The sequence below is a fragment of the Nelumbo nucifera genome, chromosome 5 (genome assembly GCF_055504915.1).
Source record: "Nelumbo nucifera cultivar China Antique chromosome 5, China Antique-T2T, whole genome shotgun sequence".
NCBI classification, from domain to species: Eukaryota; Viridiplantae; Streptophyta; class Magnoliopsida; order Proteales; family Nelumbonaceae; genus Nelumbo; species Nelumbo nucifera.
In genome coordinates, this window is record NC_142653.1 from 72,391,504 (window position 1) to 72,535,682 (window position 144,179).

At 40.1% G+C, this 144,179-nt stretch overlaps 2 protein-coding genes and 1 pseudogene across 3 annotated transcripts; 1 reads left to right on the plus strand and 2 right to left on the minus strand.

Annotated features, from left to right (window-relative positions):
- Window positions 1-5,601: 5,601 nt before the first annotated feature.
- LOC104589491 (SNARE associated Golgi protein family) lies at window positions 5,602-71,742 on the minus strand. Of its 2 annotated transcripts, XM_019196355.2 has the most exons (8): window positions 71,226-71,742; window positions 47,178-47,230; window positions 31,140-31,232; window positions 30,839-31,062; window positions 30,382-30,448; window positions 27,217-27,273; window positions 27,053-27,087; window positions 5,602-6,167 (listed from the first exon to the last, which is right to left on the minus strand). In XM_019196355.2, exons 1-6 carry the CDS (start codon window positions 71,650-71,652, stop codon window positions 27,217-27,219), a joined length of 921 nt encoding a protein of 306 aa, XP_019051900.1. In that variant the 5' UTR covers window positions 71,653-71,742; the 3' UTR covers window positions 5,602-6,167; window positions 27,053-27,087. The 2 variants fall into 2 exon arrangements, with proteins under 2 accessions (XP_019051900.1, XP_010246144.1); XM_010247842.3 differs by lacking the exon at window positions 27,217-27,273 and having other exon boundaries at window positions 27,053-27,163; window positions 71,226-71,740.
- LOC148791894 (uncharacterized) lies at window positions 53,886-59,256 on the plus strand (annotated as a pseudogene).
- Window positions 71,743-101,988: 30,246 nt separating the features above from the next.
- Window positions 101,989-134,482, minus strand: LOC104589490 (uncharacterized). The gene is made up of 4 exons (XM_010247840.3): window positions 134,266-134,482; window positions 134,119-134,172; window positions 133,939-133,990; window positions 101,989-102,568 (listed from the first exon to the last, which is right to left on the minus strand). Exons 1-4 carry the CDS (start codon window positions 134,346-134,348, stop codon window positions 102,347-102,349), a joined length of 411 nt encoding a protein of 136 aa, XP_010246142.1. The 5' UTR covers window positions 134,349-134,482; the 3' UTR covers window positions 101,989-102,346.
- Between the last annotated feature and the right edge of the window lie 9,697 nt (window positions 134,483-144,179).

Genomic DNA, 144,179 nt, shown 5'->3' on the forward strand with positions numbered 1-144,179 from the left:
GGTCCTTGGGTCCAGCCACCTTATGAAGTCCTAAGGACTATGGTCTTAAGTGAGATTAGCCCATCAAGTATATAAGCCCTAAATGGTCTTACACTTAACCTCTCAGCCCATAATGGTCAAACACTGCGCGACAAGAAAGACCTCTCCCTCGGCTGCAAGGTGCAGTGTTACACTCTCTACTCGGAATGGATCCCGGGAATTAAAACATTTGCAAACATTTTCATAAAACATAATATATATATATATATTATATATTTGAAATCAACTGTTGACAGTTTAGGTTTCCATCAGAGAGAGTGCTATCCCCAATCATTCACTTTGTCCGACAAAGGGGTTGATTCTGTCACTATGATCACCCACTCAGGTGAATTCTCAAACTGCCCCAACATACTCAGGTTTTGACCCCCGCTAAGGATCTCACTGATTGGCATTTCAAAGACAGTCCAATCCAACACCTAGTGCAGTACCATAATCAAGTCTAGGGGTTAGGTGTAACTTTCCAGTTTTTCCCATCCATCTCCAAGGTTCAGGGCATAACTGGAAATTGATCTAGTTTAGAGTTTCAAGCAAATCCACACTACATGTGCTTTAGGTCTAACCCTGCAGCTAAGACAAGCCACCTCAACCAACTTGGCAGAACATTAGTGCCAGCCTTGGCAAGATAAACGTCCCCAAGTCTATCCAATGGCTAAGAACATTCTAAACTAACACAAGTCTCATAAGTGTCTAGTTTAAGGGTAATTACACAAAAACATACCATATATAACATGAATCAGTTATGTACTTTTATTCATTTACAATAAATGTCAAATGTACATCAATCTGATTGGAGGTAAGGGCATACACTGTCTAACAAAACAATGTTAAGGAATGCTTTGAGAAGGATTTGTCCACATATTTTTCGGAGCATGGGGTGATTCATTAAAGTAGTTGTGCATATACACCGTAGCAAAATGGAGCAGTAGAGGAAAAATAGACACATTGTGGAGGTGACAAAAAGTCTTATTGTGTGTGCTTCAATTCCTATTCGTTTTTGGGGGGATGTAGTTCTCATGGTTGTATATCTGATTAATCATGTACCTTCATGGATTTTGGGGTTTAAAATGCCATTCAGTCTTCATTTTCTAGATAGGGAGATATTTCATATACCTTTGAGAGTTTTTTGGTGTGTTTGATTTATTCACATTTTTCGTCATCATCACAGGAAGTTGGATCTTAAGGTCAAGAAATGTTTTTTCCTTGGGTATGCTCAAAACAAAAGGGGTATAGTTGTTATGATCCAATGTCGGGGAACAGGTTTGTCACTATGGATGTTACCTTCTTTGAGTCTACATTCTTTTTCTCTAGGGGTTCTCCTAAGGGGAAATGTTTTGGGGAGAACTTACAATCTGATCCTCTTCCTTCATCTGACCCATCAGTTCCACCTGTTGTTCCACCATCGACAACTCTAGTCCCTCTACCTTATCCAATACGGCCAACCTCATAATGTTTTTAGTGCCAATGCATGAAGAGGGTTGACTCCACACATGCTCCAATAGAAGAACATGTACCACTCTTCGTTAGTCTATCTGAGATTCTAGGTTCGACTAATATAGTTCTAGGTATTTCCCTTGAGCCTGAGCCTATTATTTCCTTTGATGATGATGTTTCTATACCTAACATTGATATTGTAACTTATCCCATTGATCTTAGTCTTCCTATTACACTCCGCAACGGAAAGAGAAAGTATACAACCCATTGCATTTTATGCCATCTTTCCTACAATGCACTATCACCTTCCAATCGTGCATTCCTTTCTTTCCTAGATTTTGTGTCTATACCTAGGGAAGTCAGTGAAGTTGTCTTCAAACCTAAGTGGAGAATAACTATGCAAGAAGAAATAGAGGCTTTGGTTAAGAACCAGACATGGGAGGTAGTTGATCTTCTTACAAACAAAGAGACAGTCGGATATAGATGGGTGTTCACTGTGAAGTACAAGGATGATGATAGTATAGAGTGGTATAAGGCAAGGTTGGTTGCAAAAGAGTATACACAGACCTATGGTATTGATTACCTAGAGACCTTTGCACCATTAGCTAAGATGAGTTCAGTTCAAATTCTCTTCTCTAGCAACTACCTATTCATGGCCCATTTTCCAACTTAATGTTAAAAAATGCATTCTTTAATAGTGATTTGCAAGATGAGGTATATATGGACATTCTAGTTGATTTTTATGAAAATGTTGGTGAGGGAAAAGTTTGTAGGCTAAATGAAATTATTATATGGTTTGAAACAATCACCTAGGACATGGTTTGATATGTTCAAAAGGGTACTTATCTTGTTTGAATACACACAAACTCGATCTGATCATACTCTCTTTGTGAAAAGGAGAGAAGCACTTGTGTCAATATTGATTGTGTATGTGGATGATATAGTTGTTACAGAGAATGATCTGAGAGAGATTGATACACTCAAGAAGTAACTAAAAAAGAATTTGAGATCAATGATCTAAGTGAACTAAAATATTTTCTAGGGATTGAGGTCGCAAGATCCAAGCAAGGGATATTCATCTCTTAGAGAAAGTATGTGTTAAACTTATTATACTTACTATAGGAAACTAGGAAGCTAGGAACTAAACCAGATGATACTCCTATTTACCCAAACCATAGGATTGATGCTTTGGATGGTGAGTTGGTTAAGGATGTGAGGAGATATCAGAGGATGGTAGGTTGGCTATTATATTTATGTATGACACATCCAAACATTTCCTATATTGGTAGTGTTGTGTTGGTATATGCATGCTCCTCAAGTTCAGCACTGGGAAACCATTGAGAGGATATTGCATACCTAAAAAAAGCATCCTAGCAGAGGGATTTTATTCTCAAACCATGGGAACTTAAAACTGGAGTCCTATATAGATGCAAGTTGTTTAAATGGCAGGAGATCCACATCAAGGGTATGCACATTTTTGGGAGAAAATTTAGTTTCATGGAAGAGAAAAACAATCAATTGTGGCTAGGTCAAGTGCAAAGGCCTAATTTAAATCTGTGGCCCATGGTGTTTCAGAAGTACTTTGGGTTAGATACTTGTTGAATGAGATTGGGATAAGAGCTGAAGAGCCCATGATGTTATATTATGACAATCAAACTACAATAAATATTGCCCACAATTCAGTTTAGCATGACAAGACAAAGCACATTGAGGTTGATAGACACTTCATAAGAGAGAGGGTGACAATTGAAAAAGTTTGTCTGCCTTATGTCTCCTTTGAATTACAGTTAGTTAATGTCCTCACCAAAGGGATTGCAAAGAACAAACTTGAACATGACCTACGCAAGTTGGGAATGTGTGACATTTACTCCCAACTTGATGAGTGTTGAGATTTTTGGACAAATTTGTGCACATCTAGTAATTGTTTTTATTTATTATTTGTTTAGACAAGAAGTGAGGATCACAACACTCTTGTTGGGTCCCTTTTCAGTGGTTCTTTAAAGTTATTTATACAGTTTTATGTGGAAGTCACCCTATAAAGGCATATTAGTCATTGTACCCTTTTTATTTAAAAGTAAAAATACTAGTGTGGAGGGTGGCTAGAACTGATTGCTCTCTTTTCCTTTCTCAATCTCTTTTGTTCTCTTCTCTTTCTCTTCTTCTTCTTCAAGAAATATCTCTTTTCTCTACAGATTCTTTGATTCAACAGTTTTCTACTCTTATTTTAATCATTAACTTTTATTTTTAATTTTCTTGTTAAACATTTATTCATATCACTATTTATTTGGATTAGCACATTCCCACAAGCCACTAGAACAAATGAAAGCTAAAGGCCATGGAAACTTAAAAAGATTAAGATAAACAAAACCATCCACAGTCATCTACACTTCATGAGCTATCCAGTCATAGATTGATTTGCCTCATTGAAAACATGTTGCACACCAATCCATTCTCGAATAGCTCCTTCATCTATAGGCAGTCTTGAATGATGTTTTTAAGGTTTTAAGGGGAGAGGGGGAGGAGGCTATCACTTGCTGCAGGCAGGAAATCACAAGCTTTGACTCTTCCTCTACAATAATAAGATTATCTTTGAAGTTTAACACCAGGTTGTGGGCTTCCCAGGCAGCCCGAGCTTCAATTATGTTAATAGTTGCCACACCAAGATTATATGCTTCGGCATCAACTTCACCTAGGTGGTTTCTTGTAGTATTAGCAATCGAACACATGCCACCATCGATACAGGAAGCATTAAAATTGATTTTAATCATGTCAATCTTAGGTGATTGCAACTTCATGTGTTTCCATGTCTTAGGGGTCTTGTTCATGTTGGGATTTTTGATAGTCATGGTATTCCACTAAGGAGTTTAGGGCTCTTTCTAAAACCATATGATGGGGGATGATGAGTTTTTGAAAGATCTTTGTTTCTATTTTTCCAAAGATGCCATAGAATGAAAACACATTTCTCCATTATCCTATCTCCATCCTCCATAAAACATTTACTAACGTTGGGCTACCAATCTCTCAATGAAGAGTCTTGGACATTTGGTCCCATTATATTTGTATTAATAGGCATCCAAGTTTGCTTTGCAAATATACAATTCTTAAATATATGGTTTAAGTCCTCTTCCCCCGGCAGAGCCTGCAGCTACCATCAATATTAACTCCTCTCCTCCTTAGAAGATTCTTCCATAGAAATGTTTTATTAAGGAGAAGGAAAAGGAAAACTTTCTTAGGGGGGCATTTCAATTTCCACACTTTGGGAATCCAATTAAAATCATCCCTCATTCCAACAGAATTTTACTTTTAATATTAACTTAGTAGTGAATATACCATTAGAGTTTAATCTTCAAATCATTCTATCATTCTTTGGGCCCGGGGGAATGAATATCAATTTGATCCTATCCAGATGTGACTTGGCACTAGATTACACACTTTATCTTCACTCCAGACCTTTTCTCTCATGATCCAAAACCTCACTAGCTAGGAGATCGTTATTTTCAATTGAATCATGGGTAACATAATCAGCAATCGGTGTATCTCTAGCCCATCTATCATTCCAAACGTTAATTGCTTTACCATTCCCCATCTCCCATCCACTACCCTTGCTAAGGTCTCTTGCCGTTAAGATCCCTCTCCAAGCACAGTATATTAGAAATTTAGAATATCATTGGATGATGGCTTTATGGTGAGTAATCATATACAAATGTGGAAGACTCGTTTTCAAATCTGACTAATAAAGTGAGCTGAATTTTTTTAATTAATTAATTAAATCTTTATTTAACAAAAAGAGATTAAATGATAGGATTTGGATTAATTATGGCATTTAATATTTGAAATTTTGAAAAAAAAAATACCCCAATTAATGGAGTACAAGAAGTGTGGAATAAAGGCACAGTATATGAGTGAGATTTACTAGGTCATGGACCATCAACCCAGAAACTGGTGGCGATTTTTAAAACCATGGTACCAGGCCATTCCACCTAAGTGTGTGTCAACCCCTTTGGAAACCAATGCATGCCTATATTTCATTTTAGTATATCAAAATTTGGACAATAACTAAGATGGAAAAATTGTACTGTGAATACAAAAGTGAACCAATAAAAATGTTAGACATCACTGTGAGATCTTTAATGTTTTCTATACCTGGTCATACTTTAAAACCTGAGATCAACCGTGAAAATTTGAATGCCTTTACCCATAACTCTTGGGAATAAGGCATTCAGCATCAAATCAAACCCACTACACAGCTAGATTTCGAATAAAAATTCCACAACATTTTCAAATCCAGTCGGTTCAAAGGAGCAAAGGCAATGCCAAATCAAAAGTTCACTTTTTTCACCGTCATTATTAGCAGAAGATAATGGTACAGATGGTATCGTGTTATTCTTTTCTTTCTTGACCTCCAAATGTTGTTACAAGCTTTTGCAGCAGCCTCTTCTTTAATGTACATCTGTAAATGCCGAGGCCCGATGAACGGCAAGAAAATTCATGATTTATTTCATGAGTTCTGTGCGCAAATTCATGACACTGAAAGCACACTTCAAAAATTGAGTCCGTTCTATTAGACAAATAATTACATCACTGTGATTTGCCAGTCTAATTTACATTTTCTTATAACCATTTAAACATCCTCATAATCAGACTTTCAGGTAAAATTTCTCATGGAGGCATATCTACTCGATATCTTTTACAGCATCCTGCACCATAAACAACAATAAAATAAGAATCGTCAATTTAATGCCACCTCTGCTGGGGAATAACACTGAAAGAAAAGAAAATTGTAACAAAGTTTGATGCCAATATTGTTGAAATCAAATGGTACGTTGGGAATTTGACCGTCCAGATACACGAGTTCCAATAACAATATGAATAAAAATAAACTTAAATATTTATTATCCAATTATGACATTATGACATCATAGGTTTCTTTGAAAAGTTGGATCATTGACCCACCATCTAAATAAGAAAATAGCATTACTTTTGAATTAGTTTTAAATTAGGGAAATTATAGTCGGAGCCGGCTGTACATTTAAAATTAGGCTACAAGTTGGTGAAAAACCAACAAAACTCTTAACAACCGGCTCTACATTTCAAATTAGAAAAACTCTCACCATGTCATCGAAGGGTTATGTGAATGTTGCCAACATGGGACTTTAATCCATATTGGACACAACGAAAAGCTTATATTGAAATTGCCCTTTAATGTTGGTGATTGGAAAAAAAAAAGGTTTTTAGTTTCTGTATTTACGTTCTCTATATCAATTTCTCTCATTCTCTCTCTCTCTACCTATCGTTCTCCCTCAATCTCTCTCATTCTCTTTCTCGGTCGATTTCTCATTCTCCCTTAATTTCTATTGTTCTCCCTCAGTTTCTCTCCCGCTCCCTCTCATTTTTTTTTTAATTTTCTTACACACATATGGTATTAATCAGCTCGTATAAAAGAACATGAGACCAACTTGGTATAGTTCAAAAATTATTACACCAATTTGATAAAAATTCACAAGAAACGCTTGGCTATGAAATTTACACCAACTGGAGAACGATATAGATTGAAGGAGAAGGAAATATTGATTGAGAGGAAGAGTGAGGGAGAAGAATGAGAAAGATTAAGGGAGAACAATTGAGAGAGAGGGGTTTTGATTTGGCAATAGACCGAAGCTGAGAGAGTGGGAGAGACAGAGGGAGCGGGAGATCGAGAGACAAAGAAAGTGGGAGAGAAACTGAAAACCTATTTTCGGTATAGGTTTTTTGTTGTGTTCAACATGGAATACGAGTTCCATGTTGGCAACAACCACATAAGCCTCCGATGACATGGCGTGGGTTTTTATAATTTGAAATGTAGAGACAATTGTCAGAGTTTTGTTGGTTTCTAGACCAACCTGCAACCTAATTTTAAATGTACAACCGATTTTCACTATAATTTTCCCTTTAAATTATATATTTCAATTAAATTATATAAAAATTGTTTGATTTCTAGGTTGACATTAATTTTTGTATTACATTTCCATCATTGATAAAATTATTTCTTATGTACAAATTTTTGTTGTTCAATATAATGAATGTACAATATTAGAGATGTACCCAATATTTTATTTTTTATAAGTATATAACATTAAATATGTGCCCAAAATTTTCCCTATTTTTTTTTATTTTTGTGATTCTTTGTATTTTCTATTATTAAAAATTTTATTATTTGACTATGAAATCATTTAATTTCTAGGTAGATTTTGAATTTGGCATTACATTTTCATCATTAATAAAAATACTTCTTACATTTCATAGTTATTTATTTTAATTTTTTATTATTTAATTATGGCATTATTTATTAATCCATTTGACCCAAAATGGTCGAATTGTTTTCCCACCACCGAGAGGGAAGAAAATGGTCTTGTTTTCAAATTACTTTTCAAAACATTTATTTTTATACTATTAAAATTAATATTATGGATATATCTTAAACATAGGATTTAATGAGAGAGAATAGAAAAATATTTTTATTTCCAATCGATTTTAAATTTTACATTTCATTTTCATCATTAATAAAAACATTTCTTATTTATCATACTCATTATTGTTTACTATGTATGTTAAAAATGTTTCCAATTTTTTTAATTTCTATTTTTTTCATTTTATCTATTATTTAATCGTGGCAACATGGATTAATCCATTTGACCCAAAATGATTTAATTTCTTACCACTACTTAGATGAAAACACTATTTTTTCTAGGTAGATTTTAAAAGTATAAGCTTTTATGGTATTAGAATTATTAATTTATTAAGTATGGATTTAATTAATAGAACTTAATGATGAGAAGAAATAAAAATGACTTAAATATATGATTCAATGAACATGAATGCAAGTTAATAACTCAAATATTGGATTTAAGGAGAGAGAATTGAATGCATTGAATATCTTTAAATTACCTCTTTTCAATTCATTTAATATCAAGAACCAATTACCCTATTTGCCCTCATTTTTTTATCAATAAATTTAAATATAGAGGGGTAAATTTTGTCCTTAGAAAATTCCAAAAATATTCTTGAGGCTATTCGTACTTTTTAAAGTAGTATATATAGCCTCTAACCAATTAACATGACAAACTTTGAAGTCTTACTTAATTCCATAAGGCTCAGTTGCAGTGTGAATTTGTATAAATGCATGGGGGGCAAACAGACTAAGTGTAATTTCTGGTTTACTTTTGCTTTAGATTTAACTGTCTTCTATTTGTTTGTGAGAACTAAAATGGTCTCCACTTTATATGAAAGAGAATTGAGGTAAGAAGGTTATTTATTTGGGAGGTAGCAAAATGATGTGGTCCCCATCTTGAGAGAGAGAGAGAGAGAGAGAGGAGATAGGAACTAGGAAGGTGATGTAAATTTTGCATCAGCTTTTTGCAAAGCAAAATTTGCATTGCTAGTAAATGCAAATCGGACAGAAAATACATTTTTATTCAGATATAAGTGCAAATCATAATGACAAACAAACATGCAAAATTGAACCAAATACAAAACTTGTATCAGGTTCAGATGTGCACCGCTAACAGAGGGCTCTGTTTGTTTGCTATGCAAATTTCATTTGCACAGATGTAAATGAATGGAAGTGCAAATGGTTTAAAGTCTAAATTCTGGTTTACTCTTGTTTTGGATTTGAGGTTGTGTTGTTTTTGTTTGTAAGAAGTAAAATGATGTGATCCCACTTCATATGAAAAAAAGGTGGAGTATGACAAGCAAAATGTAGTCCCCATTTCATATGAGAAGATGGTGCAAATTTTGCATCAGCTTTTTAGATGAAAACTTTGCACTGCAAATAAGTACCAATAAGACAAACAGTACAAATTTTGCATTAGTTAGGCCTGCAAATCATAGTCACAACCAAATGGATGCAAAACTGAACAAGGAGCAAAATCTATATCTGGTTCAGATTTGCATTGCAAACAAACAAAGCCTAATGGATGATATGAAATGGACTGCAAAACAAATAACTGAAACAGAACCACAGTTGAACTCCTCATTCTACTAGCCAAAAACAAGTATGGGTGAACACTCAACATGTTCGCCTTGCCAAGTCCTAAGGAAATAGAAGTTCCAAAAATCACAGGTTTTGTTTAAAGACAATATGAAATCATGACCATATTATACCGGAGAAAAAAAAAAAGGAGAGAGAACAAAATCATAATAATATGGGATAATAGTTAGAATTGGCATGAAACCGGTTGAGGGAGATGGGGGACTGGGCAGAGCAAAGCTCATTGGAGAAGATTCCTGAAGGTCGAAGATAAACTGTTTATATTCAGTGTTAAGTTGAGGTACAGCATGAGGTACAGCCGTAGAGAAAGGGAACGGTACAGCATGAAGTCATTAGAAGGAAGAGAGTTCAGTGCTAAGTTGAGGTGGAATACGAAGGGAACTTTAATTACTCTGGTCGAGAACTTCAGCCATGGCAAGAAGCAGATAATCTTTTTTTCTTATAAAAAAAAACGAGAAGGTTCGAATGCAGTGCTGAAGGTGTTATAGGAGACCGGGGCCCTAGGTAAAGACAAAATGATGACAGTGGAAAGAACTGAAGAATCAGAGAAGAAGACCATTGAGGAGATAGAAAGTCAACAGGGATCGGAATGCATAGTAGGTAAGAGGAAATATTGCCTTGACCCGGGACAAGAAGGAATGGGAGCAAAAATGGGTGATTCAAAATATGGATAAGATAGAAGATTGGAACAAGGTTGCACAAGTGATAATAAGAAACTTACACTTGAAAGGTACAGTAATAGTAACCCCTATCGAGAAGCACAAAGGCGCAGAGCCTTCCTTGAATTAGTGGAGGATAGGTTGGATTTAAGAACTGTTTGCATTCCAATAGAGGCTGGTCAAGTTACAGTCGCAAAGTGGTCTCCAATAGCAAACTTGAAATCAGTGAACATGGAGAAAGGGACTACAGTTCATCTGCTGCTAGGATTGCTGTTCCATCTGTGGAAGACTGAGATCTTTACGGCATTGGCTGCTTTGTGTGGAGGTGTTTTAGAAGGAATCTTTACTAGAGACCTTTTCTCAGCTGCCATGTTGTTAGTGGATGCGAAGTTTGAAACAGAGTTTTACTCGGTGTAGCTCGTTACCTCCATTGAAGCAGAGTTTAGGAGGGAAGAACACAGAGAGGGAGATGAGAAGTTTGAAGAAGATGACTTACATGACACGAAAAGATTGGGACAATCAGATGCAGTTGGAAGTTACAAAAAATGGCAACACAAATTTCTGGAAAACCAGTCTTACCACAAGAAAGCTACAAAGAGGGAAATGACAAAAGTTCTGGTCAGACGCGTGGTTAGACCTTTGCACTGGTGGTGGCTAGGGATTTCAATGGTCAGCCAAGTATTTTAAAATATGGAGAGATGGACCAACAACTTGGGGCAGGTCTTCATTTGAACCAGCAGACTGGGCAGACCGCTGGTTCAGATGGAGGCCCGTGAGGTCTTATGTTGCAGAAGGTGGGCCTTTTTAATGAGTTAAGGGAGAAATGTTGATGGGCCATCGAACAGGCCCAACATTGGGGCGAAATCAGCAGGGGCCAATGTAAGTGGGTAGCATAGTACGGAAACAAACCACATTCAGAGAAGCTTCAAAGAAAAGAGCAAAATCCGAAATAAAGGAAGAACAACTCTTCACTGAATACTTGAGAGAAAATCGACATAAAACTCCCCTACAATTGCCCTAACTACTATTTATATAGATTTACACACTTATGCCTCCTACAAAGAATTTTCCTAATCTAATAAAACACTCATTATAATCCTAAAAATCTCTTCAAAAAAGAAAGTCCTAAATGAATACAAATTCGGAAATCTTGTTGTAACACTAACTTGGTAAATGCGAATTAAGATGGATATCCTACGATGGCGCTAACTTGGTAAAAACAATCTAAGATAGAAATTCCGCAATGATGCTAACTTGGTAATTATTTACTAAGTTAGGTCGGTGCCGTCATCTCTACTTATTACATGTCTTGTAGTGGTCCCAATTTGCATAGAACTTACTAACTTCCTTCTGTACCGCATCATCCTCCCCCTATATGTACTAAGATGGGTCTTCGAAAACCAACTTTGTAAATGTTTACTCTGTTGGTGTGAATCCCATACTGCATAAGGGTATAAGGGTGTAAGTCTATATAAAGAGTAGCTAGGGCAAAGCTAGGGGAGTTTTGGATTGATTTTCTATTTATCATTCAGTTAAGAATTATTCTTCCCGTTTATTTCAACTTTTGCTCTTTTCTTTTGTAGAGAAGGGTCGAATGGCCCATAGATTGTCATTTCATGTTATGTTTATGTTTCCCTCTGTAATGGGCCTTATTCTGGGCCCATACTCTGTAATGCTCTGTTTTTGTAATTTCTTGCCCACTCAAGGGCCTCTCTGTAATATTTCAAAGATTAACTTAAATGTTTAGAGTGTTAGAGGGAGGTTTAGTTCGAACCTCTCACTCTCTAACTCTCATTGCCGCCAGCTCTCTCTCTCTCTCTCAACTTCTTAATCTTCTCTTGTTCATTTTTCTGGTTTTGCATCTAATCTCAAGCAGTCCTATACTTCAAGAGGATTGTTTTCAACTTGGTATCAGAGCGGGCCAGAGCATGGCGTGACCCTCATGTGGTTCTAGTCCAGCCACCTGCTTGAGGATGTTCTAGGGCTGGAAGTTTAAAGTCATTCACCAGGTTCTTGGAGTTCATTGGAGGGTGCCCAAGTCTCTACACACTTGGAGAATAGTTCGGTGACCAGGAAGAATCAGAGAGCAAGGTGTTCGGCCTGATTTGAAATCAGAGAGAAAGGTGTTCGGCCTGGTTTGAAGTTCAAATCAGAGATTCACTTACTATACGTTATCTTAGTTATTGCTGGGTTATTTTCGTTGCTTGGGAGGGCTGTTAAAGTATTCGAAACCCTCCTCCATTCTGCCCTATTATTCGGCTGTTGCTGGACTGATTCAACTCAGAGATTTTTGGGTTGTTTTGGAGTGCAGTTCGGCTGTTGTTGGACTGTTAAGTTGCTGAAACTGATTTGGACTCAGTGGTACTAGTCCAAAAATTCTGTCCAGCCTTTGTTTTGGACCTATACAAAACATTATTGAAGTGGTTCCTACTAGTTAACAGTAGGGTGTTAACTACTGCACACAAAGTGTTTGTCAAAAGACCTCTTAAGGACTGTGGACTGTTATTTCTTCTCTTTGGGACAACGGTTGTTGGGAACCTGAAATACTTTGTGTTTGGAGGTCTACTGGTTGTCCCTTGAAGGCTAAAATAGTATTTCTTAATCTAGAAAGTGCTGCCACCGAGCTGGACTGTCACGGTTATCAAGACTAAACTGTTTTTTGTGAGATGGTTGTTGTTGCCGATTCAGCTCAAACTAAGTTCGTCAAGATTCCCTGTACCTTGGAAAACTTATTAAAACCCTAATTGGAGCCTTTGCATGATGGATTCCTCGGACCTTGAAAGCAAGAGTGTTGCTGAATATGGACAGACTTTGGAAACCCCAGCCGATTCTATATTGGCTGTAACTACAGTTAAACTTGATGGGACCAACTACTTGGCATGGTCACAATTAGTGAAAATCCATATTTGTAGCAGAGGAAAATGGGGGTTTATTTCTGGGAGCAAGAAAGCTCCCCCAGAGTGATCCATCTTATGAGAGATGGATGCAAGAGAACTACACAGTGATTGGGTGGCTTGTGAATTCAATGCAGCCACAGATTAGTCAACACTATCTTTGGATGAACTCGGCTAAGGAAATCTGGGATAGTGTTGTAGAAACCTACTCCCAAAAATTGAATGTTGCCAAAGCCTATAAACTGATGAGTGATGTGAAGAATCTAATGCAGGGGGAGAAATCACTTGTAGCATACTTCTCAACCCTGAAATCCCTATGGCAAGAGATTGATCTGATAGAGGTTGTGACATGGGATACCCCCAATGATGCTGAAACATACAGGAAATTAGTTGAAAGGAACAGGGTCTTTGAGTTCCTAACAGGGCTGAATCCTGAATATGACATCACAAAGCAGAACATTTTGTCCTAGGAAAGTGTTTCATTGTCACAAGCATATGCTTTGGTTAGCAGTGAAGAGAGTAGAAGGCAAGTACAGGTTCAAGGAGTCAGCACCAATGATCATTTTGCAAATATGGGGGTTAAACCCAAAGGGATTATAAGAGCTCCCAGTGGCACAGGAAAGGAGGTGGTCTGTGAATATTGCAAGAAGCCAAAACACACCAAGGACAAGTGCTGGAAATTGCATCCCAGTCTTGTCCCTATCCGATTCCAGAAGAAAAATGATAGTAGAAAGACAGAAAGTGCACATGCAGCCACAGGTACAGATACAGAGGTTGAGTCTGTCTGTGCACAGTTGACAACTATGAAAGCTGAGTATGAGAAGTTTGGAAAGATGATCAGCCAGCTTGAAGGTGTAACTTCATCATCCAACCCTTCTGGAAGTTCAGCCACCACCGCATTTGCTCACTCAGGTATAAGAGCTTCTGCTAACCATGCATCCACCTCAGGTAATCCCAAGACCGCTTGGATCATAGATTCAGGTGTTTTTGATCACATGACCAACCTTTCCACTCTGTTTCATATGATTTGCTTCCTGGTCGTGACAAAATCACCTTGGCTGATGGTGCTGGCAAGGAAACTGTCAAGCCTACAAACTCCTTACTCTATCTTCCACTCTTCATGTACCTAAATTGAATACCAATTTATTATCAGTTAGTAGCTTGACCAAGTCATTGAATTGTTGTGTAACCTTTTTTCCTTCTCACTGTGTGTTTCAGAATCTAGAATCTCAGAAGGTGATTGGGAGTGGCCATGAAGCGAATGGAATATACTTGCTCAACACACCTGGCCAATGCCTTGATCATCCCAAGAATACTGCCTTTGGTTCTACTTCTTCAAAGTCTGTCAGTCAAATTATGTTGAGTCATTGTCGTTTTGGTCATTTACCTTTTTCTGCTTTGAGTCATTTACTTCCCAAACTGTTTAAGGGAGTCAGTGTGTCCAGTCTCAATTGTGAGTCATGTCAGTTGTCAAAGTATTGTAGAAACAATTACCCTGTAAGAAATAAAAGATCTTCTTTTCCTTTTCATATTGTGCACTCTGATGTGTGGGGGCCTTACCACTTATCTTCTATGGGGGACTACAAATATTTCATCCTATTTATTGATGATTTTTCAAGATTCACTTGGATATACCTAATGAAATCCCGTGATGAAGTCCCAAGACTTGTGAGGCAATTTCATGAGCTTGTTTTAACCCAATTTGATACCAGAATTAAGGTTTTCAGATCTAACAATGCAAAAGAGTACTTTGAGAAGAGCTTATCCTTGTATCTCTCTGACATGGGGGTTATTCATCAAAACTCGTGTTAGAACCCCTGAACAAAATGGAGTTGCTGAAAGGAAAAATAGACCTATTATTGAAGTTGCAAGAAGCCTTTTGTTTGCCTCACATGTTCCTACAAGATTTTGGGGTGATGTTGTTCTTACTGCTACCTATCTTATAAACCGTATGTCATCCAGGGTTTTAGGGTTTAAATCCCCCTTTAGTCTTCTTCATCCAGATAGAGATCTTTTTCTTATTCCTCTTCGTGTGTTGGTTGTACTTGTTATATTCACATTCCAAGTGCCCAGAGGCATAAATTTGAACCAAAAGCCCACAAGTGCATCTTCCTTGGTTATTCCCCCACACAAAAGGGTTATTGTTGTTTTGATCCCAAGACTGGCACTCGACATGTCTCTATGGATGTTACCTTTGATGAGCTTTCTCCTTTTTATGGTTCCTCTCGGAAAGGACATTGTCAACAGGGGGAGAGTGTCACAAGTATTTGCTCTTCCTCTTCCTGTCCCAATTGAGTCACTTGACAAGCTTGTATCCGCACAAAATGAATGAAAGGAGGATCAGCCACTTCATTCATCTTGCCCTAATGCTCCTATTTCTTTACCTCCTCGTCCTACCCATAATCCCAAGGTGTATCGAAGGCAAAGATCCAGGAATGAGCAAGTTGTTTCCCTTACAACAGATGGGACTCATACACTCCCAATCACAGATGAGATAACAGGTACTGCTTCAGCCCCTTTGGAACCATCATTCCCAAATCTTGATGTCCCCATTGGGGTTAGGAAAGGAAAGCGGAAGTGCACTGCACACTGCATTTCCAAACATCTTTCCTATGATCTACTTTCTCCTTCATACTTTGCTTACCTCTCTTCAGTTGCTTCTAACCCCATTCCTAGATCTGTGTCAGAAGCTCTTGGGATTCCAGAATGGAGAGATGCCATGAAGTCTGAAATGGATGCTCTACACAAGAATGATACTTGGGAGGTGGTGGATTTAACTGAACGGAAGGATCCAGTTGGGTGCAAGTGGGTCTTTACCATTAAATACAGGGCTGATGGGACTATTGAGAGGTACAAGGCCAGACTTGTTGCAAAAGGCTACACACAGACATATGGGATTGACTACCTGGAGACCTTTTCCCCTGTTGCCAAGATGACATCTGTGAGGGTTCTTTTATCTCTGGCAGCTCACTTTGATTGGCCTCTTTATCAGTTAGATGTAAAGAATGCATTTCTGAATGGTGACTTACATGAGGAGGTCTATATGTGTCTCCCTCCAAGAATGTATGGGAAAGATATGCAAGGAAAGGTATGCAAATTGAAGAAATCACTTTATGGCCTCAAACAATCTCCTAGAGCCTGGTTTGAAAGATTTAGAGCTGCACTTGTTAAATTCGGCTATGTTCAGACACAGTCAGATCATACTCTCTTTGTGAAGAAAAGTGGATCTCTAGTAGTGTATCTCATTGTGTATGTTGATGACATTATAGTGATTGGTGATGATGCCTCAAGCATTCGGGCCCTTAAGTCTTTCCTCCGTACAGAATTTGAGATTAAGGATCTGGGGGAGTTGAGATACTTCCTTGGCATAGAAGTTGCTAGATCCAAGGATGAGATTCTTATTTCCCATATGAAATATGTCCTTGATTTGTTGTTTGAAACTGGAAAAATGGGTGCTAGACCAGCTGCAACTCCCATTGATAAGAGTCAAACTTTCAGCTTCGGATGGAACATTGTTGGAAGACAAAGGGGTCTTTCAGAGACTTCTTGAGAAGCTTCTGTACCTGTGCATGACTAGGCCAGATATTGTGTATATTGTCAGTTGTATTAGCCAGTTCATGCATGCTCCTAGAGATACTCATATGGCAACAGCATAACGGATTTTGTGATATCTGAAAGGCTCTCCAGGAAAAGGAATTCTATTTACCAAGCATGGTCATCTGAAACTTGAAGCCTATACTAATGCTGATTGGGCTGGAAATATTGATGATAGAAGATCTACTTCAGGGTATTGCAGTTTGGTGGTTGGTAATGTTGTCTCTTGGAGGAGTAAGAAACAGTCAGTTGTGGCCCGATCCTCCGCAGAAGCAGAGTATAGAGCCATGGCACATGGAGTCTCGGAATTGTTGTGGCTAAGGTCCTTAATGGAAGAACTTGGGATTGATCGACAAACCCATGTTGTTGTACTGTGATAATCAGGCTGCCATCAACATTGCTCACAACCCAGTACAACATGATAGAACAAACATATTGAGGTTGATAGACACTTTATTCGAGAAAGAGTCTCTTCCGGTGAAGTGTCTTCCATTCATTACTTCGGAAGGACAATTGGCAGATTTCCTCACCAAGGGTATTTCCAAGGCAAGGCTTCAACGTGACACTGGCAAGCTGGGCATGATTAACATCTATGCTCAGCTTGAGGGGGAGTGTAGAGGAGATGGGCCGAATGGCCCATAGACTGTCATTTCATGTTATGTTTATGTTTCCCTCTGTAATGGGCCTTATTCTGGGTCCATACTCTGTAATGTTTTGTTTTTGTAATTTCTTGCCCACTCAAGGGCCTCTCTGTAATATTTCAAAGATTAACTTAATAAAATGCTTAGAGTGTTAGAAGGAGGTTTAGTTCGAACCTCTCACTCTCTAACTCTCATTGCCGCCAGCTCTCTCTCTCTCTCTCTCAACTTCTTAATCTTCTCTTGTTCATTTTTCTAGTTTTGCATCTAATCTCAAGCAGTCCTATACTTCAAGAGGACTGTTTTCAACTTCTTTGAAGCTTCTCTAAACGTGGTTTGTTTCCGTACTGTGCCATTTGGTATCAGAGCTCATGTTTGATCCTTCTTTGGATTATGGATCCTAAAATGAAACAAGTGGCTCACATCATGGAGCATGAACTCAACAACAAAACACAAGAAGTGTTAGAGTTGAGAAGACAAGTCGATGCACTCGCTCAAGAGTTGAAATTGCTATGAGGGGACAGCAACTCCAATGCAAGTGTCTCTGCTCGTTCCTTTTTCATCATCAAAGCAAGCATCCAAGTCGGCTGTACTTGTGGATGGTGAACAGAAACAATGGGAAACGGGTTTCAATATTGAGATCCCAAAGTTTCATAGAGGTTTCTCTACTCAACATGTAGCCAAACTGGCTATAATTGCAACTTTGCAAGTGGTGAATAGAAGCGATGGGAAACAAATCTTAAGTTTGAATTCCCGAAGTTTAATGGAGGTATAACCTCAAATGAATTCAGGGACTGGAATTCCATGGAGGAGTTAGCAATTTCAAAGTTTGAAGGTAAAATCATATCTTATGACTTTGTTGAATGCATTAATATTGTTGAGGATTGTAACGAAAATGTTGTGTGGCCATTTTCCTCAACAACATATGTTGAAGAACAACATGTTGATTGGGCCAAACCTCCAATCTAGGATGAAGAACCCATTGCTCAGGAGGAGTAAGTTATCCTTCATCATGATTTTCAAGATGATGGAGATAATACCTACCATCATGGGGGTTATAATCACATAGTCTTCATACAAACAAACGAAGGTCCTTATTGGCAAGCACTTCTGCAATATTCAAAAAGATAATTAAAGGAAGAACCATCTTACATGAAGTGTAGGAGATTCAAAATATAAGATATAAGGTGAAGATATTCCAATTCGTATTGGAGGATTACACCACTAATATCTATCAGAGGATCAGAAACAAAGAACCATGGTGAAAGTGCAACAACATGTTGGCGGCCTCTAAAATGGTAACCTGAATCCGAGGTCCAAACGAACTGAGTAAATCATTACTAAGTTGGCTTCAACAACCCATCTTAGTTCGTTTTTACCAAGTTGGCACCATCACAGAGTTTCAATCTTAGTTTGTATTTACCAAGTTAGCGTTACAGCATGATTTCCAAATCTGTAATCAATTAGGACTTTCTTTTTTAGGAGTTTTAGTAGGATTCTAAGAAGTGTTCAAGAAAGATTAGGAAATTCCTTGTAAGAGGCATAAGGGTGTGAACAAGTCTATATAAAGAGTATCTAGGACAATAGTAAGGGAATTCTATGTTGATTTTCTCTTAACTATTCAGTGAAGAATTCTTCTTTCTGTTTATTTCAGCTTTTGCTTTTATCCTTGAAACTTCTCTGGACGTGGTTTGTTTCCGTACTGCAGACTTTTTCACACCCTCGTGCCTCCTACAAAGAAGTTTTTGAATCTAATAAAACACTTTTATTATAATCCTACTAAATCTCTTCAAAAGAGAAAGTCCTAATTGAATACAAATTTAGAAATCTCACTGTAACACTTAACTTGGTAAATATGAACTAAGATAGAAATTCCGAATGATGCTAACAAGGTATATTTACTAAGTTAGACCGGTGCCATCATCTCTACTTCTTACATGTCTTGTAGTGGTCCCAACTTGCATAAAACTTATTAGCTTCCTTCTGTACTACATCATCCTCCCCCTATATGTACTAAGATGGGTCTTCGAAAACCAACTTTGTAAATGTTTACTCAGTTGGTGCGAATCCCGTACTACATCATCCTCTCCAGGTTGGAGAGAATACGTCATCGGATTCATACTATCATGTGAGTGTCCTCCAACATTTCGTATTGTGCTTCTGTTGTGCTTCTCTGTTTCCAACTTTCTGATAAATAGATGGTGGTGTAACCCTCCAATACGAATTGGAATGTCTTCATTACATCTCTTAACTTTTGAAACACATTTCCTTCAAATGATTTAGTTCTCCCTTCACTGACCATTCTGAATTTTGCAAAAATGTTTGCCAATATGGATCCTCGTAGACTTGTATGAAGACAATGCTATCAAAACCTCTAGTATGATAAATAGTCTCCATCCTCCTGAAAATCATGATGAAGGATAACATATTCTTCTTGAGCAATGGGTTCTTCATCATAGATTAGAGATTTGTTCCAATCAAGGTACAAAATATCGATACGCCTGATACGCCTGAAAAGGCATAGTGGGCAGTATCGACAGTTTTTCTTTTAGTTTTCTTCACATCCGATTCAGAGGAGCCGGTTTAAGGTCTGTCCACCCCCTGAACCGGTCAAAACCCTGATACACCCTCTGTAGGGGCTTATCAGGAAGCTCTTGATATGATACATATCGGCCAATACGGGCCGATACGTATCAATACTTTGAACCTTGGCTCCAATCAACAAGTTTCTCTTCAACAAATGTTGTTGAGGAGAATGGCCACACAAGATTTTCATTACAATCCTTAACAATATTAAGAGTCTATTTGGTTCGTAGTTGGATTCGGAACCGAAATGGTCTATTCCCATAGTCTATTTGGTTCAGACAGGAATTGGAAAGAGAATTAGAATCAGCAAGAATAAATTTCATTCCCAAGGGAAGGGTAGGGAATGGCTATTCCCTCAAATGGGGGAATGCCATTCCAGCAGGAATGGGAATGGGATTCCGATTCCTCCCAACCAAATAGTTGGAATCAGAATAGCCCATTCTGATTCTGATTCCAAACCCCTATTCCTACAAACCAAACGAGGCCTAAAGCAATCAACAAAGTCATAAGATTTGATTTTACCTTCAGACTTTGGAATTGTTAATTCCTCCATAGAACTCCAGTCCATCAATTTATTTGGAGCTATACCTCCATGAAATCCGAAAACTCAAACTTGAGATTTGTTCCCCATAGCTTTTGTTCACCACTTACTATAGCCAGTTTGGTTTCTTGCCAAGTAGAGAAACATCCCTGAAACTTTGGAAACTCAATACTGAAACTATTTTCCACTGTTTCTAACCACCACTCACAACTACAGCCGACCTAGATGCTTGCCTTGAGGATGAAAAGAAACGAGTTGAGGCACTTGCGTTAGAGCCGCTATTCCATGTTTTGGAATGAGAACGTAGCGATCTCGAGCAAGTGCCTCGACTTGTCTTCTCAACTCTACCACCTCTTTCCGTGTTTTGTTGTTGAGTTTCTAATCTATTATGTGAGCCACTTATGTCTTCTTAGGAACCATAATTCAAAGAAGGATCAAACATGAGTTCTGATACCAAATGACGCAATACGGAAACAAACAACGTTCAGAGAAGCTTCAAAGCAAAGAGCAAAATCCGAAATAAACAGGAAGAACAACTCTTCACTGAATACTTAAGAGAAAATCAACATAAAACTCTCCTACAATTTCCCTAGCTATTCTTTATTTAGACTTACACCCTTATGCCTCCTACAAAGAAGTTTCCTAATCTAATAAAACACTCATTATAATCCTACATAATCTCTTCAAAAAAGAAAGTCCTAATTGAATACAAATTTGGAAATCTCGTTGTCATGCTTAACTTGATAATTATGAACTAAAATAGAGATTTTGCGATGATGATAACTTGGTAAATATTTACTAAGTTGGGTTGATGTTGTCATCTCTACTTCTTACATGTCTTGTAGTGGTTCCAACTTGCATAGAACTTATTAGCTTCCTTTTGTACTGCATCATCCTCCCCCTATATGTACTAAGATGGGTCTTCAAAAACCAACTTTGTAAATGCTTACTCTGTTGGTATGAATCCCGTACTGCATCAGTGGGCCTCCTACTATTGAGAGGTCATGTGATTCTCTTAAGGAGCATGTGAGTGGGACAAAAAGATTGACAATGGACAAAGTACCATCCATCATGTTCCTCTTCGACAAGTCCTAGCCAAGCTAAGGGCGTTGCAATGCAAGGAGCCGGCCTCACAGGAAAAATGTAACCCAAGAAGCAAGAAAACTATGGAGAAAGAATTTTTTGAACTGAACGGTGGGTGATCTGGAAGCAAGAAGTGATTCGGTTTTCTCTGATTCTTCAAGTATGGGCAGCATAAACTTGAATTGGAAGCTAGACATAGGCATAGGAAAGCTTTCATACAGCAACTTTTCCTTGAAGAGGATGTAGAGTGTGCCAAACGTATCACTGTTGAAGAACATGAACAGTCAGAAATAGGGGTTACAGTGAGGTTAGATAAGGAAGTAGGAAACAAAGTAGATCCAAAAACTGAAGTTGACCAGATTGTACCCGCATTGAAGAGGAACAATTCCCAAATTCTAAATGTCTACAAGATGTACGGTCATTGTGTTCCAAAAACTCACCAACAGAAATGCATTGGCTCACCAAAAAGGGGTAAGCCAGGAATGAAAACAACAAATGTTGAAGATGTTACCACTCCTGTTAGTAGAAAGGTTTGGACAACCTGTTTTGATATAAAAACTATAAAAGAAAGAAAGAAGAAAAGAAAGAGGAGAAAAGGTTTCAGCTAAGAAAGAGAGATGAGTGATAGAAGAGAATGGGGAGAAGCTCAGAATTAGGTCTGGCTGCCCCTTTCATAAGATTATATACTCATAAATAAAAGAGAGTACAAAGACAAGTATGCCCTAAGTAAGTCGGCTACTTGTGAGAACTTAAAAACACTCTTAACTTATGGAATGGAATAGGGAACACTTTGGAATATTAGAAGAGAGTAAACTAAATTTAATGAATAGAGTTGAGGAATTAGATGAGGAGACTCAGATGAATTTGAATGATGAGGAGAGAGGCCTATGTTGGAAGTTGAAGGAGTTGGAAGAAGTGGATAAGAAATCAATTGCAGGCAGAAATCAAGACAAAAATGGATCGAGGAAGGGGATGGCAATATAAAATTTTTCCACTATTTGGCCAATGAAAGAGAAGGTGCAAAAATTATGTTGACAAACCAAAGGCTAATGGGGGAGGCATTTTCTGACCAAGGGGATATAGCTAGAATCTTCGTGGAACATTTGAACTTTTGAAGGCCATTTTTAGAAGACACTTAAATGATAGGGAAAGTGTGGTCGGACTGGATTGGGTGGCCATTTTTAGAAGGCCCATATTGGATGCTGAAGCAGCTAGTTGTTTAGAAAGAAATTTTAAGAGGAAATAAAGAGAGTCATCTTCTCAATGGTAGAAACAAGGCTCCTAGACCAGATGGTTCTACCATGGCTTTCTATTAGGATTGTTGGGAAGTTGTAAAGGGTTTTGGAGAGAGTTGGTAAATGGGGTGCTTAAAGATTTTTCTCCCAGCTTCAAGAGGTCTAAGACAAGGTGACCCCCTATCCCCTTTTTACGCTTGTAGCAAATGTGCTTAGCAGATTAATTCTCAAAGCTAATTGGGATGAGGATTTTAGGTTTGGAGAGTAGGGAGGGAGAGTGTCACAGTGACCCACCTGCAATTTGCAGATGACATAATTTTCTTCTGTGAAGGAAATGACTTAAGAAAGGTAACTAATCTGAAAGGTTTGACCAAGATGTTTGCACGGTTTTCAAATTTAAAAATCAATTTGAAGAAGTGTTGTAGGAATTAGATTGGAGGAAGTATACTTTTTTATTGATAGCAGCCTGTTTGGAGTGCTCTACCACTAATTTCCCTATGACTTAGGCTTTTGGTGCCCAATTTTAGAGAAGTGTGCAAGAAGACTAGTGGGCTGGAAGAGAAACTGCATTTGGTTGGTAATAGAAGGGGATTCTAAGGTGGTAAGGGTGGTTAAAGGAACCAGAAGCTGTAATTTGGGGTTACAAGAACGAGATGAAGAAATTTAAATGGCTGACAAGGAACAAGACCTTGAGAATCTAGTGGGTGAGGACAGTCGATGCTTTTGCTGAGGGGTTTCTAGGGCACAACTGTATTGGGTGTGGTTGTAATTGTTTTCTTTTTTTTTTTTTTTTTTTTTGCTGTTTAAGAGAGGACGCACCTCACATCTCTCTTTGGGAAGCATGTATTGACTATATCTATATTGTTATCATTGTATCTATTCTCATTAATAAAATACTAGTCATTTATCAACAAAATTATAACATGGAATAATGTTACATGACCCATTTATAAATTATAAGGGATCTGGATTATTCAGTCAATGAGGTCCTTGTTGGACAATCCTATGCAATCAAACAAATGCATTACATGGGATGCAATGATAAATGATTCTCAAAGTTAAATAGTTTATAGAATGGGAAAATCATCTGACCTGCAAAAGTTTAGGTTGAGAAACTACACATGTACCTGAGATCTATAAATCAAATGGCCTCAACATATTGATGTGCTCCCAACAGTGTTGCATGGAGACCACATATTTGGTATGATTTGCGAGTAAACACATGTCCACAAGTCAACTCATTAAGGACTTCCCAGATCCTATGTCTGACTTGTTTTCAAATAAGTCAGGCAAATTTACATCTTTAATCGCAGAGTTGACTTATTCAAATGACAAATCCTATACTATCTATAAAAAAATGACAAATCATATATTGGTCGGATTGTTTACATGAGAGAGAGGAGTCTGCCCTGTTTCTTCCCAGTGTTGGCTATGTTTCTTCCCAGGTGGAGTGCTCTGTTGTTAATAACAGGACTTTTGAGGAAGTGGTGGTTGGAAAATTAGGTGTGGATTTAGGAAGGAGGACAGAAGAGGGTGATACAGATACTTCGTTTGAAGTGGCTCCCAAAAAGTCTCGTGGAACTAGGAATACGCACATTGTTCACATAACCAAGGTATTTTCTCAGATGAAATTTGGTTTGGCTAGGGCAAGACCTACAAAACAGTTTATAAAAGGAGCGGGGGAACCAATAGTACCAACAATCAAAGAGGCTGGGGCATGGACTCTCGGGCTCGTGACAATTCGGATTCACAGGTGGGGATTCATCAGCTTGAAAAAGACAATGGAACTGGCATCAACTCTGAAGTGAGAGCTCCATATAGATGTCTTGGATATCAGGAGGAGAGGCTTGGAAGAGTAACTACTACAAAATTGATGGACAAAGAAGTCGAGATTGGTAAAAGTCTTGGCTTGTTTTTTTTGGGGAGATGAGGAGTTTGCTAAGAAAGCACTTGAAGAGTTTGAGAGGAAGAGGAAGGAAGAGAGGTTGAAGAGAGTGGCAGCTGGGGAAGGACGAGAAAAGTGGGATAAAGATGATGATGGGCAAGAGGAAATGCTTGATGAGGATTAGGGAGTTTGATGTCTGGATTCTAAGTAGTGTCAGAGTTCGTGGAGATGGATCAAGGTGGCCAGATATGGAGTTTTTGTCTCTTTGTTTTGAATGTTTTTGTATTCCAGTTTCTCTGGGTGTAAGTTGTTTGGTGTCTGTCTCTTCTCTCAGGTGATTTCTTGTCACCTTTCCTTATGTCTTCTCTTTTTCTTTTAATGAATTTTATCTTTACCTTTCAAAAAAAAAAAAAAACAAGAGAGAGGAATCTGCCCTGTTATTCTCACGAGAAACATAGGAGAATTAGATCCACTACTTTTTCACATTGAAATAGTTGCATATTCTCAACCATGAATCTTGAGAGAGTGATCTGTGTTGGGAACATGTGTGGTTGGGTAATTCTCCATTGAAAGGAACAATTTCCATCTCTTTATAATTTGTCTAACTTTAAGGATGAGTGTGTTTTCCTTCTTTGCAGCCTTCTAGCTTGAGTCCAAGTTTCGCATGGAATCTGGGGTTTAGAAGGGGGCTCAGAGATGCTGAATGTAGCAATGTTTCTGTCTTATTAAAGTGCTTGGATAGGGTGTTCTTGAACCCTTCTGAGTTGGACAGTAGGTTTGGTGCCTAGCTTCTTCTGGTCTTTTTCTTGTGCTTCATTCTTTTCAGCCCTAATCCAAACCTCAGACAGTTCTTTAATGCCATTTCTGGTTAAGGAGGTTTGGAACATACCTATTGCCCCTAGGGTTAGTATTTTTGTTGTGAGGATTTCTTGGAAAGAATCAACACTCCTTCAAAAAAAGAGACAAAATTGGTGCCTTTCCCCCCAACTGGTGTATCCTTTGTGAGGCAAATGGTGAGACTTGATACCACTTATCAATCCCCTGCCTTTTTGTTTCTATCATTTGGGAATGGTTTCTCTTTATTTGGACACAGGTGGAACCCCCCACCAAATGTATAAGGCTTGTTTGAGTCTTCCTTTGTTAACAGGAGGAAGATAAGGGGGTGAATTCAATGGAGGTGTACAAGGGCGGCTGTGTGCTGGACGGTCTGGGAAGAAAGGAACCAAAGAGTCGTCCCAAATAAGGAAAGGAGTAGTGAAGCAATAATTGAGACCATTAGCATAAGAGTGATCCAATGGGTAAAGAATTTGAGCAGTTTTGGAGGTGTTTCTACTGATGACTTGCTTAGAAAGTGGAAAGAGGTAGCCGATTCCTCTCTTTCAAAAGTTTTCATCAGAATGACTTGGCTCCCACCTCTTTATGGGTTTCTCAAGTTGAACTTTGAGTGAGGGGAATCCGGGCCCTTTAGGCATTGGAGGGGTGTTCCGGAATGAGGAGGGAAGAATTATTGCTTTCTACTTGGGCCCAATAAGCATGGGTGATTCATTGAGGGATGAAATCATGGCAGTAATGGGAGGAATTCAAAAGGCTAAGGAGTTGAACATCAGTAGGTTGATTATAGAAGGGGACTCAAAGTTAGTAGCAAGCTGACTACAAAGAAAAGGAGATTGGTTGGTGGAATTTTGTTAATGATAAAAAAAAAAGTTTAAGCGTATTACATAAAAAATGGAAGTTAAGCTGCAGTTGGTAAAAAGAAGTGCAAATGCTTTTGCTGATGTTTTTTTTTATCAATAATGCTTTTTCTGATGTTTTGTCTAAGCAAGGGGTGGGAAGGGATCAACTTTTTTAGGCTGAGTTAATAAGAGAGCTTATCTCTCTCCGTGGTGCTTCTTTGTACTTGTTTCCATAATTAATGAAAATCTTCTGTTATTGATCAAAAAAGGGTAAAGTAAAATTGATCAAAAACAAAATTGAGGTAAAGTAAAAACCCCACTAGTTCTTCCTTGGTTGCGTTTTCAAAAGCGGGTGGCTGGTGGACCCCATGTGATATTTACTAAGAACTGGTGATATTAAAAATTAAAAATAAGGTAGACCCAAGTGAGTTGTGGCACAAATTTACAAAAAAAAAAAAAAAAAAAAAAAGGTATTCAAATCTTATCCAAAAAAGGCATTCAAAGGGTAAAGTTAGGATTATGTCTGGAACAATTGCACAGCCCATGAGCAGATTCTACTTGATAAGTTAGAAATTCCAGTCTGGGCTTTGGTAATATATACATTTCCACAAATCAAATTGTTTGACTCACCAAGTAGGACTCTGGATACATATTTAGTTCAAAGAAATGATCTATGCCATGGTAGAGATCCATTTTGCTACCATATAAATAAGGGAAATAAAGGTTATCAACAACCATGAAGAACATGCCCATAAAAATGAAGGTTACCTTCGCAAGCTGTGTCACATATGCTGCAGCCAGTGCTGTTGCCAAAAGTCCAAGACCAAGTGTCAGTAACTGACTGTTGCCTCCAAATAAATTGATGTCGGATTCATCTTGCTGAAAAATCAAGGAATTAAATCTCAGAGAAGGCACGAGGAAAACCAACTTACCTATATAAACTGGATGACCGTACTAAGGATAATGCCCCACAAATTACCAACCCTAAACTGCAGTTTGGAAAAGGTTGGTAAGATTACGCATGTTCAGAATTTTTTTTTTTTATCAGTATTACGCATGTTCAGAATTTAAGAAGCTGAAAATTGGTCCTTGGAGAAAGTGAAAATAAGAGTTTCGTTTACTGAGTTCTGGTTGTATCCACGCTCCTTTTCTTTTTTTTTTCTAATACTTGTTTCTTTTTCTAAGTGAAATCTAACAGCATGAGTCTTTTTCTTTCTAATCTCCTCATTCTTTGGAAGACAGCAATCAGTCTACTTGCTTCCATCTCTATTTTTCATCATCACCCAATTGTCTTCATTTCATGCTACAAACCTCTCTACCAAATCTGAAAGCTGCATGAACCCTACCTGTCCAACATCATTTCTTCATTGAACATTCAATATTAAATCATTCATCCAAAGCACAGACAAGTTAAGGCCAAATTAGAAATATGCTACCGATACAAACATGGCAGCAAGGAAAGAAACTATAGAAAAAGAAAGGTTTTCCATACTTTAAGTCTTTAAACTAGCAGAAATTTTCTAATTTTTGGGTGATTTGCATTTTAATATTTTTTATTTCTTTAATTCATTTTCTAGTTTGTTAGATTTTTAGAAATAGAGTTGAATTACTATCTTCTCAAAGTGTGCTATTCTTATTAAAGAACAGAATTACCATTTATAATAACTTTTGGAATTAGTATTTATAGTAATTCCTATAATTACTATTTATAACAATTTTCATATAATTACTATTTATGGTAAAATCAGAAATTACTACTTTTGCGGTTAGACTGTGAGTATACCTAGTAATATTAGTAGTAAGTTTCTATGTTATTGAAGTCAGAATAAGTAAGCCTCAGAATCTCAAGTAGGAATTAGCTGTTTTTTATTTCTTATTGATCTATAAAGATGTGTCAACATGGCCTTCTTTATCAGTAACTATTAATAACTTTAATGTTCTCTCTCTTTTCTTTTATAAACAACCAAAAGGTCATTAATTCATTAATTATAAACAGAATGTACAATGAATTATACAAACAGTGGAGAGCACAGAAATATCTCTCCCCCTTTTGTTCAAATTAGAAAACAGCCCAGAAAAACTGATTCCCAAGTTCCTTTTGCTTTGCTAAAGCATCAGCAATATTATTGGTTGATCTCTGCACCCATTGAACCTGCACTTTCATATCCCCGGTTCACCACTTGAACCTTTCTTTTTTTTTAAGGTAAAAATTTTGAAGCAATTCACACACTAATACAACAGGGCCCGTGAAAAAAAGGCCAACACCCCAACAGGGCCCCCACCCCAACTACAAACAGCAAAATACAACTACCAAAGACTCTTGGAGTTCAGCAAGACAGCCAGTGTGTTACCCTAACCGAACACACTCAAATATTTCCCCATTGTTTTGTAACCATCTTACCATCCAACCATCACTTTTGAACTGCCCTCTATGATCATCTTGTTGATGTTTAACTCTCTTGCCTTCTGTATTTCATACAATGCAGCCATGGTTTCTGCTCTTAGAGAATCCCCTTCTCCAACTGGTCCAGAATACAATGTTATCACAAGTTCACAACACCTTCATCCCTAAATACTCCCCCAACACCTGAAAGCCTTGCATTTCCCTGATACTCCCATCAAAATTTAATTTCATATAACCTTCTCCAGGTGGTGACCAATATTTTGGAGTTGCTTCTTTCTCACCTTTAGATTCTGCCACTTCTTTCCATTTCCTAAAAATGCAATCAAAGGAAAATGATGAAAAGTGGTCCATCGCTTTGATCCAATGTGCTAACCTAACTGTAATACACTCAAATATCACTTCTCTTTCCTAAAAATTCTTGCATTTCTTTCTTCCCAAGTTGTCCAAACTATTGCTGCCCTTGTCATTCTCTACATCACCTTTCCTCTTTTATTCCGCCATCTAAAAGTTGAAAAAGCAAAAAGTCCAACCGTGGTGCTTGAAAAATCCCACCTACACCCAAACAAAGAAAAGAACCACTCCCAAACAGCCAAAATAAATGAACCGGAGATTAGAAAATCGGAAGGAGTAGGTACAAGCCTTGCAAAGAACACACCAGTTCAAAGGAAAACAGCAAAAAGGCCTTCTCTTTTGGAGAGTATCAAAGGTATTAATCTTTCCATAGAATACCTCCCAACAAAAAGCTCTAATCTTGGGAGGAATTGGATGACACCAAATTTCTCTAATAGGAATGGGTGCAAGGAAGATGAAGGAAAGTACAACACTCTAAAGAAGGAAGCACAAGAGAAAGACCCTAAAGGGGTGAAAGACCTAAATCCTACAACCCGGTCTGGAAGGGCCCAAAAACACAATGCCCAACAAATGCAACAAATTAGTGACAGTTTGAAGTTCTGAGTCACAAATACCCCCACCTGAAACGCAAGTCCCAACTAAACCCATTCCAAACTGGAAAGACTACAAATTTAGAGATTACCTCACAGAGTTACCAGGATAAACATCATAACTTATATCATTAAGGAGTTGCAAGGATTTTAGAAATTACCTTCAAAGGAGAGGCTCTCATGACCCTAGAGAATAACCCAGCATCCCAATAGTTTCCCATGAGTCAATGAATGCTAGTCACCACTTTATGCCATAAATTTTCTTTCTCAATTAGAAACCCCAGCAGCCATTTCCCCAATAAAGCTACATTCTTCTCACCTATCTTCTCAATTCATGCTCCACTATATGGTCATTGTTTTCCTCTCCCCCAGCTCCCACAGAAAATCCCCACATAAATTTCTCCAACTTATTTGTCATTGCTGACAGAATTCTGAAAACCAAGAGAAAACAAATGAGAAGATTGGGCGAAGTCAAGTTTATGAGATTAAGTCTACCCCCTAGAAATAGGTAGTTCTTTTTCCACACAGACAACTTTTTTAAATCTCCCTAAGATTGGACTCCAAAAAGTATGTCCCCTTGGGTTTCCACCTATTAATAACTTTATTGATAAGTTAAAAGAATGCCGACAGGTCTTGTAAACAGCCATTGATGTTATTATTGTCAATCAAATGTCAAGGTAAATTACTAATAGGATTAAAAAAACAGGATCATTTCATTATCAGAAATTATGAGAAATTTGTAACTGACTTACAATGATTGCACGTCCAAATGCACCAGCACAAACATAAGCCCAAGTCCCTGGAAGCATCCCTAGCCAACTGCACCAATAAATGTAGGTGTATGTATTAGAATACTTGCAATAGAGTGTTAACATTTTGATTATGTATGTGTAGGGTCAACATTAACAAACTGTCCTAACTTAGATGTGGCCTGTGGACTACAATTTGTCAGATCACTACATGGGTTATAAAAAAGCAATAGAGTGGAAGAGTATACAACATGAACTGCTTTGCTCTCACCCTCATACAATTTAAGAGGATACCAAAAGATGTAGGTATCATCTATTCTATGTATTTAAATATTATTTTTCATCTTTTAACTAGGAATGTTTAGCTTTTGCCTACCAAACAGAATAAAGCATAAAAATCATGAACATCCAACTAACAGAGATTATAGGAAAGAAACAAATAGCAATAAAATAAACAGACCTTCCTAACACATATGGGATGAACTTCACTGAAGTCAGCCCATACAAATAGTTTCCAAGAGAAAATGGAAGCAAAGGGCTCAGACGAAGAAGTGTGACAACTCTGAAACCATTCTCCCCAATAGCTTTGTCAATGGCTAGAAATTTCTTATTTCCCTTGACCATTTTAAGAATACGCTCACGGGCAAAATATCTGGCAATAAGAAATGCAACAGTTGCTGCTACCTGATATGGTGAAAACACAAATATGAGCACATCTTGTTCAATTTGCTATATTAAGTTTGAAAGAAAAACCATCTTACCGTTCCACTGATGGAGACAATGATAGTTCCAATAACAGTGCCGAAAAGAAGACCAGCAGACATAGTTAATGGGATGGCTGGAATCGCAAGGATCTAGGACAACAAGAAGTCAAGAAATATTCTAGGTTAAGATAGGCAAAGCATGAAGAACAATACTGATTTACAGCATCTGAAGTCAAATTATTGGAGATATTATGGCAAAACCTAGATTAGTTGTTGGGTTTGTGTCAGGGTAATCATGTAATTGCACCATCTATTATAAATACTAATGAGAAGGGCTAGTAGACCATATTATATGCTCTCTCTAAGACTCTTTTCTTTGTTCCTCTTTATTCTTCATCTTCTTTAATCAAGCTTTTTAATCAATACAACCCTCAAACTGGTAATTAGAGCGGAGATCCAAGTCTTCATAGACAACTACACACTCAACAATGTGCTGATGTTATCATTGCCATCAGATGACATCAGTAGACCATATAGATGGCTGACACCTCCAACAGGAAAAACCCCCAGGCCCAGGTTTGATCAAGGATGATTTCAAAAGAACCTTGATGCAGAAAGCATGGCTGTTTGCTGCTGCTTCAGTATTTTTTTAAGATTCCTTCTGAAAAATCAAGAAAGATAGAGTTTGGACTCAAGGAGACACAACAATTCATATAAGGCAATTTGGTGAGTTCTGTTGCATTGATACAAATCATGGCTGTTTGCTGCTGCTTCAGTATTTTTATAAGATTTCTTCTGAAAAATCAAGAAAGATAGAGTTTGTATAGGGCTTTTTGTTGAGGTCTGTTGCATTGATTTTTTTTCAAGAATAAAGAGAAAATTCATTAAAAAGAAAAGGAAATACAATAGAAAGATGATAAGGAATCACCCAAAAGAAACTCACAGCACCCAAAATTACACAGATGAAAGGCCTAAAGACTCAACAAACCTAACTCAGCCGGAGAAATCCCTTGAAACTGAGGTAGCCACCAGATAAACACCTAATCCAAAATCCTCAGCTCGTGAAACAGACAAAGTCTCAATCTTCATCCATGATTGCATCTTCCTGCCCTGAATCATCCTCGTCCCAATCTCTGCCTCCTTCCAACCAAACTTTTCTATTCAACTTCTCATCCCTTTTCCTCCTCTCAAACTCCTCAAAGGCCCTTCTAGCAAACTCCACACCACCCCAAAAAAATAAACCCAAACTCTTACCAATTGTGACCTCTCTTTCCACTAATTTCCGGAGAGGCACACAGCCGGAATCATCATCACTATCGTTGCCGATTTGTGACAACAAATTCTCTTCAATATCAGGACTGAACACTCACATTGTCTTCTTGTTGTTCCTTTCCCAATTGGGAATCCAAAAATTGACCCTGCATCATTGACCCTTGTGATCAATTCCAACTGACACAATACTTTACACACCTTTTCTCCTATAGACCCATTTATAATTCTTTGTAGGGCCTGTTCCTACCAGACCAAGCTTCAACCTGGAAAAGATTTTCGTCACATGCGTGAAACTATGATTTCTTAAACTGCCTAATTTTTGACAGTCGCCTCTAAAGGTGTCTCCTTCTCCTTCTCCTCTGTGTTGCTTCTTCGACCCAAGTCTACACCCAGCCCCCCGACCATCACCTCCTTAAAGCAAAAATTGTCATCAATACGACTCTCTTCCTTACCGCCAACATTCCCGCCACCATCTGTAGTCTCCTCTTCTCAGGTCACATTTTCAGCTTCAGATTCAACAATGGAAATGGTATGTCCTTTCCCATATTCTTTCAAATCCTCCTCCAACCTCCTAGACCCCTTTGGGATAAACTCCTCAGTACCCAAAGAAGTTGGGATTCCAATTTCATAACCAGATTCTTGAGAAACTGCATCCACAATCCTAGACTTACAAGGGAAGAAAATCACTGCAGGCTCACTATTGGCATGTGAGCAATAGCTATCGCCACTCTCCACGAAAGTAGACTGATCATTAAAGATACTATCCCCCGCTCCCCCAAAAAAACTCTTCTTGCCACATCTATCATACCTGGTGATCTCCCAAACACATCTCTCCTCCCTTCTCTTTCCAGCCTCTAACGATATATACCTTCCAAATGTCCTGACTTTCTAAAATTTGATCTACTAGGCCCTAAGATCAACCTCTTGTCCACTTTACCTCTCCTATACCGACTATTTCTTGCTATCAAAGAAGCCGGTATTCAAAATCTTAGCTTCACTCAAGTCTCCTTCTGGGCACAACAATTTCAGACGAATTGACTAGATGAGACAGGATGACGATAGACATGGGTTAGAGTCCATAAAAAGATCCTCATGCCCAAATGTTGAGTCATGTTAACCTAATTTCTCAAAACCACTATCCTTCCTACCTGGACCCACATCTTGGAGTGGTGCAGCATCCACTGAGATCAAAATAATTGGACCCCCCTCTCTTCCAAGCCTCGGCTTACAATGAGTTGGACCCCCTACAAGGTCAGCACTAGGTATTCGGACCCCACCTATAGTTGCTTCGGCATTGTACTTGCCACTTCAACATTCTCAAGACCCACCTCGGGGTGGGCACCCAACTCTCCCAGTCCTTTAATTGCAACCGACTTGAATTTCTTCCCCAGCTCCACATAATTAAACTTCTGTCCCTCCACGTGTCTCACCCTTCCATCTTCCAAACTGACCACAAAAAGATCTAAGGGTTGAGGGCCTATCTTGAGGTCGGCCCTCGTATTAATCCCCTCTTAATTCTTCAAATTCCAACTGCCACCGCAAGGGTTGAGGCCACCTTACCACTAGACCTGTTCATGGGCCGGGCCGGGCTTTTACTCATCATTAATGGAAATACGCTAGGCCCGAGCCCAAGCCCGAGCCCGGCCCTACCAACGGGCCTATAATTTCGGCCCGAGCCCGGCCCTGATAAAAAGCTCGAAGCCCGACCAAATAAAAAAATTACAATTTTCCCTATTCAAATTAGAATTAAAAATTCATATGGTTTTTTTTTCCTATTTAAATGAATAATGGGCCTACAAGATGGTTTTTTTCCCTTTCTTTTACATTCTTAAATCAAAAAATTTATTCAAATGGACATAATCACATAACCCTTTTTAAGTCTAATTTTAGGTCGGGCCGGGCTATTTTGACAAAACCCGAGCCTGGCTCGAATTTATTGCGGGTCGGGCTTTTTGGCCCGAGTTTAAGCCCGCGGGCCTATAAACATGTTCAAGCCCGTCCGGGGGCCGGGCCGGCCCGTCGGGCCACCCGGCCCATGAATAGGTCTACTTACCACCCCCATTAGTGAAGACTTCTTCCAAAAATCCCAATGTACCCTCATCTTCAACCTCTAGGCTGACCCAATTAAGCTAACCATTCGACTATTGATTCTTTTCTGCCAAAACCAAATAAATTTTATCTCTCGACTTTCTCCAAACTCTCATATTCTCCACCTACCTTAACGGATATGATCCCTCAACAATGAGTCTCATATCGAAAAGTTCTCTAGCGAACCAAACAAACAAAGATCAAGGTACAAGATTCACTTCTTCCACTTTGACCAAAATATGTGTGCTAACCAGATTCTTCCAAGAGCTCATTCTAGGATCAACAACCCTAAATCTCCCACAAGTTTCTCCCACTGCTTCAAACGTCTGGAAACACCACGCGTGTAGAGGAATGCAGTAAATGTTTATCCACACCTGACTCGTCAGTCCCAATCCTCAGTTCAGGGGAACGGACCTAAGATTCTTCACGAGTCATGGTTTTGTACACCTCCTCATTATAGAAAATGAACAGGAGAAAACCAATATCCATTTTCCTTACTTAAAAGGAGTTAGATGGTCTCCATACTACGATCACCCACTCCTTCACAACAACTTCTTCGTCTAGGTCCGAATTAACAAATCGACCCACTAAACTCCTTTTCAACAAACTTAGCTGTCCAAAAACACTCTCGTTCAAAGTCACACTAGCCTCCATCTTCTTTCATTGGTGATTTGATTTTGTCAATTCAATCAAGGAAGTACCAGTTGGAAAAGCTAGAAACTTGATTTAATGTGGCCAAACTTGTTATAGTTGCTGGCCAAATTAAAAAAAAAAAAAAAATCTAACCCAACCCATTAACCGGTTTCTCAGTATTTTGAAATCTAAATTTCTAGATCGATATTGCATTGAACAGGACCAGATTTGGAACCCATATTTAGAACTAAACATTACCTGATACGGCGTCCAAAGAATGCAGCTCCTAGAGTGGTAGTTCAAGCCCAATATTAGACCCAAATCGGCATCCAACTGAAGATGGTGTAGTTGTGTGTGTGAAGCCGATTCAGCAACACCATTTCAGCAAAACCGAAACCCAACTTACTTGGACCAGTGCCACTATGTGAAACTGGTATCCTCCAATGTTTTTCTTCCAAAAACACAGCAGAGAACTGATGAAAATCAGCCCCTACCAAAGCCAGTTCAAACTAGGGTTTTTGGGTGCATACGGAAAAGCAAAAGAGAGCAAGAGAGTGGAAAGAACGGATGGTTCACCCTCTCCCTCTTACCCCCTTATATAGATCACTCTCATAATCCTATTAGAAGCTAATTCAAATCAGATTTGGAACAGGATTTAATCCATATTGGATAAGCACATCATCTTCTTAAGAGAATGGGTGCTCCATACCCATATTCGATCCATGTCACATGACAACTTAAGTTTTCATTCATTCATCCTATTTGCTAATGTTTTCCATTAGCTAATGAATGAACAACATCCTTCATTCATCCTAAAAAAAAAATATCTTCTTAAACGGCAATTCAAATTATAAAATCATCACTTTTTGTGTGAGGATTAAGAATTTAAGACCCTAATATGAATTTGTTTGGGCTTGCCTCGACGGGTGTGTCCGGAGGTCCGGGGGAAGAGCCTCCGGCCCAACCACTAGGTTCAAAGAAAGCAAAAAAGCATAAAAATTTCAAAAGGTGCATGCCTGGTCTGAGGTGCAAGGCACATCAGGTGCAGCCTAGTGCACCTATTAAAAGTGTTACGCCGAGGTGTACACCTAAAATGCGCCTAGGCACGCACCTTTTAAATCACTAACCCTAAGTGTTTTTAGTGTAAGATTGTCACCATTGTCAGGGAAAACACAAAAACTGGAAAGTCCATATGGGGATGGATCATCATCATCATCTAAGCCTTATCCCAACTATATAGACACCATTGTCAGGCAACATGAATCCTGTTTCACCATTCCATTCTGTTTGGTGGCATATGGGGATAGGGAATAAAAATTCCAGCAGGTATACTGCTATAGAAAGGCCAAGAAAAGCTTTTACAAAATTCCAAGGTCTGCATATAGACATCAGCTTTTATAAACATGAGTGACCGCTTGCAAAAACTAAGGAAGATCAGCAACCATGTGTATGGGGACTATTTAGAAACAATCCAAAGAAATGTACAAGAAAGGAAAAAACACAGAAAAATAGATATGGCAGATTGTCAAAAAATACTTGAAAATAACATTTATGAAACTCTAACAACTCTTTAGTAAAAATGGGACATTATAAACCAATTTATGGAGGAGGAACTATATTTAATGGAGCTGAGTGCTGGGCAGTTGAGAAATAGCATGTCCAAAAAATGTGTGGCAGAAATGTGTATGCTTAGATCGATGAGTGGTAAAACTGCAAAGGATAGGGTCAGAAATGAAGTCACACGAAGGAACCTAGGAGTAGCTCCAATAGGTGATAAATGAGAGAAAGTAGACTGAAGTGTTTTAGACACATGCATGGAAGATCATCTACAGCACCTGTTAAAAGAAGTTATCTATTACAAATTGAAGGGACTACAAGAGGTAGGGGTAGACTGAAAATGACATGGGTAGAAGTAGTAAGAAATGGTTTAAGCGCCCATAATTTGACAATGGATATGGTACTGAATAGAATGGAATAGTGAAACACGATTCATGTAGGACATTAATACTTGAAAATAACTTTTCTAAAACTCTAACCTACAACTCTTTAGTAAAAATAGGACATTATAAACAAATTATATTAAACTTTAAGTATATGGAAACATAAACAGTCAAATCAAACCAATTATGTTTTTTTATCAGCCAAATCAAACCAATTATTAACAAATTGAATTCAAATCACCCTTATCCAGCTCGAATTCAAATTCAAATTTGGACAACGAGTATCATTTTCTGCTGATCAAAAAAATGAGTTTTTTTACTTTTTTGGTGAATAGCAGAAACTTTTTTTATTATAAACAAGATGTACAAATTTTACATGCAACTTGAAGAGAGCATAGAACATACTATCTCTCCACATGAATCTCCTTTCACAACTGAGCCCAAAATACCTATTCCCTATATACCCCATTTCTGGCTAGTGAATGAGCCATGCTATTAGCTGACCTTGGTACCAATTGAATTTTCACTTGTATGCTTCTAATCAGCCACCTGAACTTCTTAAATTTGTTCCAATAGCAATGGAACCCCAATCACCACCTTGGAATCACCTTCTATGATTAATTTTCTCAAGTTCTGCTCACTTGCCCTCTGCACTCCCTGAATAATCTCCATAAACTCTGCCCTTAGAGAGTCCACATCTCCAATTGGGCCTGTGAACAAGCTATTACATGACCCTCTTCATCTCTAAAGGCTCTTCATCATCACATAAGCCTTGTCCCAACTATATGGGGTTGGCTACATGAATCGTGTTTCACCATTCCGTTCTATTCAGTACCATATCCATTGTCAAATTATGGGCTTTTAAACCATTTCTTACTACTTCCACCAATGTCATTTTCAGTCTACCCCTACCTCTTGTAGTCCCTTCAATTTGTAATAGATAACTTCTTTTAACAGGTGTGCTAGATGATCTTCCATGCATGTGTCTAAAACACTTCAGTCTACTTTCTCTCATTTACCACCTATTGGAACTACTCCTAGGTTCCTTCGTATGTCTTCATTTCTGACCCTATCCTTTGCAGTTTTACCACTCATCATCCTAAGCATACACATTTCTACCACACTCATTTTTTGGACATGCTATTTCTTAACTGCCCAACACTCTGCTCCATAAAATATAGTTGGCCATACAACTATTTTATAGAATGTTCCTTTTAGCTGAAGTGGTAGTCACCTATCACATAAGACTCTGGATGCACCCCTATTGAGAAAGGTTTTAAAAAATCATGCATTGATTCAACCCAATGTGCCACCCTAATTATACATTTTTTACCAATAACACCAAAATTTTATTAAATAAACATAAGATGATTGTACAGAGCATACAAGTAAAAAGTGTAAATGGTAAAAAGACAGTGAGAGACAAAATTCTCCTGTCAACCACCTCAATTTCTTCTTTTAATTGCTATAATTTCACATCTTCGTCTCTTCACTTTGTATCCAACTCATTACCAATTTTGAATCTCCCTCAATAATCAGCTTTCTAATGTTTAGTTCTTTCACCCTTTGTACACCCTCCATCAAGACTAAAGCTTCTGCTCTTAGGGAGTCTCCTTCCCCAGCTGGACCAGAATAAAGAGCAATTATCTTGCCTTCCCCATCTCTGAATACTCCACCTATACTTGATCTTCCAAGGTATCCCATACTGCTACCATCAAAGGTAAGTTTGATACAGACTCTTTCTGGTGGATACCACTGGTAACTAGAAGCAGTCTTAGGAGATGAAGATTCAGCCACTTCCTTCCATTTCCTAAGCAATATTGTGTCCCTTACATCTTCTTTCCTTCTCTCTTTTTCTAGAAAAATTCTAGAATTTCATTCTTCCCAAACTGTCCATACTGTTACAGCCCTCAAGCATCTCCACATAGATCGTTCCCTTTTATTTGGCCATGCAAGGGAAGATGGTGCAAATAGGCTTTGAACATCCAACGGAGGATTCCACCTACATCCAAACAAGGAAAAAGACCCTTCCCATATAGAAGTAGTAAAGGAGCAAGAGACAAGTGATAGCAACTCTCACCATTAGACTTACATAGAGTACACAAATGAGGGGATAAGCACTACTTTGGTCATTTTCTTTGAATCAAGTAACAAGTATTAATCTTTCCATGAACAGCTTCCCAACACAAGGCTCCAACTCTAGGTGGGATAGGCTTGCACCATATCTCCTTAGTAGGAAAGGGAGGCAAAGAGCTATAAAAAGGTTGAGACAGCGCTTGGAGAAAGGAAGCACAAGAAAAGGAACCAAAAGGAGTACAAGTCCAAATCCAGTTATCATCCTTGGAAGGGTCAAGGAAAACTTCTTAGAACAATTCAAGTAGGGTTACCAAATTCTAAAGTCCAGTATCTCTTATGCCCCTTCAAAATCCCAAGTCCCGACCCAATTAAAGCCATTACTCAAAGTTAAAGGAACCAAGAATTTGGAAATAGGTTCATTTTTAAAGCAAGTGAGTGCAAAAAGTGAGGGGAACTGTTCATTCAAAGGGGAAGACCACAACCACAGATGTTCCCAAAATTTGGAACGATTACCACTACAAGGATTGTATTTCATAAAAGGTAAGAACAAAGGTAATACCTCTGTTAGAGTCAGTTAGAGAAGGGTATTTTAGTCTTTTCCCTTTATGTATTATGTTGGCTGTATGTCTCCTCACATGCAGGGGCATTTCAGTCTTTTGTATCTTATGTTTTCAAATGCAAAGTATATGGTCAACTGGGTTAGACGAATAGACTACCCAGTTTGACACTTTCTCCCCTTCTTCTTCTTCTTCTTCTCTTCTCTGTTCGGCTGAACACTTTCATGGTATCAAAGCGCCAGTATTAGAAGTCGGCTGCAACCTTCTGTCTTCTCCTTCTTTATTTTCTTGTTTTTTTTTTCTGGGCGTGGGAAATCTGGGTTAGAGAAGAAGAAACCCAGATCTCTACGGCAACATCTAGAGGTTCATGACAGTAGGGTTTCTATTTCTGCGGCAATACCTAAGGTTTCACAACAGTAAGGGTTCTGCAGCAACTCTTTTTTATGGTGTGAGAAATCTGGGTTAGAGGACTGTGAAGAAACCCAGATTTTGGTGACAGTAGACAACTACAGCAGTTCGAGTGAACAAGAAATCCAAGGTTTTGTCTGTGTGTGGACTGCTGCCACTATATGTGACAGCTGTGGTGGTCGAGTGGGTGTAGTGGTTGTGGTCTGACCCTCTAGTGAGCAGTTTCAAGGGGGATTCTGGGTGTTTTTAAATCTGCCAGTGCGCAGATCAATGGTGTTCGAAGTGGCCAAATGCATGCTAGGGCAAGCTAGTGGTGACTTTAAGTGTGTTGGTGTGGAAGTAGAAGGATAGTAGTGAAGTAGCTGAAATCTTTTTTTTGTGACCAGCTTCGTAGAGTGATGGCGTCGGTGGGTGATTCAAGTGATGACCAGAAATCGAGTGTGATGATATCCCCTGATTTTTTAAGTGTACAAATGACATCCATCAAACTCAACGGTGAAAATTATGTTCCGTGGGCCAAGTCGGTGGAAGTGTTTCTGAAGGCCAAGAAGAAAGTGAAACATGTACAGGAAGAGAAACCGAGTGGTGAATCCCCGGGTTTTAGTGATTGGGAGCAAGAGGATGCTCAGACCATGACATGGTTGTGGAACAGTATGGAGCCAAAAATCAGTGTTAACTTCATGTTTTTAGATACAACGAGGGATATATGGGAACATGCAAAGAAACTCTATTTGGGACAAGGCAACACTACAAGGGTTTATCAGCTTTATCAAGAATACTTCAGTTTGCAACAGGGAAATCTGACTCTTGAAGAATATTATGCCAGCATGAAAAATTTTCGTAATGAACTTAACGTCTATCATCCTTTAACCTCGGACGTTAAAATTCAGCAACAACAAAGAGAACAACTTGATGTTATGCGGTTCTTGGTGGGACTAAAAGCAGAGTATGAACCGATCAGGGCACAGATATTGGGAGGAAATATGTACTTGATCAAAGCAGGGCATAAACCTCTGTCAGCGGAAATATGTACTTGATCTATTGGAAGAAACAGGGTTACTAAGTGCTAAACCAGCTGAAACCCCCAAGGAGCTGAATGTGAAGTTGGGAAGTGACACAAGTCAATTGTTTGATAATCCTGGAAGGTATAGAAGGCTAGTGGGAAAACTGAATTATCTAACTATCACTAGGCCTGGTATCTCATTTGCTATCAGTTTGGTAAGTCAGTTTATGCAGAGTCCTCGGGTACCTCACTGGGATGCAATTCTTAGGATTGTGCGGTATTTGAAAGGGGCTCCAAGTCGTGGGTTACTGTATAAGCCAAGGGGTAATCTTGAAATAGTTGGATACACTGACGCAGAATAGGCTGGATCTGTATCAGACAGAAGATCCACCACAGGTTATTGCACCTTTCTCGGAGGAAATCTTGTGACTTGGAAGAGCAAGAAGCAGTGTAGAAGCAGAATACAAGGCCATGGCACACACTGCATGTAAACTAGTGTGGTTGAAGAATCTATTGCAGGATAACGGGTTCTCAGTAAGCAAACCCATTAAGCTACATTGTGACAATCAGGCTGCTATTCACATCCAACCTAGTTTTCCATGAGAGAACTAAACACATAGAGGTAGATTGTTACTATGTAAGGGAAAAGATCATCAATGGTGTGATAAAGACAAAGCATGTGAGAACAGGTGATCAATGGGCAGATCTATTCACAAAAGGGTTGAGTTCAAGGAGAGTGAGCTAGATATGTAACAAGCTGGGATTATATGATATATATTCTCCAGCTTGAGGGGGAGTTTTAGAGTCGGTTCTCTCTTCTCTTCTCTTCTCTTCTCTTCTTCTTCTTTCTTCTCTCTCTTCTCTTCTCTGTTCGGCTGAACACTTTCACCGCATTGATGGCCTTCCAAGGAGAAGCTCAAGTTGCCCTTGCCAATGCTCTAGCATCCCAGTCATTATCCAAGAGCCCATGAATCCTTACTACCACCTTTGCCCATAACTTGTCCTAGTCTTGTGACATTCTCCATGGCCATTTCCCCATGAGAGCTAAGTTTTTTCTCTGTATATTACCTAAACCCAACCCCCCTACATTCTTACCTCTACTAACCACTTCCCGACTGATCCTATGATCCCTCTATCTTCTTTGCTCACTGATAACCCTGCATTTTGATGCCTTAAGTGCATCAATTCAGGGGTATTTTCGACCTTAGAGTAGTCAAAGTGTACCATTTTCCCAGTTAAAATAAATTATGTGACCTCTAAGAGTCTCTATGCAAATTATGTAGAAAACTGAGAAGTTTTCTAGGCTGAAGTGCAGTTTTTGGGAAGCTAGTGTGAAGACCAGCTGAGAGAGGGGGTGTTTTTGTAAAGAACTGAAAACGGGAGGGCGCCTCCTATCTGCTAAACCCAGTTGGCGCCCATCCTATTGTATTACCATGCTCCCCTCTCCTTAGCAAACCCTAGGGAGCCTTTTCAACCTAATCTTTTCACTCTTAGCAAACCCTAGCCGCCCTTAGGTGTTTAATCTCCACCCTCCACCTCTTTTAATCTCAACCACTCATTATAGGGCTCTCCTTTATAAATTTTAAACCCTAGGGCGCCACCTAATCCTCACCATTCAGCCCCTCACCTCCAAATCTCAGCCACTCCCTCCATCTTATATCCCAACCATTCAATCTAGGGCACCACCTATTCTTTTAATCTTAACCCTTCAACCCTAGATGTTCTAATCTACACCCTCCATTTCTGGGCGTTCAAATTTCAGCCATACATAATATTGGGTGCCATCTCCTTCCATTTTCAGCCATAGAGTCACCCCAAAACCATCTTAGCCATCCATTAGAAACCCTAGGGCATCCCTAACTTTGCTAAATTCTAGTTGTCGCCCCCCATCTTTCTCCCTATTTGCAGTTGTGTCCACCATTCTCTATAAAAAGGGTCCTAGGGGCCCTATAGAAGGGGTTGCCCAATTCACCCAGTTAACAAGGCTAAGGTTTCTTGAGGAGTTCAAGGGTTGTAGAAGGGGAGGACGCCCAGATCTTGTTAGGAGGGGTTCCTGCAAGCTGTTCAACCATTCTGCAACTACCGCCACTGGATCGGATCAACCATTCTTTTCTTTTCTTTATTTTCTTTTTTCTTATTTTTATTTATGCAATCTTTTAGATTTAATTCTTGTTCGTTTCTCTATTTTGCAGATCTGAATTCGTTCGGTTCAAGGCTAAGGTGTCTCGAGGGGTTCGAGGGTTGTAGAAAGAGCAGACGCCCGGTTCTTGTCAGGAGGGGTTTCTGCAAGCTATCTGGCCGATCTACAGCTACCGCCACCGGATCCGGATTCTGGATCATTTTTTTTTATTTATTTCTTTTATTTCCTTTGATGATTCCCATACTTTATTAAATTCTGATTTTTATTTATTGTCATGTTTAAATTCGAAACATTTAATTTCAGTAATAATAGATTTTATTTTCGTACTTTCTACCATTCCCGATTGCATTCTCTTGCCCGGATCTAAGTATATATTAATTTTTCACTTGCTTCCCTATGGATACGACCCGTTCTCACCCATTTACTACGTTATTAGTTGTTTGAGAAACGGTAAAAATTATAAATGTTTAAACTGGTATTCCGGAGTGTTTAACGACGTGCTTCCAGACACACCACTCACACCCACCGGAACATTAAAAACTGACATATAATAGACAGGTAGGTTGGAGAGGGTCGATCTAATCAAGGTAATTCTGCCCCCCAGGATAAATACCCTTTTTTCCAAAAGAAGCAAGGTTCTGGGATCCGGTGGTTAGAGGTTTTGTAAGAGGCTTTCTAATTGGAAAAAAGGGTATTTATCCTAGGGGCAGAATTACCTTGATTAAATCGACCCTCTCCAACCTACTTGTCTATTATATGTCAGTTTTTAAGGTTCCGATGGGTGTGAGCAAAGAAGATAGAGGGATCATAGGATTAGTCGGGAAGTGGTTAATAGAGGTAAGAATGTAGGGAGGTTGGGTTTAGGTAATATACAGAGAAGAAGCTTAGCTCTCATGGGGAAATGGCCATGGAAAATGTCACAAGACTAGGACAAGTTATGGGCAAAGGTGGTAGTAAGCATTCATGGGCTCTTGGATAACGACTGGGATGCTAGAGCATTGGCAAGGGCAACTCGAGCTTCTCGTTGGAAGGCCATCAATGAGGTTGAAAGTGTTCAGCCAAACAGAGAAGAGAAGAGAGAGAAGGAAGAAAGAAGAAGAAGAAGAAGAGAAAAGAAGAGAAGAGAGAAAGAAGAAGACGACTAAAATACCCTTCTCTAACTGACTCTAACACTCCCCCTCAAGCTGGAGGGTATATTTGGATTGGCACCAAGAGGCAGCCCTAAATAACTGAGAGGCCACTGAGCAACATTACACCCAAATATATTTGCATACTCTTTAACTCCCCTTCTTCCATATTCACCCTAACTATGCTACTCTTTTCGAAACAACCTAATTATACATTTAATTAGTGTCTCCTTACTACTCTCATGTCCCTTGAATATCCTTGCATCTCTCTTCCAAAACCATCCAAAGAAGTGTTGCTCTAGTATATCTCAACATGATTCTTCCCCTTCGAGAATAAGCTAGCCATGCAAAACGAGGAATTCCGCCTACACCAAATAAAGTGAGAACCCATTATTCCCAAATGCAATTAACAAATGGACAGAAGAATAGAAAATGATAGAAAGCCTCACTAGAAGATTTACAAAGACTGCACCATTGAGGAGATAAACACCAATTAGGCCATTTTTAGAGAACATCAAAAGTATGAATTTCCTTTTTTTTTTTTTTGATAATTGATCAAAAGTATGAATTTTCTCATAAAAGACCTCCAACAAAAAGCCCTAATTTTAGGAGGAACGGGTTCGTCGCAAATCCATTAATTGGTGTAATGGTAAAATCTCAGGTTGACAGTTGTGACAATGGATCTGAGTTTGACAGTAGCTACTTTATTCAAAAAAATAAATAAATAAGCCGAAGGTTAGGACCATATCTGGTCTACCCCTCCCAAGACACTAGATAGCAGGGACGAACATTGAGTAATGACCTTTTTTAGGTTTGTTGCAAATCTCTTTCACAAGAAAAAGCCGCAAAGGTAGAAAAGAAGGGGGGAAATCTGGTAAAACAATATGGGAGGGTTTCAAAGAGGCTGAAAAGGGGAGAAATCTGCTATCAAGGGTTTACAGGCAGAAACAAAAATATAGAACTAAACCATAGCAAAAAGTTGAGGAATTTGGAGTTATGTTGATGCAGCTTTAGATTCAGAAAAGGGAGATGTAATTATTGATGAGACATGAAATTGAGAGTTCAATTGATTTAGAGACGGTAGTGAGTAAAGAAGTAGAGGTAAGTAAAACTTCGGATTTATTTTTAAGGTTACTCTGCCCCCTAAAGAAATGTAGTTCCTCCTCCAAGCCGCCAATCCTTTTTCAAATTTTTCCACCACAAGGTTCCAAAACCGACTTTCCTTTGGGTTGGCACCTAGGGGAAGTCCTAAATAGGTCAAAGGCCAGTTGGAATAGGTGCAATCTAAGCAGGGCAGTGATAGTCTCCACTACCCCTTCATCCAACTTTAGTCCAACCACACAACTCTTTTCAAAATTGATTTTCAAATTAGAGGCATTATCAAAGAGGATAATCAGATTCTTCAAGTTTCTCACTTCCACCAAATCACAACCCTCACAAAAGATGATAATGCCATCTGCAAACTGAAAGTGGGTTACCAGAATTCTAGAGATGTAATTATTCCTTTTGTGAAGTAGAAAATTAATTTTTTCATTGATAATTAAAAAATTAATGTTTACGCAAAGTGTCTAAATCTAGATTATATGATTTAATTGTCAATCCAACTATGCATAACATTAGTCTGGACATGGGGGTTATTTTTAACTTTCTGTGAGAGCAATCCTGTAACATTAGTCTGGACATGGTATCTTCTTTTTTGTTTAATAAAATTTTTTCTTTATCTTCAAAAAATATTGTACCATTTTTTTTATGAATGAAAGTACTTTATTAATCCAGAAATTAAGGCAATACAGGAAACCCATGAAGAGGCACGAGCTGTTGCCTCTTCTAACAAAGTATTACATCAAATTAAAACAGGAAAAAACAGAAATAAAATTACAAATAGCAGCCCAAAATAAATGATCCCTTGAAGCCCCTTGCTTAGCTAGCCCATCTGCTAAAGAATTTGCTGATCTTCCCACCCAAAGAGAGGTGACTGTCATATTTCTTGTGAGCCAGTTGACTTTCCTCAATAAGTCTCTGTATCGCCACATAGCTGAAGCTGGCTCTGTCAGCCATCCCACAACAATTTTGGAGTCTCCTTGAACTACCAAATGTTGAACTCCTAATTGTTCTGCAATCTAAATACCTTGTACAGCTGCTAAGATCTCAGCTCTATTAGAGTCTCCTATTCCCACAGGGCCTGAAAACAATGCTAAAATTGTACCATTTATTATAAATAATAATAATAAGATGCACTAGCAACCTACATTTTTGGCTCTCAAACTCTTTTCACTCTTTTTCTCCTCTCTTCCCTCTTTTCTTCTTTTTTTCTTTTCTTCTTCATTCTTCTTCTCTAACCAAGCTTTTTAATCAATAAAACCTTCAAATCTAGTGAAACTATTTCTATAACCAAGCACTTGGCTTCACAAATAGGTGAACATGAAAGTAGATGTTCATAATCAGAAGTACCCTCAAAGAATTGGACCAAGTCAAATTTGAGCCATTTCGCAGTCCAACATGACCTCAGTAAATTTAACAATAAAGTTATTTTCCAACTTCTCTTAGTCTGTTAAGTAAATAATATTGCAGAATTTTTTTATCAGCAACACAGAAATGATTCATTAAATTAAAAAATCATGTAGAACAAGAAGTTGTGAGCAGAAAAGAAGTCAAAGAAAATCTCACTAATTACAACACAGCCCCAAGCATAGCCCAAAGGAAAATTCCACTAATTACAACATAGCCCCAAATGCAATATTAAACATCTTAAATGCAAAGAAACCCTACAAAATTTCCACATCTAGATGCTGGAAAGATAGTAAGAGGATAAGAAAATAGAAAATAGAAAAAAAGATAGAAACACAAGTACCTCCAACCCAGCATAGACAGCTACAAATAAAGCATACCCAGCTGGACCATAGCCTGTTTATGGAAAGCATTATATGAGCACATAAAGCAACCAGTTTATCATTTTTTTCATTTTGGTTTGATCAGTAACACAAAATGGTTTCATTGATGATAGGAAGCCTTTCTACTCTAAAACAGCAAAAAGGAAGAAAATAAGGCAAGCCTTGACGATTACAACCAGTGTATCATAATAAATGATTACAAAACAACAGGCCATGTGAAATTTGATATTCATTTTCCATCAAAAGATGATAGCAGAATACTCACATTAAGGAAAGCCCTATTAAAAGTGCTAAGATTAATATTAGTAATAGGCAGCAGGACAGTTTCGCTAATTTTACCGATGTTTTATTTACTTTCTCTCTTTTCCTCTGCTTTCTCTTACCTTCTTATTTTCTCTTTCACTTTATTGGTATCAGGTTATATTACAATGATGCTATTATCAGAACATAATCAGTAATGGTTTAGTTGTTCTACCTATCAAAAAACGATAAGTAATTCCTGGAAAAGAGATCATATGTGGCACCAAAGCCTAAGAAGTGGCAAGAAAAACCATATTTTTCTCCAAAGTCTGTATGGGCCTTTGAGTGGCTCTCATAGTAAGCCAGCAATTGGACTTTTCACAAATCCATATAAATATGGCCCCTAGGGCTAACCGATTTGCATGCAAGCCTAAACACAACAAATTTTCAAGTTGAAACTCAAGGCCCACAATATTGGGTCCATTCCAGCAAACCCAATAACTTAGCTACCAACTTAAGTAGACCTCATTTAACATAGTTGTCAAGGCATACACCAAGGTGACAAGGTGCCCATGGAGGGTAACCTTTAGACTTGGCAAAAGTCAACCCAACCTGAAAAACATGGGTTAGGGTCCCCTAATGTAGTGACCCAAAGTAGAAGGAGACTTGACCCAACCCAAATCAACCTGTTGAGCTGTAAAGTGGGTTGTGCCGCTGGGCCACGATGCTATCTAGCCCATACCCCCAGGCCATGCCAGGCTTGGGCTTTAAGGCTTGTAGGCCGAAATAGCACGACACAACAAAGTGGTTCATGCTAGCACAACCCGTGGTCCAACACGGCACGACCCGTTTTTGAAAGCTAAATTACTGTAGCCGAAGTAGCAGAAAAGAGAAGAAGAAGAAGAAGAAGAAGAAGAGATGCTGGAATGTCGAACTGCTCTGCTCAGTCGACAGTACTATTATTTATATTATGGTGTAGTACAATGATACAGGAAGTTACTGGAATGCCCTTGATTAGTGATGGGACACCCAGACAACTTAAAACATTAAACAGGATTAGGCCCATTAACAAAGGCCCAGTACACGACAACTTAAACTTAAGTAGAGGCTAATAAGAACTCTTATCAGCCGAATACTCATACATACAAAGACTTCAATCCAACACTCCCCCTCAAGCTAAGCATGGATATCAATCATGTTTAGCTTGCCAAGCATGTCCCTAAACTTTGCTGCTGCCAGCCCTTTAGTCAGTACATCCGCAATTTGCATCTCAGATGGAGTATAAGGCACACAGAGTTTACCCGAGACAATTCTTTCTCTAACAAAGTGCCGATCAATCTCAATATGTTTTGTCCTGTCATGCTGCACGGGATTGTTGGCAATGTTGATGGCAGCTTTATTGTCACAATACAGCCTGAGAGGACCTTCAACCTTAATGCCAAGTTCATTAAGAAGAGTTCTGAGCCATAAGAGTTCAGCAACCCCGTGGGCCATAGCTCAATACTCTGCTTCTACACTTGATTTAGCCACTACATTCTGCTTCTTACTGCGCCATGTGACCAGGTTTCCTCCCACAAATGTACAGTAACCCGAGGTTGACTTCCTGTCTCCAACAGACCCAGCCCAATCTGCATCAGTGTAGGCTTCAATTTCAATTCTATTGTTTTTCCTGAAGAAAATTCCCTTCCCTAGGCAAGTCTTCAAGTACCTGAGAATCCTTTCAACTGCTTTCATATGAGGAATCTTTGGAGAGTGCATAAATTGACTGACAACATGCACAGCATAAGCAATATCTGGCCGAGTGAGGGATAAGTATATCAGCTTCCCTACCAATTTTTGGTATCTCTCTTTATCACAGTAGTCCTCTCCTACTGATTCCTGCAGGCCATGGTTCTGTTCCATTAGAGTATCTGCTGGCCTGCACCCCATCATGCCTGTTTCCTCTAGGAGGTCAAGAACATACTTCCACTGACATATGTAGATTCCCTCTCTTGACCTGGCAACTTCAATCCCAAGAAAATACCTCAAATGACCCAAGTCTTTGATCTCAAATTCAAAAAATATCTCAAGAACATACCACTCTGAGTGTACCCCACTTTCTTCATGGCCCCACAGAGCCTCTCAAACCATGCACGGGGAGATTGCTTCAACCCATATAATGCTTTCCTCAGTTTGCACACCTTTCTACTAAAGTCATAGTTTGGTGGAGGTTCCATAAATACCTCTTCATGAAGGTCACCATTTAAGAAGGCATTATTCACATCCAGCTGATGAAGTTCCCATGAAAAATTTGTTGCTAGTGACAATAGAACCCGAATTGTGTTGAGCTTTGCTACCGGGGCAAAGGTTTCTTTGTAGTCAATCCCTTCTTTCTGAGTAAACCCCTTTGCCACAAGTCTAGCCTTGTACCTTTCAATGGACCCGTCCTCCCTGTGCTTTACAATAAACACCCACTTGCACCCAACAGTGGTCTTCCCCTCTGGCAGATCCACTAATTCCCAAGTTCTTGCTTTCATTAGGGCTTTCATCTCTTCATTCATAGCTTCTTTCCACCTTGGATCAGACACAGCCTCTGAGTACCTAGAAGGAACACGCACAGAGGAAAGAGCAGACACAAAGGAGTGATAGGCAGGAGATAAATGTGAGTAAGAAACAAAATCAGCAATGGGGTGCCGAGTGGTGCAAGAGCGGATAGGCTTACGGAGAGCAATAAGAAGATCCAAATCAGAAGTATGAGGGTTGAAATTACCTTGGATTGTAGAGACAGATTGATCCGAGTCCAACTGGTTGCTGTCATGAGGTTGAGGACCCCTTTTTCTTCCGTTGTATGTAAGTATCTCTTTTTGTTGCCTACTAGAGCCTTCAAAAACATCTGCAGCATCAAGAGAGGTAACCGGCACAATGGGAGCCTCACTGGGTTGACCCGGAATGTCACAACAAGGAGTAGGAGGAGAGGATGGAAGACCCGAGGCAGATAGGGGAAAAAAAAAGGAGGGAGAATGAAAATCCTCTTCCATCCCACTAGTCTCCCCCTGAAGAGGATTCTGAGAAGACTGAAAATAGGGTTGAGACTCAAAGAACACCACATCTCTGGTGACATACTTTCTCTTGGAGACAGGGTCATAACATTTGTAACCCTTTTGTGTAGGAGAGTACCCCAAGAATATTCCCTTTGTAGCCTTAGGATCCAGCTTGGTCTTCTTTGGATCCTTCACATGTATGAAACATATACAGCCAAAGACCAGAGGAGGAAGGGGAAAGTCTGGAAGAGTGGGGCACAAAACAGAAAAAGGGGTTTTCATACCCGACACCTTAGATGGCATCCGGTTTATCATATATGATGCAGAAAGTACAGCTTGAGACTAGTATTGCTTGGGGAATTTGTGTTGGAATAGTAAGGCTCGAGCTGTCTCCAATAGATGTCTATTCTTGCGCTCAACAACCCCATTATGCAGGAATATAAGAACAGGATGACTGATGTAGTATGCCAGCATCTTCCATGAATAAGTTCAAGGATTTTTCAAAGTATTCAGCAGCATTTAAACTGTGTTTCAATCATCTTGCAAAATGCCATGGTTATCCGTGGTACTTCATCCCGTCCTTTTAACAGGTAGATCCATGTACAACGAGAGTAGTGGTCAATAAAACTGATAAAGTACCGGAAGCCATCAAAGGAAACAATGGGTGAAGGGCCCCAGACATCAGAATGAACCAAATCAAAAGGAGCACAAATTTCATTGCTGGAAATTGGATACACAGTTCTACATTGTTTTGACATTTGACATACTTCACAGGTTAGACTCTGACTTGGAATGCCCTTAAACAATTCGGGAAACAACATTTCTAATGAGGAGAAAGACACATGACCTAGCCTAGCATGCCAAAGATGCAGCTTAGCTATTGACTCCACACTTTCCGGATTACTAGCAGCAGATGCTTGTAAGGCTGAGCCGATGTCTGCATCAAGGTAGGAAAAAAGCCATACTCATGACCGCACCCAATCTTTCTCCTTGTCAATCTGTCCTGAAAGACACAATGAGTAGGAAAAAAGGTTATACTACAGTTCAAATTTTTGGTAAGTTTTGAAACAGACAAAAGATTTGAGGTAAGACTGGGAACATGTAAAACTAATTTAAGAGAGAGGTCCTTGCTTAGGTCAACAATTCCCTTTCCAGAGATAGTGGAGAAAGACCCGTCAGCAACTCTCATCTTATCCTGACCAGACAACAAATGATATGAAGAGAATAGGGAAGACATATGTGTCATATGGTCAGTAGCACCGGAATCAATAACCCAAGAAGTAGAGCCAATAGAGCCAGTGGCACTGAAGGCAGAGGCTGTACCTAATCTAGCAAGAGATGTAGAAGCAAAAGAATTATTTCTTAGACGGGCTAATGCCCTGCTAAGGACCTCAACCTCACTAGCAGTGAAGCCCAATGTACCAGTTCCAGAGGAATCAACAACCTGTCCCATAGGAGAAGAAGACACTGTTGGTGTATTTTGTGAGTTGTCATCATTGTTGCTGGCGACAAAATTCCCACTTGCCGCAGGCCTGTTATCTCTAGAAGAAACATCTCTGGGTATTGAAGACATCTTGACTGCAGCCACTGTGTAGGTGACACTGATTAAGACTAGCCGAAGCAGTTCTGAAGGTTCTGAACCAGTTCTGGAGCAGATCTGATTAGCTGAAATGATCACAGCAGGTTCTGACAGCACTCGACACAGTTTCAGACTTGCCGAGACTGTCACAGTTCTGAAACAGTTCAGTTACAACAGCAAGCAAGGAGTTCTGGGCTGGTAACCGACCTGAAGCTAAGGGTTCTCAACTATTGTGCTATGCAAACTCCACTTGAACTTTGAGTACTGCAACTGTAAAGAGAGTGCCCTTCCTTGCGGCCAATACTAGGACTGCTGACATCAGTCCTCAACTAGGGTTCACAGTGCTGAACAATCTGGAGCTGGCAGCTCCCTAGGTAATCTCACAGCAGTGGTGAGGGGTTTCGGACTAATAACCACCCTGAACTTGGAGCTGTTTGCCACATTGCTATGCTGGTAGAAGTGTTCACAGTGCTGGTAGAACACTAGATAGACTTCACTTGGGCTGAACCAAAAACTTCAACAGTTCGGGTACAGTAGCGAGTGAACAGTTCGAGGCTGCAACAGTAGCAAGTGAACTATGGGCTCTGTAGAAGAAGCTAAGTCTGTGCGAGTCTTGCTGGAGCACCGAAGCTGCAACTGTAGAAGTAGCTAAGCCCCTTTCGGCTAGTGCTAGGACTGCTGAAATCAGTCCTCAACTAGGTCTGTCCTACACAGACCTCTCTTAGTAGCCAAATAGCTACTATTTGCTGGAAATAACCTAGTAGGACATCTACTTCTGGGTCTTACTTCCCTTGAGTCCTACAACCAAGAGAAACCCTAGGTTCGAACTTGCTTTACTCTCTTACACCCCTAGGTCTTCACTACAACAACCCAGAAAAGGAAGAGAGAAGATGAAAAGACAGCAAGAGAAGAGAGTGTGTGCCGGCTGAAACCAGGAAGAAGCTAATGCTCTGATACCATGAAAGCTAAATTACTGTAGCCGAAGTAGCAAAAAAGAGAAGAGGAAGAAGAAGAGATGCTGGAACGTCGAACTGCTCTGCTCAGTCGACAGTACTATTATTTATATTATAGTGTAGTACAATGATACAGGAAGTTACTAGAATGCCCCTGATTAGTGATGGGACACCCAGACAACTTAAAACATTAAACAGGATTAGGCCCAGTACAGGACAACTTAAACTTAAGTATAGGCTAATAAGAACTCTTATCAGCCGAATACTCATACATACAAAAACTTCAATCCAACAGTTTTTATGAACATCTCATTTGGGGGGAGGGTATTTATGTATTTTGGCTTTGGGGGAGTTAAAATGACAATGTTGCCTTTAACAGCTATATAACAACTAGTTTGGGGGGCATTTTGGCAAAGTGATAATTAACCTTATGAAAGACTAAAATACCCCTCCAAACAACTATAAAAGGGCTAGTTTTTAAGGGTATTTTGGTTAATTGAATTAATTCCAAAACCTATAAATATCCTTACCCTCCCTCATTCTCATCACACCAATTCCCATACTCTCTCATATACTCTCATACTCTCTTAATCTCTTGCTCCCTAGTCCCTAATTACAACTTTATTTAAGTTTCAACAAGAAGAAGGTTCAAGTATCTCAAGTTAGCAATTTGGGAGGCTTAGAAGCTTCATCAGTTGAAATCAAGTTAGGATTCTGGACTGGCGGACCAGGTAAATTGTAATTAATTTTCTTTTTTTTTGGGTTTTAATACTATATATTTTTAAAAATGTTCAATTCCCCTCAAAATCCCTTTCCCATGTTCAGCGTTGAGGATGTACAATCACAGTACGACAACATTCTAAGTGGATAAAGAAAATGGAGTTCAAACAGCAATCCACGTGGAGAAGATTCTTGAAGGCTGAAGCAAAAAATATGATCTTCGAGAAAACCAGAATGCAAGGTAAAATATCATTGAAGATGAGGGAGATGAAGAAAGCCATGGTAATACTAGTAGGGGCTGATGTAGTTGAATGGTTTCGAGGTTGTTTGGATGGTGCACTTACTGCCAACAGAAATACAGAGTGGAGAAGCTCAAAGGAAGGGGATAAGAGGAGGTACACAGCAGAGAGAAGAAGTAATACTAAAGGCCTACGTATCGTGTGTGTTAGAAGCGTTCGGCGAAAGCAAGAAACAGTTAGTTTGCTTGCCTAAAGGAAAAAAAAAAAGGTGTAATATGGAGGGAGGTTAGAAGCATCTTGCAGGATTTTCTGAAAGTGCAGAAGGAAGAGAAGTCTCCAGAGACTTCTACAGAAGTAGAAAGCTTTACTTCTGAGAAAGAAATGGGGGTCAACTTGGTAGTGAAAGGCCTACGTATCGAGAAGCTAACCTGTGGAATAGTGAAAGATGAATGGGAAAAGAAATTAATGGTTGTGAAGAAGAAACCAGAGGATTGGAGGAGAATAGCAGAAGACCTAATCAAAGTATCGAGACTGAAGGGTCCTGTCTTAATTACTCCTTTTGAAGATTGCAAAGCATTGATAAACTTGCTGGATGATGAAGTGGAAGTAAGTGCATTGAACTTCCAGTTAGCAGAGGAAACAGTCACAGTTATGAAATGGTCCCCTAGCTCAAACTCAAAGGCTTAGAGTTAATGGATGGAATTACGGTCAGAATCGTTGGACTGCCTTTCCACCTATGGAAGAAAGAGGTGTGAGTCCATTGCTTCATTATGTAAGGCCCAACTTGATGGTGTTTTCATCCTAGATCTTTGATCAGCAGCCATTAGATTGAGTGGAGTTAAACCTCATGAAATCCCAAGGAGAATCGAAGTCTCAGCTTGGCTTCTATCCTCCATTGAAGCTAGCTTGTGGAGAGAGTCCAGAAGGGAGGAGGTGGAGAAGGTAGAGGAAGATTATCTAGGTAGCGATCATCGACTGGACAATTTCAAATTGGCAGAGACTTACTCGTTTTTGGAAGGTCTGAAAAAAAAAGAATATAAAAGGTTTGTTAACAGGGGAAAATGTTGAACGTACAAGTCAAGAAAAAGGAGGGAGCAGGACCTATGCCCAAGCCCTGACAGATGGAGTAAATGCACAGCTAGCTATTCAAACTTATTCGACTAACGATGGGCCATCGGTTGAAACTTCCAACCTTTTGAGGTTTGACTTGGGATCAACACATGGAAAGGCCCCTGTTAACCAGCATTTAGATGGGCCCGCTTTAGAAAATGAGCCTAAGAGGGGGTATGTTTTAAACCAACTTGGGGAGGCCTCTAACGAATCAAATAACTTAAAGGGCCCTGCGAGTAAATCTAAGAAAAATTCAAAAGTGGGGAGATCAGGTTTACAAGATGGGCTGGTTATAAAAGAGGGGTCATGTGCGCTTTTAAATGGTCATGTGACAGGGGCAGGGGTTAAGATGATAGACCACAATCTAGGTCTTTTTTTTTTTTGATCAATAACACTTTCATTAAATCATCAGTAAATCATCAATAAAGAATTTACAAGAGGAAGACAAACACACTTATCTTCCAAGAGCCACAAAGAGCCTCATGAAAGGAAAAAAGAAAAGAGGACACTAAAGTTACAGCTTAGCCCAAAACAGTGAATCCCTTTCTGCCCCTTGTTTAGCTAAACCGTCAGCTAGGGAATTAGCCGATCTTTTAACCCAACATGTCTTAACTTCCATCTCCCGCACCAGCCACTTGAATTTCCTCCTCTCATTATTGTACTTCCATAAACCATTTTGATCTTTAGTCAGCCACCCTATCACCACCTCTGAATCCCCTTCAATTATGAGTTTTTTTATGTTCAACTCCTTAGCTTTCCGGACTCCTTCCATAACTGCAAAGATCTCAGCTCTAAGGGAGTCATCCAATCCAATTGGGCCTGAGAACATGGCAGAGATGACCCCATTTTCATCCCTAAAAACACCCCCAATCCCCGATTGTCCCGGATTTCCCCTACTACACCCATCAAAGTTTAATTTCAAGAATCCACCAGGTGGGGGAGTCCAAACCACATTCATTTCTGACTTGGTCTGTGTGCAATTTGCAATTTCACCCCACTTCCTCAACATGTCATCCACAGTGTAATCTGTGAATAGTTCCAAAGATTTCAGCCACTGTACCGCCCTAATATGTATGATAGCCCTCAGATCTGCTGCTCCTCTCTGGGTTTCTGAGAATATCCTGGAGTTTCTTTCTTCCCACAGTGTCCAACATACTGCAGCCCTTAGTCCTCTCCACATTATCCTTCCCCTTTTTATCCGCCACCTGAAAAAGGAAGGGGAGAAAAGGCCCTGTAAATCTGATGGGGGATTCCAGTTGCATCCAAATAAGGAGTAAGCCCAATCCCAAATTGACCTCACAAAGTGGCAAGACACCAGTAGGTGAAAACCAGTCTCCCCATCCGCTTTGCACAGAACACACCATTGAGGTGACAAGAAAGTATTGGGTCTCTTCTTTTGGAGAAGATCACCAGTGTTGATTCTTTCCAGATAGGCTTCCCAACAAAAACTACCAACCCTAGGAGGTATTGCTCTGCACCAAACCTCACCAACAGGGAAAGGGGAGAATGTAGGACTGGTGAACTGACTTAAGACTTTGAAGAACGAAGCACAAGAGAAGATGCCACTGGGGGTAAAGTGTCCAAATTCTAGAATCCGCCCTAGTGGGGTCTAAGACAACGTTATCAAGAAGAGCAATAAGGCTCGAAATACTGTCGAGATTTGAGTCCCTCAAATCCCTTCTTAGACCCAAGTTCCACCCAATCTTAGAAGTGGAAGAGGACAGGGTGGTGAAAGACGAGATCGGCTCATTTTTCAAATCAGAAAGAGCAAACAAAGAAGGAAACTGATCCTTTAAAGGGGCACTCCCCACCTAGGTTTGTTCCCAAAATTTTATGGAGTTACCGGAATTCAAGTCATACCTGATATTAGGGGAGAAAAGTGGTAGCAGGTATTGAATGGCTTTCCAAGGAGAATTGCTTGTGGTCCTAGCTCTGATTCCAACGTCCCATCCATTGTGCTCCAGCCCATGTATACTTGCCACTATTCTATCCCATAGCTTCTCTTTCTCCATAGGGAACCTCCACAACCACTTCCCCAACAGAGTAATATTCCTTCTCCTAATACTCCCAAGCCCCAAGCCACCACAAGACTTACTCCTACTGTTATGGAAAGATTCCTCGAGAAGACGTACCGTCGCCACCGGCAGCAACAGGCACCTGACCCACCGCCAGCAGTAGCAGTGATTCAATGATTCTCATCCTACCCAGTTCGGCAACAGCAGCCTTATCTAGATTAGATTAGATCATCTTGCTTGTTCTTATCTTATTATTCTTATCTTATTCTATTGCTCTTATCTTATCTTGTTAGTAGCTATTAGATTAGGATTAGCTTATCTTATCCTTAGCAAGATAGAACTAGAAGTCTCCCTATTCAGCAAGGAGACTCCCTTTGATTAGGACTCTTGTAATCTCCTATTTAAGGAGACCCCATTATTGAATGAGGATATCAAATTTCCAGTCAAGAAAGAGAGTAAAAGGAGAGTTCGGTGATCTCTTGGACAAATCACCCTCTAAGACGCCAAGATAGGTTCAGCTAGGAAGGGGAGGAACAAGGGAAAACAAGAGCTTTTCCCCATGGACCGACCCATGACGCGATCCTATTCCCGGGCCCATAACAACTTGGTATCAGAGCCAACCGTCATGGGAGATCTGGAGCAGCTATCATCCAGGGTCCACGAACTGGAGCATAGGCTCGTGGCAACCAGCGTGGAGGTTCGTGAGGTCAAAGACGATGTCCAGGAGCTGCGACGCTTGCTGGAATCGTATTTCCCTAACAAGGAGAGGAATCCAAAAGGGGCTGTAACCACAAACAGCCGCTGACCAGACTTGACGGAGTCGTCCGGCGAACAGCAGGTCGTCGCCCCGGTAGCCGCAGTCATCCCCAAGTACAGCAGGCTGGAATCCCCGTCGTACAACGGCAACGGAGACCCCTTAGGCTGGCTGTATCGCTGCGAGCAGTTTTTTCGGAATCAACGGACAGATGACCGGGATAAGGTAAATCATTCTATATTGCTAGAAGAGGATCGTGTTAAAGCAGAAATAGAACGTGCTAAGGCACTAGTAGATTTCACTACATTGCAGCTCCACAATTTGATGTATGAGAAAATTCATTTTGTGAAAGCCATAAAGGTGCGCAAAGATTTCAAGTCAAAGTATCCGGATATTGAACTTGTGCCTGAGGAAGAGTTTTTCAGTTCAGCCCCTCAAGATATTAAAGGATCTGTACTATCAAAAGACAGTGCACATGACCTGATGCTAAAGCGGCTTAATTTTGAGCTTTTCCGGTGAAAAGAACTCTGCAAACTTCATGAGAAACTGGAGCAACACAAGAAAAGCCTTATGGAGACCATTGCACACCGAAAGAAGTTCCTTTCAAGTCTCCCGAAATCTCTAAAGAAAGCATCCTTGCCTGTCCAACACCAACTAGGGGTTCTGCATACAAAGAAATTAAAGCAGCATAATTTAGTAGAATTACTGCCACCTCCACTCTATGTGATTTACTCACAATTGCTGGCTCAGAAGGAGGCATTTGGGGAGAGTATTGAATTGGAAATTATAGGAAGCATGAAGGATGCTCGAGCCTTTGCCCACTAGCAAGCAATTAAGGACAATGGTGTTTCTACAAATACAGTAATGAATAAGTTGGAGGATGATGCGCCTGATGAGGAAGAGGAGGGCCAAAGAAGGTTACTGGAAAAGAGAACCTTGACCAATCAGGAATCTATCGATCTCATCCTCTTAAAATCATCCTTCATATACATGATGATGAGGTTTCAAATCCCAAGCATGCAAAACTGGTTACTCTAAGGTTTGAATACTTATTGAAGTTGAATGTTGTATGTGTTGGGATTGATGGCTCTCAAGAAGGACCTCAGAACAACATCTTATGCAACTTGTTTCCTGATGATACTGGTACTGAGCTTCCCCACCAGTTAGCTAAGCTCTTTGTTGGTGTTGCTGTTGAAGTCTTGGTAGAATGGTGTAATTTACCATCGGCCAAAGCCACATGGCTCCCATTGGCAGAGCTCCACGCCACATATCCAGAGTTCGAGCTTGAGGACAAGCTCGTAGTCCAGGAGGGGAGTAATGTTATGGACGCATTCCTCGGGAAGACGTACCGTCGCCACCAGCAGCAACAGGCACCTGACCCACCGCCAGCAGCAGCAGTGATTCAATGATTCTCATCCTACCCAGTTCGGCAACAACAACCTTATCTAAATTAGATTAGATCATCTTGCTTGTTCTTATCTTAATATTCTTATCTTATTCTATTGATCTTATCTTATCTTGTTAGTAGCTTATCAGATTAGGATTAGCTTATCTTATCCTTAGCAAGATAGAACTGGAAGTCTCCCTATTCAGCAAGGAGACTCCCTTTGATTAGGACTCTTGTAATCTCCTATTTAAGGAGACCCCAATATTGAATGAGGATATCAAATTTCCAGTCAAGAAAGAGAGTAAAAGAAGAGTTCGGTGATCTCTTGGACAAATCACCCTCTAGGACGCCAAGATAGGTTCAGCTAGGAAGGGGAGGAACAAGGGAAAACAGGAGCTTTTCCCCGTGGACCGACCCGTGATGCGATCCTATTCCCGGGCCCATAACACCTACATACTATCTCCCAGCTAACTCTATGATCCCTCTTCTCCTCTCCCGGCTCCCACAGGAAATCTCTCATTAGCTTCTCTAATCTGTTAGCAACCTTCACTGGGATTTTAAACACTGACAGGAAAAAGATGGGTAAGTTAGCAAGTGTGGCCTTAATTAGTGTAATTCTCCCACCGAGAGAGAGGTAGTTCTTTTTCCAGGATACCAGTCTTTTTTCAAACCTTTCCACCACCGGGTTCCAAAAGCTCTCTCTCATGGGATTATCACCTAATGGCAACCCTAAGTAATTCAAAGGCCACCCCGAAACTTCACACCCCAGCACTTCAGCACTCTCCCTAATCTCTCCCTCCTCCAAATTCACCCCCACTACACAGCTTTTCCCAAGGTTAATCTTCAAGTTAGACATTTGCTCAAACAGTTGTATCACCAACTTCAAGTTTCTGATAAAGCTCACATTACCGCCTTCACAAAACAGAATCGTGTCATCAGCAAACTGTAGGTGAGTGAGGGGGGTTTCCACCCTCCCAACTCTCCAGCCTCTAATGAGCCCCCTAGAATCTGCTCTGTGAATCAGTTTCCCCAAAACCTCCGCAATTAGAATGAACAAGAAAGGAGACAGGGGGTCTCCTTGTCTTATACCCCTACTGGCTGGAAAGAAGTCTACCACTGTCCCATTCACTAGCACTGAATAATGACAACTCCGGACACAGCCCATGATCCACTTACACCATCTAACCCCAAACCCAAATTTAGTCAGAACTTTCCTCAAGAAGTCCCAGTCCACCAAGTCATAAGCCTTTTCCAAGTCCAAGTTACAAACCACTCCCTTCTTCTTATCCCTCTTAAGGTTCTCCACACTCTCATTAGCAATTAAGATCTGATCAGTAATTTGTCTTCCACTCACAAAGGCTCCTTGGTAGTGTGCAATGATATCTGGCAGTACCTTCTTCAGCCTCAAAGACAACACTTTTGCAATGATCCTGTACAAGCTATTAACCAAGCTAATTGTACAACCTTCACACCCGGATTGACAATTCCTCTCCTGAAAAACTCCTCAAACACACACAAGAGATCATCTTTCAAGATATCCCAACAGTCCTGATAAAAAGCCATTGTGAACCCATCCGGCCCTGGAGCTTTTGTTCTATCCATAGAAAACACAGCCTCCTTGATCTCTTCTAGATTAAAGCTTCTTTCCAACCTTCTCTTATTCTCTACCCCTACATCTAGCCAGTCCAAACCTTCTACCCACACCCTTCTACTCACAGGCCTTCTTAGAATAGATTTGAAGTGCTCCACACAGGCCCTGGCAATCTCCTCTTGTTGTACTAACTCAACTCCATCTACTACCAATTTAGAGATAAAGTTCTTCCTTCTCCTGCCATCTGCTAGATAATGGAAATACCTAGTGTTCCTGTCTCCCTCTTGCAACCACTTACACCGAGATTTTTGCCTCCAACTAGTTTCCTCCTTGTGCAGGCATTCCTCTAGCTGTCTTCTCAAATCTCTTCTGAGATCATTGTCTTCCTCTCCAAATTCTCCCCTTTCTTCTTTATAGTCAAGGCTTTCAATCTTATCCATCAGATCTTCCTTTCTTTCTTCTATCCTCCCGAACTCTATCAAATACCACTACTTGATTCTTGCTTTCAAGAATTGTAGTTTCTTATGGAATCTCATCCCCTCCCATTCCACCAGTGGGTTACAGTCATGCCACCACTCCCTCACTTTGTTAGTAAACCCTGGGTGAAGTAACCACATATTTTCAAATCTAAAGGGGGTAGGACCTCCACACCTTTCCTCCTTACATAACACTATGGGCCAGTGATCTGAGGTCACCCTTGGGAAAGCTCTAGAAGCCAAGGTTCCCCAATGTTCTTCCCAATCCAAAGAGAACAGGAATCTATCCAGCTTAGAGCAAATGGGTCTAGATTGATGATTTGACCACGTAAATGTCTTATGGGCTAGGGAAATCTCTTTAAGCTCAAAGGAATCCACAAAACTGTTAAACTTCCTCATGCTTTTTGTCACCCTCTGATTAACCTTATTGGACTCCTCCAAGAATCTAATCACATTGAAATCCCCACCCATGCACCAAGGCCCATCCCACAACCCTCTAACATCAGCCAATTCCTCCCACAACTCCTCTCTCTCTCTGTAGTCATTCGATCCGTAAACATTTGTGAGCACCCACAAATAGTCATCCTCTTGCTGCTTAAACTTCATAGACACCGAGTACTTTTCGATCAGCTCCTCCAGACCTTCCACCACGTCCCTCTTCCACATTGTTACAATCCCCCCGGAAGCACCCCACGAGGGAGCAGCCACCTAGCTAATTCCCCTGGCTTTCCATACACTCCTTGCCCATTTATCATTAAACTCCATTCTCTTGGATTCTTGCAGCAGCACAATGTCTGGGTCACACCGTCTTATTACCTCTTTTATTGTCGCTCTCTTCCTTGCACTCCCAATTCCCCTCACATTCCAACTAAGAATCTTCATTCCGCTTCTTTTTACACCCCTTGCCACCTACCACTACTATCCCCTTTCCTTCTATCTCCTGTTACCTCGAGCCTCTTGTCTCCTTCTACATCTCTCTTCAATCTCTCTACTTCACTCAATCTCCTCTTCTTTATTCTAATCTTCTCCTTCCTCTTCTGTAAGCTTTCTTTCAACACATTCAAATCTTCCAACCTGCAGCCCAACTTCCCTACAAATTCTGCTATCATGTCTTCTCTCACCGAGTCCACCAATCCTACCCTTCCTACAGAATCTCCTCCAACTCTGTCCACCTGCCTTTTCTTCCTCTCCTCTGGTCCCACCTCTATTCTTTCCTCTCTATCCTCCCTCCCTTTCCTATTACCTCCCTCCTTCCCTGCTCTCCCCCCGTAGTCCTCTCCATCTCTACCCTCATTCCTTTCCCTCCTCTCCACTATCCCCTCCCCTCTTCCTTCCTCCCCTTCCCTCCTCCAAATCAGCTTTCCTTCCACTTCCTTAAACACTCTTTCAATGATTTCCCACACTTTTTCACTCTTATACCTTCCTTCCGGCACCTTCCTTCCCCTCTCCCCCTCCTCGGAGAGCCCGTCTGCTGGCTCGGCTACATATTCATGGGCTACAGAACATGGAACAGGAACAGAATCTGGAACCAAAGACACAGGAGACACATTAGTAGCACAAACCGAAATCACTTGGTTACCTGGGACTGATGGACAAGCTAGAAGAGGACTGCTCCCTACCTCCCTCTCTTGTTCCAGAGGTTGGTAAACGTCTATCTCCTTGAGTTGGTTGGGAAGTACTTCCGTCCTTCGGTCACCCTGGTGATCTTTCCATTCTACCCCTGGTTCACCCCTAGATGGTGTGTTCCTGCTCTGCTTCCGGTTCTCCCGGTCTGCCCCTTCTGATAATCCTTGCACACTCTGTGGTCTTGGGATTGAGTTGAGCCGCTTACAATCTTCACCCTGGAATAAACTTGCAATATTCCACCCATCCATGTCACCTCCAGCACAACTGCCTTCGTCATTTACACTGGCCACACTAGTACCATCAACAGAAAAGTCCTCCGATTCTTCATCACCTTCACTGCAACGCACCCAGCCTTCATTCTTCTCTTCGTTCTCTTCAGTTCTTCCCCTAGCGTATCTTGGCTTCAGCCTCTCTGAGGGGCGTCGCAAGGGGCTAAGCTCCTTCAGCCTTCGTCGCGAAACCCACTACAGATCGGGCTTCTTCTCCACTTTTCGGCGCTGCGCGCGTTCCCACCCCTGTCTCGCGACTGGGGACGATGATAGACCGTTAACCTCGTCTATCAAAGTCATGTCCCCAGTCACGTGGTTCACTAAAGGCTCATGCGCCTTTTTAAAAAACTGGGTCAGGCCCGCTGACCCATTTGGGCCTGTTACAAAACAGTCAATGGTGGAAAACTTTGATTGGAAACCGAGATTGGTCTCGTACTCCACAACTCCTGAGTACACCAACCCAAAGTTTGACCACCAAAGGGAAGATGAAGAACTTTTCAATTCAGACTGGGTACACTGCGAAGAAGGAAAGACTGAAGATGAGGTTTCGACTAAAGAATCCAGCCTAGGCAGTGTAAAGAGCATTTCGAAGTTATCGTTGGCAGAGGCAAATTTTGGTACATAGCTTCTCTTTGGAGATGTATCACCGACAAAAGCAAGACTTTCTTTGGAACATGGTAGGAACAAGTAGAGGGTCGCCCTATGGGTGAGATAAATCCTTTCGATTCAAGGTGAAGGAGAACCTATTCTGGGTCCAGAGCTAGGCCAGGGAATTTGTAGTCCAAGCTTATTTTCTCCCAACTTGAAAGGCAAAGAAATAGTCTCTCCCTGTCCCCCTTTTGGTGCGTCACAAGACAACCTGGAGGAGAGCACCCCTAGTGAAAGCCCTTTCCTTCACAAGTCCATTGGGTCTGGAAAGATCTCAGGTGTTGGAACCTATGGTATGTTGAGTCAACCCCCTGTTTTTCATAAAGTTTATTGTAATAATCCCTCCCCTTCCCTTGTTGTCCAACATACAGGTGATACCTTGTCCACTCCAGATGCTGCCTGCCCCAATGAGGTGGAAATAGCAGAGATTTTAGGGGAGGTGGGAGGTGTAGAACTTTCAAAGGAGGAAGGATAAAGGATTTGGGCCTTAGTAATGCATATGTTTCACATTCTGATAGAGGAGGAATTAGGCAAAGACCTAGAAAAGGAATAGGAGGTTAACACTCCAAATCCTACAGCTAGAGGGAAAGGCAAGGAATGCTCTGAGAAAGGTACAGCAGCTAAAAAAAACAAAAAGGGGCAAAAGAAGAGTCAGAAAAAGAGAGAAATCCACAGATCAAGAGGAGAATAAAAAGAAGGTCTTAGGAGAGACACCAAAGAGGAGAAAGAAGCTGAGTGAGGTGGAGAAGCTTAGGTGTGGAGTGGACTATGATAAAGGTTGCACCGGAAGGAAGGGATGGAAGTTGGATTAGTTGGGAATTCTAGGTAGGGGCTGTTTGAAGCTTTGATTTCATGATAAAGATAATTAGTTGGAATGTAAGAGTTTGGGGAGTTCATGGAAAAGAAGAGTGATCGGGGAAGTACTTAGAAAAGAGAGACCAGATATTGTGCTAATCCAAGAATCAAAGTTGTCTGAAGTAGATAGGAGATGGGTGAGGAGTGTCTGGGCTTCTAGAGGACTAAGCTAGGCCTTTGCACAATCTTGGGGGGCTTCGGGGGGAATTCTGACAATCTGGAAAAATGAAGAGATGGACTGCTCCGAAGAATTAATTGGTAGATTCAAGGTTACAACAAAATTTAGGAGGATAGAGGATGGGATGGAATGGGCACTAACAAATGTTTATGGTCCAAATTCGTATAGGGAAAGGGAGGAGCTTTGGCAGTCCCCCTTAGGGTTTTTCTAGATACTAGAATTTGGTCAATGTCCCCCTTAGGGTTTTTCTCTTGCTCTTCTTTTTTCAATGCCTTAGTTCTGTTGTTGTGTCTACCCCTTTCCCTGCAAAACAAGTGTGGGGTACTCCTGTTCCACCAAAGGTTAGGGCTTTCTGCTGGGAAGTGGTTCTCCAGAAGGTCAATACTTTGGATGTACTTCAAAGTACATCTATTTATCTCATGTCCATTGCCTTTGCCTACAGAATGGAGAGATAGTGGCTCATCTATTTATTTCCTGTCCTTTTACTTCTTGTATTTGGGATTGGTTCTCCTCTCTCTTTGGTTGCAGGTGGACTTCTCCATCTGTGTGGAGCCTCTTCGACTCTAGGTTCTTCCAAGTGCCAAAGAAGAGAGGCAGGGTGATGTGGAAAACAACAAGAGCAGTTATATTATGGTCAATGTGGGAGGAGAGAAATAATAGGATTTTCCAAGGACAGGAAAGAACCAAGGAAACACTTATAGAGGGCATCACTACCAGGATCATACATTGGCCGATAGCTTTAGAGCTATTTAAAGACTTTTCTTTTACTAACTTCACTAGAGGATGGAGTGTCATAGCTGGTTCCTCATCTTTCTCCCCATTAGTTCAGGAAAGTTGGACCCTGCCACCTTGTTCTAGAGTGAAACTAAATTTTGACAAAAGCCCTATAGGCAACCCAGGCCCCTTGGGAATAGGGGTGTTTTCATAGATGAGGGGGGTAGAGTGTTGGCCCTATAGGGTTGGGAGACTCCCTAGGAGTAGAAGTTTTTGCTTTACTCAAAGGTCTCAGATTGGCAAAGCATTGCAGATTGCAATAGTTAGAAGTAGAGAGAGATTCCAAACTGGTAATAGGCTGGCTGCAATCTAGAAGCTTGGGCACGTGGCTTTTCAAACATCAGCCAAGGGAAATATCAAGCTTAGCAAGGGAGATTGGGGTGAGGTTTATTTGGGCAAGAAAATCAGCAAATGACATGGTTTATGCTTTAGCAAAGCAAGGAGTCAATAGGCAAGAGTTGTTTTGGGCTTGTTTATGAGACAATTTGTATCAAAGGGTTCTCCATCCAACCCTTGGATGGTGGCAGCTGTAATTTTTATCCATTACCATTAGTGAAAGTCACTGTTTCCCATCAAAAAAATAGTACGACAACACCAATATGGGTCCTAGTGGTTCTATGGTTGATGCTGTCGGAGCCACCCCTATTACTACTACTAGGGGAAAGAAAAAGTCTAGCCCAGTCTAGAAAATGTTTACTCTAAAAACTCTTGAGGGGAAGAGAAAACGAGTTGTTTGCATGATATGTAAGAGTGATTTTAGTCAAAACCAATCACAAATTTAGTGTTTTTTCGATAATTTTCAATATTCCCAAGAAAAAACGAGGCAAGAATTAACTAAATATATTGTACATGCTGAACAGCCGTTTTTATTAGTTGAAGACCCTAGGCCAGAAAGATTTTGACAACAATTAGTAAATCCAGATGCTTTAAAAAAATTCTTATTCATATAAACAAAATTTAATTTCTACTATGTCAACTCTTAATTTTAAAATTGCACTTACATCTAATATTTGGACTTCCAAATATAATATAAGTTATATTTATGTTATGGGGCATTTTATTGATGAACATTGGCTTTTACAAAATAAAATTTTAAGTTTTACAAAACTTGAATGGCCAAATACTGGCCTAGCAATTACTACAAGTATATTAAACACTTTACATGCTTATGGAATTGAAAACAAAGTTTTTTCTATTAGTTTTGATAATGTCAGTAATAACTAATAATGATTCAGCAATAAATATTTTAAAATATCAATTAAAACCATGTTTAAATTGTAAGTTATTTCTTATTAGATGTGCATACCACATCTTAAACATATGTGTTCAACATGCTTTAGATATTATTTCTCATCATATTTCTAAAATTAGAAATTGTATTATGTATATTAGAAGTTAGAAGTTCTGGTGCACGAAAACAAGAATTTAAATATTTATGTCAAAAATATGGTCTAAAATATAGAAATTTTGTATTAGATATTCATCATAGGTGGAATTCCACCTATTCTATGTTAGAGGTTTGTATTTCATACAAATATATTCTCACTAATTTTCATAATGAGAAAATACCCCATGATTTTATAATCGATAATGATTGGGAAATTGTAGTTTGTATAAAAGATTTTTTTACTAATTTTTTATGATACAACTAAAACATTTTTTAGTGTGTATTACCCAACTTCTTGTATTTTAATTAATCAATTATTTATAATTAGTGAATGCTTTTCAAAATATACAGATAATTTAAAATTTCAAAATATTATTAATGTAATGAAACTTAAATTTAAAATATATTGGGAATACATTTCTCCCCTATATTGCTTAGCTACAATATTAGATCCTAGGATTAGAAAAGATGGTTTAGATGTCGTACTTGAATCTTATTACGAAATTATGAAAACTGGAATTTGAACAAAAAAGAATAATTTATTATTTGATATGTACAATCCATATGAATCTCAATTATTAGGATATAGGAGAACTTGTACAACCTCCACTACTAAAACATCTAGTAGTGGAATCAGTTACCACTTCATCATCAAGGTCATTTACTGAACTTAATTTTTATTTACAAGCTAATTTTACTAATTTAATAGATTCCCTCAACTCAGAGGAATTAAATTATTTTGATATTTTAGCCTAGTAGAGTGAACATGGAAAAAAACTATCCAGCTCTTGCCGCTATGGCAGGTGATCTACTAACCCATCCAATGTCTACAATTCCATTAGTCTTGTTTTAGTGTAGGGACTAGGGTACTGGGCAACAAAAGAAGCTACATGAATGACAAAATCCTGGAGATGTGTATATGCTTAAAGGGTTGGTTGGATTTTGAGGATAGACCATAAGATCAAGGAGGGAATGACACTTCACCCAATGTTTCCCTAGAGGCATATAATGTAAATCAAAATCCAAGGTCAAGGAGATGGAGGCGGAACTTGAAGAAAATAATGAAGTCAATATTTTTTTGTATACTCAATAATTTTACAGCATTTTAAAAATTATTGTAAATGTGTTTCAATTTTATTTAAAAGTTATTACTTATTTGTGATTTTTTCAATACCATTGTAATTTTTTATTTTCAATTTTATTACATTATTTTTATATTTTATGACAATTTCACTGTATTTTTCCAATTTTTTTTACTTTGTATTCATTAAATTCAAATGAAATAAAATTTATGAAATTCTTTTCAATTTGTTGTTTACTTTGTATTTTGTTAAGTATTTTTTGTAAAACTTTTATTTTTTCCCAAAATGTGTATCATCTTTACTTAGCAAAAAATGAAAAAGAAATAGCAAAAAAAAAAAGACTTGGCCCAACACAACCTAGGCCCACGGATTGGCCCAACCCATGCCCGCAGCATAGCCCAGCCCAGCCCAACACGGGCCTACCTGGACTCGTGTCATTGGTTCTGCCTCTTCTAGGGTTCTAGGCCAGGCAGGTATTGCCCACTTTACACCTCTATCAACCTGAAGAGATTTCAGGTTGGTTAGGTCAGGTCACAACTCACAAGTCACTACCAAGTCACCTATTTTCAAATCGATGTTGGTTGTGACGATTGAGCAATTTGAACTAGATGGTTAAACCCATATTTTTGGTAAAAAAGTCATTGGCTTGGTCAAAGACCAACTGACCTATACGATTAAACCATTGACCCACCTGACCCGTAGGTCACTCCTAACTTGAATATTTAGGGTTAGGATCTAGCCTTTGCCGACCCCAACCTAAAAGCCGACCTAACCCGAAATGACCCAAAAAAATGCCTTGACCCAACTCAACCCCAACCTGATTGCTTGGTCTAGTCCCCTTGCTTAAATGCCAAGCCATTTCATACATGGCATTGTGAAATGTTTTGTATATTCTTTCTTTTTGAGCTTATAATAAAAGAGACATTATTAAACTAAATTATTCATTTTGTGGGTTTATTACTAGTTTCTTTTATTATTTTATAACAAAAAGACATTGTTGATTTTATGTCTTAATATAAAGTTTATACTTTTTATGTGAAGATTATAGATTATTACAAGTGAAGGATGGTGCTGGTTAGCATGGAATTGGAACCTAGGAAATTACCCTAGGATTTGTGATTTTTATTTAAAAAAGGAAATCATCACCTAGGCGATGCCTAAGCACCCGCCCAGGCAACTAGGCAACAAAGCCTCCCTATCACCTATCCTTACCTTGGCTCCTTGAAAACTTTGTCATGTAATATGGAGAAGATTCTATTAATATCAAGTCTTCACAAGATTCTCCTAAAAATCTTCAAGCTTTATTGGATCCTCAACATATGCTAGATATGTGGAAATCTTCAAGAGATACAGGATTTGTTTGCAAGAAAGTATTTTTTTTCTTTGAGTTTCTCTTTAGGAAAACCATATTCCATGAGGATATTAGATAAATAAATGAAGAAATTTCATTATTTATTGTATTTCGTGTTGACTCCAAGTCAATGTTTAAAATGTTGATGTTGGTAAAAAATTGATCATCCAAATATAGGAAACATGTCAAAAATGTCAAAGACATCTTATGGAAATATTGTAAAAATTATAGACAAGGTAGAAATATTGTGAAATATGCAAAAATACAGTGTGTTATTTTATGCAATGATAAAAGATGCATGGATAGACCCTCTTAAATTAATATCTTGTTCCAAATCACCAAAACTGCATGATAGAGGGAGTTCAAGCAAAATTTGAACTTATAGAAAGGGCAAATGATTCTAATAGATTAACTGAATAATTTCTTATACAATATAAACTAAGATTTAACTTCATGTTTTAAAAGAATTTCGAGCTGGTTAAATGGTAATCATTAGGGGTGTCCATGAAAAACTGAAAAACCGAGCAGAACCGAGAAAACCGAACTGCAAAATGCGGTTAACCAAACCGATCGGTTTGGTTTCGATTTGGTATATTTGAAAAACCGAAGGACCGGTTCGGTTTTCGGTTAACCTACAAAAAAACGACAGTTAACCAAACCGACCGGTATTTATGTGTATATTTTATATATATTTTTTATATGTCACATATTTTCTATATATTATATATAAATATATATATATATATATCATTATATATTTATAAATATATACATATATTATATTTATAATAATCTATTTATAAATATATTATATATTTATGTACTTTTAAAACATTTATAATATTATATATCATTTATTACTTATAATATAATATTAAACATTATTTATATAATATATATTATAAATATAAAAAACCGAAGACCGAACCGGTCAAAAACCAAAACAAGCAGACCGGTTAACTGGTGGTACCGGTTCAGTTTCGGTTTGGAGAAATGGAAAAACCGATGGTACCAGTTTGCAAAAATTGCCCATGGTTCGATTAACCGAACCGTGGACACCCCTAATAATCATGTCCATTACGTGGGAAATAACACTGCTACTCTACATATCTAAAATATTATCTCCGTTTTATGTTATAATACCATCTCTTGTACTCCACATAGCACCGGTAGCTTTAATCGGGGAATATGTCAACTCCAGTAATATTTTGTGTCAGCACCCACCCATGTAAATGGAAATATGACGTGGAAAAGGAAATATTTCAGTAAGGTACTTACTTATTGTCTCATTCATCAATGGATGTTGACACCTATGGTCCCTTTGGTTACCGAGAAATGGATGAGAAAAGAAAATATCCCCATTCAATGCCATTTTCTAGTGTTTGTTTTCTGGTGTGGATCTAATATTACAGTAAGCAATCTTGCTTATTGGACCGATTCATTCAGTTTTCAGAGATCAATTTTACTATGAATAAGGCGTGTCTAAGAAGACAATGGTTGCTGCTTGGTTGTTAATGGTCAATTAGAGTTTTAATGGTCCAAAGCGAATCAAGCAACGCAAACTAAAGCTAAAATCTAAAGCAAAACGATGCAATGCAAAACTAAAAAGTCAGACCCATTTCCAAAATTAGAACTAAGAACTTCAAAACCAAGCCTAAAAGCTAAAATCTAAAATTAATGGTGAAACTTGAACAAGAAATGAACAAAATTAAACCAAAATTTTCAAACAACCCAATAGAATCTAACAAGATCACCTTCAATGAATCCCGAAAACTGCGTCAAGAATGTATTGATTTGATCCTTGTAGAGATACCCAACCGATGCAAAACCACCGACAACACCAACAAGCAAAAGACCCGCTAAAAGAGTACCCTTAGCTGCAGTCTCCCCTTCCAAACCACCCCCGCCATCTCCTGCGAGCTTGTCACGGCCTTCATCAGAATCATCGCGGTCGTTCTTCGGATTCCCAAACCTCCTTAGGCTTTGCGGGATGCTGGAGGGCTTTAGGAGAGTCTGTTTCTTGGTTTCTTTCAGTGAAGAACATGGCTTGAGAACATAGAACCGCTTAGGTCTGAAGTTAAAGAGAAAGGAAGGTGAAGGAGTGCAAGGGAAGCTGGGCCTACGCGGAGTGAGGTGAGGCTGGAAGGAGGAGCAGGAGATGCATGGCCTCAGGGTGCGCATTTTAAGCAGCGGTGGCGTAGGATAGAAGGTCTTGACTCTTGAAGGACTGCCATGTAGTTTAAACCCTGCATTCGGGATTTTGGGTGGGTGGTACGTTGGGTGATAAGAGAACCAGGTGTTTGGAAACCTTTTGGACCAGCCTTTTACGTCCACGTGGCGGATTACCAACCAATTGATTTGCAACAGGTGGCAAATCCAAGACCCTCGGACAACGTGACAAATGCTGGTGACTTTTCTCACTATTGTTAATTTGTTATTAACAAAATTCATGACGGCTTTTCATCAAAATCCAAAACATAGATTTTGTTAATAAAAATAGAAAAAGCGATCTGTAAACAATTAAATTTTTATTTATACAAGTTGAAAAGTATTAATAGTCTTAAGAAAATTTCTGAAATTTTTTAGGATAAAAATTACGTTTTATATTTAAATTTATTGATAAAAATGAGGGCAACTAGGATAACAGATTATTAATATTAAATGAGTTAGAAAAAGGTAATTTTAAAATATTTAGTGCATTGAATTCTCTCTCATTAAATCTAATATTTAAGGTATTAACTTACATTCAACTTCATTGAATCATATATTTAAATCATTTTTGTTTCTTTTCATCATTAAATTCTATTAACTAAATTTATACATAATAAATTAATTATTCTAATAACATAAAAACTTATATTTTTAAAATCTACCTAGAAAAAAATAATTTTTCCTCTAGGTGGTGGTAAGAAATTAAATCATTAGGGTCAAATAGGTCAATCCATGTTGCCACAATTAAATAATAAAATTAAAAAATAGATAAAATACAAAAAATATAGAAATTAAAAAAAAAATGGTAACATTTTTAACATCATATATTTGACATATTAAACAATAATAAGTATTATAAATAAAAAATGTTTTTAGTAATGATGGAAATGGAATGTAAAATTTAAAACCAATTGGAAATAAAACTATATTCTTACTCTCATTAAATCTCATATTTAAAGTATATACTCCCATTAAATCCTATATTTAAAATATATTTTTCTCATCATTAAATTCTACTAATTATATCCACAACATTAATTTTAATAATATAAAAATTAATATTTTGAAAAGTAATTTGAAAACAAAACCATTTTATTACACCCCCCTTGTGGTGGGTAAACAAATCAACCATTTGGGATCAAATGGGTTAATAAATATGCAGAGTTAAATAATAAATATTTAAAATAACCATTTGGGCATATGTCTAATATTGCATATTCATTATACTAAACAAAAATTAGTATGAAATGAAAGAAAAAAAATAGAGAAATATATGAAATGTAAGAAAAGAGATAGAGAAATATCTAATGTTATATATATATGTGTGTGTGTGTGTGTGTGTGTGCGTGTGTGTGTGTTACTGCCAAATATGACTCGGCTACTTTGGGTTGTTCTTGACCCGGAGCTAACAAGCGAACTGGCTCATTCCTTCGGTATCATTTCATCTTTCCAAGGTCAATGCCACATGTAACCCATCAGTTCGGGCTGTCAAATCAGCTAGTCTACGGTTGTTGGATTAAAAGGATTTGAGTCGTACGTTTTCCTTTAAATAGGGATGTTAGTGGAGCAAGTCCTCACCATTTGCTCAAACATTGAGTCTTCACTTGTGATCGCAAAGACCTCGACTACCAACAACCGATTCCCTAAGTCTTCTTTCTTCGAACAAACACTAGATAAAGTCCTCACCATTTTCACTAGCCATGTTTACATTAGTGTTAATACATCTTGAGGTTATTGGAGTTCCAGGTACGAGGTACTGGTCTTCCACTCATGTACTCCCGCCGAAAGGTGTTGTGACCGATAACCTACTTGATCCTGTAAGGCCCTTTCCACTTAGGGCCAAACTTTCTGACACCGGGCTCGGGAATCATAACCTTCTTGAGGACGAGGTCACCTTCCTCGAAGTGATGCTTTCCAACCTGGAAGTTGTAATATTTGGCAACTCTTTGCTGATAGGCCGCGACCTTGATTTAAGCTTGCTCTTGAACGCCTTGTAACAGACCAAGGTTGTTCCTTAACTCTTTATTGTTTTCAACTTCTTGGTATGCCTCGGTTCGAAGCGTCAGCTGGTCGATTTCTGATGGGATGACAGCCTCTATTCCATATGTCAAGTTGAAGGGAGTTTCACCCGTGGCAGTCCGAGGTGTCGTTTGGTAGGCCCACAAGATGTTGTATAACTCATCTGCCCAAAGTCCCTTGGCTCTGTATAGTCTCACCTTCGGTCTGTCCAGGATGGTTCTGTTAGTGACCTCAACTAGCCTGTTTGTTTGGGGATAGATGACCGAGGTGTATTGTTGTCTTATCCCCAGACTTCCACACCATTCTCTAAAGCTAGAATCGTTGAACTGTCAGTCGTTGTCTGTGATAAGCATATGGCGGATGTCGAAACAACAAACGATATTCTTCTAGAAGAAATTCTAGATCATCTTAGCCGTGATGGTTGCTAAGGGCTCGACTTCAACCCACTTGGTGAAGCAATCTACTACAACGACAAGGTGCTTCCTATTCCTGATGGCTGGGGGAATAGTCCGAGGAGGTCCATTCCCCATTTTGCAAAGGGCCAAGTTCTCTTGAGAGCTGAGAAGGTCATCGTAGGCCAATGGAAGATGCTAGAGTGCCTCTGGCATCAGTCACACTTTCGCACCAGCTCAATAGCATCTTTCTGAATGGTCAGCCAAAAGTATCATTGCCTAAGTGCCTTTTGTGATAGAGCTCTGCCCCCCAGGTGGTTGTTGTGGGTTCCTTTGTGGATTTCTCGGAGTACGTACTCGCCCTCCTCTCGGTGAAGGCATCTAAGGTAAGGCAAAGTGAAGAATATTCTATCTAGCTTGTGTTCAAGTAGTGTGTAGCGGGTTGACTGCCGTCAGACCTTCCTTGCTTCATTCTTGTCAGATGGCAGCTACTCGTGTTGTAGGTAGGCGAGGATGGGGTCCATCCGACAAGGCTTAGCTCGGATGGGATAGACTTACTTCTCTTCAATGTCGGGCCATGCTAAGTTCTCAATGTGTATTGTACGGCTAAGGGCCGATCCCGAACAGCTTTCTAGTTTGGACAAGGCATCGGCTCTTGTGTTCTTGGCTCGTGGGACCTAGTGTAGGGTGGAGCGCTGAAAGTGGTTGATCAGTTCTCAGGCTTTAGCCAAGTATTTGCCCATATTTGATTCTCTAGCTTTGTATTCCCCGTTCACTTGGTTCACGACCAATTGTGAGTCAATGAAGACCTCAATGTGCCTAGCTCTGAGGTCTTTGGCGAGCTGTAGGCCGACGAGCAAGGCCTCGTACTCAACTTCATTGTTGGAGGTAGGGAAGTTGAACTGCAGTGCATACTCCAACTTGTTGTCATCTGAGGTGAGACGTATGAGGTCAGATCCACTTCCTTTGGCATTGGAGGATCCATTCACGAACAAAATCTAGGTGGGCCAAGGCCTCTCATCCTCTTCGAGGACTAGCTAAGGGCGCGACTGAAAGTGCATTCGACCAAGAAGTCCGCCAATGTTTGTGCTTTGATTGTGAGCCTAGGCTAGTAGTGTAAGTCAAAATCTAACAACTCGATGACCCACTTGGTTAGCCGACCCTGGGTCTCTAGTTTGGAGAGTACTAACTTGAGGGGTTGGTTAGTCAGTACCGAGATGCTGTGAGCTTGGAAGTAGGGCCTTAGTTTCTTGGTTGAGACTATCAGCCCAAAGGCTATCTACTCCACTTCTGGTTACCTAGTCTTGACGTCATAGAGGACCTTGTTGACATAATAGACTAGATTCTGAATTCCTTTGTCTTCCCATACCAAAACTGAGTTGACAGCCTTGTCCCTAGCCGAGAGGTACAAGAACAAGGTCTCTCCCAAGAGGGATCGCGTGAGCAGAGGAGGTGACGTGAGGTATGACTTCAATTCTTTAAAGGCTTTCTAGCACTTTTCAGTTCATTGGATGTCCTTCAGTTTCTTGATAGCTTAGAAGAAAGGTATGCAACATTCGATTGACTTTGACATGAACCGGCTAAGGGTTGCAACTCGGCCAGTGAGTCTTTGAATTTCCTTGATGGACCGAGGAGGCTCCATGTCAAGTATGGCTTGTATTTTTTTGAGGTTGGCCTCTATGCCTCGTTGAGTGACGACGAAGCCCAAAAACTTGCCCGAGGTACTGCCAAATGCATATTTGATGGAGTCTTCCTTAGCACCCCAAAGGTATCGTTGAGGTCCGAGGTGTAATGGCTAGCCTTCAAGCTCTTCACTACCATGTCATCGACGTAGGCCTCAACATTCCTCTCCTTCTGGTCCTTGAATATCTTGTTCACCAGCCATTAATAGGTGGCCTTGGTGTTCTTCAATCCGAAAGGCATTACTTTGTACTAGTAGGTGTCATGGTTGGTGATGAATGGGGTATTTTCTTTGTCGTCGGGGTGCATCTTGATCTGGTTGTACCTAGAGAAAGCGTCCATGAAGTTTAACAACTCGTACCCTATGGTGGAGTCAACGAGGTGATCAATCCTCAGCAAAGGAAAACTGTCTTTGGGTAGGCCTTGTTAATATATGTGAAGTCAATGCATATGCACCATTTCCCATTAGCTTTCTTAACTATAACCACGTTAGACAATCATTTTGGGTAGTGTACCTCTCGAATGAAGTCAGCGTCGAGTAGCTTATGTACCTCCTCTCTGATGGCATTCCAATGCTCCGGTGCAAAGTTCCTCTTCTTTTGCCGAACTGGTTTACAGCTCGGGTCCATGCTTAGCCTATAAGTAATGACCGAGGGATCAATCCCTGGCATACCAGTGGTAGACCAAGCAAAGACGTCCATTAGTTTTGAGGAATCTTACCAGTTTGAAAAGTGTGTCCTGAGGGAGGCATGATCTGACTAGTACCATATTCTTGGGCTCGACCTCATCTAAGGGAATTGAGATGAGGTCCTCAGCTTGTTGGTTTGTCATTGAGGTCGAGCCCTTCCAGTGGTAATGTTTCTTTGTTCTTGCCTTTTAGTGTTGTAACATAGCACCGTCTGGCAGCTTGTTGGTTCCCCTTAACTACTCCCACGCCATGCTCAGTGGGAAACTTCATGGCAAGGTGATAGGACGAGATGGCCACCTTGAGTTCATGAAGGGTCAGCCTTCCTATGATGGCATTATATGGGGAGCCTATCTTCACGACCAAGAACTTGGTCATCCGGGTGACTTGCCGATGTTTGGTCCCTATTGTGAATGGTAGGGTGATCTTACCTTTGATCTTGATGACTACTATGGAGAACCCGACTAGTGGCACGCCCACAGGTTGGATCCGATCCAACGTTAGTTGCATATTCTCGAATGTGCCGTAGAACAAGATGTCGGCCGAGAAGTCACTGTCGACGAGGATTCTCTTCACCATGTAGTTGGCAATAGTCATAGATACGACTAGAGCATCATCAAGGGGCAACGAGACCCCTTGTAGGTCGTCATCAGAGAAGGAATGGTGTCTTCCGGCCTCAACGTTTTAAGTGCCAAGCCTTGGACATTGTATTTCCTAGTGTATGCCTTTTGGGCCAAGGCGGATGCTCCACCCGAAGCAGAGCTCCCAACGATGAATTCAATGACCCCAGTTAGAGGGTGATGGGCCTGAGGCCCAGCTTGTTGATGTTGCTACGAGGACGAGGCACCGGCGTCACTTGTTGACTTCCTGGTTCTTGGAGCCGCTTGTTGATTTCAGCCTCCTCAACAACGATGTACTTTTGGACTTTCTTCAAGAACTCGACTTTGTTCCTGGGTGAAGTCTTGGAAATGGACCAGTTGAGGGGTCTGAGCCGGAGGCCGCTGATGGCCACGTGCATAGAGACCAAGGGGTTAAGATCCCTTACTTCAAGATCTTCCTAGTTGAATCAGTCCATGTACGCCTGCTGGCTTTCCCCGCGCTTCAACTTGATGGACATTAGGGAAACACCAATCTTTTGGCACCGTCGGTTGCTGATGAAGTGGGAGAGGAAGAGATTAGTAAACTGGTTCCAAGAGTTGACGAACCAAGGGGGGTGTGTGGAGAATCATCTGCGTGTTGCTCCCTTAAAGGTGGCTTGAAAGGCTCTGTACATCAGGGCATCAGAGTACCTGTAGAGGATCACGAGGGCTTTGAAGCTTTCCTAGTAGTCGTCCGGATCTGTGCTCCCATCTTAGGTCTCTAGGATGGGAGCGACTTCGAGGTAATGGAGTCGATGAAGGCCTCCATTCGGGTTGATGAGAAGTTTTGACTGGTGGAGGCATCACCTCAACCCTCCTTCACTTGTCGAATCTGATCTTTGATGGCGCCTATGTACACTTGAAGGTTACGGAGACATCAGTCAATCGGGGCCTCGACTTCGTCCAAGTTCTTTTTAATGTGGGATGGGTTGGCCCTATTCCCAAAGTGCTCAGATGCTGGTACATCTTGAGCCTTGCGAGCTTGGCGATCATTGAGGAGATCACGAAGGTCAGACACTGGTGGGGGAGAGGCATGGTGTCAACCTCCAGCCCTTAGAGGAGGACTGTAGTGGCCGGAGTGCCCATCATCGTCTCGGTTGCTCTCCGTGTGGCGATGGCGGCGATCGTGGTCTCTATGGTTGTCATGGGACCCCACGGGTTCGCCTCTCTGGCTGGGGAGCCAAGAGGTCTTTGACAAGGGCTTGCTAACCTGTCAGTTGTTGTTATTGAATGTTGAGGGGTCGGCCTTCCCCTAGCCGATTAGGGGCGGCCTCCTGTTCGATGCCCTACCTCTTCCAACTGCTGGGCTAGGTTGTCCAGCCTGCCTAGGACCAGCTTGAATTGGTCCATCGTGGCTAGGTTCTAAGTGTTAGGAGTCTTGTCTTGCTTATCAGCCATATTAGAAACTTGATGGATTAAGTTATGTTGTTTTTAGAGGGAAGTCTTGAAAACATTCCCACAGATGGCGCCAATTGTTGCTTCCAAATATAAGGCTGAGGGCAACAAGGTGATTTTGCTAGTATTCGAAGTTAACTGGTCCAATTTGTAAACAAGAGAAGAGCACACGTCAAAAGGCCCCGGGTGTTATCCCAGGGGCGGAGACTCTGAGGTCAAGTTAGTTGAGTGCTTAAAGAGGGGTTGGACTAGACAAGAGACGAGTGTTCAAAGCTTAGTCCTTAATAGCCAAGAATGGTTCTCTCTGGATTATGGCTCCTTACCTTGAGGTGAGTGCCCCCTTTTATAGCTAACCTTGCCTTAGGAGTGGTTGGAAGCAGTTGGTGATGTGCGATTAGGATTTGATATGGCCGATGCCACGTGGCACGATGAGGCCCGCCAAGTATCCCTACATCTATCTATCTATCTATCTCTCTCTCTCTCTCTCTCTCTCTATATATATATATATAATAGTGTGAACATTTTTAATATTATACATTCATTATATTGAATAAAAATAAGTATTATACATAAGAAATAATTTTATCAATGATGCAAATGTAATACAAAATTTAATATTAACATAAAAATCAAACTATTTTTCCTTTTGGGCAGTGGGTTAGTGGTTTAGATCAAATGGACATGTCAAACAAATATATAAAAATTATATATTTATTATGTCAAACAAAAATTAAGTGTGATAAGTAAAATTTATTTATATAATGTAGACGAATATATGATTTAAAACTGATCTGAAAGAAAAAAGTACTTTCTTATCTAGATGGTGGGTCAATGATCCAACTTTTCAAAGAAACTCATGATGCTATAATTGAATAATAAATATTTAAAAATATATAGAACATAAAAAATGAAGAAGTATAGAATTTTGTTGAAAACATTTGGGAACATTTCTAATGTTATATATTTATCATATTAAATAAAATTATTATTAAAATAAAAATTATTTTTATTGATAACAGAAATGGAATACAAATTTCATAATAATAATAATTTATTGTAATTTAACTTTCCACATGCAATGCATGTACTTAATTACTAGTAACTAACAAGTACCCATAAGCCATGTAATGCATCAGTTTGGATTTGCTCCTCACACAGTGCACCTTACACCGACCTCACAACACATTTTAGTTGTGCATTGGAAACATCTCCCATGAAAACAAATTTACAATTATGAAGATGTTCTAGATGCACGACTGAAACAAGTTGTGAGGTTGGTGTGAGGTGCACTCTGTGATGAGCATATCCAAACTCGTGATACATGGGCTTTGTTTATAAGTAAAATTAAGATGGAGCTCTTTTATATTTTCAATTAAGCATTATCTATTTAAGTTTAATTTAAGTATTATTTTTTGTTATGTATAGTTTATCCTATCACAAAGATTTGCCAATTTCCTATGCTCTAGATAAATTTATATTTTGTTTGTATCTTAAAGTTGTTTCATTTGGCCTTTTAACAAAGACAATGAAGATACCAAAACACCCTTATCATTGTTAAGGCATTGCCATACACAATTTAAAGTCTCAACTTTACCTTCCACTAGTTTATTGTACAAGACAAATTTCAAAGAACAATTCTCCTTACTCTTGTTGGAATAAAAAGAAGTAAATCCGTCCTTTTTCAAGATATTTTAGTAAATTTACATGTGAAAGTAGTTAATTAAGGGAAAAATTGGTGTTCTAAAAAAATTAATGCATTATATTAGCATTTTTATTTGGAATGCTTACAGAAGGAAGGTATTTGCACCTTTTTTTTTCAAAACAATAGGGGATGTTTTTGTTAAGGTAAAAATATAGGGGAGTTTCATACGATTGTTAGAAAACCCAGTGAAGTTTTTATAATTTTCCCAATTTTTAAATGGAATTTAAATTGATTTAAAATTAATTAAACTATATTTAAAATTAATAATTTTTATTAATTATATTGTTTTTGTTAATCCTTATTAAATGTAATTAACTATATTGTCTTTATTTTTTTTGTGGAACTTAAGTTGATTTTAAATTAGTAAAAATTAATTACAAAACTAATAATTGTTACGTAGTTTTGTATTAGTTTTATATTAATTTTAAATTGATATTAGTTTTTAATTTAACTTATTAATTTTTATTATATTAATAAAAATACATTTGTCAATAACAATAATAAAAGATATTTTTTGTTTTATTTAAGTCACTTACTAATTTTTTTTACTATGGTTAATTAATTTTTATTATTTTCAAATGGAATATAAAATGGACTATAATTTATATGATGTTTTATTCAATGGTTTCAATCTGTCGTTGACTCGAACAGTTGAACCATTCAAACAATCAATCAACCTTATTTCTAATTCCAAGTTTCCTAAAACCCACCCTGTTTGACCTAGGCGATTGAACCATTGACCCTTTTAACCCAATCATTGGGTCACAAGTTACAAAATACAATGTACTGAAAACTTCTAGAGGATTTTACAGTGTATCCGGCTGTTTGATTGGGGATGATCCTTTTTTTATTTATTTTGGATAATTTTTTGCAATCTTTACAAACCCACTATATAAGAAAACTCAATTTTTTGCCTCAAAACCCTATAGAGGCGGGTAGGGTCTAGAATTTACAAAACCCTCCTTGAACCTGCCCCATTGCCACCCCTACATTTGATAGCAATTTTGGATAACCAATCATGAGCAAACATGCCAGTGATCACAGCAAATACCATTTGCTATAATAGGGGTCTGCATGTCACGTTAGTTCACCCACAACAATGCATCCAACATGCCTAGAGAAAAAAGAAAGAAAAAGTACATTATAGACTGCCACCTTACTTTGGGGGTAGTGATACTTTGCTCCTTGAACTTTTGTTTGCTATAAATACCCACCCTAAACTTTCATATTCCAACACTTTGCCCATACCATTAGCATTCAGTTAACTTCATAAAATACAATCATGTTTCTACAAAAAAAAAAATTCTCATACAACCATCATCTATGAGTTTAAACAATCTAAGACCCTAAATTGCCCTTTTGTTATTTTACAGAACCATTTTGTAGATGAGCCTATACCCAACTTTGCCTTAGTCAACCACTAGTTGTCACAAGCACCATGGCCCACCAATGAGCCCCAACTGTATTCTACTTCTATGTACCCATTCGAAACGAGAGCAAAAACAAGACATAAGTGCATCCCATCTCCTTTCGATCATGGTGGTAATCAAACTTGGAGCAGCATTTCAAAAGTCAAAGTTTCAGGCAACAAGCAACTTTCTAGCTACAAGAAGGTAAAAATTAGGTCAGTTTTTGTCATTTTTCATAGATTTTTTACCGTTTGTGTGATACAACCATTGTTTTTTCGCTTTTAGTTCATCATATCGTGAAAAGCATAGCTTTAACATCACTATTAAGGTTTGTTAAGCTTAGTTTTGAGGTAGGCCACCGTCAAAACCTAGATCTATACTCGTATACATTGGATCTGTTGTTATGATATGCTCTTACACATCAGTTCGTAGTTGTTTTTTCTTCACTGTAAACCAAAGTCAGAATTTTTGTTGTTTTTTCTTCACTAGATCTTAGGGATGTAAACCAAACTTGGATGCTTAAGAAGCATTAAAGGGATAACACCATTTTCCTCTTTATATAGACGGTCATGGTTCCTGGTTGTAAAGGACACCATTTGCTTTTTTTTTTTTTTTTTTTCTCTTCTTTGTTATCACTCATCAATTGTGAAGATAGGGCTAGTTGGGTCCAAGTGTTCAACCAGTATTTGAAGAACATTGCGGAAACATAATTTCAGGCTTTCGAGACATCATTCATGAATTTGGTTCATTAGAGTGGGAAGGGAAATTCACTAAAAGAGAGGACCAGCAATTCACTAAAAGACATTTTGCCATCTAGTCATCAATGATGATGGTTTGGCTTCATTGACTTTGGTCACTTTCTTTCTAGGTCATGTAAATTAGTTTGAATTTGTGGTTTTAGAAATGCAAATGGATTGAATTGGATTTGAATCAGGTATACCATTTGAAGGAATACTTGATGCAAAGTAGTGAAGTTGTTCTTTGAGTTGAATTTTATCAAGGAAAGAATTTTGTGAAATACTTGATTTAGAGATTTATAAATAGCATTAGTAGAGTATTGTAGGCATTTTTAGTCCTGAATTTTGATGTTCATGTCTGAAAATACATTGATAACATGGTCATTGAATTCTCCCATCACTTTTACCGAAATAAATAAGTAAATAAGAGTCTTCCATGAATTGGTGTATGTAATTGAGGTGACTAAAAGAATGTCCTCGATAATCTGGGTCAATAAATGTCCTAGATAATGAAAAGAAACTTTCTAAACGATCAAATATTTCTTTAGATTTCTTAATTTTACCTCCTCCAATCCTATGTGAGTGCCTTCATCCATGGGGAAAAATTGTGGCTTGATCTTTGCAGAATATTGTGGTGTCTGCCCAAGCTCAGTGTTTTCCCATTTATTAGTAACACTAGTAAGCGTGTACGTGCTTTGCACATGTCAATTCTAGATAATGATGATGGTAATAATAAAATATCCAATTTTTTCTATAAAATTTATGTATTTTTATATTTATATTTTTTATTATTAATTATATGCAAATTTCAAAATCCAAATCTAATTACATAAATACCTCATCCAAATACGTGATAATTGGATCGAGTTGTAAAGTTTCAAGTATCATTGACAAGCCTACTTGCTTGGCTAGACTTATTTTTGTAGTGTTTTCTCTTTTTGGTGTATCTTTTTTGTTCATTTATAAAAAGAAAATTGTAAGATTTAAATAGAGGGAATTGAATGAGGTGAAAAGTAGTAGTTCAATTTATAATTTAAACCTTACAATTAAATAGGGATTAAATTCAAAATGAGTATTTTAGTCGAAAGAAAGTTCCACATTCTTATTCATGTTTTTAATAGTAATGTAAATATAGAATTATAGATGTACTCAATTTTCTACAATTTTTTTTTTGTATTTTTGTGTGTAAAAATAATTCTAATATATCACATCTACTTTTTATTTAATATGATAAATATATGATATTATACATGTGCATCAATGTTTTTTTTTTGTGCAAAATTTATGTATTTTTTCATTTTTTGCATTTTATATTTTATTAATTTTTATTATTTGTTTATGGCATTAAAGGTTAACACATTTAACCCAAAAGTTGAACTACTTATTATTAAATTTTATATTTTATTTTTGGTTAGTTCTAAATTATGTATTTCATTTTCATTATCAATAAAAATAATTCTTGTTTATTATACTTATTTTTTAATTTAATTAATAAAAATATCATAAATGTCTATTTTTTTCTATAATTTTCTATATTTACTTCTATTTTAAAAATTTTATTACCTAACTATGACTTCGTAGGTTAATCAATTTGATTGGAATGGTTGAATTGCTTAGCCACCACTTGGATAAAAAATTGTTTTGTTTTTGAGTTAGTTTAAAATATATGGTATTATATTGTTAAAAATATTAACATAGATCTAATTAGTAGTATTTATTAGTGAAAAATTAAAACTATGGGATTTAATAAAAGGAAATGGGATTTACTACTTTAAATATAAGACTTAATGAGAGGGGATTAAATGAGGTGGAAAATAATAATAGAAGTTACATTTTCAACCCTTACAATTTGAAATGGATTAAATACACAAATATAGGCATTTTATTAGCAATTAAAGTTGGCATTAAAATGATTTTTATACCCTTTATCAGACAAAGAAGTGGATGGTAATTTTAGTTTTAAAAAAAGTTTCACATTACACCCACACTTTTATATATAGTATAGATTTGTGTATCAGAGCTTTGATGTCTAATAAAGCCAGCTATCTTCTCACTTTGATTCGTCAATGGCCAATTATACCACATTGTGCAATGGAACCATGTAATCCTTTGCCACTAATTCCACTTCTACCACATTGCATCCACACTTTTATTAACTTTTATTATTTATTTATGACATTAAAGGTTAACATGTTTGACCGAAAATTTGAATTATTGATCTTTTCCAAACAGTAAAATAATTTCATTTTAGTCAGTTTTAAATTATGTATTTCATTTTCATTTTTAATAAAAATAATTTTTGTTTACTACACTTATTTTTTTAATTTGATTAATAAAAATATCATAAATGTGTGTAATTTTTTTCAACCTTTTAAAGTTTCTATATTTATTTCTATTTTAAAAATTTTATTACCTAAATATGAGGTTGATCAATTTGATTTGGATCGTTGAATTGCTTACCCACCACTTGGATTAAAAATGGTTTTGTTTTTGAGCCAACTTTAAAATATATAGGTTTATATTGTTAAAATTATTGACATAGATCTAATTTAATAAAAAAAATGAAAGTTAATAATTTAAGTATAAAACTTAGGTGGCATTCAGTAATGTGTTCATCTTGTGGAGATGGACCATTTTGGTCCACCCCACGGGATGTACTCTCTGTTCAGTTGGTTGTGGACGGGACCAATCCACACTATATCGTGGACTGTCCCCATCCACAGCCTAAAATTTTGGCCACACATATATCTCATGGATGTGGCCAGTCCACAACATTTCCACACTCTATTTTGATACAATGCATTTCTTCTACATACTTTTATTTCTTTTAATTATACTTTAAAATAATATTTTTTAATTTTTAATTTTTAAATATTTTATATATAAAATAATATTTTTTAATTTTAATTCTAGCACAAGCCCAGCGGTGCTCCTTCTCCATAAAATAATATTTTTTAATTTTAATTCTAGCACAAGCCTAGCGGTGCTCCTTCTCCACTCTTTTTTATTTATTTAAATATTAATTTTTTAATGTTTTTATTAATAAAAAATATTTTTAATATTTAAAAAAATTATTTTTTAATTATTTTGCTATCGTTTTTATTAAAATTAATATTTATTGGTTAATATTAATTTATTGATGCCTTTATTCAATATAGTTATCATATAAAATGCAAAATTTAGACGTTTTATGATCGACTATATAGATCATTCATAAAAGTGTGGTGTGGACTGGTTCACACAACGCCTACAGAACGAAATTGTGGGTGTGGACTGGTCCAGTCCACATAGTTTGTCCACAGTTTAGAACAGTTGTGGATTGGTCCCTGCCACAGGGTGTGGTGTGGACTAGTCCACACCCACCAATTTCTCATCCACACTATAGAATACCCAATGAGAAGTGATTAAATGAGGTGGAAAGTAATAATTGAAGTTACATTTTTAACCCTTACTGTTAGAGATATACTAAATACACAGTTATGGGCATTTTAATAGCCATTAAAGCTGAAATAAAATGACTTTTATACCTTTCTCAAATAAAGAAATAAAGGGTAATTTTAGTCCAAAAACAAATTCACATTGCATTCACACTTTTATATATTGTAAAGATTATAGATCTTTATTCTTTTGTTCATTTACTAGAAAAATGTAAGATTTAAATAGTGGGAATTGAATGAAGTGAAAAGTAGTAGTTTAATTTACAATTTAAACCATATAGTTAAATAGGGACTAAATTCAAAAAAGAGTATTTTAGTCAATGTTTTAAAAACCGGGCTAGACCAAACGATTGAATCATTTTGGCCCAGGAACTGGTCAGGTCACTGGTTCCGTTTTGGCCTTGAATTATTATTTTACAAAAAACCGTTGAAATGGTCAGAGAATTGTTGATTCAGACAATTTAACCATTAAAATGTTCAACCCGGTTAACGGTTCTCAGGTTGCTTTCAAACTCATTCCAAATTTTTTATTTATTTTAAAATATAAATTAAAAAATAAAAAATAATAAAATCTTGTTCGATTATTCCCAATCGCCAAAATTAGTTAGGTTTTTTTATTTATTCCATTTTAATTTTAAGTTTTCTCATTTCTATGATTCTTATTAAGTTGTAACAACAAAAAATTGCAACTCCAATGAAGAAATTGAAAATTTGATGCAAGAGATGAGAGATCAAACACCGATCCTATATTAAAATTTGAAATACACCAATAATTCAAATGATTTAGGATTTGAGAGACATTTAGAGAGATGTGAGAGATGTAAGAAGAGGGCAAGCAATGTTGTAGCGATGATTGAACCGATGACTCAGAAACCGGAAGCCAAAGCAGTTCCATTTTTTTGTTGGTTTTTTAAACATTGATTTTAGTCAAAAGAAAGTTCCACAAAGAAATAAAGGGTAATTTTAGTCCAAAAAAAAATTCACATTGCATTCACACTTTTATATATAGTATAGATTATAGATCTTTATTCTTTTGTTCATTTACTAGAAAAATGTAAGATTTAAATAGAGGGAATTGAATGAAGTGAAAAGTAGTAGTTTAATTTACAATTTAAACCTTATAGTTAAATAGGGACTAAATTCAAACAAGAGTATTTTAGTCAATTTTTAAAAACCAGGCTAGACCAAACGATCAAATCATTTTGGCCCAAGAACTGGTTAGGTCATTGGTTCCGTTTTGGCCCTGAATTGCTATTTTACAAAAAACCGTTGAAATGGTTAGAGAATTGTTTATCTGGACAATTTAACCATTAAAATGTTCAACCCGGTTAACGGTTCTCAAGTTGCTTTCAAACTCATTCCAAATATTTTATTTATTTTAAAATATAAATTAGAAAATAAAAAATAATAAAATCTTGTTCGATTATTCCCAATGGCCAAAATTAGTTAGGTTTTTTATTTTTTCCATTTTGATTTTAACTTTTCTCATTTCTATGATTCTTATTAAGTTGTAACAACAAAAAATTGCAACTCCAATGAAGAAATTGAAAATTTGATGCAAGAGATGAGAGATCAAACACCGATCCTATATTTAAATTTGAAATACACCAATGATTCAAATAATTTTGGATTTAAGAGACATTTAGAGAGATGTGAGAGATGTAAGAAGAGGGCAAGCGATGTTGTAGCGATGATCGAACCGATGGCTCAGAAACCGGAAGCCAAAGCGGTTCCATTTTTTTGTTGGTTTTTAAAACATTGATTTTAGTCAAAAGAAAGTTCTACAATCTTATTTATATTTTTAATTGTAGTGTAAATATAGAATTATAGACGTCTTTAATTTTTTCTATATTTGTTTTATATTTTTGTGTAGAAATAATTCTAATATGTTACACTTACTTTTTGTTTAATATGATAATTAATTAATATTATACATGTGCCTGAATGTTTTTTGTAACATTTGTGTATTTTTTGTAACATTTATTAATTTTTATTATTTATTTATGACATTAAATGTTAATACATTTGACCCAAAAGTTGAACTAATGATCTTGCCAAATAGTATTATAATTTCATTTTGGTTAGTTCTAAAGTATGTATTTCATTTTCATTATCAATAAAAATAATTCTTTTTATTACACTTATTTTTTTTTAATTTGATTAATAAAAGTATCATTAATGTGTCTAATATTTTCTACATTTTTGTAATTTTCTATATTTATTTTTATTTTAATTTTCTTTACCTAACTATGACTTCATAGGTTTACCAATTTGATTTGAATGGTTGAATTACTTAGCCATCATTTGGATAAAGAATGTTTTTGTTTTTTAGTCAGTTTTAAGATATATGAGTTTATATTGTTAAAAGTATTAAGATAAATCTAATTAGTACCATTTATTAGTGAAAAATAACTTAAATATAGGATTTAATAAGAAAAAATGGGATTTATACCTTTAAGTATAAGAGTTAATGAGAGGGGATTAAATAAGGTGGAAAGTAATAATTGAAGTTATAGTTTTAACCCTTACAATTAGAGATAGATTAAATATACAAATATGGCCATTATAATAGCCATTAAAACTGACATTAAAGTTATAATGAAATGACTTTACCCTTTCTCTAATAAAGAAATAAAGGATAATTTTAGTCCAAAAAAAGTTTCACACTATATTCAAACTTTTATAACATAGATTATAGTAGGAAAGTTTTCCATGTGCTTTTCCATCAAATATTCTTTGAATTATTTCTTTCAAAATGCACCATGAACAGTACAGATGGAAACTGGTCCATAGATTGGTACTGATGAAGCGCGATCCAGGCACTCCTAGCTGGCGGACGTCTGGCTCCTAGCTGGCGACGGACTGTATCTGAGAAGAGGAAGGTGAAGGATTCCCGGGGAGCTCGCCCGGTGGGAATACTCTGATGCTTAAGTTAAAACTCTGAGAGAGCTGTAGGAAATGCAAAGAGAGCTAAGAGTGTAGATAGCGCTAAATCAGTTCAATTACCTCTGCCCCTTGCAAACCAGGGCCTTTAAATACAGATGTTCTTGTCAAATCGGGCGTAACCGCCACTGGCCCTCTGTCCCAGCTGTTATTTGCCAGGGCTGCGCAGGTAACCATTGCAGAGTGCTGCCCAATCAAATGAGAGACATGACCCGGAAAGGACAGGCATGCCGCCACCTATCGAGAGACGTGGGTGCAGTCCGCTAGGCTGGCAGGGACTGCGCCGTCAGTCAGGAGATGTGGTGCAGTTTGACGAGTACGGTCTTGTCAGATAAGAAGCTTCATGAAAATGTCGCGTCGCTCAATAGCAAGCTGCCTTGTAGCGAGCTATCCCATAGCGAGCTGCCTTGTAGCGAGCTCTTGGAGGTATTCCGAGGTGATTTCACCTGAGGTTGCCTTTCAGGCGGTTCCCTCGCCTAAGTATTGGAGCGAGCTGATTCTCCGAGCTCGCGAGCTGGGATAGACTTAGCTTGGAGTGTTCCCTTTCAGTATACTGGGGTCATTGAGCTCGCGTTGTAGCGAGCCCGTTCCGTGGCGAGCTGCAATGTAGCGAGCTGACCTGCGAGGACTTTAACGAGCTCGTTACTCAGTTGTAGCCAGGCTGTCACGCTGTGCTGTTACTTATGTCGAGTCATGTCCATGTGTCGCCTTCTTAGGAGGTCGGGTCAAATCACCCTCCATCAATTGCCCTCCACTCCTCGGGCTAAGGGTCTCACTCTTTGCGCGGGGAGTTCATGAGGTGACGGGCGGATTTGACCCAAAATTCAAACTGGATTGACTGATCGCATTAAATACACACGCGAATGTTAGGCGATTTATGGACTCTTCAAGTGCCAAAAAGCGTGCCAAAACGGCTCTCAGTTTTGGAAGACGTGCAACCGGCATTACCTTAATCATGGAAGATATGTAACCAGTCATATTTCAGTTTCAGAAGACGTGCAGTCAGTTTGATACGAACCATCGGATTCGCCTTGATCTTATCCGTCGGTTTGTTGGCATAGTGGCTACAAATAGGAGGGCCCCAGGCCTCATTTTTTTCACGCCAACTTGCCTTGCTTTCGGATTTGAGATCGCGCCTTTGCCTAGTTGCTCGAGCTCTTCTCCTGTTCGCACCGTCCTTTCGGTTCAACTTTTTCCTGGTGAGTCCTCTTGTTCTGTCAGCAATGTCTGGGTACCCGTACAATATCTTTCCCCGGGGCATTAACCCAGATGACGCCCCTTCGAGCTCAGGGGGAGCTTGGGGGCAGGCTCCGGAGGCTCGGGAGGCCTCCGGCGAAATGGCTTCCACATCCCGGGGTAGGGAGCTAGACAGCTTCGGTCCTTCCTCCATGTCGATGGAGAGACTCAGGACCTTGGTCCTTCAATTTCACCTTCCCAGAAAATCTCATCTACAGTCTCCCATCTGGCGACTATCCTTGGAAACACGGTCACGACGAAATCGTGATCTTCCAGGAACAACTCATTGCTAGCCTTCGTCCTCCTCTGCATCCTTTGATAGTGGAGGTTTTAAACCATTTTAATGTTACTATAGACCAACTTCACCCCAACTCAATCCGAAATGTAGTTGGGACAATTTCTTCGTTTTATGAGTATTGTCTTCCTCTCGACCTCGACATCTTCTCCTCTATTCTTTCCATCAAGAATGCCTCTCCCGGAGCGCCTCCTGAAAGGCGTTCTTATTACTTTTCTCCCCGTCCCGGCTTCAATCTCCTTCACGAGCTACCGAATAGGATCCCGGCTTGGAAGCATAATTATTTTGTAGTTCGCAACCCTGAAGGGTGGCCCTTTCCGACCCACTAGAGGGCCGCCATCCATGATTCGGGTGTTGACTTGGATCCAAAAGTTCGAGAGACACTGTAGTCCTGGGCAGCGATTAGCTTCCATTGCTCGGACTATTTGGCCAAGGACAAACTTGCGCAAGCTGGCCTGAGCCCTGGTAGGTTGCCTTTAGGTCGCGCTACTTTTTTTTTTGCTGGACTAATGCCTTGCGATTTTTGGCAGCCAACATGTTTGGTGTAGATGCACGTTGCCTTCTGTCGAGCAACCAGAAGCGCAGGGCAAAGAGGTTGCGCCCTGACCGAGCGTCCACTTCTGGGAGCGCTGAGTTCGAGGCTCCTATGGATCCAGCCTTTGTTTTGCCGCCGCCAGAGGTTTTGCCGGTTCCGTTTGAGGGAGTAGCCACGGAAGGTGGTGCAGAAGAAAGGGAGGTCCTGCCCCAAGGGCAATACCCTCCGTCTGTGCAGTCCCGCCCCATCGCCTTCCTGCAGTTCCCTACCGAGGGGAAGGAGGAAAGCATCACCAACTTCCTCGTGGCCTCGCTAAGGAGCTGGCAGGCGGTCAGCCACGGGGAGGTCACCAACTGGGGAGGGATGGACACTAGGCAGCTCGCCAGGCTGGCCTCAACTCACTGCATGGTGGTAAGTGGTTGCTTTTTTCCTTCCTTTCTTCTTCCTTTTTTTTTTTAGCCTCAACCTTTTGCTGTCAGGTGAACTCCACCATCCACGCCATGGCCCTCCAGACTAACATTCACTCAAGGATGCCCTCACTTAGAGGTCGAACGTGCAAAAGCTCCGAGGCGAGCTTCACCAGGCCCGAGGTGAAATCCTCCAGGCTCGTAAGGGGAGCAATGCTCAGGAGCTGCTCGTCCGGGACTAGGAAGCATAGATCGCCCAACTGTCTGAGGAGAGCGCTCTCTACAGGGAGGAGTCATCGAGGGTGATAGCAGAGAGGGAGCTCCTTTACCAGCAAGTCCAAAACTTGGAGCCCATGCTCCAGGATCGGTCTCGGAACTTTGACGCCATGGTGGAGGCAAAGCGAGCTAAGGCGGTGTGGGACTTCAAAGACTCCCCAGGAGTAGCACGACCTCCAGGTGGAGTACGGCTCGAGCTCCTACCGTTCGGGATTCAAACTCTACCGATGGCTGGTCTGGAAGAAGTTCTCCGGGCTCAACCTTGAAGGCATAATGATGAAGGGTCTGGACCGAGAAACGATGGACATGGCGGAGGAGGAGCCCGACTCTCCTGAGGATAACGAGGACGTGGAGGCGGTGGAACCTTGAGGCCGATAGTTCTTGTTTTTCTTCTTGACTGAATTCTGAAGTGGTTGTTCCCGGGTGTCTGAACCCGGCTTTAAGTATTTCTTTCTTTTTTTTTTTTCTTGATGATCTGTCTCGGGCTGTTAGGCCCTGCTTTTTATTTGTTTTTTTTTTGTTTATAAGAACTAGTAATGAGATGTTTCTTTCTTATGCTAAGTGTTGTATGCTCTTCACTTTTTGCCGGAGTGACTTTATCACTCGAACTATTAGAGCTAAAAGCCCGAAGTGGGGTTTCTCAATCGTTGTTATTCCGAACTGTTTCTTAGTACTCGGGGAGAGTTTGTGGTATACCCCAAGGTGGTTATCATAGTAAGCACATGCCCGACCTGTATGCACCTGGGTTAAGTTGACGTAGGTTGTCCCTTATCGGGTTCAACTAGTATACCGAGGCGAGCTACACATCATAGGGTTCACACCCGAGCTGCCTATGCCTTAAGTACTAATACTTAGCCTATGCTGATGAGGCAAGTAGGTTTTATTTGGTGCCGAGGTTCTCGTTAGCTCGGCATTTTAGCCCGTAGGCTGGGGGAGTGACTTATAATCCACTCTTAGAGTTTGCCCATGCCATAGAGGTGATTGGGTCTTATGGTGCCGAGGTCTTTGTTAGCTCGACGTTTTGGCCTTTAGGCTTTGGGGGAGGGGGGGCGACTACATCTTGCCCCTTCTGGAGTTCGCCCATGCCATGGAGGCGACTGGGTCTTATCGCGCCGAGGTCTTCGTTAGCTCAACATTTTGGCCCTTAGGCTCTAGGAGTGACTCGTGGTCTACTCAGTAATTTATAGGTAATATTGCCTTAAGTTGACAATATTCCATGCCTGAGGTACTTGTTTCCCTTCTAGGGTTTCGAGCTCGTATGTTCCTTCCTCGAGCACCCGCTTTACTCGGTAGGGTCCTTCCCAATTTAGCCCGAGCTTACCAACACCAGGCTCAGGCACCATAACTTTACGAAGGACCAAGTCACCAACGTGGAGGTTCCTCTTCTTGACCCTGGCGTTATAGTACCGAGCTATAAGAGGTCCCGTACTTTGGCAAGTAGGTCGAGGTTGGTGCGTAGCTCGTCTTCATTTGCCTTGTCATCATACGCTTCTGGACGTAGTGAGGGAACCTCGATCTCAGCGGGGATGACTGCTTTAGTGTTGTAGGTGAGGTTGAAGGGGGTCTCGCTTGTAGCGGTCTTCACTGTGGTCCGATAAGCCCATAGAACACTGGGTAGCTCATCTGCCCATAGTCCTTTAGCTCGGTCCAGGCGTGCCTTCAGTCCGTGGAGGATAGCTCTGTTCGTGACTTCCGCTTGGCCGTTTGCTTGAGGGTGTGCGACTGAGGTAAAGTTCTATTGAATTCCCATGTCTTGGCACCAGTTCTAGAATTTAATGTCCTTGAACTGCTTACCATTGTTAGATATCAGTACTCGAGGTAACCCGAAGTGGCACACTATATTTTTCCAGAAGAAGTTCTATAGGTTCTGAGCTGTGATCGTTACGAGGGGTTCATCTTGTACCCACTTAGTGAAATAATCAACTACCACCACTAAGAACCTTCTCTGTCCTGTCGCTGGCGGGAATGGTCCGAGTATATCGATCCCCCACTTTGTGAAAGGCCACGGGCTAGTGAGGTACTTCAGGTCGGCGGTAGGTTGGTGGTGGATATTGGTGTGCTTCTAGCACTTGTCACACTTTCTAACGAGCTCGATCGCATCTGCTTTCATTGTTGGCCAGTAGTATCCCTGTCGTATCGCTTTCTAGGCAAGAGCCCTGCCCCCCAAGTGTTCACCGCACAAGCCCTCATGAGTATCACGGAGAACGAGCTCGGCCTCAGAAGGTCGCATGCAGCGTAGGTAGGGGAGCGTGTACGACCTCCGGTACAGCCGTCCGTCTATTATGACGTATTTGGTCGCCTGACGCTTCACCCTTCTGGCGGCATTATGGTCCACAGGGAGGGTCCCTTGCAGCAGGAAGCTCGCGAGCGGATCGATCCAGCTCGGCTTTGCTTGCACGACTGGAGCGGCCTCCTCTGCCCCCCCGAGAATGCTTGGCCGAGGAAAGTTCTCTATGTACACTGTTCTCATGGTATTATCACTGGTGCTGGCTAACTGGGATAGGGCGTCGGCCTCAGCGTTCTCCGATCTCGAGATTTGGTTAATGAAGTGTGACTGAAAGTTAAGCAGATCCTCTCTTACTTTGGCTAAGTAAGCGGTCATGGTTGGTTCGCAAGCTTCGTATTCGCCTGTGACTTGATTGACCACGAGCTGGGAATCACTGCAGATGACAATATGCTTGGCTTTCACTTCCTTGGCTAGAGCCAGCCCGGCTATTAACGCCTCGTACTCCGCTTCATTGTTGGACGCCGTGAACTTGAAGCGTAGTGCGTACTCCAGTTTTGTTCCGCTTGGGCCGTACAGAATGATTCCGGCTCCGCTGCCCTGGTGGTTTGACGAGCCATCTACGTGAAGGATCCAGGGCTCCTCATCCCAGTTCGTGCTCGGCCTAAGTAGGAGAGATGCCGTATTGGTTGCTACTTCACGGTGCTCGAGCTCAACCGGCCTAGGAACTTCGGGTCCGCCCTAGCTGGGGACCTCGTGTTCGACCGGCCTGAGGACTTCGGAGCTGAAAGTGCATTACGCGATGAAGTCTGCTAAGGCTTGGGCCTTGATAGCAATTCGCAGCTTGTATTGCAGGTCGTACTCGCTGAGCTCAATGGCCAACTTCGTCAGCCTACTGGAGACCTCGGGCTTGAGCAGAACTTGCCTCAGAGGTTTGTTGGTAAGGACGATGACAGTGTGAGCTTGGAAGTACGGATGAAGCTTCCGGGCGGCAATAACTAGTGCATAGACCAACTTTTCTATCTCTAGATATCTCGTCTCTGCTCCCTGCAACACTTTAATAACATAGTAGATAGGTCGTTGGACCCGATCTACCTCTTTTATCAGTACCAAACTAATTACCTCGTCACTTGCTGAGAGGTACAACTCTAAAACATCACCCTCCTCGGGCTGGGTTAAGACTAGTATACTAGCGAGGTATTTTTTGAGCTCATCGAACACGAGGTGGCACTCTTCGGTCCATTTAAAACCTTTGCTTTTAATTGCCTTGAAGAAAGGCAGGCAGCGGCCTGCCAACTTGGACATGAAGCGGCTCAGGGCAACTATTCGGCCATTTAGCCTCTGAACCTCCTTCAGTTTTCGGGGTGGTCTCATGTCTAGGATGGCCTTAATTTTATCAGGGTTAGCCTCAATGCCACGCCGGTTAATGATGTACCCTAGGAATTTACCCAAGGTGACAACGAAGACACACTTATTCGGATTTAACTTCATATTAAACTTTTGCAAAATTTCAAAGACTGAATGCAAGTCTTGTATTAAATCATGCGAAAATTGGGTTTTGACGACCATGTCATCTACATAACATTCTATTTTTCTGCCAATCAATGGCTCAAACAATTTATTTACAAGTCTTTGAAAGGTTGCTCCGACATTTTTTAATCCAATGGGCATGACCTTGTAACAGTATTTTCTTCGTCAGCTGGGTCCATCCTGATCTGGTTGTAGCTCGAATGGGCGTGTAGGAAACTCAACAACTCATGCCCTGAGGTCGCGTCCACCAAACGGTCGATCCTGGGGAGTGGAAAACAGTCATTTGGGCAAGCTCGGTTCAGGTCGGTATAATCGACGCACATGCACCATTTACCGTTGGCCTTTTTTACCAGAATGGGGTTGACCACCCAGCTCGGGTAATGAACTTCTCTTATACAATCGGTTGCGAGGAGCTTCCCGACCTCCTCGTCGACTACCCTCCATCATTCTGGGGCTAAGTTGCGTTTCTTCTGTCTAACGGACTTAACTACAGGATTAATATTAAGATTGTGAGTTATGAGGCTAGGGTCTATGCTGGACATCTCTGCCGCGGACCATGCAAAAACATCTAAATTTTCAAGTAAGAAACTTACCAGTTGAGATCGCAGAGGATCCTCAACGGAAGCGTCGATCTGAAGTGTCCGAGTTGGGTCCTCCGTCGATGTCGGGATGGAGGCAACTCTTCCATGGGTGTAGCTCGCTCCTCGCATTGCTCCGTAGGTCGCTCCAGCTCGAGGTCGTCGGCCACCTTGGCTCTCCCTTTGAGGGCGGCGACGTAGCACTTGCGAGACTCAAGCTGGTCACCTTGCGCTATCCCAATTCCGAAGTCCGTGGGGAACTTCATTGCCAAATAGTAAGTGGAGACCACAGCACGTAGGGCATGAGTGATCGGTCGTCCTACTATGGCATTGTACGGGCAGGGGGTTACGACCACTAAGAAGTCATGGTTGAGCCTCACTATGCTAGGCTAGGTGCCGACTTCCACAGGTACTGTAATCCTTCCCTGGGGCCTGACTTCCTCTCCGCCGAAGCCTATCGGGGGAGTATTTGCGGGCTTTAGGTCGCTTTCTTGGAGCTGGAGATTGTCAAATGCTGCTTTGAAAAGGATATCTGCCGAGCTGCCAGAGTCGACGAGGACACGCCTGACTCCAAAGTCGTTAATCTTTACCTTTATAACGAGCGCATCATCATGGGGGTAGTGGACCCCACGCGCACTTACGTTTTTCTGGTTGATCTCCTCCTTCGTCCCTATAAACTGATTCGCGAGCTTGAGGAACTCGGTCACAGTCTTGGGCTGATTAACAACCACGTGCCACTTGAATTCTTTGTGGGTAATGCCTCACTTGGCCGTGGTGAGCCGAACTACGGGGTCCAGGTCGGGTATTTGCAAACAAGCATCATTGAACCGCTTGATTTGACTCCGAATGGACTCCCCTTCCTTCTGGACTATGCCAAGGAGGCTCTCCTGAGTTCTCGGGCACCTCTTGCTGGTGACGAAATGAGAAGTGAAGATTTGCACGAATTGCGCCCATTTTTTTATTGATCCGGGCACGAGATTCCGGTACCATGTGCGGTTTACTCCTTTGAAGGTGGTGGAGAAAGCCATGCACATGCAGGATTCACTGGCCCTTGCCAGGTGCATCTAGGACTGGAAGGCATCAACATGGTCATTCGGATCGAAGGATCCGTCATACTTATCCAGGGGAGGAAGCTTGATGTCCTTTGGCATAGGAACAACAAGAAGTTCTGGAGACAGGGGGGAGGGAACTGAAAGGAGAGGAGTAGCTTTTACTTCACCTGAGCTTACCTCCTCCTTACCCTTGAGCTCAGGCAGGTCGCGAGTGGCTGTTCGGCGAGCTCGTCGGTGCCTCCGTTGTTGCTTCTCCGGCTCGGCGTTGGTGGTACTTGCTTCAATATCGCCGAGCTCGATGGGCCCAAGAAGGGGCTCGGACTATTGATGATAGCTGTGAACCGAAGGGCCTTGCCTGTAATCCGCAGCTAGGACCTCAAACCGGTTTTCGGTGAGCGGGAGCTCGAACTAAGAGTGTTGAGGTGACGCGGGCCTAACCGGCTGGAAGGCCCCCGATTTGCCTGCAGGCTGCGAAGCGGGGGTGACTGGTCTCTCCTTCCTGTCGTGGGATAAGGCTTGGCTCTTGGAAGGATTCTGGGTTTGAGAGGCCTCTCCCTGGCAGGGGCGTCCGCTCTGATGGGGGGGCTTGGCTTGTTGCATGGCCGGATGCCAAGGGGGAAGCGGCTATTGGGCTTGAGGTAGTGAAGGGAACTGCTGTTGATACTGATACTGGGAAACTTGATGCAACACTTGTTGCTGATAGAGTTGAAACTGCTGGAACTGTTGCATTTGAGCTTGCATAGCTCGCATGCACTGCACCAGGTCTTCAAGCTAGTTTTGGTTGATCGCTGGGGGAACAACAGAAGGTTCAGCGAAGGTTGTTCCAACCGTGGAAGGGGGCGGAGCGTTCACAGGTGCCACTGTCTGAGGCATATTTAGGCTGGGAACTCCGTCCACAGAGAGGGGGACAATGAACTGTCCAATGCAGACAGTGGGGAGCTGAGGTCGCTCCCCATGAATGTTGAGTTCTTAGAGAAACTTGTAGAGATTAGAGGAAGGCTTTTTGAAGCGTTCCCACAGACGACAACAAATGATGCAACGTGATCCGGGCACTCCTAGCTGGCGGACGTCTAGCTCCTAGCTGGCGACGGACGGTACCTGAGAAGAGGAAGGTGATCTGAGAGAGCTGTAGGAAATGCAAAGAGAGCTAAGAGTGTAGATAGCGCTAGATCAGTTCAATTACCTCCGCCCCTTGGAAACTGGGGCCTTTAAATACAGATGTTCTTGTCAAATCGGGCGTAACCGCCACTGGCCCTCTGTTGCAGCCGTTATTTGCCAGGGCTGCGCAGGTAACCGTTGCAGAGTACTGCCCAATCAACTGAGAGACACGATCCAGAAAGGACAGGCACGCCGCCACCTGTCGAGAGACGTGGGTGCAGTCCGCTGGGCTGGCAGGGACTGCACCGTCAGTTAGGAGACATGGTGAAGTCTGATGGGTACAGTCTTGTCAGATAAGAAGCTTCCTGAAAACGTCGTGTCGCTCAATAGCGAGTTGCCTTGTAGCGAGCTCCTGGAGGTATTTCGAGGTGATTCCGCCTGAGGTTGCCTTTGAGGCAGTTCCCTTGCCTAAGTATTAGAGCGAGCTGATTCTCCGAGCTCGCAAGCTGGGATAGACTTAGCTTGGAGTGTTCCCTTTCAGCATACTGGGGTCCTTGAGCTTGCGCTGTAGTGAGCTCGTTCCGTGGCAAGCTGTAATATAGCGAGCTGACCTGTGAGGACTTTAACGAGCTCGTTACTCAGTTGTAGCTAGGCTGTCACGCTGAACTGTTACTACTGCAACCCCTATGAGACCTCCAATTAGAAGCCACAAACCTGTAGAAATTAGAAAGATCATTTTTTTAAACTAAACCTAGTTACATTGATTGGTTACCACCAACTGCCTAAAAACCAGTCAATATAACTAGGTCTAGTTCAAAAAAAAAAAAAAAATCAAAGACAAACATAGTTCCTTCTATTGAACCATTACCGTTAGAAGTCACCTATATTTAAATATGTCCAACCCAATATTTATCAAGGAACTACTAATTATACAATTGTTTAGAATGGAGATATCTGAAGGAAAAAATAATCCAATTATCTTTGTTCCATTCATCTCTCCAAATGTATGACAAGAAACAGGAAAAAGTTGGGTGAATATAATCAATTTACACCTTTAGACTCTTAATTAACTTCCCCAACTGAATATAATCAATAGGAAGTTACTAACGTAAAACCGAACAATTCAAAGCCATTGGATGAAAAATCCTCAAAAATACCTACCTCTAGTGATGCTCTGCCCTTTTGGGTATTTGTAGACTGTCTTGATCCACTTTTTATCATCAATCCTCGAGACAAGCCAGATCCCATTCAAGTCAACCCAACAGCCTACAATCTTCACCTACTCATTGCCCAACTTATTAACAACATCTACGCTAGAAAAGAACAGAGGACCCACCTCCACCACTAGTGAGCCTCTGAACGCCACAATCCAAACCATCTACCCTGGAACTCTTTGTCAAGTATGGTTAGAGGCTTAGAGCTATATCACACATATAGAAGGAACCAAGGAAAGTTAAAAAACTGGAATTGTGATTGCAGTATTCTAAATCTGGAAGTATATTTTCCCATATCAGTATTCTCAGTAAATCTATCCATATGGTTTAGGTTTCATTCTATTGATTTGTCAACCTTTTTCTGTAAAATCTTTTTAGTTTATTAATATGTAACTTCAATACTTATTCAGATGTCCTACATTCAACTATAGCAAAAACAGACATTGCCTAAACCTAGCTTGATTAAAGCAATATTATGGGGAGAACAACGGCTAAAAGGTTAAGAGCCATATATGCAAATTCTATTAGAAACCTAGAACCATTTGGGATAGGAAATGAACTTGGGGATTGTGAAAAGCATTCTTGTGTTTTCAGGTCTGATTTGTGAGGATGATTCAATTCATGGTGAGACTAATATTGCTATAAAGCCTCTATTCATTCTTGTTTATATTTAATGAGTTTTTGCTCAATCCATTTTTTATCTAATCATTTGCATTAATCCTTTCTTATATTCATTGAATTGCTTAAATCCTTTTATCATGAGACAATTTTAATGTTATGTTTATATTTATGTTGGTCCAATCAATAGCAGTTATGTTTATATTTGAGAAAACTCCATGGACCTGTATATGATATTCATGAAGAATTCGAGTTAGGTTTGCTCCACGTCCTTTGCTTTTGTTGACATTTAATATGAGAGAATTGCTGAGAGAAGATCATACCTGCTCAATTGATAGATACCATAAAATCTTGAAACTATAATTGGATGGTTGATTTTTTTGAAATTATTGTCTTTCTATTACTAATTTTCTTGGTTATGGTATATGAGAGAATTGCTGAGAGAAGATCATACCTGCTCAATTGATAGATACTATAAAATCTTGAAACTATAATTGGATGGTTGATTTTTTTGAAATTATTGTCTTTCTATTACTAATTTTCTTTTATTGGTTATGGTAGGAGGTTTCTGATTAGGTCCACCCAAGTTTCTTGCCAACATTTGATGCTTTTTCCTCTAAAGTTAATAGGTATGGAGGGGATCATCTTTGGCCCCCCAATTCAAGAATTTTGTATTTCAATCAACAATTGTATAAAATGAAGATTCAGATATGCCCATCAAAATAACTGATTTTCCACACTAAGACCATGTTGCCTATAAGTTCTTTGGGTTTGTAGGTGGAGCACACATTTAAATGTTATCATGACCCCATGCTTTGATGCCTATGTAGGTCGTAGACATGGTACATATGTATATGTGAGCCTATCTTAGTAGGGATAGAGTTTAGATGGTAAGACTGATTTTTATAAACTAAATAAATTTGTTTTATAAGTGGGGTGGGGCCACATGTAAAATGTATTAATGGTTTTACATTCTAATGCGTATTTTGGTCCCACATGTGGCACATATGTACATGTCAACCTAAATAATAATAATCATCATCATCCAAGCTTTGCATTTTATTTGTTGCACTTGTTTTTTACCACTCAAACAAACAAATGCAAAATTGTTTTATCAATTGCACCACATTCAACCATACAAGACAAGTGTAAATGTCAATGCAAAACTTAATTAGATTTGCACTTCCATGCGTTTGCATTAGTGCAAATATGACTTGCACTGCAAGCAAACGCAGCCTCAACAAGTTGGGCATTCATGATATCCGTACTCCAATTTGAGGGGGAGTTAATATAGTGAGAGGTCCACTCCAAATCATTATTATAATAAGATTGGTATAAGATGGGCTTCTTGGTAAGCCACTGTAAATATTTGTATTTGCATCCTTCCCAAACTAAGCCTTAAAGACCTTCAAAGCACTCAACTAAATGCACATATAATGAGTTGAACATCAGCCTATGAAAGACAAATTGAAGTCTTAAATCTTAATACAATGTTGGTTGCATGTCTGATTACATTTCCAGTATTTATTTTAACTATAATGCAAAAAAAGGAATCAAGAAAAAGATATTCCTCTCTTCTATCGTGGATGTGCACTATACACGAACCCAGTATACCTATGACATTGAATCAACGATACAATATTAGATCTGGCAAAAAGTTGACCCAGCCCGCAAATCTGACTCAATCCAACCTAAAAAATAGGGTTAGGATCTCATATTTAGCTACCTGAATGTGAAAATGACCCAACCCAAAAAAAACTGGGTTGGATTGGGTTGGGTCATGGGTCAACCTGCTGACTCAATTGTCAAGTCTAATTGAGACTATTTATACACTGTTAGAAGTTTCCACTCTTTAATTTTTTCTATTTAATCTTTACTCTTTAAATTGTTAAATATTCAAGTTTTTTTATTTTATATTTGAAATTTTAAGATTAGTTACTTTAATTTTGGTGTTTTTCATGTAGCTTTTCTTTATTTTTTTATTGTGATTCAGGTTAGTTGGCTAACGGCTAACCAATATATTGGCAATTCTACATTGGGTCCACAAAAGGTTTAAAATATTGATACAATATTAACAGTTTCCATGCTGAGCGACATGTGACACATACAGAATGACCCGATATTGATACCGTTCCTCGCATGTTCATCCGTATCGCCTATATCAGGTTTGTATCAGCTAATAAAGTAGTCAGGCTCATCTGGTTCAACCAATAGGAAATATACAAATCTATGAATAATGCTATGAATACAGGTTGATCAAGAAGAAAACGGACTATTCAACAGGGTTCTGCTTCTATAAGATGCACCAGATCGGATCTATGGTGTTTAATGCACATTTGTAAGGAGTTGGTCAACCCTTATGCTTAGCATTCCTCACAAACTATTAACATTTTGTCTAGTGATGGTAATTCCTCTAACTGAATAAATGCTACTTTAAACAGTCATGGAAAGCATGCTATTTTCTAGTTTATCACTCCTGCAAAACGCTTGGTCACTTTCTGACATTCATTGATTTAATAGCTGATGCCAACCAACTGGTTAGAATGATTTCACAACTAAGACATTTAGCCACTGGGTGGACCACTGCTTTCCAGGGGCAAGTGCTGCAAGCCGCTTGTAGAGAGAACTGGCGAATTTACACCAGCAGTGAAGAAGCTGAAATTAGGTCCTTTCATGGAAGACATGAATTTATGAAATTGATCATTTAGGCTTGCTTGCAAAAGTTGAGGAGAAAATTGATCAGGCCTTTCAATAACTTTAAGTGCAGAACTCACTGCAAGATTAATCTGCAAAAAACAGATAAAGAGGAAAACAAGAAGAATAAGAGGAAAAAATAAGTGATTATCGAAAAAGAAGAGGAAAAATTAAGTGATACTAATATGTTTCATGGTATCTGCACCACACGATTCAAAGTAAATATTTAGTTTCTTATATAAAGTACCAGTAGGGATAGACCAGAAAGGACATGGGTAGAAGTAGCAAGAAACAGGATATGTAGCCGACCTCATATGGTTGGGATAAGGCATGGATGATGATGATGTAAAGTACCAGTATCAGAACAATATGATCATAAACTCACTTAAGAAACAAGTTTTAGCTCCAAATATAATCTAAGTTGAAGATACATCCGTGCTTGACTCACTGAATAAAGTTTCAAAGTTGCTATCATTTAATAGCAAACTTTTTTTTTTTTTTTCATTTTTCTTCTAGTGGTTGCAATGAACGATCTTAGAAAAACAAACCCCATAGGGTTAAACAAGATGGGCAACAATCTCATTTTGATGATTGAAAATTGAACTTTCATTGGGATATAAAGCAAGAGTAAACTCCTCACAGAACAAACACAAAGGTTTCACTGACAAACCATAATAAATAAATAAATAATGAAAGATATGACCACAACCTATGACACCTGGAAACCTGTAAATAGGTACCACATCATGCTGGATACTTCGTTTGTTTTGTTTTGTTTGTTTGTTTGTTTTTTTTTTATGAATAGTCTGTCCATAGTTTTTAGTCAAGCGAAAAATCAATTGTCTACTGATTACCCCCCACCCCGCTGAAAAGAGAGGAAAAAAAAAAAGAGAAGACATTGTCCTTCATCTGATGAATCAAAATTAAAAGCTGATGATGTTCTTATTGTGTCAACTGGAAATTATCATCACAATATAAGCTGATCAAGATCAATAACCTTTCCGTTTCACTAACCAGATCCACCTTCAAGAATTCCCCAAGGCCAAAACCCCTGGAGTTAGTTCTACAAACAAGCACAATTGGTTGCAGAGGTGATCCTCTAAATTATAGCCTGCACATGCGAGTGATAATTTATTATCTCCTTTCCTAAGATTAGGACTTCCCAAAAAGACAATACTTTCCATACTAAAGAGAATGTAACTAAAAATTGTATTTCACATGCCCCTCACACCATCTGATATTGAATCATGCCTAGAGCCTTTGTGAAACCATCTCCTAGGTGGTATTCAGATATTAAATTTAGATCATGTTTTAAAAGGCTTTAAGATGAGGTGGAACCAAACTACCTAGCCTCAAATGCCTTGTCAATGGGCCAAGAAGCTACTGCTTCAATTTTTATGAGGTGGTTTATGGCTCACCGCCTCATGTCACAAATTGGTAAAGCATGCACCTCATATAAAAACAAGGGTAAATTGCATAAACCTCCTCTATAGTGTCTGACAAATGCTTTAACCTCCTATGAATTTTGACATCACCTCTGCAAAAACTTCCCTCCACATTTGGGGCAAACTATACCTGTTAACCCTTCCGCTAGGCTATGTTTGGTTTGAAGGAAAATGTAAGGAAAGGAAGGAAAAGCTAGGGAAATCTATACAAAGTTTGTAAAGGTTCCCCTACATTTCCCTACCTTTTCCTTCAAACCAAACACAGCCTTAATTTGGGTAAACAGAGAGTACCAAATTACGAAGTTGCCCCTATATCTCTATTTAGAAGGAAAAGTACAACTTTGTCTGCCAAACATCATTGTAGCAGCAGAGGACCTTCTCTACAGAACGACACTATTCCAATTAATAGGTTTGATACTACGTTTGTGAGCTCAGAAGGATGGTTGGGAGGTCTTCCAATAAACCAGGATCAGATATGTCTATAGACTACAACTACAAAGAGAGATTTGATACCCAACTGAGTATTGACTTGAATAAAATAGTTGGTAGTAGTCCACTTCAACAGAACCCCCTCCCCCCCCCCCCCCCCCTTCAGCTAGTGTTATGCATCCTCATTCTTCTTAATACAAGACATCTTTCTTTCTTTCTTTTTTTTTATCAGAATCACAGAAAATCATTATTCAATCATATTAACTAAAAAAAGAAAAGATTACAACAAGAAGTTGTGACAAAAACTGTCAAGCTATATTAAAACTGATTTGAATCGTCATATCTTTTGATAGCAGATCTCCTAACCCGATTGATTTGACTTGCCATATCTTTTGATAGAAAATCTCCTAACCCAATTGATTTGAATTGTCATATCTTTTGAAAGCCATTTAAAGCGCCTGAATTCATTTCTAAGCTTCCAAACCACCATTCACCTTTCTTTAACCACCCCACTACCAGCTTTGAATCACCTTCAAGAACCAACCTTCCAATTCCTATATCTTTATCCATCTTTACCCCAAAAACTGCAGCAAAGAATTCTGCACTTAGAATCACCTTGCTCGATTAGGCCTGAATAAAAAGCACGTATAATACCACCCTCATCTCTTATCACCCCTCCAATTCCTAAAGGACCTGGATTGCCTAGACTACTACAATCAAAGTCCAATTCCAACCACCCACCCATTAGGGGAGACCACACCTCAAGGGATTTTTGATCCTGAGGAGGACCCAGCTCCCAAATCTTGAAGAAACCTTCCACCTTAAACTTCGATAACAACTTCAAGGTCTTCACTCAAAAAGCTACTCAGTGTTATGATTTCTATCAACACCTCTTTGTTCCTCTCCTTCTCAAAGCTTCTTGAGTTTCTTTCTTTCCATACTGTCCAAATCACTGCTGCCCGAGTGCACCTCCACCTCCATAGATCCTACATCTTCAAGAAATGCATCTCAACACAGAAAGGCTAAACAATCCTTCCAATCTTGAAGGAGGATTCCACCCGAAACCAAAAAGGGAAAAGAACCATTCCCAAATATAGAAAACAAAGGGACAGGAGATTAAGAATGGAAAGCAGTCTCACCATGCTACTTACATAAGAAACACCAGTTGGGGGATAAGGACCAGTCTGGTCTTTTTTCTCTGCACTGCAGCAGATCATAAGTGTTAATGCTTCCATGGAATACTTCCCAACAAGGAGCACTGACCTCAGGAGGAATAGGGAAACACCAAATTTGTTTTACAGGGAAGGAGGGAGAAGAAGCAGTGCAATAAGGGCCTTGAAGAAGGATTAACAAGAAAACACCCCAGCATTATTAAGGGCCTAGACTTGATTATCCAAACCCTCTACTTCCAAAACAATAGAATCTAGAAGGTGCATCAATCTAGACAAATAGGAGATTTCCTACTCCCTAAGATTCCTAGTGAGATCCAAATTCCAATTCAACCTAGTAGGCGAGGGATGAGAGAGAAGAAACTCAAACACAAACTTTTCTTCGAGGTTGGAATGAACAAACAGGGAGGGATAAACATCTTTTGAAGGAGACTCTCCTACCCAAACATCTTCCTAGAACCTTGAATAGCTTTCCAGGGTGCAGCAAGAGTAGCTCTGTGCAAACAACCAGCATCCCATCCATTGCTTGATAGCCCATAATACTTCCCACAACTTCTCATTTTCCATAGAAAACTGCCACAACCACCTGCTCAAGAGAGCCAAGTTTTTCTAACTCACATTACCAATTCCCAAACCCCCTTCTTCCTTTTAGTAACCTTTTCCCATTGGACTAAATGGTCTATTTTCCTTTCCCCTCGCTCCCATAGGAAGTCCCTCATTAACTTCTCAGTCCTTTTCAGAACCGCCTAGGGCATTGTGAAGACTAACATGAAATAGATTGGAGGTTAGCTAAAGTGGATTTAGTCAAAGTAATACTACCTCCCAAAGATATATAAGTCCTTTTCCACCCAGCTAGTCTCTTCTCAAACCTCTCAACTATTGGACTCCAAAAACTAATACAAGACATCTTACATAAAAAAGAACAAGAAAAACAAGATGAGATCCTGAACTATGCCTACTCTTGAGGAGGCTTACTCTTTGTGCTTGGGAGGCTTATGCCTCTTGCATTCTGAACCATGCCTCACATCACACCTTCGCATTTTAAAACATTACTTGCTTCTCATTCTAAATCCCCTTATTGCGTAATAGATTTTGGAGCTTCAAATCACATGACTAGATCTCCAGATATGATTAGGCCCTTATCCCCACCCTCTACATCATAGGTTGTTAACTTGGCCGATGGTATTGCATCTTCCATCTCAAGTACTGGAAATTTATCACTTAATTTAAATCTTACTTTGCCTTCAATTTTTTATATGCCTAAGCTCCTTTTAGCCTTACATCTCTCTATAAGCTGACCAAGACTCTCATATTGCTCAATTTCATTTTATTCTTCATATTGTGTTTTTCAGGATCACAAAATGAAAATGATGATTGGTGGAGACCATGAAGTAAAAGGATTGTACTATTTGGATGGCATTGTCATTTTGCTCATCCATCTCTCCAGGTCTTAAAGCAATTGATTTTGCCATTGAGTTCAATTACAGTGTTAGATTGCGAGTCATGTCAACTTAGTAAACACCATAGGGTGTCTTTGCCTTTCAATCTGCTTGACCCAGCTCGAAAAAATGGACCCTAGACCCAACTTCTTGGTCCATGTCAATTCACCATCCCCTTGGATTTCAATAAGAAAAAATATTTCCTTTTTCAAGAAGACTAAAATCACCACACTATCCTCTGGGTCCACCTGCCTTTTTTCAATATCCTCATGGACAATTACCTTTTTTCCCTTCCTATTGATCAACTCCCCTCTTCCCAAACCTCCAACTAGCTATTCACCTTCTTACCACCTTCTTTCCCATGTATCTGCCATTTTGAAACTAACCACCAGACCAAATGTTGGGTCTTCCCCCTCTATCATAATCCTCAGTTCACACAACTCTCCTGCAATACACAGGTCTAGAAACATCGGGATCTCATTAATGTCCTCCAACTCAAGATTCTCGTTGAATAAATTTGATTGCAAACTCCATTACATTGATCAAACCTCATGAACTTCTCATGTGGATTATCTGCTTTTTTTTCAGAATTTCCTTAACAACAATGCTGTTATTAAATATGAACAGGAATAAACCCATATTTAACCTCCTAACCTTTACCACACTAATCTGTCTCCATTCTTTTCTTGCCCATCTCTGCATGTTGCCTTCTTCTAGATTAGAGTAAATGAACCTCCCAAATAGACATGATTCTAACAACTCCAATTTTTTCTTGAGCTTGCACATGCATCATTCACGAACACGACTATCACTAAACTTGATTTGGATCAATTACAAAAATATGTTGGTTTGAACCCAAGTTTTCCAATATTCTCAACAAACCTAAGTATATACTTCCTATGAGATAATGCAGTAGTAAGCAACAAGGGTATTTATGTAGGTTTACTCCTATACATATCCCACAATATTGATGATATTTGGAGAACGAGAAATATCCCCATTTGCATGGTGGTGATACGATATCTTTGATATTTTGCCAAAATGTCAAATGATATATCAGATTTCATTGATAAACTATATATTTAAAGCTTAAAATTTTAGAATATTATTAAAAACTTTTTCATTATTTCATTAGAAGCATCATAATTTTTCAAAAATGTCTTCCTAAAATAACTAGCAGAGAATCAGTAATTGGATAATTAACTTACTACTTTGATATGATTTACTTAATAAGTCACTATAACTCAAAAGAAGAAGAAAAATACATATAACCACAGAAGAGTATTCTTAGTCTAATCAAAACATATAGTAACAATAAAGACAAAAGTTAAAATAGCAAGTAACTAACATATATATAAAGAAGAGAAGATGACCAAGGACAAAAAAGGAGACAAGGAGAAATGTAGCTAATTACAATCTCTTAATTTTTTTTATTTGGTTTATAAAGTTCTTTGCTATGGTTTTTTTTTTGAAAGATAAAGAAAAAAGTTTTATTAAAATAAAAAAAGGAATGAAAACAACAGAGGTGATAAGATATCACCAAAGAGCAACAACACCCCCATATACCCAGAATAAACCAAAGAGCCCACAACTTACAAACAAGAAAACCCAACTAATGCCAAGCAAATACCCTGGACATCCCCAAGACAGATCCTCAAAAAAACAAGGATCATCAACCGACAACTGACCCACCTCAAAAGCCTCTCCCTGAATTGCCCCCCTTCAATCTTCATCTGTGAGAATATCTTCGTGATCTGAGACATCCTCATCCCATCCTTTTCTTCCTGCCGAGAGAATTTTTTTCTTCAATTTCTCCTTTTTTCGAATTCATTGAAGGCCCTCCTAGCAAACCCCTCACTGTTATGGATGCATTCGTGGGAAAGGTTTACCACCGCCGCCGGCAGCAGCAGTAAGGAGCGGGCCCACACCACAGCTCATCAGGGGGCCCACACTTATCTTGCCACGACAGCTCTGCTCGCCAACTCGCCGCCAGCTTACATTATCCCTCATCCCTTATCCTTATCTTATCTTATGTTCTTAGTAAGAGTTTTGTTTGCCACTAGAAGTAGGAGTTTGTTTACCATTAAAAGTAGGAGTTTGAGTTTGATTTAGAGAGGGATTATCCTAGCCTAGTCGAATACATCAAGGAACCCCCTCTTGTAATCTCCTATTTAAGGAGCCCATGAATTGGAATAAAGCATTCAGTTTTCCAGTAAGAGTAGAGTGAGGAGAGTTCAGGTGGTCTCTTGGACAAATCACCCATTCGGTTTCCACAATAGGGTCTGCAAGCAAGGGAAGGCGCAAGGGGAAGCAAGAGGTTCTCCCCGTGGACCGACCTGCGACGAGATCCTACGCCCGGACCCATAACATTCTGGTATTAGAGCCTACTGTCATGGGGGAACAAGAGCCGCTGTCTTCCAGGGTCCATGAGCTGGAGCATAGGCTCGCTGAAACCAGCATGGAGGTTCGTGAAGTCAAGGATGATGTCCGGGAGCTGCGACGCCTGCTGGAAGCGTTCCTCTCCAACAAAGAAAGAAGTTCTGAGGGAACCGCCACCACCAACAGCCGCCGTCCAGACTGGGCAGAGACGTCCAGCGAACAGCAGATCGCTGCCCCGACCGCCGCTGTTATTCCCAAGTATAGCCGGCTGGAATTTCCATCTTACAACGGCACCGGAGACCCGTTAGGATGGCTGTATCGCTGCGAACAGTTCTTCCGTAACTAGCATACTGATGACAAGGATAAAGTCAGTCTGGCCACCTTCCACCTATCAGAAGAGGCGCAGCTCTGGTTCTACAGACTGGAGCAAGAAGAACCTGGTCTCAGTTGGGGGCAGTTTAAATCATATTGTCTCCTCAGGTTTGGACCCCCGTTGACAAGCAACCCACTGGGCGAGTTGATCAATCTCAAGCAAACCGGAACCGTGGCAGAGTACCAATGCCAGTTCCAAACCCTTCTCGCCAGAGCAACCTCGGTTCACGTAGATCAACAAGTAGATATGTTTACAGCAGGGTTAGTAGAAACTCTAAGAGTGGACGTAGAGATGCAACACCCTCCTAACCTGGCCACAACGATGAACCTCACACGTGCTTTCGAAAGGAAAATGCAGCTCTCCCACGGAAACCTCAGTATAGGACGATCTGCAACAACCTAGGCACCTTCGAAGACAGCAGGGGTGCCTCCTTCTTCGACAGCCAGCAGGGAACAAAGGCCTCCTACCGATAACCCCTCCAGATCGGCAGCAAGTGTAGGAAGTAGCAGAACAGCACCCCCCATTAGACGGCTGACCCGAGCCGAGATGGCAGAATGGCGCGCAAGAGGGCAATGCTTCAACTGCAATGATCTGTACTCCTCTGGGCATAGGTGCAAGAAGCTGTTCCGTCTTCTGGTAGAAGAACCCGAAGAGGACGAGGATGAACCTGTAGCATCAGAACCAGAGATCTCCCTCCACGCCATCACAAGGATCAAAACTTCCCAAACCATGCAACTAAAGGCGTGGATAGCAGGGCAACCAGTTCATATTCTCGTAGACTCCGGAAGCACCCACAACTTCGTCAGTGAACAGGCTGCCCGTCGGTTAGAATTACCGATGGAGATCAGACCGCAGTTACAGGTAGCCGTGGCCAACGGGGAAAGAGTTCACAGCCCCGGTATCTACAAAGACACCGAAATTCAGGTCGGAGCAGAATCCTTCCGGGCTGACTTATTTGTACTCTCCTTGGATGAATTTGACATCGTCCTGAGAGTCAAATGGCTATCACTCTAGGGCCCATCCTATGGGATTTCAGTGCCCTAACAATGACTTTCCACCTGGATGGGAAACCGGTTACATGGCAGGGAACCATAATAAGAACAAAAACGCAGCTGCACACACTTCAAGGTGAGGACTCACGCGCAACAAATATGGAGAGGCTCCTCACGGAGTTCCCTACAGTATTCAAGGAACCCAAGGGGCTCCCACCTTCTAGAGACTGCGATCATCGGATCCCTCTGATAGTCGGATCGGATCCCATCGTCGTCCGACCCTACCGTTACCCACATCGACAGAAGGATGAAATAGAAAGGCAGTGCGCAGACATGTTACAGCAGGGGATCATCCGACCCAGCCGCTCCCCCTTCTCTCCGGTTCTGTTGGTACCCAAGCAAGATGGGACTTGGAGATTTTGTGTAGACTACAGAGAACTTAACAGCCGGACGGTCAAGGACAAATTTCCTATCCCCATCGTAGACGAACTATTGGACGAGCTCCATGGCGCACAATACTTCTCAAAACTAGACCTCCGGTCAGGCTACTTCCAGGTCCGAATGACTCCCGAAGACGTAGAGAAAACGGCCTTCAGAACACATCATGGCCATTTCGAATTCCTGGTTATGCCATTCGGCCTCAGCAACGCTCCTTCCACGTTCCAGGCCCTGACGAACGAGGTATTTCACTCTCACCTCCGCAGATTCGTCTTGGTGTTCTTTGACGACATCCTAGTCTATAGAAAATCGTGGGTAGAACATTTGCAGCATCTACGGATCATTCTTGAACTGCTGCAACAACACCACCTCTTCCTTAAGCGATCCAAATGCTTCTTTGGGGAACGCCGGGTCCTTTACTTAGGACATGTGATCAGCGGGCAAGGGGTCACTGTGGATGACTCCAAGATTCAGGCGATCAGGGAATGGCCCAGACCGCAATCCGCCAAGGCTCTCCGCGGGTTCCTAGGGCTGACAGGCTACTACCGCAAGTTCGTATGAAATTATGGACTTTTGGCGGCTCCACTAACCAATTTGCTCAAGAAAAATGCCTTCCTCTAGGATAGTTCAGCCGATACAGCCTTTGTGAGTTTGGAAGCCCTCTCCTCCACACCGGTTCTACAGTTGCCAAACTTTGATATCGAGTTCACGGTGGAATGCGATGCATCCGACACCGGCATCGGCGCCATACTACAGCAGCAAGGACATCCAATCGCTTTCTTCAGCCGCAAACTGGCCAACCGCCACCTTAAGTTACCCGCCTATGAACGTGAACTGATTGGACTGGCAAAGGCAGTGTAGCACTGGAGGCCGTACTTGTGGGGCAGATCCTTCGTCGTCAAGACGGACCACTACAACCTCAAATATTTGTTGGAACAACGGCTTACCACCTCGCCGCAACAACATTGGGTCAGCAAGCTTCTTGGGTTCGATTTCAGGGTGGACTACAAGGCGGGAACCTTGAACCGTGCCGCAGATGCCTTGTCTCGCCAAGAAGAAGACAACATGCTGCTCCATGCGATCTCACAGCCCCGGGCCACCCTGCTGGAAGACATTCGGAACATACTGCCACAGTCACCAGAATGGAACGAGCTGGTCAAGAAAATACAAACCGGAACGACCAGCCCAAACTGGTCCATGCACGACGGGTTGGCACTATACAAAGGGCGGATTTATCTCCCATCCGACTGCCCTTTGATCCCCTCCGTCATCTCCAGCATACACAACTCCACACACGAAGGCATCCAGAAAACATTGCACCGCATCCACGCTGACTTCCATTGGCAGGGTATGAAGGCTTCGGTGCGGGACTTCATTCAGAACTGCTCTATGTGCCAACAACAAAAGTGGGAAAACTTGCACCCAGCAGGCCTTCTCCAGCCACTGGCACTCTCAACTCAGATTGGGGCAGATATTTCCATGGACTTCATTGAGGGCCTACCCAAGGTTGGAGGGAAGTCGGTCTTATTTGTAGTGGTGGACTGTTTTTCCAAATATGCACATTTCCTCCCCTTATCCCACCCTTACAGCGCGGTTTCAGTCGCTCACGCCTTCTTCACCCACATCTTCCGATTGCATGGGCTACTCGAATCCATCGTAAGTGACAGAGACACGATCTTTACTAGCACTTTCTGGAGGGAGCTATTTCGTCTGCAAGGAACAGCCTTGGCCTTCTCCTCCGCCTACCATCCGCAGATTGATGGCCAAACGGTGGTGGTAAACCGAACAATAGAGATGTACCTCCGCTGTTTTGTGGGAGACCAGCCCCGGCGATGGGTGGAGTACCTTCCGTGGGCCGAATACTGTTACAACACCCCCCCCCCCCGTCTATTATCTTACGAACCCGGTTCAACACGATTGGAAGAAGTGGATCGCGGACTACAAGATTGTGATGCCCTCCTGACCAAAGTCTCCTTGCGCTTACAGCAGGCTCAGGCACGTATGAAGAACGCCTACAATCAGCACCACCGAGAGGTCACCTTCGAGCCGAGACAGTTCGTTTGGCTGAAGCTCCAACCGTATCGGCAGCTCTCCCTCAGACGCAGAGCCCCCCTAAGCTGGCTCCCAAATTCTACGGGACCTTCAGGGTTTTACGACAGATTGGGGAGGTTGCTTACCAGCTCGAGCTACCGGAACACTGCAGACTCCATGATACCTTCCACGTGTCCCTACTCAAGCTGACGGCAGACCCATTCTCCAGCCTCGGGCTCTTGTCCGATCCCGCATCAACCGGGGTACTTTCAAGGTCCTTGTGGAGTGGGACGATCTACCATCAGCAGAGGCCACCTGGATCCCCTGGTCGGATCTTCACGACGCCTATCCTGATCTCGAGCTTGAGGACAAGCTCGTTGCCCAGGAGGGGTGTGATGTTATGGATGCATTCGTGGGAAAGGTTTACTGCCGCCGCCGGCAGTAGCAGTAAAAAGCGGGCCCACACGACAGCTCATCAGGGGGCCCACACTTATCTTGCCACAACAGCTCTGCTCGCTGCCAGCTTACATTATCCCTCATCCCTTATCCTTATCTTATCTTATGTTCTTAGTAAGAGTTTTGTTTGCCACTAGAAGTAGGAGTTTGTTTACCATTAAGAGTAGGAGTTTGAGTTTGATTTAGAGAGGGATTATCCTAGCCTAGCCGAATACATCAAGGAACCCCCTCTTGTAATCTCCTATTTAAGGAGCCTATGAATTGGAATAAAGCATTCAGTTTTCCAGTAAGAGTAGAGTGAGGAGAGTTCGGGTGGTCTCTTGGACAAATCCCCCATTCGGTTTCCACAATAGGGTCTGCACGCAAGGGAAGGCACAAGGGGAAGCAAGAGGTTCTCCCCGTGGACCGACCCGTGACGAGATCCTACGCCCACCCATAACACTCACCCTCCAAGAAACACAGACCCAGACTTTTCCCGATCATAACCTCTCTCTCCACTAATTTCTAGAGGACTACACCTGAATCTGCCTATAACATCACTACTTTGCAGCAGCCTTCAGCTCAATTTCCTGATGTTCCCCGGTCTGAAGTGTGACCAAAGACTGAGTTTGCTGCGTTACCTCCCTATGAACTGTATCAGATGCTTTCTCACTCTTTTCCTCCTGTACACCCATTTGTATATTTTTGTAGGTCCTGCCCCCGCCAAGCCAAGTTTTTAGCCTTGAAAAAATCTTCGTCACATGAACAATGTTATGGTTTCTCAAATTATGAAGCTTCTTAGTGATCATCCCGTTAGTCTGTTCCTCCTCCTCCTCAAGCTTGCTTCCTCTACCCAAGTCGATGCCCACCCTTCCAACCTTTACCTCCTCGTAAAGCCGACTATCCTCTGCAATGTTTTCACCTTGTCATTTAGGGGGTTCTTCACCAGTTGACACTTCCTTTCCTGTAAACTCGCCTTCATTTTCCAGCTCAGCATCAGCACTGAAAATTCCTTTCTGAACTGTCTCCTCCCCCTCTTTCAACCTTTCTAATTCCGCAGAAACAAAAGTTTCTGATGTCATCGAATCTGATTTTCCAGATTCACATCTAGCCTCTAGGGGCACCACAGCAGTAATCCCGGGCTTTGAGGAAACAGAAATCCCGTCAAGATCCCTACTAGCTTGAGAAGAATGCCCGGTGTCACCAGTCACTGGAGTATATGGGTATTCGTCAAAAGTCGTTCCTGTTCCACCCACTATCCTCTTCCTGCCATTCTTGCCAAGTTTGGCAATCACCCAAATCCATCTTTCTCTGGCCACATTCAAAATTCTTCTACCTGTTAATCCACTCCTTTTAAAAATTGGTCTGCTATGCCCTGAATATTTGCTCTTGTCAACTTTCCTTCTCTTGAACTGATTTTCCTTCCTGCCATTGAGCACTTCAGTGTTACAGGCTTGAACTTCCTACGAGATTTCTAATGGGCGAGACAAGTTCTTCAAAGGACTACCCTTTTCAGAGGTGGCCGGTGGAGGTTGCGTGTCACTAGCCTTAAGCGCGACTTCAGTTCCTGAGGGGGTTCCATCTGAATTCATGTGCTCTGATCCCCTGTAAATCTCCTTTTGTGAAGGCAGGCAAGGTGTTGAGTTGGGCCTAGTTGTTTTTATTCTTATTTTAAATTATTTAGTTGGGAAGTTGTTGGGCTTTAGGCCCATTAGTTTATGTTTTTTAAGTTGTGACTGTTTAGCTACATTAGTAGCTGCCCTACTAAGGGCATCCTTGTAATATCTCATCCTTTAAGTTAAGTATAAATATAACGAGGGGATGGCGGCTAGGGTTAATCTAAGAATCCTGATTGACTTCCTACTCTTTTCTCCTTTTCTTTGCTTCTCTACTGCTAAAATCTTCATCTTCCTCCTCTTTCCCTTCACAAGAAATTCGACTAAATCTGCAATCAGTGATTTCTACTTGGTATCAAAGCAGGCCAAAGGTTCCTTGAGTTGTTTTCTCATGCAGCCCTAGATCAGTCGACTGCATGGTGATTTAATCTAGGGTGCCCTATAGTTAATCTAGGGTTTCTCATCAAAATCAGGAAAAACTGGAGAAAGGGGAAGAGTCCTGTTTCTGTTGGACTCTTCAATTTTGACCTAGGAAGTGGCGCCCTAATTTTTTAGGGTTCCTTGGAGTTTTCTATAAGGGGCGGTTCAAGTCCAGCCTTATTTGGAGGCTTCTAGAGAGAGTGGCTGCCTCTTCTCTCTCTTCTCCCGTCTCACAGAAAAGGAATCTTTTGTGGGAAGACAGTCTAGGACACGAAAAAGGTGTTGTTGGTTCCAGAAGTGTTTCGTTTGATCTTCTTGCATATTTCAGTTATTTTCTTTACACTTTTTGAGAAGCATGGAGGGTCACGGAGTTGAAAATAAGCCCGGGAGTGAAATGAAACCAGTGGAAGGAGGTGTTGGAGACCTTTTCGGGACTGGGACCATTACTACAGTTAGGTTGGATGGTGCAAATTACTTAGAATGGTCACAATCTGCAAAGATGGCCATTGGTGCTCGTGGGAAATTAGGGTATATCACTGATGAAGAAGTGAAACCCGAAACTAGCAACTCCCGATGGGTACAGGAGAATTATATGGTGATGACTTGGTTGTGTAATTCCATGTTGCCCCATATAAGTAAAAATTTTTTATGGGAAAATACAACTAAGGAAATATGGGATGGGGTTGCAGAAACCTATTCACAGAGGGAGAATGTTGCTAGGGCTTATCAGTTGAGAAATCGGATTATTTCTACAAGGCAGGGGAGATAGACCTGTTGCAACCTATTTTCAGCCCTTAAAACCCTGTGGCAGGAGATTGACCATTTAGAGACATTTGCTTGGGAAACCACTAAGGATGCAGCTACCTATCAGAAACATCTATAAAAGTATAGGGTGTTTGAATTTCTTGTTGGCCTTAATCCTGAGTATGATATTGCAAGATAACATCTTCTTTCCAGGGACAGTGTTACCCTCTCCCAGGCATATGCCTTTGTGTCAGGGGAGGAGAGCAGGAGAGATGTGATGATGAAAAATTCTATTTCTGATCAGTCTGCCATGGTGAGTACTGTGAAACCTAAACAAAGTGGAGATCGGGGTGGCAGTGAAATCAAGAAGGAAGATAAAAGAGATTTGATCTGTGACTACTATAAGAAGCCTAAACACACAAGAGATACTTGTTGGAAGCTTCAACCACATCTTGTGCCGACTAGACTGAAAAATAAGAAGGGAAATGCACACATGGCAGTTACTGGTGACATTCCGGCCCCTCCTACTACAGCTGCTCTGGAGTCTATTGCAGTTGCTGCAATAAGGGCCGGACTTGAGAGCTATGCGCAACTTCTGAACCAGCAGGATACAGCCAGTTCCAGTTCAGCAGCAAGCGGACAACAAGGTACAGGTGGTACTAATGGAGTCCACGCTACTTCCTTTGCTAACACAGGTAGTTCACATGTCACTGCAAATTATATTTCTACTTCAGGTAAGGAGGGACCTCCTTGGATTATAGATTCTGGAGCCTCAGAGCACATGACCCATAGCTCTACTATTTTTTCTTCTTACCAGCTCTGTTCTGGCAGAGATAGGGTCTCTACAGATGATGGATCCCATGTTCCCATTGTTGGGAAGGGATCTATCAAGATTAGTGATTCTATTTCTCCACCCTCTGTCCTTCATGTTTCTAGATTGAGCACTAATTTGTTATCAGTTAGTAGTTTGATTAAGAACCTGAACTGCTCAGTAATTTTTTCTCCTGGTCATTGTATTTTGCAGGATCTGGATTCTAAGAGGACGATTGGGAGTGGTCGTGAAGTGAATGGGATCTACCTCCTAGATGTGCTTCCTCCTAATCACAGTCATCATGTCAGCAGGGATAGTGAGTCAGGGTCTGTGGGTCAAATTATGCTTTGGCATAATCGTTTGGGCCATTTATGTTTTTCTTCTTTGAGTCTTTTGTTTCCAAAACTTTTTGAGTCTGTTAGTTTGTCAAGTTTGGAGTGTGAAGGTTGTCAACTTGGAAAACATTGTAGACATTCATTTAAACCTAGTAATAAAAGGTGTTCTTCTTTTGATGTTATTCATTCTAATGTGTGGGGACCTTACCATGTTCCTTCTATGGGAGGCTATCGATATTTTCTCTTATTTGTGGATGATTTCTCACGATACTCTTGGATTTACCTGATAAGATCCCGCAATGAAGAACCATCCTTGGTGAGGCAATTTCATCAGATGGTGCTAACACAGTTTGGAACAAGAATAAAGGTGTTCAGATCAAACAATGCCAGGGAATATTTTGAAAATTGAAAAACACCTTGCCTCATATTTGTTAGAATATGGTGTTGTCCATCAGAGCAGTTGTCCCTACAGTCCACAGCAAAATGGTGTTGCAGAAAGGAAGAATAGACACATTGTTGAGATTGCAAGAAGCATGATGATCACATCTACAGAAAGGGTACTACTGCTATGATCCCAAGGCATTGTTGAGATTGCAAGAAGCATGTTTGGGTATGTCTGTTTTGCACATATTCTTAGTCCTCACTGCTCGAAGCTTGATCCCAAGGCAAAGAAGTGTGTCTTCCTTGGATATGCAGAAAATCAGAAAGGGTACTACTGCTATGATCCAGTCTTTGGGAGCCGGTATGTTACCATGGATGTCACATTTTTTGAATCCACATACTTCTTCTCAAAGAATCCTTCTCAGGGGGAGTGTTTTGGGGAAGTGAGTCAGCAGTCTATTCCTCTCCCAATTCCAGTCCTTGTGTCTACTCCTGTGCTTGACTCTCTCGTGTCACCTACCTTACCACCTCCTTTGCGTCTTGCTTGTCAGCATTACTTACGACAGAGACTTCATAAGGAGGTTGATTCCACTACAGCAGAACTCACATCACTTCCTGTCAGTTCCTTGGAGACTCCAGATTCAACTGACATGGATTCAGGTATTCCTCTTGGTCCCGCTACTGTTTCAGTTCCCATTGGTTCTACTAACCCTGTTACAGATAACCTTGATCTTCTTATTGCTCTCAGAAAGGGAAGAGAAAGTGTACTGCTCATTGTATTTCACAGTACTTATCCTACAATGGACTTTCTCCTTCCTACCGTGTTTTTCTTTCCTCTCTTGACTCAGTGTCTATACCCAAGGGTGTTAGTGAGGCTCTCTCCAAACCTGAGTGAAAGAAAACTATGCAAGAAGAGATGGTAGCTTTGATTAAGAATCAGACATGGGACATTGTGAATCTACTAGAAGGCAAGGAGACAGTTGGATGCAGATAGGTTTACACAGTAAAATATAAGGCAAATGGAAGTATAGAAAGGTACAACGCAAGACTTGTTGCAAAAGGGTACACACAGACCTATGGCATTGATTACTTAGAGACCTTTGCACCAGTTGCAAAGATGGCCTCTGTTCGGATACTTCTTTCTCTTGTTGCTTCATACTCTTGGCCCTTGTTTCAACTTGATGTGAAGAATGCTTTCCTAAATGGGGATCTGCAAGAGGAAGTGTATATGGATCTTCCTACTGGCTTTTATAGTGATGTTGAAAAGGGAAAGGTATGCAGGCTTAAGAAGTCACTTTATGGCTTGAAACAATCTCCCAGAGCATGGTTTGATAGATTCAAAAAGGCCTTGATTGCTTTTGGCTACACTTATACTCAATCCGATCATACCTTGTTTGTGAAGCGAAGGGGATCTTTGGTGTCAGTCCTAATTGTTTATATGGATGATATTGTTGTCACGGGGAATGACCTAAGTGAGATTGATTGTCTGAAAAGGAATCTACATAAAGAATTTGAAATTAAGGATCTTGGAGAACTGAGATACTTCTTAGGCATTGAAGTTGCAAGATCAAAACATGGAATTTTTATCTCTCAAAGGAAGTATGTCTTGGATCTTCTTCAAGAGACAGGGAAGCTTGGAACGAAGGCAATCGGTACCCCTATTGATCAGAACCATAGAATCAATGCATCAGAAGGTGAACCAGTAAAGGACATTGGGAGATATCAGAGACTTGTGGGTCGGCTACTATACTTGTGTATGACAAGACCAGACATTTCCTATGCAGTAAGTGTGGTAGGTCAATACATGCATGCTCCACGAGTCCAACATTGGGAGGCAGTTGACAGGATTCTTGCTTATCTGAAGGGACACCCTGGCAGAGGCATATTGTTTACTGATCATGGACAGTTGTAACTAGAGGCTTATACAGATGTAGATTGGGCAGGATGCCTTGATGACAGGAGATCAACTTCAGGAGTTGCACCTTTGTTGGGGTAACCTTGTCTCGTGGAAGAGTAAGAAACAAACAGTGGCGGCAAGATCAAGTGCTGAAGCTGAATACAGAGCCATGGCACATGGAGTTTCGGAACTTCTCTAGATCCATTCCCTATTAGAAGAAATTGGTGTACAGGCAGAAGAACCTATGATGTTGTACTGTGATAACCATGTAGCAATTAACATTGCCCATAACCCAGTCCAGCATGACCGAACTAAGCACATTGAAGTGGATAGACATTTTATCAGAGAAAGAGTGACTTCTAGAGAAGTTTGTTTTCCATACAAGCTGGAGCATGATCTACGCAAGTTGGGAATGTGTGACATTTACTCCCAACTTGAGGGGGAGTGTTGAGTTGGGCCTAGTTGTTTTTATTCTTATTTTAAGTTATTTACTTAGGAAGTTGTTGGGATTTAAGCCCATTAGTTTATGTTTTTTAAGTTGTGACTGTTCAGCTACATTAGTAGCCGCCCTACTAAGGGCATCCTTGTAATATCTCATCCTTTAAGTTATGTATAAATATAATGAGGGGTTGGCGGCTAGGGTTAATCTAAGAATCCTGATTGACTTCCTACTCTTTTCTCCTCTTTGCTTCTCTACTGCTAAAATCTTCATCTTCCTCTTTCCCTTCACAAGAAATTCGACTAAATCTGCAATCAGTGATTTCTACTCAAGGTATATCTCCTTTTGTCAAAATATTTAGAGAGCTCACCGCATGAGTCAAGTGATTACTTAAGTAATCAACAGACTAGTTTACACTAGCTTGAAAAGTCGGGAACCCGGCACTGCCTATATGTGCAATTATATTTTTCTTCTAATGATCTCTTGAAGGTTTTATTAACTAGTTCCATGTTTCTAGAAAATTTTGCTGCTTTTTAGTTTTTCCAAATATCTTAGCGAAGTTAGCTAAATATCTCCGAAATTTCTCCATCTCTACATGGCAAAATCTCCACCGATATCAAAATTACAAATCATGCGCCTACCTAATAGGTACAAATATAAATAAATACATAGGGTTGGCTGACCCAACTCTTCAAGGTATTCCTCTTCTTACAATTAAGTATTTCTAGTTAGTATCAAAGTTCAAGGAAAAGAATATTCATATTTTGTTGATACCATCTTGCCTATGAACCTTGTTGATGTCAGTAGACGGCAATTGTGGACCTGCTTTGCTTCAAGAAAGCCCTAGAATTTGTAAGAATGAGACTCCAGGATATTTTTATGACTGAATTGAACCAGATGAATTGAATATTACCAATTTCTGGATATTATGGTAATAAATCAATAAAATTAAAGAATTGTTTTTTTCTTGTTTATGTGATCTCTAGAAATTCTTTCAACAAATTGTATCACATGCTTTCGATCCATGGTACTTTTGGATGGAGAAAAATTTGTTGTAAATGCTTTGGACCAATTTATGTGAACAGGCCATTGCTCAAAAGGACTCAAAGGATGCAAAATTGTACCACGATATTAATGGAGATGAACAACTTAGCATTGGTACAGTGTATGCTTTGGTTCGGGGTATAGAATGGAGAAAACTGTCTAGAAAGCTTCTAATAATTTCTTGTCTGATTTCTCCCATTGGAAACAATAGTAAAACTAGCAACAAGAAGCTTGATAACATGGTGGCAGTAAAGGCATCTCTGTTTTTCTATTGCAAGAAATCATGACATACCAAGGAGACCTGTTATAAATCACAAGGTTGAAGAAGAGTGATAAGAATCAATCAGCATCCTTGAAGACTTATTATAGAAAGAGGGCCACACAACAAGTCCTGATATGGCATAATAATGGTACTTGGGATTTGGACTGAATTGAACAGCAAGGGTAGTTTTGTTATTTTATAGTTTTTTTGTGGGGTCCAATGATTGATCTGACTTGTTTTTTTTTCTGATCAGCAACACAGAAATGATTTCATTAATAATAGAAAATAGAATTACAACAAGAGGTTGTGGAAAAAAGAAAAGCACTAGTTCAGTAAAGCTGATCCAAGCCAAGAATTAAAATTGAGCCCAATACAAGGAAAGTCTTTGTACCCCTTGCTTAGCTAAACCATCTGCGAGACCATTGGCAGTTCTCCTAACCCATTTAACTTGGATTGGCATGCCTTTTGACAGCCATTTAAATCGCCTGAATTCATTTCTTAAGTACCATGTCACCCCCCCTTCCCCTTTTGACAGCCTATCAAAGTTCAATTTCTTCCAACCACAGTTTAGGGGTGACCACTCAACTATTTTCTGTCTTCTGGACAATAAAGCAGAAAAGTTTCTTACTTTTAGCCCAATGTGCCTCTCTTAGAGTTATGACAGTTGAAAATTACACCTACAGTATTTCAGATAATGCAAGAAAAGAAGAAAAGAGAGAAAGAGAAGAAAGAAGTTTCAGCAATGGGTTGTGGAAGAAGAAAAGAAGGGAAGAGAAAAGAAGAATTTCTAGTTGGTATCAAAGTTCAAGGAAAAGAATATTCATATTTTGTTGATACCATCTTGCCTTTGAACCTTGTTGATGTCAGTAGACGGCAATTGTGGACCTGCTTTGCTTCAAGAAAGCCCTAGAATTTGTAAGAATGAGACTCCAGGATTTTTTTATGACTGAATTGAACCAGATGGATCGAATATTACCATTTTCTGGATATTATGTTAATAAATCAATAAAATTAAAGAATTGCTTTTTTCTTGTTTATGTGATCTCTAGAAATTCTTTCAACAAATTGTATCACATGCTTTTGATCCATGGGACTTTTGGATGGAGCAAAACTTGTTGTAAATGCTTTGGACCAATTTATGTGAACAGGCCATTGCTCAGGACTCAAAGGATGCAAAATTGTACCACGATATTAATGGAGATGAACAACTTAGCATTGGTACAGTGTATGCTTTGGTTCGGGGCATAGAATGGAGAAAACCGTCTAGAAAGCTTCTAATAATTTCTTGTCTGATTTCTCTCATTGGAAACAATAGTAAAACTAGAAACAAGAAGCTTGATCACATGGTGACAGTAAAGGCATCTCTGTTTTTCTATTGCAAGAAATCATGACATACCAAGGAGACCTGTTATAAATCACAAGGTTGAAGAAGAGTGATAGGAATCAATCAGCACCCTTGAAGACTTATTATAGAAAGAGGGCCTCACAACAAGTCCTGATATGGCATAATGATGGTACTTGGGATTTGGACTGAATTGAACAGCAAGGGTAGTTTTGTTACTTTATAGTTTTTTGGTGGGGTCCAATGATATGATCTGACTTGTTTTTTTTTTCTGATCAGCAACACAGAAATGATTTCATTAATAATAGAAAATAGAATTACAACAAGAGGTTGTGGAAAAAAGAAAAGCACGAGTTCAGTAAAGCTGACCCAAGCCAAGAATTAAAATTGAGCCCAATACAAGGAAAGTCTTTGTACCCCTTGCTTAGCTAAACCATCTGCGAGACCATTGGCAGTTCTCCTAACCCATTTAACTTGGATTGGCATGCCTTTTGACAGCCATTTAAATCGCCTGAATTCATTTCTTAAGTACCATGTCACCCCCTTCCCCTTTTGACAGCCTATCAAAGTTCAATTTCTTCCAACCACAGTTTGGGGGTGACCACTCAACTATTTTCTGTCTTCTGGACAATAAAGCAGAAAAGTTTCTGACTTTTAGCCCAATGTGCCTCTCTTAGAGTTATGACAGTTGAAAATTACACCTACAGTAATTCAGATAATGCAAGAAAAGAAGAAAAGAGAGAAAGAGAAGAAAGAAGTTTCAGCAATGGGTTGTGGAAGAAGAAAAGAAGGGAAGAGAAAAGAGGAATTTCTAGTTAGTATCAAAGTTCAAGGAAAAGAATATTCATATTTTGTTGATCCCATCTTGCCTTTGAACCTTGTTGATGTCAGTAGACGGCAATTGTGGACCTGCTTTGCTTCAAGAAAGCCCTAGAATTTGTAAGAATGAGACTCCAGGATTTTTTTATGACTGAATTGAACCAGATGGATCGAATATTACCATTTTCTGTATATTATGTTAATAAATCAATAAAATTAAAGAATTGCTTTTTTCTTGTTTATGTGATCTCTAGAAATTCTTTCAACAAATTGTATCACATGCTTTTGATCCATGGGACTTTTGGATGGAGCAAAACTTGTTGTAAATGCTTTGGACCAATTTATGTGAACAGGCCATTGCTCAGGACTCAAAGGATGCAAAATTGTACCACGATATTAATGGAGATGAACAACTTAGCATTGGTACAGTGTATGCTTTGGTTCGGGGCATAGAATGGAGAAAACTGTCTAGAAAGCTTCTAATAATTTCTTGTCTGATTTCTCTCATTGGAAATAATAGTAAAACTAGCAACAAGAAGCTTGATCACATGGTGACAGTAAAGGCATCTCTGTTTTTCTATTGCAAGAAATCATGACATACCAAGGAGACCTGTTATAAATCACAAGGTTGAAGAAGAGTGATAGGAATCAATCAGCACCCTTGAAGACTTATTATAGAAAGAGGGCCTCACAACAAGTCCTGATATGGCATAATGATGGTACTTGGGATTTGGATTGAATTGAACAGAAAGGGTAGTTTTGTTATTTTATAGTTTTTTTGTGGGGTCCAATGATATGATCTGACTTGTTTTTTTTTTCTGATCAGCAACACAGAAATGATTTCATTAATAATAGAAAATAGAATTACAACAAGAGGTTGTGGAAAAAAGAAAAGCACGAGTTCAGTAAAGCTGACCCAAGCCAAGAATTAAAATTGAGCCCAATACAAGGAAAGTCTTCGTACCCCTTGCTTAGCTAAACCATCTGCGAGACCATTGGCAGTTCTCCTAACCCATTTAACTTGGATTGGCATGCCTTTTGACAGCCATTTAAATTGCCTGAATTCATTTCTTAAGTACCATGTCACCCCCTACACCTTTTGGCAGCCTATCAAAGTTCAATTTCTTCCAACCACAGTTTGGGGGTGACCACTCAACTATTTTCTGTCTTCTGGACAATAAAGCAGAAAAAGTTTCTGACTTTTAGCCCAATGTGCCTCTCTTAGAGTTATGACAGTTGAAAATTACACCTACAGTAATTCAGATAATGCAAGAAAAGAAGAAAAGAGAGAAAGAGAAGAAATAAGTTTCAGCAATGGGTTGTGGAAGAAGAAAAGAAGGGAAGAGAAAAGAGGAATTTCTAGTTAGTATCAAAGTTCAAGGAAAAGAATATTCATATTTTGTTGATACCATCTTGCCTTTGAACCTTGTTGATGTCAGTAGACGGCAATTGTGGACCTGCTTTGCTTCAAGAAAGCCCTAGAATTTGTAAGAATGAGACTCCAGGATTTTTTTATGACTGAATTGAACCAGATGGATCGAATATTACCATTTTCTGGATATTATGTTAATAAATCAATAAAATTAAAGAATTGCTTTTTTCTTGTTTATGTGATCTCTAGAAATTCTTTCAACAAATTGTATCACATGCTTTTGATCCATGGGACTTTTGGATGGAGCAAAACTACTTGTAAATGCTTTGGACCAATTTATGTGAACAAGCCATTGCTCAGGACTCAAAGGATGCAAAATTGTACCACGATATTAATGGAGATGAACAACTTAGCATTGGTACAGTGTATACTTTGGTTCGGGGCATAGAATGGAGAAAACTGTCTAGAATGCTTCTAATAATTTCTTGTCTGATTTCTTCTCCCATTGGAAACAATAGTAAAACTAGCAACAAGAAGCTTGATCACATGGTGACAGTAAAGGCATCTCTGTTTTTCTATTGCAAGAAATCATGACATACCAAGGAGACCTGTTATAAATCACAAGGTTGAAGAAGAGTGATAGGAATCAATCAGCACCCTTGAAGACTTATTATAGAAAGAGGGCCTCACAACAAGTCCTGATATGGCATAATGATGGTACTTGGGATTTGGACTGAATTGAACAGAAAGGGTAGTTTTGTTATTTTATAGTTTTTTGGTGGGGTCCAATGATATGATCTGACTTGTTTTTTTTCTGATCAGAAACACAGAAACGATTTCATTAATAATAGAAAATAGAATTACAACAAGAGGTTGTGGAGAAAAGAAAAGCACGAGTTCAGTAAAGCTGACCCAAGCCAAGAATGAAAATTGAGCCCAATACAAGGAAAGTCTTTGTACCCCTTACTTAGCTAAACCATCTGCGAGACCATTGGCAGTTCTCCTAACCCATTTAACTTGGATTGGCATGCCTTTTGGCAGCCATTTAAATCGCCTGAATTCATTTCTTAAGTACCATGTCACCTCCTTCCCCTTTTGACAGCCTATCAAAGTTCAATTTCTTCCAACCACAGTTTGGGGGTGACCACTCAACCATTTTCTGTCTTCTGGACAATAAAGCAGAAAGGTTTCTGACTTTTAGCCCAATGTGCCTCTCTTAGAGCTATGACAGTTGAAAATTACACCTACAGTAATTCAGATAATGCAGGAAAAGAAGAAAATAGAGAAAGAGAAGAAAGAAGTTTCAACAATGGGCTGTGGAAGAAGAAAAGGAGGGAAGAGAAAAGAAGAATTCGAACCTCTCTCTCTATCCCCCTTTCATCACTTTTATTAATAATTCTACGTCTGAGTACAATTACTTGGATGCCCTTAATGGGGCGGCCAGCACTAAAGAAATAACTAAAGAAATAAAAGAAGGCCCATAACTAAGAAACGTAACTTTTAAATACTACTTAAAAGAAATAAAGAACACTAAGGCCTATTCGGCCCATTCTCACTACATTGACCTCTACTAGAGCTTCCTTACTTCTTTATCTTCAAAAATTCTTGAACTCCTTTCCTCCCAAACTGTCCAAAGCACCACTGCAACCTTAACAGTTGCAGGTTTATCATAGGAAGCATCCAGTTCCTTCCACACCTATGTTCCCTCCATCTTCAGCACTAGAGCCTGTGCATCCTCCTCCCACTACCTCCACTGTAAGTTCTCCTTCTGTTGATTCATCCCCTCCTGTTTCCTTATGTTGCTCCATCCATACTTCTTGTCCTTTTGACCGCTATGGTTTTTGCCCCAACCATAGCTCCTTGTCTGTTGTTTTGTCCTCTATAAACATTCCAAAGTCTTATCACCAAGCCGTGGTTGTTAAGCATTGGCAAGATGCTATGAATGCAGAAATTCAAGCCTTAATGGAAAATGACACTTGGGACCTTGTTTTTTTTTTTTTTTTGAAAAAAGTTAACCAAGATTCATTAATAAAAAAGAGGTACATGAGAAGATGTAAAAAGCAGGGGAAGAACCCCTACAAACTACAATGGAGGAAGCTAGTCGCTTATATAGCTGCTCTAAGAATACACCACATTTAGCTAAGCCATCTGCTGTATGATTGTGTTCCCTAGGAATCCAAACTAACTTTACATTTAGGCAGTCCAAGGAGCCCCTGGCCTCTTCTAAATAGTGACTTAATCTCCAAGCCCCCCCCCCCCCCTCTTTGTCTCTTAACCATTTTATAGTATTTGCTGAATCACCTGCAATTGTTATATTTTGAATTCCCAAGGTTTTTATTATTCTGATTTCCGTGAGGGCAGCCATTACTTCAGCCTTTGTGGAATCTGCCATGCCTATTGGACTGCTTAAAGTCCAACAGATGTTGCCCCTTTCATCCCTTAATGTTCCTCCAATACCAGCTAATCCGGGATTACCTAAAGCACTTCCATCAAAATTTAATATCATCTCACCTTCACTGATGGGTTCAGGAAACCTGAAGGGTGATTGATGGGGGTGAGGGAGAAATAAGAAAGGGTAAGCATCTCTATTGAGGTCGTTGACTGAGACACCTCTGAAAAGATCTGAATTCACCGTCCAGATCTCCTCTAGATGTATCTATCATTGGTAGTAGATGGGTTTATTTAGCAAAACTCAAATACGATGACACTCTGGATAGATACAAAGCTCGTCTGGTTGTACAAGGGTACAAACAAGAGTATGACATTAAATATGATGAAATTTTTACTCCTATGGCCAAGATGACTATAATTTGTCTTCTTTTGGCCATCCTTGCTATTAGACAGTGGATCAGATGGATTTTAGAAATGCTTTTATTCATGGACTCTTATAGGAGGCTGTATATATGAAACCTCCCCTTGGGTACTGTGATGATTCCCGCTTGGTATGCAAACTAAAGAAATCTCTTTATGGGCTCAAACAAGCTCCCCAAGCTTGGTTTGAGCGTTTCTGTTCAATTGTTCTAGAAGTTGGTTTTCAACAAAGTACTTCCAATTATTCTCTTTTCACCCTCAAGAGAACCCAAGGATTGACTCATCTTTTGGTATATGTGGATGATATCCTAATCTCTGGGATTGATGTGGATGAGATTGATAAATTGAAGGTCCTTCTTAGTAACACCTTCAAAATGAAAGATCTTGAGCCAGTCACTTATTTTTTGAGTTTAGAAATTAAAAGCTCATCTCAAGGGTATTTTGTCAACCAACAAAAGTATGCTTCCTATCTTGTGCAGATGGCCCATCTTACAGACTCTAAGCAAGTTAACACTCCTTTAGAACTTAACTTGAAGTTAAGCAAGGATCCTGGTGAGTTTCTCCCTAATGCCACTCTGTATCGGCAATTTGTGGGCAGCCTCATCTACCTAACTATGACTAGATCGGATGTCTCTTATGTTGTTCAACTAGTCAGACAGTTTGTTTTTACTCCTCGACAACCCCATTTTTCAGTCATTCTTCGGATCATTTGTTATGTACGGGGAACAATAACTCATAGTCTACTTTTCCCATCCTCGCCTACTTCTCTACTTGGAGCATGTGCTGATGTTGATTGGCATGGCTCCCTTACACATGCCGCTCTTCTACTGGGTGGTGCATTTTCCTCAATTCTCTAATCTCCTGGAAATGTAAGAAACAACAAATTGTGTCCAAGCCGTCCACAAAAGCAGAGTATTGTGCAATGTCCTTTGTATGCAATGAAATTGCGTGGCTCAAAAATCTCCTCCATGATGAGGCCATTGATCATTCATCCTCAATTCCTCTTTTTGCTGACAACATGAATGCCATCAAGATAGCTTCCAATCCTGTTTTTCATGAATGTACCAAACATATTGAAGTGAATTGCCATTTTTTTATCAACGAAAGATAATTTATTTTATTAGAATTTATTCAAGCAATAATTAATACAATTTGATGACAGGAATGTCATCCCCAAAACTTTCAAGCCACTATTACAACAAAAGTTCGAAAGAAGCTAATAGGTTCCCAACAGCCCAAAGTACACCAAGTTACAACTTTGCCCAAAACGAACTAGGTTTGTCATCTCCTTGCTTTGTCAGAACATCTGCCAACCCATTTGCAGTCCTTCTTATCCAACCAAAAGTAGAATTGAATCTCTTTACTAGGATGTCAATTTCCTTGAAAACATGTCTATATTTCCAAGGAGTCGAGCTGAAATTCTTGGACCAAGAAATGACTAACTGCATATCTCCTTCAACTTCCAATTCCCTTATTCCGAGTTGTACTGCAAGCCTCAATCCATGTAAGAGAGCCATAATTTCAGCCTGGATTGAATCTCCAAAACCTTGTCTAGCTAGAGAATCTGCCAGACCATTTGCCGACCTTCTTTCCTATTGAACTGTAACTGAGATATTTGATATTAACCATTTAAATCTTCTCAAGGCCCCCCTATAGGGCCAGGCTGCCATCTCCGGCTCTTTTAGCCATCCAATAACCAATTTGGAGCCACCTTCAATCAAATCATAGTTTTCAAGGCGCCAAGGCAAGGCTCGGCAACAGGGGGCACCTAGGTGTCGCTAGGCAATGGATTTTTTTCAAGTATCCTAGGGTAGTTCCCTAGGATCCATGATCATATTTCCTTAATAAATATCCATAATTTTCATAAGAAAAGTATAAACTTCATGTTAAAGTATAGAAAATCAACATATTCATGAGAAGAAAAAGAAGAAAGAAAAGAAAATTCGAAAAATATAGGGGCTTAACCCCTATTTCTGTTATAGGAAAAGAAGAAAAGAAAAGAAAAGAAGAAAAAGAAGAAAATAGTATATAAAAACACAAAATTAGTAAAGAAAAAGAAGAAAATGTGTTGATTGGACAACATTTTATGTTCTTTCTTACTTATTCGTTAAGGTTTTGAAGTCTTTGAGGGTTCAATACAGCATTTAGCAATGTTTGTGTTGATTAAACCCTAACAAATAAGAAAATAACAAAAATAAATTAGTATATAAATACACAAAATGAATATTTTAGTTTAAAAATGTCTATTTTATAATTATAACCACAAAAGATTAAGAATATAAAAGTTTGTTATAACACGCTATAGAAAACTGCTTGGCGATTAGGCAAGGCAAGACTGCAAGGGTGCCTTGTCGCCTAGGCGTCGCTTTGACAACTATGAATTAAATGCTCCACTACCGTCTCTTTTGCACTTTCTGCTCCTTGTAGTACAGCTTAGACTTCTTCTCTACTGTTTCACTAACGTTCTTGAGTTCAGTGTCCTCCAACTCAGGCCCTATTTGAATGTTTTCCCCCTTTCCCCCTCCTCCAAGTATCTCCTTCCCCGAACTGTTCTGCCTTCCTTCCCCTTCTATTTCTCCTGTTGTCTTTTCCATCTTTTTAAGATCATCTTCTCTTGCCTTGTCATCTTCTTTTGGAAATTCGTATGCTAACTCTGAACTATTTCTACTCTCATATTTCCTCCTGAACGTGATCTACTACTCCCTTCCTTGTTGATGTTTCCGCTTGCACAACTAATACGAGTGTCTATTCCTACATCCCCTTTTCTTTTGATCTCTCCTCTTTCACATTAATGAATCTTGCAATACACCACAAGAACCTGTCTTTATCCGGTTGAGAAAACTCAATGACCTTGGATAAAGCCCTCCCTTCTCTTAGTTCTCCTGCTGAAGCTCCTCCTTCTCCAAGCTCGACCATGTCTGAGGAAGACAAAGGATGAGTGGCTAATGAGTTGGATAAGGCCCAAAAACTAAAGTCATGAGGTTGGGGGCCAATAGATTCATGATGAAAACAAGACTCGCTGGGATTATCCGGAAAATTGCTAAAGACCCTCTAAATCCCATTTCGTCTAGAGCATCCTATGAAGGTGAGTGGTGCCTCCAGCGAATTGATAAAGTGGAAATAAGTATTTGACTCTGCTCCTATGAAGGTGACTCTCATACTGTCACAAGTACACTCGTTCCTGTCCTAAGACTGGTTCTTCCCTAGTATGGCCAAGGCAAGCTATCCTAACAACCTCAACTACACTACCTAGCCAACCATCTTCACCCAATGTTTTCCCCGTAGGGCATCACGTTCCTCAATGGCCAACTAGGAGCACGAAAGCGATGAAAACATGCCCACTCTCGCCAGCTAACACAATGGATCAATGCAAGGGAGACTAGCTGAGACGCCTAAGCTAGGTATCAGCTGTCGTACCCCAGCAGAGTCTACTCTTCGTATAAAGCTAAATTTTGATGGTAGTAGTAAAAGAAATCCAGGTCCATCAAGAACTGGAGGAGTCTTCAGAAACGATGAAGGTAGTATTGTTGCATTTTACTTGGGTCCAATTGGGGAAGGTGATTCCTTGAGGGCTGAAGTTTTAGCTATCATGGAAGTAATTCAGAAAGCTAAGGATTTACAAATTCGCAATTGGTAATTGAAGTGGACTCAAAGCTGGTTATAAATTGGCTGCAAAGGAAGAGGATGTTGGGTGGTGGAGCTACATTTTTGAGAAGAGGAGAATTAGATAGTTATTACAATAAATGGAGGTATCTTTTCAATGGGTAAAAAGAGAGGCTAATTCCTTTTCTGATACATTAGCCAAACAAGGGGTGGGAAGGAATCGATTGTTTTGGGCTTTGTTGTAATTGTGGTTCTTTTATGGGAGAGTTAAGAGAGTTTATCTCTCCCTCCTTTGTACCTCTTTCACCTTATCTTTAATTTAATAAAGTTGTTTCAGTTATTGATCAAAAAAAAAAAATTCATGAAAAGGTTACTTATGGGAATCTTGTGGTCCTTTAAAAATGAAATGAGAAAGTTTAAGTGGCTGACTAGGGATATTCAAATAAAATTTCAATGATGCAAAATGGGGACCAGTTCATGGGAGTAGTAGATCTCCTACCATTCTCAGGGTCTCTTGTAAACCATTCTCTTCTTGTAATAAAATCTGAACTACTTATCAAAAAAGACAAAAAGATCTGTTTCTCATTTGTGAAGATATCTATTAACTAGCTTGGGGGCATGGTTTGCAACACCAGTGATATTGGCCAAATATCCTCATTTTGCAAGGTGGGGATACAAAATTTTGCAGGAATTTTTTTTCCAAATATTATTTTGACAAGTAAAAAAAAATAAATAAAAAATTATTGAAGAGACAAAGAAGTTACATCAGGAAGCTACATCAGGAGGTGACAAGACATCACTCGCTTCCAGACCAAAATTCAAATTAGAGAACATTTTCCACAGTACATATCTGAAAATCCAAGATTGTTTTTCCAAATATCCCCAATATTTTGCCAACATGTAAGCGATATTTCAGATTTCATTGATAGACTATATATTTAAAGTTTAAAACTTTAGAATATTAAAACTTTTCGATATTTCGTTAAAATTATTCTACTTTTTTTAAAATATTTTCTTAAAAGGATCATGAGGAATTGGTGATTGGATAATTGGCTTGCTACTTTGATATTATTCACTTACTAAGTCATTATAATTCAAAAAGAAACAGTCAAATGCATATAACTACAAAAGAGTATTCTCAAACTAATCACAACATATATATATATAAAAGAAAAAAGTCAAAGTGCCAAGTAATTAACATATTTAATGAAGAGAATATAGCTAAAAGACCAAAAAGGAGACAAAGAAAAAGATACCTACTACAGTCTTCAATTTTTTCTTACTTGATTTATACAATTATTTGCTATGGTTTTGAACCTTAAATATGCAATTATATTCATTCTAATGATTCTTTGAAAGTTTATTAACTAATTCCACGTTTCTAGAAATCTTTTCTGATTTTTTAGATTTTCCAAATATCTTTGTGAGATTGACGAAATATCTCCAAAATTTCTCCATTTCTATATGGAAAAATGTCCATTGATATCAAAATTGTGAACCATGCTTGGAGGTGTTGTCTAATGTAATGAATCCACATTACACAGTGTGCATCAGCTATAGTGTATTAAGGGCATTATTGTCCTTTTACTGCTTAAAAGTTGATAAAACAGGCAAATAGAATATAATTGGGTCCTATTCCTAATATTGCCTTAATTCTTTCTTTTATCGATTTTTCTTCTTCCTTCTCAATTGGTGTCAAGTACTACTTGGTTTCCCACTAGCAACAAGGAGTACCACGTTCTGTAAGTTGTTTATCCTTCATTTTTATTTTATTATTTTAACAGGATTCCATGTTAATTCAGAATTAAATCCTTCCTCTTCTCTTTCATTTCCTACTCCTTCCATAACACTAAGAGTCAAAGATTCATTCATGCTTGTATCCTCAACCAAAAATAACATGAAACTCTTTCATCTACTGATACAGACAACAAATGGTCCACCAGTGAATCATGGTAATCTCCTATGTATATGGTTTAAAAATTTTAACCTTCAAATGTTCTCTAAACTTTCAACAGAATTTGTTAGCACACCACATGTATGGCACTGTTGGGTCCAGTTGGAACTAACCTACACAGGACCTATACATTTAGTCGTTCCTCAATTGGATTGAAGGCATGCAACTTGTTAGACAAAGGTGCTGATTAAAAACGGAGCTTAGAGAGCAAACCTCATCTTCATGGTCTAAGAGTTCGAATATCTAGGCCTACAGGCCCCAAAAGGTATAATTTTATTAGGTTTTCATTTGTTTTTACTATACAATCATCATAGGAACACCTTCCCATGCATAACACAGGTCTCTGCCATAAATACAGAAACTAAAACATATGGAATCACATAAATCCCAATAGAAAAGCATAAATTTTGAAAGAAAAACGAGTCCATTAAAAAACAGAGAAAGGTTGGAAAATAATTAAACTAATGAATAAATAACTCTACCGATTGCGAGCCCAGCTTTATCAATCCCTTTGCAAGAGGCAAAATGCAGAACCTAAAGTAAGAAAACATTTTGATCAAATAAAAAGATACAAAAACTTAATAAATACTACAAATACAAGCAAAAGATAAAAGGAAATTCAAAATATCAAATACTTCAAAAGAAATAGGGAAGAAACTGACATTCCTCTACCGCCGGCCAAAGCTTCTTCAGATGGATCTTTCCAGTCATCCACCCTACACAGAAAAGATAAACACATAACTGAATACAACAATTATATGGTTCGGAGAACTCCCTACGAAGCAGAGAGAGAGAGAGAGAGAGAGTACACCCAACCGTAACGCCTATCAAATAGCAGGCGTTTTGAAGGTCGCTTAGTGGCAGGGCCGGAAGACTTGGAAGTGGACTCCATAATCCTCTCCTTCCTCTGCTGGAAGGTATAAACCACAGCCTCGGTAACCGTTCCGATGGAAAGATTCTAAAATGCCCGCTCCCGCTTGCACAGTTGCACTGGGTTAATACACCAAATGGTTTGGGTCTGCGTCTGTCTTTTAAAAACCGATCCGGGACCGCTTTTTCGTCTGGGTATCCGTCTTTTAAACTCTAAGGCTATGTTTGGTTTGAAGTAAAAGATAGGAAAAGAAAGGAAAAGATAAGAAAAACAATACAAGGGTCGTAAAGATTTTTCTACCCTTCTCTACATCTTCCTTCAAATCAAACATAGCCTAAAGTTCATTTGATAAAACGGGTGAATGGGTAATTTCATAAATCAAATAAAATGTAAATTTCTTAAACTATCTTATAATTTAATTAATTGATTAATTCGCTTTTATTGTTTCTAACAATTGTCTAAAACCTTTCTCATCATTAACTTTCTGTTATATTCTGACATCATTTTCGCTAGAACCGGTCACATTGTGGAAGGGGATTTACACTTTCACCCTTCATCGTTGCTGGAGGGAAAACCGTTGGATATTCATTTTTTTTTTCTCTCTGAGATTCCGGTACTGTAATTCATTGATTCTTTTATGCTATAATTTTACTTCAATTCGTTTTGGATTCTTTAGTTTCGAAACTGAATCTAGTCACTGAATAGTTTCTTTGTTCTATTGGTTTATATTGAACAAGATCAAGGCTAGGGTTATTTGGGCATTTGTGTTTGGATTGGATTTGATTTTATTCATATTCCAATTTTGGTTTGGAGAAGTTATGTTGCCCGGCCTTCTCATCTGCAGAGGAAAGCGAAGAATCAAGCACCCAAGGGATTGAATGTGTCGTAGCTTGTGCATTAAATTCAAGACAAGCTCACCAAGGGGCCTGCCGAATGCATGATCTGTTACGATATGGTCAGTTGCCAACCTGTACAACGATTGCCGTTTACTTTAAGAAATTTCTCAGAGTAGAAGCATCCTGATTGCCAATCTGCACAGCTCCCTCTGTTCCAAACCCCAAAAGCCTCGTTGGTTTTGTTGTTATATAAACCTCTCACAGAGAGATTCTTCTCTCTTATCTCTCTATACGTGTCTGATTCCGTTTTTTTAGCTGGTCACTTTATTCTTTTTACGTTAAATCGTTGTTAATATAGTTTGAGAGAGATGAGATTAACTTAAATTAAGTTATTTTCAGGCATGGAAAAATGGAGGGACTGAAGTGTAATGGTGGGAAACAGAAAATCATTGGCATCTGACCACAGAGTAGAAGAACCAAAATGGCAATGATGAGAATAACCGAAGGAGAAAATGGTGGTGGTCCAATGGTTATCTTGTGATTGGTCTACCACCTACCACCATATTTGATTTCACTTCTAAAAAGTACTTCTTTAACAATTACTTATGTTAAGTGTTGGGACCACACATTAAGTGGTAAAAAAGTACTTATGTGTTTAGTAAAAAAAGTCACTAAGAAGTACTTTTTTAGAAAAGAAGTACTTATAGAAAAAAGTGACCTGAGAGTGGCTTTTTTTCACCATTTCTTGGAGAAGTGCTTTTTCAAAACGAATGGAACGATTCAATCTCTAAATAATTTATTTAATTCCAGTTTTGCCCCCGCACGAGGGTTTTCTTCCCTCTCCTCCTATTCGAACATAGTAAGCAAAGGGCAGCGAATCCAGTTGCAGGTCCACTAGCGACGATCGATGGTACAAAAATACAACTTGCAAACTTATCGTTTTCCCTTTGTGACTATTTTTTTGCTTATTTTATTCGATTTGAAGCATTTTTCTTGAGTTTTTTAATGCCTGAAAAGGCACTCTTCTCCCTGTTTGCAGATCTGTGATTGGGCAAGCTTACCAGCAATACCCGATTGTCTAGTCGTTGGCGAACGAAGGTGAGTTCACCAAACTCCTCTCCTCCATGTTTGATGTTAGTTTCTTGTTTTTTTTGTAAATATTTGTCTGGATTCGTTTTTTTAGATTTTTCAAGTGAGAAATCCGAAATATTTACTTTTTTTCTTTTTTTTGCATTGTTTATGCGATGGTTCCTATGCATGAGTATAATTTTTTTGTGTTTTTTTTCTTAAAAATGATGCAAAACATATGCTGAAATATGTGAGTTATAGATTTTTTTTCTTGATTTTTTGTATGAATAATTAGTTAAATGCTTACATGTATTCTTGATTTATTATTATTATTATTATTATTATTATTATTATTATTATTATTATTGTTATTATTATTATTATTATTATTACTATTAATTGGATCCACATGGGCCCACGTGGGCTCTCAGGTGTCATGATGTGGTGATTTTTCATTAAAATGTATAGTATAATATGTGAAAAGCATTGTTTATATGTGAAAAGGCTAAAATTATCATTTATGTCAATATAAGCACTTGTGGGGAAAGTAACTCACCAAACATCCCACCCCAATAAGTGCTTAAAAAACATAATAAGTGATTTGGAAACTGGGTTACCAAACAACCTTAAGTGGTTGTTAAAATAAGCACTTCTAAAATTAATTGTTTTTTGGTTTATTTCCATTAATTCATTATTAAGTGTTGATTTTGGCTTGTGAGTTTTGTTTTCGTTAATTTCTTTGTTAGTTATAGTCCCCTTAGGATATGTTTGATTTGAAGAGTAGGGAAAGGAAGGGAAGCCTTTACAAATCTTGTATAGGTTTCCCTGCATTTCCCTTCCATTCCCTACTCTTTCCTTCAAACCAAACATAGCGTTAGAGTCTCTCGTGTTAATCGGTTATCATCTATTTTACAAATGCAGCTTAAGAAGGTGCTAAGGTTTGAATGGGAGCGGCAATGGTGGGCTTGGAGTGGAGGGCGGTCTCTTGCTCCTTGATGGGCTTTCTCTAAGAAATACCATGTAGATGACGAAAGGGGAAAGAGATTACAGTTCTTTAAAATTTTCATCAGTTGAGTTTTATTTTTAAATTTTGAAGAATAGTGAAGGGCGAATTCGATATTTCATTTTTTTACATTAGCACTTAACGACAATGTCAATTGTCAAAAACAGTAGGGGTATTTTAAGACAATATATAAACAGTAAGGATAGATTTAGTCAATTAGCTAAACAATAAGGAATGCTTAAGAAATTTACCCTTGAATAAATAGAAATAAAAATTGATATTTTTTTGTACACAAATTGGATAGGTCTTTAATATTATATTTTATTCATATTAAATTAAATTAGTTGATAAATGAGAATCATTGGTATTAGGGGAAATCCCTTACTACTTCTAAATTTTAGGAAATAGAATAAATTTGTTTGTAAAATCCCTTAAAAGTACCGGTAAGTTTTATGATAATTGACATTGTCTTAAACATTGATGAAAATAACAAAATATCGAAATTCCCTCCATTACCTTTTAGAATTTCAAAAGAAAAAAAATCTTTTGATGCACCCTCCCTTTCTTCAAAGAGAATTGAAAAGGGAGAAAAATGAAACTTTCTATTCAGGTTGGTTCCAAACCTTGAAAAAACTTATGCTTACAATGAAAAATGGGATGTTCTTAGCTCAAAAAGGTCAAACCTTGCTAGGTGGAAAGGTGCAATTTTTAAATATTGAATCAACCCAAGAATGTGGAAGTCGAATTTCTATTATAGAAAATATTTCTCTCCTAAGATCAATATGGAACAATAACCATATTTTAATGTAGAGAATGGGTAGTGATGTTGTTCGATCTGAGGTGTCCCAAACCGAAGTTGCAGTCAAATAATCTTGCCAACTGGACAAAGCCGAGGAGGAAAGACGAAGCCGTGCTTTAAGATCTAAAACCAAAAGAGTGGTCAGAGGATCGAGGAGTTATTCCGCAGGTAGGAACTTCAACGCTCAAGTTAGTTGAGAACAGTGGGTGGTTGGGCTGAGCAGTTGAGAGCAATGTTGGTCCGAGCAGTTGAGAGTAATGCTGGTCCGAGCAAAGTAACAATATGGGTGCTAGAGAGTCAAAAGTCCTTTACCTTGAGCAAAGATTACCTACTTATAGCCGAAGATCCGTGTCCAATTCGGGTGAGGCTTTCGGGGTTTTTGGGATGAAGTTGTTCGCCAAGGTGTTCGGAATAAAACCAAATCCCCGACGGAGCTGTCCTCCTTATCCATATGATTCTCTCCTATCTTAGTCATGCTTATCCGATGACATGGTGCCGGCATGGCTGAAGTGACAAGGCAGCCACATATGTGACATGTGGCACCCGGGGCTAGTTCAACCATGACCCATACACCACTCCCCCAATTCCGAAGTCGAGGAGTGTAGTGCTCGGCCGCGGTGTGGCGTAGAAGAGCTCTTCAGTTTTCGGTTGAGGAACTTGAACTTGAAATTTGGTTAAGCGTGCTATTTGGGCTGAGGGACTCGAAGTTGAACCGGTTTTCTAGGTGAACCAGCTGGCTTGACGCTCGTACCATTTCCGAGATGGATCAATAGGAGCGTCATTTCATTTCCCCGAGGCTACACACGTGCGAAGGGCGGTGGCATTGTTTTGTCTTCCTAAGCTGTCAGAGGGCGGCGTTCCGTGGTCTAAGCTTCGTAAAGTTCGGTAAGATGTCTTCCTCATCCACTGACTTCTCCCGCTCTTCTTCCTCTTCTTCTACTTCCTCTTCTCTCTCTTCCTCTTCTTCCCATAGTGAGTCCGAGTTGGGGTCTCTCATCGAGGCTGTCGCGCTCAATACTTGAGAGGCCAACGGCTAGGGGGCCGAGGCTGAGGAGTTTAAGGTCTTCGATCCTGAGTGGGTTGCTGAGTGGGAGGGCGAGGCTGAGATCACCCTGTGGATGATCACCCTACTGAGTGGGAGGCCAAACTCCTTTAGGTTTGTAGTTGGCCTTCTTTCCTATTGCTTTGTCCACGGCCTTGAGATCACCATGTGGATGATCACCTACTTTCTCCAACTGAAGCATCACCAGCAGGGGTATTACTACTTTGCGGCTTGGTAGCTCATTAAGGTGTTGGTCGAGGCCCCATCTTCAGTGAAATGCTGGAAGGCGGAATTCTTCTTTGTGCGCTGTCCTGGAGGCTCGCCTCTACCAGTCGAGCTTCAGAAGCCGAGGATTAAGCTAAATGCACCCAGTGAGACCCAAATCACCGAGGAGGAGAGGGCATCAATAAGAATGATCGAGGAGGTTGACGTGATGGAATACACATCCTTCTCGATGTTGATCTGTACCGGGCTGATGAGTGAGGCGGCCAGTCTGTTTATCATGTTGACATATTTGATTTTCTTTTTCCGAGCTCTTCTACTTGGTACTGATGTGTCATTTGCCTTGTGCAGGTGTTGAGATGGCCAATCGCGAAGAGATGGCACATCAGATGAGGGCCGCGATAGAGAGGGCACGGTCTGGAAGGGCCCAGGGGACTGAGCCTTGGTCTGATGAAGCGCAACCATGGTTTTCTGAACGCACTCCCCAATGGTAGAAGAGGCCAAGAGTGGTCGAGGAGGTGGTGGTGGTCAACCCGGAGGAGGGTGCTCAATCCATCCACTCTCCTCCCCTGCGAGAGAATGGGCCAAAGGGTGGCAACCCCACTATGTACATGCGGCGGTGGGATGTTCGACCCGAGGACGGGCCTAAGACAGAAGGCATCCCCAAGCAGCTGGTCCAGAGTTTGCTAACGCTAACCATTAGGCACGATCTTGTCAGGTCTTTGAGCAGTTTTCTGGAGAACACGCACCTGCGCCAGGCCGCGGTGGTAAGTCTTCTTGCTTCTTTGGTTACTTTTGCCTTGGTTGATTACTTCTGTTGTGTTGATAGTTGATCTTTTTTGTAGAATGCTTGCTCAACAGTTGCCGTGGTTGATTGCCTTTGGATGGTGCGATGCCTTTATGAGGCGAGGTAGGCCGAGGTAGAGCGCTCGAAAGCTCAGTTGGCTGAGTTGAAGCATGGTATTGACGAACGGAGCGATACCGCTCGTAAGTTGAAGAGCCATGTCTCAGAGCTGAAGGGAGAGCAAGAGGCACTAAAGAAGGAGGTCGATGAGAGGGTGGCCCGAGAAGAGGAGGAGGTGATCTCCAAGTTTAAGGCCTTGGCAGCCTATCAGGAAGTGTTGGATGACTTCGTCGCACACTCTTGAGCAGAAGGATTCCATTTCTACTGCGAAAGGATTTTGCGCCGGCTTCCCGAGGTTGCTACGGTTGTACAAGGTTTAGGCCCATATGATCCTCCTACACCTACTAAGGACGACATTGCTATCATCGAGGTGCCCAAGGAGGTCGAGGAGCGTCTGGCCAGGGAATGACGTGCCTGCTTGCTACCGTAGTTGTCTATGCTTTTTCCTTCATTTTTTTGTTGTTGTTGTTGAGATGTACATGGCTCGGTATGTCGAACCTTTTTAGTTGTAACTATTTTTGTTTTTAATGAAAAGCACATGTTGTTTTGAGTCGTGTTTCCTTCTCTTCCCCTTTTTTCTTTTTTTTTTGAACTTAAATGAGCGGATTAGTAGTAGACCACAATCTTATTCTAGCCAGGTCTAGGGTAGTAGAGATCTTGACATCCCAGTCTTCGAGTTTTGTTGGCCAAGGTGCTTCCGAGCTTTCATCGCATCGGGAATGGTCAGTGGCACCTGGTCTCGGGGAGCCTTACGCTCTTATTGGGTTGGCCATTTCTCAGCTAGCTTTGACCTAATGGTTCATCAGCTAGGTGTGCGGAGTTCGATTGCCACCCTTTAGCCTTAGGAGGCAGGGGCGTCATTCCCACTTCAGGCTCTGGCCTTGGTTGACCGAGTCAGCTGGTTGACTTGGTCGGTTGTGTGCTGCCAAATCGTTACACGACTATATGTTGTGGGCTCTGGTCATTGTGGATTGGCTGAGTTAGCAGTGCGCATATGCCTTAGCCATTAAAGTTCGATTGGGGGTGTGTGTTGCGGTGTACACTATGCAATGTGTATTGTGCGGTGTATGGTGTGCAGTGTGTGCTAAACAGTTGAATGTAGAAAATGATATATTTATTGCTATAGATTACTGATAGTACTTCCTCAAATTCCCGGTATTCCAACTCCTTGGTATGGAGTTTCTGTCGAGGTCTTCCAACATATAGGTACCAGGTCCGATGACTCTAGTTACTCTGTATGGTTCTTCCCAATTTGGTCCAAGCTTTCTTTCTCTTGGTGCAGGTCCTATGACTATGCAAAGGATGTTGTCACCGGTCTTGAACTCTCTTCTTCGGATTTTGGAGTCGTAGTACTTGGCCATCCAGTGCTGTTGTGTTGCCATCTTGAGGTATGCTCGGTCATGTGCTTCCTCCACTAGGTTGAGCTCTGCACGGAGGTCCTCGTTGTTCCGCTCGTCGTCGTAGAACTCGGTTCGAAGAGTTGATGAGCCTATCTCTATGGGGATCATGGCTTTAGACCCATATGGTGTCTCTTCGGTAACTGTCTGCGGTGTGGTCCTATACGCTTAGAGAATGCTTGGTAGCTTCTCGTCCCACCTTCCCTTGGCTCTGTCAAGTCTGGTTTTCAGGCCATGTAATAGGGTTCGGTTGGTCACTTCAGTCTGTCCATTGCTCTAAGGTTGGTGAACGGCTGTAGTCTAGTGATCGATCTTCAGGTTGGCGTAGAAAGCCTCGAACTTGCGATCTGTGAACTAGGTGTCATTGTCAGTGATGACTGATGAGAACTGAAGGGATGCCAAAGCAACAAGCAATTCCTTCCCATACGAAGTTTTGGGCATTTTGTGCGATAATGCATGCCAAGGCTTCGGCCTTCACCCACTTGGTGAAGTAATCCTTTGCAACAAGGAGGAACTTCTTTTGCCCGACCGCGGTGGGGAAAGGTCTGAGGATGTCCATTCCCCACTGAGCAAAGGGCCACGAACTTATGATCGGCTTCAGGGGGACCGTTGGCTGATGATTAAGGTTGGAGTGCCTCTGATAGTAGTCACACTTTTTGATGAGCTGGGTTGCATCTTGCTTCATGGTCGGCCAAAAGTAGCCTTGTCGAAATTCCTTGTGAGCTAGGGTTCAGGCACTGAGGTGATCTCCGCAGATACCTTTGTTTATCTCCCTGATGACGTAGTTGGCCTCGGAAGGGGGGAGACACCTCAGGTAGGGGAGAGTGTGTGACCGGCAGTAGAGCTGTCCCTGGATGAGGCAATATCAAGCCGACCTATTCACAAGTCTTTTGGCTTCCGCTCGGTTTTTTGGTAATGTGTCATCCTGAAGGTATTGTGTTATGGGGTCCATCCAGGATGGGCCGTGCTGAATAGGGAGGATGAAGAAGGTGATTGGAAAGATGCTAGGCTGGGCCAAAGTATCGACCCAGACTGCTTGGTTGAGGGCGGTCTATGGTGAGCTAGCGAGCTTTGAGAGTGCGCCCGCTTGTATGTTCTCAACTCGAGGGATCTGCTGGATGGTGAAGTGCTTGAGCCATTGGATGATCACTTGCACCCTTTGCAAGTAGCTCACCATAGTTGGTGTCTTTATCTCAAAGTGTCCGAGGATCTTGTTGACCACCAACTGCGAATCATTGAATGCTTTGACTCGCCGAGCACCAGGATCTAGGGTGAGCCGAAGTTCGACAACTAGGGCTTTGTACTCAGCTTCATTGTTGGATGCTTTGAATTCAAACCTGAGGGCATGCTCTAGTACCATGTTGTCCAGGCTGAGGAGGATGAGGCTGGCCCCGCTGCCTTGTTGGTTGGAGGAATCGTCCACGTGAAGGGTCCATACTAGTAGTGTTGCAACTGGATTCTGTGTCGTGAAGGTGCATTCAGTAGGGGAATCGGCCAAGGCCTGGGTTTTGATGGCGGGCCAAGGTGCACAGTCAATGTCGAACTCACTCAATTCCATGCTCCATTTGACTAGGAGGTTGGATGCTTCCGGCCTCTACAATACTTGTTTGAAAGGTTGATCGGTAAGCACCCGGACACTATGGGCTTGGAAGTATGGCCTGAGCTTTCTTTCCGAGGTGACTAGGGCTAGGGCGGCCTTCTCTAGATTTGAGTACCGTGTTTTTGCGCCATTGAGGACCTTGCCAGTGTAGTAGATCGACCTTTGTACCCGGTCTTCCTCCTTTACTAGTACTAAGTTGACCAACTCATCTCCAGCCAAGAGATAGAGTAGTAGCTCATCCCGAAAACTTGGCTTTGTGAGTAGAGGTGGTGAACTCAAGTACCTCTTCAGCTCTTGGAAGGACCATTTGCATTCTTCGGTCCATTGGAAGTCCTTCATCCTTTTCAAGGCCTTGAAGGAGGGCAGACATCGGTCTACAGAGTTTGACATGAACTTGCTAAGGACAGCTATCGATCCGATAAGGCATTACACTTCTTTGTAGGTTCGGGGTGACTGCATGTCGAGGATGGCCTTGATATTTTTTGGATTGGCTTCATTCGATACTTCTTGCTTTTGACCCCAGGAATTTTCTGGAGCCAACCCCGAAGGCATACTTCGTCGAGTTCTGCTTTATTCGATACTTCTTAAGGGTGTCGAAGACTTCTTGGAGGTTGGCTAGATGGTGCTTGACCTTCTTGCTTTTGACTAGCATGTCATCCACATATGCCTCCATGTTGCGATTGAGCTGATCTTTAAACACCTGGTTCACCAGCCGTCGATAGGTAGTGTCGGCTTTCTTGAGGCCGAAGGGCATCGCTTTGTAGCAGTAGAGCCCTCGGTCGATAATGAAGGCGGTCTTCTCTTGGTCGTCCAGATGCATCTGGATCTGATTTTAGCATGAGAATACATCCATGAAGCTTAGGAGTTCGTGCCTTGCCGTTGCATCGACGAGTTAGTCGATCCTTGACAGGGGGAAGCTGTCTTTGGGACAGGCTTTGTTCAGGTCGGTGAAGTCGACGCAGATTCTCCACTTCCCATTTG

What these genes read in the sequence shown, in the direction of transcription:
- LOC104589491 (XM_010247842.3), bottom strand. Translation starts at nt 71,652, where the DNA reads ATGCGCACCCTGAGGCCATGCATCTCCTGCTCCTCCTTCCAGCCTCAC. An exon ending in CTGTCTATGCTGGGTTGGAG is followed by an intron (nt 31,233 to 47,177) that starts GTACTTGTGTTT and finishes TTGTTGTCCTAG; the next exon opens with ATCCTTGCGATTCCAGCCAT. An exon ending in ATCCCATATGTGTTAGGAAG is followed by an intron (nt 30,449 to 30,838) that starts GTCTGTTTATTT and finishes TTATTGGTGCAG; the next exon opens with TTGGCTAGGGATGCTTCCAG.
- LOC104589490 (XM_010247840.3), bottom strand. Translation starts at nt 134,348, where the DNA reads ATGGAGTCCACTTCCAAGTCTTCCGGCCCTGCCACTAAGCGACCTTCA. An exon ending in GATAGGCGTTACGGTTGGGT is followed by an intron (nt 134,173 to 134,265) that starts GTACTCTCTCTC and finishes TTTTCTGTGTAG; the next exon opens with GGTGGATGACTGGAAAGATC. An exon ending in TAAAGCTGGGCTCGCAATCG is followed by an intron (nt 102,569 to 133,938) that starts GTAGAGTTATTT and finishes TGTTTTTTGCAG; the next exon opens with ATTAATCTTGCAGTGAGTTC.